Source organism: Armigeres subalbatus, chromosome 3 (genome assembly GCF_024139115.2).
Source record: "Armigeres subalbatus isolate Guangzhou_Male chromosome 3, GZ_Asu_2, whole genome shotgun sequence".
Classification (NCBI taxonomy): Eukaryota; Metazoa; Arthropoda; class Insecta; order Diptera; family Culicidae; genus Armigeres; species Armigeres subalbatus.
Window position 1 is genome coordinate 59,241,634 of NC_085141.1, and position 144,179 is coordinate 59,385,812.

The 144,179-nt window shown below is 41.2% G+C and overlaps 4 protein-coding genes and 1 pseudogene across 11 annotated transcripts in view; 2 read left to right on the top strand and 3 right to left on the bottom strand.

The window, feature by feature from the left end:
• The window catches only part of LOC134225534 (uncharacterized), a 3,475-nt gene extending 1,466 nt beyond the window's left edge, over positions 1–2,009 (bottom strand). Inside the window, exons 1-3 of the mRNA XM_062705699.1 lie at positions 1,830–2,009; positions 1,629–1,700; positions 600–686 (exon numbers count right to left, since the gene is read on the bottom strand). Of these exons, the coding sequence (XP_062561683.1) occupies positions 600–686; positions 1,629–1,700; positions 1,830–1,967 (297 nt within the window). The 5' untranslated portion in view covers positions 1,968–2,009. The remainder of the gene's footprint in view (positions 1–599; positions 687–1,628; positions 1,701–1,829) is intronic.
• Positions 2,010–6,535: 4,526 nt separating this feature from the next.
• Positions 6,536–54,517, bottom strand: LOC134220089 (uncharacterized). 8 transcript variants are annotated; one of them, XM_062699057.1, is made up of 8 exons: positions 22,283–22,478; positions 20,901–21,017; positions 20,123–20,759; positions 19,924–20,053; positions 9,876–10,058; positions 9,675–9,746; positions 8,648–8,734; positions 6,536–6,788 (listed from the first exon to the last, which is right to left on the bottom strand). In XM_062699057.1, exons 3-8 carry the CDS (start codon positions 20,626–20,628, stop codon positions 6,612–6,614), a joined length of 1,155 nt encoding a protein of 384 aa, XP_062555041.1. In that variant the 5' UTR covers positions 20,629–20,759; positions 20,901–21,017; positions 22,283–22,478; the 3' UTR covers positions 6,536–6,611. The 8 variants fall into 8 exon arrangements, with proteins under 8 accessions (XP_062555041.1, XP_062555039.1, XP_062555037.1 ...); XM_062699055.1 differs by having other exon boundaries at positions 20,123–20,406; positions 20,488–21,017; XM_062699053.1 differs by lacking the exon at positions 22,283–22,478 and adding an exon at positions 54,487–54,517 and having other exon boundaries at positions 20,123–21,017.
• On the bottom strand, positions 49,124–55,875 carry LOC134221665 (uncharacterized; annotated as a pseudogene).
• Positions 55,876–70,728: 14,853 nt separating this feature from the next.
• LOC134221666 (uncharacterized) lies at positions 70,729–72,801 on the top strand. Its single transcript, XM_062700854.1, has 2 exons — positions 70,729–71,604; positions 72,788–72,801. The coding sequence occupies exons 1-2, from the start codon at positions 70,842–70,844 to the stop codon at positions 72,799–72,801; spliced, it is 777 nt and encodes a 258-aa protein (XP_062556838.1). The 5' UTR covers positions 70,729–70,841.
• A 42,083-nt stretch (positions 72,802–114,884) lies between these two features.
• On the top strand, positions 114,885–116,134 carry LOC134220986 (lipase member H-like). Its single transcript, XM_062700159.1, has 3 exons — positions 114,885–115,708; positions 115,779–115,938; positions 116,004–116,134. The coding sequence occupies exons 1-3, from the start codon at positions 114,910–114,912 to the stop codon at positions 116,041–116,043; spliced, it is 999 nt and encodes a 332-aa protein (XP_062556143.1). The 5' UTR covers positions 114,885–114,909; the 3' UTR covers positions 116,044–116,134.
• Positions 116,135–144,179: the final 28,045 nt, after the last annotated feature.

Here is a 144,179-nt window from a genome sequence, read left to right on the forward strand (position 1 = left end):
TTATGTGGAACATGTGTGCTGCTCGGGACCTTAGCTGTTTCTAGACATATTTCCTAATATACTCATAGATATGTACTCCAGAATTCTACGCTTATTTAATTATATCTATCCTAGTTTTTACAGGATCCAGTGAAACAACTCCAATTCGTACGTTAAATCTCCGTAAAAAGTGATCGTTCGTCGCAGTAATAAAGTGTGAACAAATTCAATTGAGTAAGAAATAAAAATAAAAATAATTCATAGCATCATATACGGAGTGTCCTGTCTCCGAATTTCTTAAGGACAACAAAAATGCAATGCTACAACCATTATGCTTGCAGGCAAACGGCTGAAAGTGTTGTGTTCTATTAACGATGGCAGTAATTGGCTACCATTGAAAACCATTCAACAAACCAGAGCCGCGGTATGCCGTCCTCTCAGAGGTTGGACGAACAAAAGGAAAACACAGTCTAGAGATGTACTTCTGGTGATGCCTATAATAGTTCCCCGCTCTCGACCAAATGTGATGTAATCGCATCGCCCCAGCTATGTATAGTCTACGTTTCGCATCGGATCCCTTAGCTGACTGGCCGCCACCGGAACAGCAATTGTGTACTTACCGAAAAGCACAATGTCCAATCGAAAGAAAACATCCCACTGGAAACGGCTGGTGTCTGCTGCTGGAGCTGCCGGGAGAACACCATGAGCTGTACGGGAAAGATGTTTTACAGTGGGACACACAAAAAGGAAGAAACATGAAAACATCTATTAGATAAAAATTGATGGGATACAACGGCAGTTGGTATCACATTCAGTTCAAAGGGAATGGTGTTTTGGGATTTCCAATGCGTGCGTGTGTCAGGGCAAAGCTCATTCATGTCGTACACAGTATTTCTCTCGGACGTAGTCAAATGCATGTCTTTTATAGGTCAATGTGTCTGTATCATTTGATTTGATCTTAACTACGTTAAACAATTTGTAACTTATTGTGACAAATTATAATTAAAAGGCTTCTGATCATAAATTTTCACATTTTCTTCTGGAAGCTATTGAAAACTCTTTTAAACGTTACTTGGCGTACTCATCAAATGCTTTTTTTTTTATTTATTGTAATTTAATCGTTCAGTTTTAACCCCATACTTCTATATGATCACAATATTTTTTAAATTCAATTGCATTACGCATACAATTACTGGAAGTTCACATTTCCGAACATATACCATTACATTGAACCAATCTACTTTGTATGCAGTAATTTAAAATCACGTATACATCCTGTAGGATAAAAAGTACTTTAAACACCCTTTTGTATAATACACACTTTTTACTTATAGATATAGAGTAACTTTAATGATGATGATGCTAATAATAGTGGTGCGATACATAAATAAGAGGATTACTGTTCAAACTTCGTTAGCACTATTTCCCTTACTGAATGGTTATTTAATCACATGAGCTCTATGCGGAGTTCTTCCATTCCACCCAAGTGGCATTATTGTAGGTCGATTGCGATTTGCTTCTAGCTACCGTGTTGTATTGATTCTATCAGAAGCAATCGATTCCTGACTGGATGAAGATGAGGAATATGATGATGATTGAGCCAACCTCTCGCCTCCTGATGCAATACTACCAACAAGGACGACACTTACCCGGTTGATGGAGCTGACCGAAAGGGGTGATTGATTTATGGCCTTATGAACCAGGACAGCTATCCGTTTGCCCTTCGGGAGTCGTGTTGGTTTTGATGGCGCGATTTGCGGCCGAGAATGCGGAAAATGTTTGACGTTATTATTGGTCCGGAGGTCGTGTGGTTTGCTATTGATTATTATGTGGTGTGATAGGCTAATTACCTCGTGCTGAACGTCACTACTTATTTTTATGATTGGCATGATGTGTACCGAGTAGTGCAGGAATGGCATCGCGTAGATCAGCGTTAAGAATAACACATCAAGTGATTTGCGCGAATAGAGCGCTCCCACGCAGAACATACTGAAGACACAATAAATGATATATGAACTACAAGCGAAGACCATCTGAAAAAAAATTAACATTAGTTGCGATTTGATAACATACCATAATTTGTGTTTTCATTGATCATGGCTTGGAGTTGATCATATTTAGACTCTATTACATGTGTACCCAGAATATGTATATTCAATTTTGATTATTTCAGAATATTATTGTTAAGGAGAAACAAAACGGATTTTGGACAAATTGTTAATCTCGCAAAATATTTTTTTTTTAAATTTTAATTTAAAATTTAATTATTCGCTTAGGTACAAAATTACTGCGAGTGTGGAGCACACGCTTCCACGGGTCGTCCGATGACAAAGACCGCCAGCTAAGGGTTGTGTACTTAGCTGGTAGTGCAGCCTGAGCACTGTTGTCCTTCTGACATCAGCTAGAGTAAGAAGGTACGCCTCGAGCATCTGTTCACCAGGAGGTGCGGCTCAAACAGCGTCTGCCTGGTACCCAGCGGCTGATCAACGAAATGCTGTATCGCGTCAGCTATACCTAAGGTGGCAGTCCCATCAGCGCGATGTAGGTAACGCGACCCCGGTAAGGTAGCTTACTGAAGCCTTTCATATACCACGAACGTTATTTTTGGCAACCGACCCGGCAACGAAATAAGGACTATGATTGGAAACTCGGTACCTGGAATGTCAGGACCCTAAATGAACCTGGACGAGTGAGCCTTCTGGCTCGTGAACTGCAGAAGGTTGGAGTGAACGTGGCTGCTATTCAAGAAGTCCGATGGCCTAGATCCGAAGAACGTGAATTCCGAGCCGTGGACCCCACGACCAATGCTGCATTCAAGTATAGCATCTATCACAGCGGCGGTGAAAAAGCAGAGCATGGAGTTGGTTTCGTAGTGATGGGCAAGAATTGAAGCGAGTGAGGCGGTGGAAACCCATTAGCGAACGAATCTGTGTGTTGAGGATACGGGGCAAATTCTTCAATTACAGCCTAATCAACGTTTACGCACCGACAAACGATAAATCCGACGACGTGAAGGACACGTTTTATGAATGTCTTGATAAAGCCTATGGAGAGTGCCCAAAGCATGACGTGAAAATTGTTATCGGAGACGCTAACGCCCAGGTCGGTAGAGAGGACTTTTTCCGTCCCATAATCGGTAGGGAGAGCCTTCACTCCGCTACCAATGACTAAATTTTGCTGCTGCCAGAGGGATGGCCATCAGTAGCACCTACTGTGCACGAAAGAACATCCGAAAGCACACCTGGAGACACCCAAATGGTGAAACTTGCAACCAGATAGACCATGTTCTGGTGGATGGGCGCCATTTCTCGGATGTTAACGATGTGCGGACATTCAGAGGTCCGAACATTGACTCTGATCACTACCTCGTTGTCAGTAAAATTCGATCACGGTTGTCAACTGTATCGTACGAAAGATCTTAGCGAACGATGCGTTACAATATCCAGCGATTTTCAGCGGAAGGAGTATCGGCTGAGTAGCGCCAGAAGCTCGACGAACGGATTAGTGCAATCAACGTTAGTGACAACATCAACGATCTATGGAGCGGTGAGCACATCAGCTCGAGAAGTGGTAGGCACTGCACAGAGGCGACCCAGGACGGGTTGGTTCGATGTGGAGTGTCAGAGAGTGACAGACGAGAAGAATGTTGCCAGAAGCCGGATGTTGGTGTCAGGTACCCGATCGAATAGAGATCGGTACAAGGAAGCAAGAGCAGCCGAAAAACGAACCCACTGCTACGAAGAAAAAGTGATTAGCGAGGCGCAAGAAAAATGGAGCAGAACGATATGCGGTGGTTTTATGAGCCTGTCAATGGCGTGCGGAGAAAGACAGCGCCATCTCCCGTCATGTGCAACGACCAACAAGGGAATTTGCTGACAGATAAAACTGAAGTGGCTGCCAGGTGGAAGCAACACTTCGAGACTTTGTTGAATGGAGGAAGTGACGGTGCATCGGAGAACAGAATAAATATTAGCGACGATGGACAAGCTGTGGAGTCACCTACACTAGATGAGGTTAAAAAAGCTGCCAAAGAGCTGAAAAACAATAAGGCTGCGGGGAAGGACCAGCTCCCGGCTGAACTTCTCAAACATGGCAGTGAGCAGCTTTATAAAGTTCTGCATCATATTATGTCGAAAATATGGGAAGACGAGGAAATGCCTGCTAGCTGGTTGGACGGCCTCATTTGCCCTCTCTTTAAGAAAGGGCACAGACTAGAGTGCGCCAATTACCGTGGAATAACCCTCCTTAATTCGGCGTACAAAATTATGTCCCGTATTCTGTTCAACAGATTGAGACCGCTTGAAGAGTCCTTCGTCGGCGAATACCAAGCAGGTTTTCGTGAGGGCCGATCAACGACGGATCAAATGTTTACCCTGAGACAAATCCTTGATAAATTCCGGGAGTACAACTTGCAGACACATCATCTGTTTATTGATTTCAAGGCGGCGTACGATTCAGTGAAACGGAATGAATTATGGCAAATTATGCTTGAACATGGTTTTCCGGCGAAACTGATACGGCTGATTCGTATAACGTTGGACGGATCGAAATCAAGTGTAAGGGTTGCGGATGAAATATCGACGTCATTTGTTACCTTAGATAGATTAAAGCAGGGTGATGCACTCTCGAACCTACTGTTCAATATAGCGCTCGAGGGAGCGATTGAGAGAGCTGGTGTGCAAAGAAGCGGTACCATTATCACAAAATCGCATATGCTCCTGGGATTTGCGGACGATATCGATGTTATCAGAATTGATCGCCGTGCCGTGGAAGAGGCTTTTGCGCTTTTTAAGAGGGAGACAGCGAAGATTGGACTCACGATCAATACCAGCAAAATGAAGTACATGGTCGCTGGCAATCAACTCGGGTTCATTAGTGGTGGTGGTAGCGAAATAGTTCTGGATGGTGAAAAATTTGAAGTGGTAGAAGAATTTGTGTATCTTGGAACATTAGTGACGTGCGATAATGATGTTACCCGCGAGGTGAAAAGGCGTATTGCAGCTGCAAATAGGGCTTATTACGGACTTCGTAACCAGCTTAAGTCCCGTAGTCTGCAAACGAAAACAAAACTCGCGCTGTATACTACTCTGATTCTTCCGGTGGCTTTATACGGCCATGAGACATGGACGTTAAAGGAGGCTGATCGGAGAGCTCTCGGAGTGTTTGAGCGTAAGGTGCTGCGGACAATACTCGGCGGTAAACAGGAGAACGGTATCTGGCGGCGTCGCATGAATCACGAATTGTACCAGGTATATAAAGGGCTGGATATTATTAAGCTTATACAACACGGCAGACTACGGTGGGCTGGTTACATTGTTCGTATGCCGGAAGAACAACAAGTGAAGATAATATTTAGTAGAGAACCCGGAAGAGGCCGCATGCTTCGTGGAAGGCCGCGTACACGATGGCTTTTTGCAGTTGAAGAGGACCTGAGGGCGCTCAATGTTCAGGGCGACTGGAAGCGATTGGCCCAGGATTGGCCTCCTTTCAAGAGGCCCGGAAGCCTCCTTTCAAGAGGCTCGGAAGCCTTTTTTCTAGAAGCTGGGAAGCCACCCTTAAAGTACCTCGGAATTCTTCTTTCAAGAGGCTTGGAATCGTACTTTCAAGAGGCTCAGAAGCGTTCTTTCAATATTCTAGTAATCCTCCTTTTAAAAAGCTTAAAAGCCGCCATTGAAGTGGCTCAAAAGCAGCCATTAAAGAGGCTAGGAAGTCTAACTTCAAGAAGCTCAGAAAACTGTTACCAAGAGGCGCGGAAGCCAACTTTCATGAGATTCAGAAGCTTTGAAAGGAGGCTCGGAAACCTCCCTTCAAAGGGCTCGGAATTATTCTTTCAAGAGGCTTATAAACCTTCTTCAAGTAGCTACAAAGCCGCTGATAAAAAGGGGCTCGGAATCCTCCTTTTAAGATGCTCAGAAGCCTCCAATAGTCATAAAAGTCTTTATGTATAAGCTTAATTTGAATTGGAAAGTTTCACGGAATAATGAAAATTTCATCCAACTTTATGGAGAGCCATACTGCCGTGAATCGCATATCTGTCTCATCTTTGCTGGGTTTCCTATTCATATTGGACAAATATGCGACTCAAGGCAGCATATATCCCGTTAGTTTTCAGGTCTATTCTTCATAGATCTTATGAATTACGCTTATTTGCATTTACACCAAAAAATCAGGGGTACCTTAATTAATGCAAAAGCTCAAAGAGGTATTTCTCAAGAAAAAGGTTGAGAACCGCTGGTATAACCAAAAATGGTGAAAATTTGTTGAGTGACGACTAGACTATAACATGTAACGACCAAAATTGACGATAGTTGCTGGATTCGTTTCCTTCACTAGTCTTGAACATTTTCGGTTGACAAACTTTCTCCACTTCCTAAAAAATCTCCCTCATACTTTTTTCTTCATATATTTCGGACCATTTCGAACTGTTCACAAAACATACATTTATTTATTGAATTCCACTTCTTAGTTTATTTTCAATCAGATTCCAACATCTAAGTGTATGTCCTTACAAGCCACCGATTAAGATTTCTAGCAGTACCGAAGGCAGCCTTGCCTCACCCTGTGTTCAATCGTAAACAAACTTTTCTCATAATCGAATTTTATTTCTACGTCCATAACATCTTTATTGATTCTTAAGAATACATGTCGAGAGCTGAACTATCGTTTTCCGCTGGTCTGAGCCACCGAGTCGCATTCAGAGCCGCGTCCCGTTCCATTGTGGATCTCACCAGCGCATCGAGGAAAAACTTTGGCACTTCCAGCTCGAACTGTACCAATATCATCGTGTAGGTGGCCACCGTCGAAAGCATCTGAAAATAATTGAAATCAATTCCATAATGAGATCCATTCGAATCGACGCGATTCTGGCACGTAGCGATAGTAACGGACGACGATGGGATTACATCACCGGCTGCCATCAACCGTGTGGACATTGGATTAGCTTCCGGTCAGTGGGCCGGATTGGTCCCCGTATCCTGTTACAACAAACTCCGTCGCCTCCGGTGCACTAAAACTAAACATAAGTGCCCCAAATCGATGTCACATCCGGTATGGGTTCCGATGGGGCAGTACAATATTGGATCGGTGGGTTACTGGAATCGAGCAATTTTTGCCGGAGACAGTAAAATTTCATTGCATCAACAAACGGTACGTACGGACGACGACGACGCCATCATCCGCTACGCAGCATAACCCTAAGCCGTGACGACGACGATAGTTTTGGCTCTTGGTGGTGGGCGACATGTTTGCTCTCTGGTGTGGTAAACCCATTGCCATACGTACTTCGCACGTTACGATGGGAAACGGAACCACTTTGACTGTCCAATGCCCATGCACAAAGAGCTCAAACCGAAAAACGAACCACTTTAATGAACGCTTTCGTATATGTGTACGGGTATATGAACTTCCTCTTAGGAACATGTGTTCCTACTGCGGAGGATGGCGCTTGATTGCCACTGCAGTCCGCTATACGTTCGAAATTGCAATGGGAGCGACCGGAAATGGTGACACCGTTGCAAACATATTTAATGAATATTTAGTGAATGATGGATAAGTTTTGAAAGCACGCGGTAGATTGGCTTGTTCAGGTGCGTAATGCATTCACTGGGAACGTTTCATGAAATATTCGACATCCGATATATTTGTGTCATGGATTCCGGATGGTCTTCTCGAGCATACAAACAAATAAATTTGTTTTCTTCTCCTCTCTTTTGATAAGATGAATATAAGAGCTATAAGATGAAGTACCGGAACAATAACGTAATTTATTCGGCCAAACGGCATTCGGCCAAATGGCGTTCGACCAAGCGGAATTCGGCCAAACGACATTCGGCCTAATTGCCTGACACCGTTTAATGATCCACGTATATATCATTCAGGCCTTGATTGATCGGGTAGATTGCATATTCTGATCTCCAGGACGTCTTGGAAACCCTGAAGTAATTTACGTTTATTTAAACCTCGATCAATTTATGTCTTACGATCTTATAGACATATTTGACATACACTTGCTAATGAAAACTTCTGGTCACATATGCGTTGCAGTAACCTATGTGGAACGTGTGTGCTGCTCGGAACCTTAGCTGTTTCTAGACATATTTCCTAATATATACATAGATATGTTCTCCAGAATGGTTTGGACAGCCTAGAAAATCCGAAAAATAATTCTACGCTTATTTAATTATATCTATCCTATTTTTACAGGATCCAGTGAAAACAACTAAAATTCGTACGTTAAATCTCCGTAAAAAAGTGATCGTTCGTCGCAGTAATAAAGTGTGAACAAATTCAATTGAGTAAAAAATAAAAATAAAAATAATTCATAGCATCATATACGGAGTATCCTGTCTCCGAATTTCTTAAGGACAACAAAAATGCAATGCTACAACCATTATGCTTGCAGGCAAACGGCTGAAAGTGTTGTGTTCTATTAACGATGGCAGTAATTGGCTACCATTGAAAACCATTCAACAAACCAGAGCCGCGGTATGCCGTCCTCTCAGAGGTTGGACGAACAAAAGGAAAACACAGTCTAGAGATGTACTTCTGGTGATGCCTATAATAGTTCCAAATGTGATATAATCGCATCGCCCCAGCTATGTATAGTCTACGTTTCGCATCGGATCCCTTAGCTGACTGGCCGCCACCGGAACAGCAATTGTGTACTTACCGAAAAGCACAATGTCCAATCGAAAGAAAACATCCCACTGGAAACGGCTGGTGTCTGCTGCTGGAGCTGCCGGGAGAACACCATGAGCTGTACGGGAAAGATGTTTTACAGTGGGACACACAAAAAGGAAGAAACATGAAAACATCTATTAGATAAAAATTGATGGGATACGACGGCAGTTGGTATCAATTCAGTTCAAAGGGAATGGTGTTTTGGGATTTCCAATGCGTGCGTGTGTCAGCGCAAAGCTCATTCATGTCGTACACAGTATTTCTCTCGGACGTAGTCAAATGCATGTATTTTATAGGTCAATGTGTCTGTATCATTTGATTTGATCTTAACTACGATAAACAATTTGTAACTCATTGTGATAAATTATAATTAAAAGGCTTCTGATCATAAATTTTCACATTTTCTTCTGGAAGCTATTAGAAAATCTTTTAAACGTTATTTGGCGTACTCATCAAATGTTGTTTTTTTATGTATTGTAATTTAATCGTTCAGTTTTAACCCCATACTTCTATATGATCACAATATTTTTTAAATTCAATTGCATTGCGCATACAATTACTGGAAGTTCACATTTCCGAACATATACCATTACATTGAACCAATCTACTTTGTATGCAGTAATTTGAAATCATGTATACATCCTGTAGGATAAAAAGTACTTTAAACACCCTCCTGTATAATACACACTTTTTACTTATAGATATAGAGTAACTTTAATGATGATGATGCTAATAATAGTGGTGCGATACATAAATAAGAGGATTACTGTTCAAACTTCGTTAGCACTATTTCCCTTACTGAATGGTTATTTAATCACATGAGCTCTATGCGGAGTTCTTCCATTCCACCCAAGTGGCATTATTGTAGGTCGATTGCGATTTGCTTCTAGCTACCGTGTTGTATTGATTCTATCAGAAGCAATCGATTCCTGACTGGATGAAGATGAGGAATATGATGATGATTGAGCCAACCTCTCGCCCCCTGATGCAATACTACCAACAAGGACGACACTTACCCGGTTGATGGAGCTGACCGAAAGGGGTGATTGATTTATGGCCTTATGAACCAGGACAGCTATCCGTTTGCCCTTCGGGAGTCGTGTTGGTTTTGATGGCGCGATTTGCGGCCGAGAATGCGGAAAATGTTTGACGTTATTATTGGTCCGGAGGTCGTGTGGTTTGCTATTGATTATTATGTGGTGTGATAGGCTAATTACCTCGTGCTGAACGTCACTACTTATTTTTATGATTGGCATGATGTGTACCGAGTAGTGCAGGAATGGCATCGCGTAGATCAGCGTTAAGAATAACACATCAAGTGATTTGCGCGAATAGAGCGCTCCCACGCAGAACATACTGAAGACACAATAAATGATATATGAACTACAAGCGAAGACCATCTGAAAAATTGATTTGATAACATACCATAATTTGTGTTTTCATTGATCATGGTTTGAGCTGATCATATTTAGACTGTATTACATGTGCGCCCGGAATATGTATATTCAATTTTGATTATTTCAGAATATTATTGTTAAGGAGAAACAAAACGGATTTTGGACAAATTGTTAATCTCGCAAAATAATTTTTTTTTAATTTTAATTTAAAATTTAATTATTCGCTTAGGTACAAAATTACTGCGAGTGTGAAGCACACGCTTCCACGGGTCGTCCGATGACAAAAGACCGCCAGCTAAGGGTTGTGTACTTAGCTGGTAGTGCAGCCTGGGCACTGTTGTCCTTCTGACATCAGCTAGAGTGAGAAGGTACGCCTCGAGCATCTGTTCACCAGGAGGTGCGGCTCAAACAGCGTCTGCCTGGTACCCAGTGGCTGATTAACGAAATGCTGTATCGCGTCAGCTATACCTAAGGTGGCAGCCCCATCATCGCGATGTAGGTAACGCGACCCCGGTAAGGGAGCTTACTGAAGCCTCTCAAATACCACGAAAAATGGAGATAGAAGAAAAAGAGAACGTTATTTTTGGCAACCGACCCGGCAACGAAATAAGGACTATGATTGGAAACTCGGTACCTGGAATGTCAGGACCCTAAATGAACCTGGACGAGTGAGCCTTCTGGCTCGTGAACTGCAGAAGGTTGGAGTGAACGTGGCTGCTATTCAAGAAGTCCGATGGCCTAGATCCGAAGAACGTGAATTCCGAGCCGTGGACCCCACGACCAATGCTGCATTCAAGTATATCATCTATCACAGCGGCGGTGGAAAAGCAGAGCATGAAGTTGGTTTCGTAGTGATGGGCAAGAATTGAAGCGAGTGAGGCGGTGGAAACCCATTAGCGAACGAATCTGTGTGTTGAGGATACGGGGCAAATTCTTCAATTACAGCCTAATCAACGTTTACGCACCGACAAACGATAAATCCGACGACGTGAAGGACACGTTTTATGAATGTCTTGATAAAGCCTATGGAGAGTGCCCAAAGCATGACGTGAAAATTGTTATCGGAGACGCTAACGCCCAGGTCGGTAGAGAGGACTTTTTCCGTCCCATAATCGGTAGGGAGAGCCTTCACTCCGCTACCAATGACTAAATTTTGCTGCTGCCAGAGGGATGGCCATCAGTAGCACCTACTGTGCACGAAAGAACATCCGAAAGCACACCTGGAGACACCCAAATGGTGAAACTTGCAACCAGATAGACCATGTTCTGGTGGATGGGCGCCATTTCTCGGATGTTAACGATGTGCGGACATTCAGAGGTCCGAACATCGACTCTGATCACTACCTCGTTGTCAGTAAAATTCGATCACGGTTGTCAACTGTATCGAACGAAAGATCACAGCGAACGATGCGTTACAATATCCAGCGATTGTCGGCGGAAGGAGTATCGGCTGAGTACCGCCAGAAGCTCGACGAACGGATAAGTGCAATCAACGTTAGCGACAACATCAACGATCTATGGGAGTCGATCCATGGAGCGGTGAGCACAACAGCACGAGAAGTGGTAGGCACTGCACAGAGGCGACCCAGGACGGGTTGGTTCGATGTGGAGTGTCAGAGAGTGACAGACGAGAAGAACGTTGCCAGAAGCCGGATGTTGGTGTCAGGTACCCGATCGAATAGAGATCGGTACAAGGAAGCAAGAACAGCCGAAAAACGAACCCACTGCTACGAAGAACAAGTGATTAGTGATGCGCAAGAAAAAATGGAGCAGAACGATATGCGGTGGTTTTATGAGCCTGTCAATGGCGTGCGGAGAAAGACAGCGCCATCTCCCGTCATGTGCAACGACCAACAAGGGAATTTGCTGACAGATAAAACTGAAGTGGCTGCCAGGTGGAAGCAACACTTCGAGACTTTGTTGAATGGAGGAAGTGACGGTGCATCGGTGAACAGAATAAATATTAGCGACGATGGACAAGCTGTGGAGTCACCTACACTAGATGAGGTTACAAAAGCTGCCAAAGAGCTGAAAAACAATAAGGCTGCGGGAAGGACCAGCTCTTGGCTGAACTTCTCAAACATGGCAGTGAGCAGCTTTATAAAGTTCTCCTGCATCATATTATGTCGAAAATATGGGAAGACGAGGAAATGCCTGCTAGCTGCTTGGACGGCCTCATTTGCCCTCTCTTTAAGAAAGGGCACAGACTGGAGTGCGCCAATTACCGTGGAATAACCCTCCTTAATTCGGCGTACAAAATTATGTCCCGTATTCTGTTCAACAGATTGAGACCGCTTGAAGAGTCCTTCGTCGGCGAATACCAAGCAGGTTTTCGTGAGGGCCGATCAACGACGGATCAAATGTTTACCCTGAGACAAATCCTTGATAAATTCCGGGAGTACAACTTGCAGACACATCATCTGTTTATTGATTTCAAGGCGGCGTACGATTCAGTGAAACGGAATGAATTATGGCAAATTATGCTTGAACATGGTTTTCCGGCGAAACTGATACGGCTGATTCGTATAACGTTGGACGGATCGAAATCAAGTGTAAGGGTTGCGGATGAAATATCGACGTCATTTGTTACCTTAGATAGATTAAAGCAGGGTGATGCACTCTCGAACCTACTGTTCAATATAGCGCTCGAGGGAGCGATTAGGAGAGCTGGTGTGCAAAGAAGCGGTACCATTATCACAAAATCGCATATGCTCCTGGGATTTGCGGACGATATCGATATTATCAGAATTGATCGCCGTGCCGTGGAAGAGGCTTTTGCGCCTTTTAAGAGGGAGACAGCGAAGATTGGACTCACGATCAATACCAGCAAAACGAAGTACATGGTCGCTGGCAATCAACTTGGGTTCATTAGTGGTGGTGGTAGCGAAATAGTTCTGGATGGTGAAAAATTTGAAGTGGTAGAAGAATTTGTGTATCTTGGAACATTAGTGACGTGCGATAATGATGTTACCCGCGAGGTGAAAAGGCGTATTGCAGCTGCAAATAGGGCTTATTACGGACTTCGTAACCAGCTTAAGTCCCGTAGTCTGCAAACGAAAACAAAACTCGCGCTGTATACTACTCTGATTCTTCCGGTGGCTTTATACGGCCATGAGACATGGACGTTAAAGGAGGCTGATCGGAGAGCTCTCGGAGTGTTTGAGCGTAAGGTGCTGCGGACAATACTCGGCGGTAAACAGGAGAACGGTATCTGGCGGCGTCGCATGAATCACGAATTGTACCAGGTATATAAAGGGCTGGATATTATTAAGCTTATACAACACGGCAGACTACGGTGGGCTGGTTACATTGTTCGTATGCCGGAAGAACAACAAGTGAAGATAATATTTAGTAGAGAACCCGGAAGAGGCCGCATGCTTCGTGGAAGGCCGCGTACACGATGGCTTTTTGCAGTTGAAGAGGACCTGAGGGCGCTCAATGTTCAGGGCGACTGGAAGCGATTGGCCCAGGATCGAGTCCAGTGGAGAAGGATACTCCATTCGGCGTAGGTTCATCGAAGAGCTGTAGCCCATCAAGTATCAAGTATCAAGTGGAGCACAGTCTTGGTCAGCGAACCGAGCGTTATGGCGTCAAATTGTTTATTCAGTATTATCTGTTTAGATGTCGGCTAATAAAATGAAAACTAACCAGCAGATGTCAGATTTTTACACAATTCTCTATTCAAACATATCATAATCTTTACAAAAAAATCGGGCGATTAAATAAAGGAATTCTTACGCCACAAAGCGATTATCTAGGACAAACAGAAATTGGGTCAGATTGAGGGGACTACGCAAATAAACTTCTCTGAATGTTTCTTTCGTCGAAAGAAATATTTTTTTCCTTTGGAAAATCAGCAAGTAGTGGAAAACCCCCAAGTGTTAATATGCCTATTGGGTATCTTGGAGAAAACAATTACTTCCGACACATTAGAGGAAGGTGGGTAGACTTGATTCCCGGGGAGACTTGATCACCCCCTGTTTTATCGAGAACTAAAGTAGTTTTGTTCTAGCGTATTTTTTAGTATAAATCCTCTAGACAAATGACTTTTATGTGGTGAGTTAGGGTAAATGATGTATCTTGGACAAGCGCAGGACATTCATTAGAAAATATATCGAGATTGAAAAAATGTACATGTCCAAAATATATTATTTACCCTATTTTTTGGATTGAAAACCTTATTTATTCTGCAGGGCGGTTTGTATGTTTTGACCTTCCTAAAGATTTTTTTTATTGGCCACGCAAAATTTGAATAACTTTTCATAACAATGATCAAATGCTTTCATTTTTTCACAGCACAAAGCCATAAATGTGCTTAATGATTTGTACTGATGAAAATGTCAACATACCATCAAAGTTTTAGGATATTTGAATCTGAAGTTATTGTTTCAATATGGGGACATTTGATCCCCCATTAGTCACTCATACAAAAATTTGGCGAAAAAAATCAAAAAAATATAAATCTGTTCTCAGGCTTCTATTTTTTTTATAGATTTGACAGATTTGATGAAGGGTTGGCAGGAAAAAATATTTATTGCGTAGATATCATAGAAAGGGGATCAAGTCTCCCCAAATTTTGAAATTGCATGTGCTGTCGAATTCAATAATGAAAATCGTTCATGTATACAGCAATTCGAAAATTGCGCGTATTTTGAAGGAAAAATATTTAAAAAATCTGAGGGCACCTTTCTAATTTTATCAAAGCAAGTACTTGGAGAGGGATCAATTTCCCCCGAATATTTTAAAACTAGATTTTTGACAGCACTCTAAAAAACCGATAGTGTATCAATAACAACAATAATTTAAGGACTGTCGTACATCAGTAAAGTTAAATACTATATTTCTTAGAGAGTCTGTGTTGAAATCGCGTATGTTTATTTATTTTTGGCTGTGATACATCGGAAATCAGAAAAGGGGATCAAGTCTACCCAGTCTCCTCTACTGTAGTGCGAGCGCCTCATTTCGTAATGGAAGAACAGTTTGGTGACGTTCTCTGGCATATCACAGTGACCCGGGATCGTGGTGAAAGACTGTGGATCGCAAGTGAGAATGGCCAGGATCCATGGGTGTTTCGGATGGTTGTTTTGCAGCGCAGCGATGGCACTGGCCGAAACAGTCAGGGCTTGGACCGGTTTGTCGGAGGTAGTGGTAGCGACAATAAACGGAGCTACGGTTTCCGCTGAGAAGACGCTGCATTGTTCAAGAAGGCTATCCGACACCGTTAGGTTAACGCCTTAACGCCAGTAACGCCTAAGCCGAGTCCTTGTCTCAAAAGGCAACCGTCAGTGTAGCGGGGCTCGTGGTTCCTAAACTCGGTGTTTCGCAGTTCGGCGACCGATCTTTATAGAGCTTCCGTGTTGTCCCCTAGCCACTGGGGAGAGGCTTACGCTGGCCATCGTATGTAGGATCCGATCCCCTTGAAGAAGGAGGGGGACCCTGTGGTTTCCGGATGTGGCGGAAGCGTATGCTGCGGCTTTTGGCAAATGGCCGCCTGCACACAGTAGAGAAATGCTAGGACACCCGTTTCGGCACAGGCGGCCTCAGCAGGTATAGAGGAAAGAAGTCCGGTGGTTATGCGTAGCTCCCGACGTGCTACGACAAGTCAGCTCCAGCCCGTAAAGCAGTCTGCTGTCAATCAACGCTTGCCGAATACGATACCGAGTGGCCCTGTTGTTTGTCCTATGCGGTCTTGATAAGGTTTTAACAAGGTTAATCCTCGATTTGCAGCCGGTTTTGACCGCTTGGAAATGAGGGACAAAAGACAGTCCTCGGACGATGGAATATCCGAGGACTTGACGAGTTTCCAGTTTACTGAGCAGCACAAGTCAGACAAAAATGGTCGTTACAACGTGAATGTGATTAGATCTGGTAACATATGAGTTGCAGTAACATATGTGATACATTTGTGCTGCTAGGGTTGAGATCGGCTGACCATCAATCTTGAAACTGGGGACGGAGAGTCGCCCGTTGCACACATGCCCGTGGAAACTTTTCGCGGCCGACATGGTGAAACCGACCGACGAGGCCCACTGATAAAGTGCGCTAACCGCTGCTTGAATTCGGAGACGCGTTCATGCCTGAGTGCCCCAAGTAGGATGATGTCCGCTTAGACAAAGACGTAGATGTTCTTTGCAACCAGAAACAGGCTCACCGCAAAAATAGACTCCTGCGGGATTCCTGTTTCCTCCTGATACGTCCTGGAGGCGGAGTTGCCGAAAAGGCCCCAGAAGTATTGGCGGGAGAAAAAATGGCGAACAAAAGATAAAATGATGTTACCGGTGAAAACCCAGTCCATTAGCTACTTCAGCACTGGTGGTGTCCAAGTACGGTTGAACGCCTTCGAAATATCCAGAGAAACTAAATCGCCGTGTTTCCCTTAGTCGAAGGCACTTTTGAGTACGTCTCCTAATCCTGCGAAGTACGAGCTGGCCCCGTACCCCGGGCGAAATGCGTGTTGGTGGAAGCCAAATCTTCCGTCAACCTTTGATACACAGGAGGTCAGTGAGATAGGCCGGTGATCAGCGGTGTCGCTGGAGTAGAAATAACGTGGCTGAGCGCTGAGGTGCTATTTGTCGGGAAAGGTTTGATTGGTTCAGGCTTGATTTATCAGGTAGAGGAATACTATTTTTGCGTTAGGGGGAAGGTTTTCAGCATCGGATACCCTATTTCATTCGAACTATAAGACTTCCTGTTGCTTCTGGCAAGAGCGAAGGAAAGTTCGGCGACTGGAAAGGGCAGGTTTATAGGAGAAACTTGTAGGTCCGGCGGTACTTGAAAGTTCTAGAGCGTCAGGGTCCTGGTGGCTATGAGCCTTTGAAAATCGGCTGGGTAGCAACTTACTGATGTGATTGATGCAAAATATTCCCCGAGTGCATCAGCCACCTTCGACGGGTCAGAGATAGTACGGTCTTGTGAATAGATGTGGGTGGGGAAACATTCACGCTTGCTACTTAATACATTGACTTTACCCTATAGCTCGGTGGCGGATTGGGCCGGATTTATGGAGTCAAGAAAATCCGCCCACTGCGTACGACATTCTTTAAGTTCTCCAAAGCACTTACCTTATTTGGGTATTCAAGGGGAAGCCTCCTGAGCGCTCGGAGTGCCTTCCTTTCTGGCTTTGACGGTTTGCCGCGTCTCATCCGACCCCCAAAAGAGAGCTCTTATTCCAGTCCGAGTACTGGTTTGAGTGATGGAAGAACAAGCGGCGTCAAGGACTATCTTCAAAAAGTCGGAGAGTGTTAGCGGGGTGCTTCTTTTTAACGCACGTAGAATGTTGCCATCGAATGATTTCCAGCCAGCGGCATCATAACGTCATTTAGGCCTCTTAGTGACAGCGGAGGGAGAGGCGTCAGAGAGGTCAGGGGCAACCTCCCATTTTAGAACGGGAAGAAAGGACCGGCTAGAAATAGTCACATTAAAGGCGGTGGTAGAGTGGCCATTGAAGAAGGTAGGGGTACCTGCTCCAGGAACGAGATCGGCCTCCTGAAAAATCTCGAGTAAGACGACGTCACGGGGCGTTCATGTCTCTCACAAGTAGAAGGATAGAGGGGACCTCGCTAATGATACTACTCATTTTTGCTTAATGCCAGAGATTGCTCCGCAAGGTAAACATTCGCTACGCTGATGGGAATGCTTCCTCGGAGTTGGACTCCTACGACTGGGAGATCTTTGCTAATCTGGAAGACATCAAAGGGGATCTCCCAAAGGATATTTGAACCTACCTTAATTACCCACATATATTTCCCTCCGAGGGACAGATCCAGAGCAGCGGAGGAAACATGATTGACCTCTTGGACGACAATGGTCCAGGGAAAACTGTTATTCGTCAACAGTTTTTAGGTTTGACTAGTTGTTCCAGAAACCATTGATGTTCCACTGTAGGCAGAAATTGACCTTCAGTGGAAACGAAGGAGTTGGAAAGTAGGCAGGAGTATTGCCTGATTCTGAATCCGACGCAGGTAGGGGCGATGATGTCTCAGATGTGTTGTGCTGATTGATGGGGAAGAGAGCGCTTTGGGTCCATTTGTCTTGATTGGTCGGACTAAGGTCGCGTTTGGGTCCATTAGGGAGAGCTGGGCAAGGTTGAGGGAAATGCAGGTAGTGGCAGGTCTTACCACCCGGGTTGGAGTCCCGGGGACCCTGAAACGCTGAATCTGTTGAAACTTATGACCCGGGTTGACAGTCGACAGTTGACCTATGACATGAGTTTTCAGCCTTATATGATTCAGCCTTATGTGGAAGTCCCGTATTTCCTGTGCAAAATACGATGCACGAATCACTTTGGTATCAGGTGTTCGCCGTTCATCTATTTATCGACTTCAAAGACGCACATGATACAATAAATCGGGACCAGCTATGGCAGCTAATGCACGAAAACGGATTTCCAAATAAACTGATACGGTTTCAGGGGCATTCTCGAGTCCCTTCGAAACGCGCATAGGGTTACTACAAGGTGATGGTCTTTCGTGTCTGCTATTCTACATCGCTTTGGAAGAGGTAATAGGAAGGGCAGGGATCGACACGAGTGGTACGATTTTCACGAAGTCCCTCCAGTTATTTGGTTTTGCCGACGACATAGATATTATGGCACGTAACTTTGAGAGGATGGAGGAAGCCTACATCCGACTGAAAAGCGAAGCTAAACGGATTGGACTATTTTGCTAAGAAAATTATTTTGAGCTTTTTAGTGGAATGTCTTCACTTGTCACAAGACGAGTCTGTACCATCCCATTCAATTCCACCACTTGACAAGTGGTGGAATTAAATGGGATGGTACAAACTTGTCTTATGACAATTGGATTGGACTAGTTATCAACATGTCGAAGGGGTAGATGGCGGACGGTACGTGGAGGAGGCGAATGAACCACGAGTTGCATCAGCTGTTGAGAGAACTATCCATCGTTCACACCGCGAAAATCGGAAGACTGCGGTGGGCCGGGCACGTAGCCAGAATGTCGGACAGTAATCAGGTGAAAATGGTTCTCGACATCAATCCGACGGGAACAAGAAGGCGAGGTGCACAGCGTGCAATGTGGATCGATCAGGTGGAGGACGATTTGCGGACCCTCCGCCGACTGCGTGGTTGGCGACATGCAACCATGAACCGAGCTGAATTGAGAAGATTTGTATGTATTGCACAGGCCACTGTGGCCTTAGTCTGGTAATAAATAAATAAATCGCTTTGGTATGAGTCCATCAACATAGTTGGATACCGGGTAATGGAAAGCGGACTCACTTGTCAAGGAGGGCGTTATGGAAAGCGATATATACGGGCGTAGGTATCGAAGAGACCCTGATTCAAGGGGTAAGCAGAGACTTTATTAAGGTAATGTGTCGACTAATCTCCATTACTCGTTAAACGTGCATTCCTATCGAAAAGTCAACATGGTCCTTGTGCACAATTTATTGAAGCGCAATATCATCGTTTAACTGTCTCTCATTCCGTTCGTGGAGTCATTATTATCATTACAATTTGTTCCTTGTCTGCATTACGCCAATCATTATGAGGAGACCAAATCAACGCTACCTAAGGGCACGTTATATCCTCTAGGTCCTAACCCATCATTTTTTTTATTGTTGCACTCCTTAACCTCGACCAAGCTGCGAGTTGATCGACTCCTCGAGACTCGAGACTGACATTTGGAGAAATAATGAAATTGGTAACATTTCAAACGAAAAACGGTTCCTTTATGATCTGGCGCTTGATTCTATAAATGCATTTCCATTTAAATGGAAGCAAAATGACATAAAAAAGAATATAGCAATGTTTCATATGATCATTCATTGTACAGATTTTGATAGGTTCCAATACAAAATTATAAGGAAATCTAACAAACGCTGATTGGGGTGCCGCACTTAAACTTACTTGCAGTCCAAAAATATCATTGAATAGTTCTACCGCTTCAGTCATGGTATCGTGTCCTACGACAATCACTCGCAAACGATTTTCCATGTCCTTATCGTTGGAATCGTTTTTACCCTCCAGGAAAATGTTTCTGAAAATTGTGCGCGGGAAAAAAGAACTCATACAGCTATTCAAACAAAGCGCAACGCAAATATCTCACCGAAATGCAGCATTCAACAATCGGAAACGGGACCGGAACGCCAATATTGCACCAAGAAACACCACCAGGGGGCAAACTTGGGCAGTTCGTAGTATGAAGTAGTAAATCGTTGCACCGCTGGAGTAAACCCGTTCCTGCATAGCGACACTTCGGGAATGGAACTGGTCACCCAGCACGAATTCAACTGCCATCACACAAATGGTGCAAATTATCGTGCCCAAGATCAGCAAAACCAGCCCCAGATGGTGCCGGCGATGATTGACTGCGAATCCGAGCGGTTCGATCTGTGAAGTGCATTTGGGGAAACAAAAACTGCTGAATGTGTTGAAATTGGCCATCGCACGCATTTGCATAGTCGTTCGTACCAGCTCGTCTGAGAAGCGGATCAATCGGAGAAGCTCGTCAATTTTGTTCCGGCTGAGTGCTATCCGCAGCTGGACCCAACTCACCATCACTGTCTCAACGATGTACAGCAGAATGCTGAGGTAAATCATGATTTTCGACATCGGTGCATTGGACAGTTGCGAAAACCAGTGAGCGTTGAAAATGGACAGAATGTAGATTTGCCACAGGAGCAGTAAGAGGACGTCCAGTTTTTTAAAAGCGAGAGTTGCTGGAAGCTGCGACACGGTTCTCCCTTTGCCGTTCCGTTCCGGAAGCAACAATGTGAAAGGCATAAATCCGAACCATTTCATAGAGCGACATGCCGGTTGAATTGTTTGGTAAATATTTTCGATATTAAACCAATATTTCAAAATAAATGACATTTTGTATTCACCACTTTCGATGTTACGGTGCAAGTGCGGATGAATAGTCGCGCAAGTTATATTATTTTTCCGTTCGTTTATTGTTTAAATGTATCGTTTTCGTTTCACATTTCACTATAAACGGTAACCTGGTAAAAAAAAAGATAAGTGTGAAAATTGATCATGACGGGGATTACGCTTGGGCTGAAAATGAAATAAAAATGTGTCATAATTTATGAGAAGGTATTCTTTTTATTTTGGCGTAGGATATGACTGGAAATATAGTTTACTTGAATTAATTTTGCCTATTTCAGTGTTAAAAATACATATCTCATAGCAATTTTAAGGTCTGAAATCGCCAAATACAATTCATAGTATTATTTTTAGATAGCAAAAAATTACCTGAGAAAAAATGTACAAATGATGAGGAACCTTATAATTAATAAGACAACCTGCATGAGTTCAAACTGTCTAATCCTCCTATTTAAAATGTAGGATTCAAATTTATAATTACGCTGGCTCATTACACAAATTAGCCAAATTGAATCTAATATTCTAATAATTTTATCTAATCTAATTCTAATAATTTTATCTAATAAATTTTAATCGAATCTAATAATTTTATTTCGGGGTTTTTCAATTCACTTATATCCAAATGAGGTGCGCGTTTAATTTCATGGTGAAAGCTAGTGAAAAAATTAGATTCAACACCACTCGCTCTTCAAATAATGTAGTTCTGGGCATATAATTTGAAATAATTATAACAACAATATTGTAAATCTCAATTGAATCAATTGGTTTTACACCCTAAAACATTTGTCAATCACCAAAAGCAGCGTTTTACGAGGTGGAAAGCTGATCTAATCACGAATTTCAGGGATAAATTGCATTGACTTAAAATGCTCCTCCATTTTCAACATGGCCATCACAAATTTCGATCAGAAAAATGTTACTTTTTTAAATACCGTCATAAGCTCTTTGCAATGCAAATATCCTTATTGCGGTAATTTGTTTGACCACATTACGACCAAAAATTGTAGCTTTTATCGAGCTTTGAAAATAAGATTTATCACGTTCTTTATCACTACCGTAGAGCTGCTCATAAGATCAACAGACGTTAACGTTTGAAGCTTTTTCGGCATACTTGTAAGGGGTTTGTTGATAGCAATAAAATTGACAATAAAACTGAGCAACTAGCTATGGTGATTGCTATTTAAAAGAATATATAAGAATATAGTAATATAAGAATTAAATAAATCCACGAAGCATTGAAATTGTTACTTGGGATTGATCGTAGAATAAATATATTTTCACTCACAATTTATTTTTGAATTTATATTTTGTATTTTGTTCCCAAAAATGTTTAACAGAGGAACTTGCTAGAAAGTTAGCTATTTTTGGTTGGATCACTTACCAGATTACACACGTAATAAGGAGCGAACAATGATAAGCAACACATTTTGTCCATGGGTACCCCACTTGCTTACCACCAAAACTTTCCACAAATACTTAGAAAATATGCTAAAAAGTCCAGAAGTTTCACCAAATGTGGAGTCAGTTCTGATAAAAGGCAAGCGGAATCGTCTTGGAACACCTTCTTCCTTGGATGAATCACCAGATACGACTGACATCCAATTGAACGAATACCTACTTTGATTTCCATTCATGTGACTATCATTTTTGGTTCGTATTAAGTCTACTTCGATGGTTTCGAAGTTATTGAATGTTGGCTTTATATAGGGTAAAATCACGTAAAACTGCTTATTAGGCACCGTGTCAAAACAAGACTAGTTTCAGAAATTCCTCAATCATAAACGGAATATTGTGCCTTGTTACAAAGTGACAATTTTTGATCATTTCCCAAGGCTTTCATAGATGTGTAAAATTTATCCGAAATATAAAAAGCACGTGCTATCAAAGCATTTTTTTTCTGGAGGAATGCTTTCTTAGGCGACTATCTGGCCGTTATTTGTCTTTGCAGATGCGGAGGATTTTCTGTACTGCCGTCCCAAGCATAGTTGTCCCATGTAATTTTTAGGTGATACCTTTCTCGTTGTCTTGGCGTTTTACAGAAGTATCCCACAATGGATTCAGGAACTAGAATGGATAGCTGACAAATCTAGCCATGATGTTTGATAGAAAAATAACTTATATGAACAATTGCGCCATCGCCAGCACAGTGGGAATGGCATTGTAAAAAAAAAAACGACATGCGACAACTATGTTTAGCACGGCAGTAGTATTACATCAAATGGGCTAATTTTTTTAATAGTTTGTTTTCATTACAATAGGAACAAGCTATAATATAATAGGACATAATTGCCTATTCATATGGAGAGCGATACAGCAACAATAGTTACGTTGAACAAAAAGAGTTCCGGTAGTTAATCTGAAGAGTTTCAACGCAAGGTCAATGAATCACATACAGTGGCTGGTTTCCTACCCGCCGCTGCCAGCACCAGGCGCTAACGTATACATATGTGAAAATAGCCAGCATGAGTTATCCATCCGAAGTTTGTATGGCGAAAGACATCTAACGCGGGTTTTCTCAACAGTTGGAACTTTCACGAAAAACTATTTGGTACCAGTTATGTAGGAAGGTGACTGCCACTACGCATATTAAATATTTTTTCGAGTTAGGTGATAATTTTCGAGATATTGAAAATTAGATGCCTTTCGTCATATTGATTTCCAAAAGTTAACTCCCAGTGTGCCGCTGTAAGCACGCTCAAAGCAGGCGATTCATTGTTTTGAAAACTGATATTTCCTGAAATATTTTGACACAACTGCAATCACAGACATTGAATACCACAACAATAGGATGTTTACCCTAGTAAGTGCTGTTCCTCTTCTGCACAGACTGTCACCAAACTAAACTGGATGACTCCAATACATTTTTCGGATTCAATCTTCACATGCTGTGCCTATGCACATATTGAGCTATCAACATCATAATTAATTTCCACGCCAGGTGGCCAAAACCCGGAGATTAGATAAGGGGCCGTTCACAAATTACGTAACGTCGTGGAGAAAAGCAGGGTGTCAAGCCTAGCGTTACGGTCCATACAAACAAATGTAAACACCCATACAAAAAGTGTTACCAAATTTGCGTGACGTAATTTATGAGCGATCCCTAATTGATCGGCTGATATTTTTTCATATGAAATATCAAAGATTGCCATGCTGGCTTGGAACGAAACGTCCTATAGATTAGTTTCCGAAACGTAATGAAATTGATGTCTAATCTGATTCGAAGCATTGCGAAACGTTAGGCAGTATTTATTTGAATTTGATATTTTTGATACCGTGAACTTGTTTTATGATCAATACACTGCTCGATAGCAGAAAGTAAACCTTTTCTGTATCGTATGTTATACCAAGTTAGTTCTCGAGTTATGCAGAAGTTTCTGTTTCATTTGTATGGGAGCTCCCCTTTCCAGAGGTGGAAGGGGTCTCGAGCCATCCCCAAAATCCCTGCATACAAATTTTCACGACAATCGGTCCAGTTGTTTCCGAGTCTATAAGGGTCAGACAGACAGAAATTCATTTTTATGTATATAGATATATAGATTTGATCAGTTTTTGGTTAGACTCGAAAATTCTAGCACAAGCGATATTATTCTCGAGCACGTTTCAGCTCAGTGAAACAATAGTTCTAGGCAGAAATACAGTGTTGGAACCTGAACAGTAAAACGGCTGTGTTTGAGTTAAGAACGAATTCTATGCGGCTTCGCTTCGAACGGGGCAGCCCAGAGCCGTTAGACGCCGACATTTTTGGCTTTATGAGAACAAGAATGGGACTAAAAAGTGAGAAACTCTTGTCCACGTAGAAGGACAAGAACGACGTTTCGGTGATAATAAAGTTCAAGACTGGGCACGGCAAATGCTGGGTAAAGCGTACCATTGGTACTTCGCGTACCTGAAGGAATAAAATAGACCCCATCTCGCGGTCCTTAGCCTCTTACCCAGCAACTCCTATCCCTACCTCCCCGCGGTGCTGGCCGGGATACGAGCAACCTTAGGGAAGATCGGGTAACCAACCCCGGTGGGAACTATGGTCGTATGCTGACAGGAAGGGGGTTTGCTCCTTCCGGAGGTGCAAATCTTATTGAGCGTCTGTTCTCCATGTCAGGATCGGCTCACAACAGCGTCTGTTCTCCATGTTAGGGGCGGCTGATCATCGTCCGAGTGCCAGCGAGGGACTCTAAGTGAAACTGTGCACCATGGTCCACCGGAAATAAGGAGGAATGGTCCTCCGGAAATTTAGGGGTTTGGTGTCAGGCCCTGCAAGCCAGCCTTTAAAAATCATAAGCAACGAACAATCAACAAGAGAGTACGGACCGGAACCATCGGCGAAGACCACTGCGACGAAAAGGGACTAGCGATTGGAAACTCGGTTCGTGGAACTGCAAATCTCTCAACTTCATCGGGAGCACACGCATACTCGCCGATGTGCTCAAGGACCGTGGATTCGGCATCGTAGCGCTGCAGGAGGTTTGTTGGAAGGGATCAATGGTGCGAACGTTTAGAGGTAATCATACCATCTACCAGAGCTGCGGCAACACACACGAGCTGGGAACAGCTTTCATAGTGATGGGCGATATGCAAAGGCGCGTGATCGGGGGGTGGCCGATCAATGAAAGAATGGGCAGGTTGAGGATCAAAGGCCGGTTCTTCAACTTCAGCATAATCAACGTCCATAGCCCACACTCCGGAAGCACTGATGATGATAAGGACGCATTCTACGCGCAGCTGGAACGTGAGTACGACAGCTGCCCAAGACACGACGTCAAAATCATCATAGGAGATTTGAACGCTCAGGTTGGCCAAGAGGAGGAGTTTAGACCGACTATTGGAAAGTTCAGCGCTCACCGGCTGACGAACGAAAACGGCCTACGACTAATTGATTTCGCCGCCTCCAAGAATATGGCCATTCGTAGCACCTACTTCCAACACAGCCTCCCGTATCGGTACACCTGGAGATCACCACTGCAGACAGAATCACAAATCGACCACGTTCTGATTGATGGACGGCACTTCTCCGACATTATCGACGTCAGGACATATCGTGGCGCTAACATCGACTCTGACCACTATCTGGTGATGGTTAAACTGCGCCCAAAACTATCCGTCATCAACAATGTTCGGTACCGACGACCGCCGCGGTACGACCTAGAGCGACTGAAGCAACCTGATGTCGCCACTGCATACGCGCAGCATCTCGAGGCAGCGTTGCCGGAAGAGGGTGAGCTCGATGGGGCTCTTGAGGACTGCTGGAGTACAGTTAAAGCAGCCATTAACGACGCAGCGGAGAACAACGTCGGGTATATGGGTCGAAGTCGACGGAACGATTGGTTCGACGAAGAGTGCAGACAGATTCTGGAGGAGAAGGACGCAGCGCGGGCGGTTGCGCTGCAGCAAGGTACCCGGCAGAACGTGGAACGTTATAGACGGAAGCGGAGACAGCAGACCCGCCTTTTTCAGGAGAAGAAACGCCGCCTGGAAGAAGCGGAGTGCGAGGAGATGGAACAGCTGTGCCGTTCTCAAGATACACGCAAGTTCTATCAGAAGCTCAACGCATCCCGCAAAGGCTTCGTGCCGCGAGCCGAAATGTGCCGGGATAAGGATGGGAGCATCTTGACGGACGAACGTGTGGTGATCGAAAGGTGGAAGCAGCACTACGAGGAACATCTGAATGGCGCTGAGAGTACAGGCAGTGAAAGTCAAGGCAGCGGAGGAGATGACTACGTCAGTTCAGCGGACGATGGAAGCCAACCAGCCCCCACCTTGAGGGAAGTTAAGGATGCCATTCAACAGCTAAAGACCAATAAATCAGCTGGTAAGGATGGTATCGGAGCTGAGCTCATCAAGATGGGCCCGGAAAAGCTGGCCACTTGCCTGCACAAACTGATAGTCAGAATCTGGGAAACCGAACAGCTACCGGAGGAGTGGAAGGAAGGGGTTATATGCCCCATCTACAAGAAAGGCGACAAACTGGAGTGTGAGAACTTTCGAGCGATCACCATCCTTAATGCCGCCTACAAAGTGATATCCCAGATCATCTTCCGTCGTCTGTCACCATTAGTGAACGAGTTCGTGGGAAGTTATCAAGCCGGCTTCGTTGACGGCCGCTCGACAACGGACCAGATCTTTACTGTACGGCAAATCCTTCAAAATGCCGTGAATACCAGGTCCCAACGCACCATCTGTTCGTTGATTTCAAGGCGGCATACGACAGTATAGACCGCGTAGAGCTATGGAAAATTATGGACGAGAACAGCTTCCTGGGAAGCTTACCAGACTGATCAAAGCAACGGTGGATGGTGTGCAAAACTGTGTGAAGATTTCGGGCGAACACTCCAGTTCGTTCGAATCGCGCCGGGGACTAAGACAAGGTGATGGACTTTCGTGCCTGTTGTTCAACATTGCGCTAGAAGGTGTCATGCGGAGAGCCGGGTGTAACAGCCGGGGTACGATTTTCAACAGATCCAGTCAATTTATTTGCTTCGCGGATGACATGGACATTGTCGGCCGAACATTTGCAAAGGTGGCAGAACTGTACACCCGCCTGAAACGTGAAGCAACAAAAGTTGGACTGGTGGTGAATGCGTCAAAGACAAAGTACATGCTTGTGGGCGGAACCGAGCGCGACAGGGCCCGCCTGGGAAGCAGTGTTACGATAGACGGGGATACCTTCGAGGTGGTCGAGGAATTCGTCTACCTCGGATCCTTGCTAACGGCTGACAACAACGTTAGTCGTGAAATACGAAGGCGCATCATCTGTGGAAGTCGGGCCTACTACGGGCTCCAGAAGAAACTGCGGTCGAAAAGATTCGCCACCGCACCAAATGTGTCATGTACAAGACGTTAATAAGACCGGTAGTCCTCTACGGACATGAAACATGGACAATGCTCGAGGAGGACTTGCAAGCACTCGGAGTATTCGAGAGACGGGTGCTTAGGACCATCTTTGGCGGTGTGCAAGAAGACGGTGTGTGGCGGCGAAGAATGAACCATGAGCTCGCCCAACTCTACGGCGAACCCAGTATCCAGAAGGTGGCTAAAGCCGGAAGGGTACGATGGGCAGGACATGTTGCAAGAATGCCGGACAGCAACCCTGCAAAGATGGTGTTCGCTTCCGATCCGGCAGGTACGAGACGGCGTGGAGCGCAGCGAGCGAGATGGGCAGACCAGGTGCAGAACGACTTGGCGAGCGTGGGGCGTATCCGAGGATGGAGAGATGCGGCCTCGAACCGTGCATTGTGGCGTCAAATTGTTGATTCAGTGTTATCTGTTTAGATGTTAACTAAATAAATGAAAATGAAAAGTTCAAGACTGAGGAAGATATGAGATACACACTGCGGAGTCTACCAGATACAATGGAATTCGCATACAGTAAATTCCTATGTGCAATGGTGAAGTATTCTCCTGATAATGCCATTGTGCGTTTTGTCAGTATTTTTTTTTAACTCCCCCCGGAGATTGAGGATCGCGTAATTGTGTCAGTTCTCGGTAAATACGGAAAAGTGATACGAATGGTTCAAGAGAAGTATGGAGAGGAGACAGGTTTCCCAATCTGGACATCAGTTCAGGGAGTCCACCTCGAATTAAAAGACAAGGTCGAAGTCCCAGCGTTCCTAAATGTACGACACATCAAAGCTCGGGTGTTTTACGAAGGGTTGGTGAACGAGTGTTACCAATGTGGCAGAGCAGAGCACTTAAAAGCTGAGTATCCGCAGAAGAAATCTATATGCATGAGCGACTGGGAGTTACAGGTCAACCTACGTACAGTGGAGTCGTGACTGGTGGTGGTCGAAGAGTTAAGGCTCCCCCAAACCTAAGCGATTTTATCGCCGCGACGGCGACAACCAGTCGCCGCGATTTTATCGTTGGATCGCTGCAGGCAATGTTCTATATACGCTTCCATATCAACGGCGACAGAATCGCTGTCGCCAAGCGATAGAATCGCGTTGCGACTGTCGCGTCGCTTGTGTTTGGGGGAACCTTTAAACCTACATTGCAAGCTGTACAAACGGATAAGACTCCAACTAACACAGTGACAAAAGCTAACATCGAGCATCCCACGGTGTTGCTTGCTACTAGGTACTACGTCCGAACCGCTTGCAATGCGCAGCAAGCAACATTGGAGTTGAGATGTGTGACACGCAAGGTCAAACAGTAATACAGAAAAGCGGTGCAGCGAAATCAAATGTTGTCGAAAGAGATGAAGACGCAGGGTCGGCGGAAAGAATCAATAAAAGGTAATGGTAAAAACTCGTCGAAGAGGGGACATAAATCACGGAACAAGGGACAGAGAAACGAGTGTTCTGACTAGGAGAATTCAAATACAGATATGGACCAGCAGACTGTAGTGGTCACCACGGACGGTACTCTTGTGAGCGAAGCCCAGGACCATTTGACTCGGAGCAAGACGAAGCAGATGGAACTCTCCAAACCAGGTGGGTTACCAGTGCTGGATGATCCGGTGACTCCAGCTTTAGTTGAACTCACGGAGCAAATGAATGAAGAAGAGAAGATCGTAGTTAATGAGTGACTTAGCATTTGGAAGATAATATGAATTTTTTAGTGAGTGTAGGTATTTTAAATTTGAACAGCAGTACGACAAATATCAATAAATTCTTGCTTAGGGATTTTATTAATGTTCATGGTATTGACATACTATTTTTGCAAGAAGTGTGTTACATTTTTGTGTGCTAATTTTTCCTTTATGCCCACCCATCGCGCTATTGTTACCGTTGGAGAGAAGGGCTCAGGGACTTCTTATTTGATACGAAATTATTTCAGCGTTACTTAGTGTTACTTATAGATAGTGGAATATATAGATGAGCGAAGATAAATCCTCTGTCTCCAAACGAACTGTCAAACGTGTCTCCAAACGAGCATGACGTCACGATTTCAATGGAAACGTTAAGGGCTGTGACGTCATATGCGCGTGTGCACGAGCAAAAAAATCGACTCAGCCATGCATTCGCTCATCTATAGATTCTACTATCTATAGTGTTACTGTAGCGCATTCCAGTAATTGAATAAATTCAATAGTATTTATTTATTTATTATCAGAATAAGGCCGGAGTGGCATTTGCTGTACATAAAAGTCTTCTCCATTCAGCTCGGTCCATGGCTGCACTTCGGCAACCACGCAGTATGCAAATCCGTCCGCAAATCGTCCTCCACCTGATCGATCCACCTTGCCCGCTGTGCACCTCGCCTTCTTGTTCCCGTCGGATCATTGTCGAGAACCATTTTCACCGGATTACTGTCCGCCATTCTGGCTACGTGCCCGGCCCACCGCAGTCTTCCGATTTTCGCGGTGTGAACGATGGATGGTTCTCCCAACAGCTGATGCAACTCGTGGTTCATTCGCCTCCTCCACGTACCGTCCGCCATCTGCACTCCACCATAGATGATACGCAACACTTTCCTTTCAAAAACTCCCAGTGCGCGTTGGTCCTCCACGAGCATCGTCCAGGTCTCGTGTCCGTAGAGAACTACCGGTCTTATAAGCGTTTTGTAGATAGTCAGTTTGGTACGGCGGCGAACTCTATTAGATCGAAGCGTCTTGCGGAGTACAAAATTCGTACGATTTCCAGCCACTATGCGCCTCCGAATTTCTCTGCTGGTATCGTTATCGGCGGTCACCAGTGAGCCCAAGTACTCGAATTCGACAACCACCTCGATTTCGTCACCACCGATAGAAACTCGTGGTGGGTGGCTTACATTGACTTCTCTTGAGCCTCTTCCTATCATGTACATCGTCTTCGACGTGTTGATGACTAGTCCAATCCGTTTAGCTTCGCTTTTCAGTCTGATGTAGTCCTCTCAAAGTTACGTGCCATGATATCAATGTCGTCGGCGAAACCAAATAACTGGACGGACTTCGTGAAAACCGTACCACTCGTGTCAATCCCTTCCCTTCGTATTACTCCCTCCAAAGCGATGTTGAATAGCAGACACGAGAGACCATCACCTTGCCGTAACCCTCTATGCGTTTCGAAGGGACTCGAGAAAGCCCCTGAAACTCGAACTACGCACATCACCCGATCCATCGTCGCCTCGATCAACCGTATCAGTTTGTCCGGAAGTCCGTTTTCGTGCATTAGCTGCCATACTGCCGTTATACGCATAACTGTCCCATGTACATAGGAAATCCCAGCAAACATGGGACAAATATGCGTATGACGGCAGCATAGCTGGTCCCGAAATTCAATAGTAGTGAATCACATCAATTATGTGAATATCTATGAATACACGGGTACGAACCGTAAAATGGAGCGAGATAATTTATTTTTGAACGATTTGACTGTACATCTCAATAAACCAAGAGGCTTTTGGATGATTAATAGTTCGATCTTAAAGAGCGCTTGTTCTCTAATATGGCCCTCTGCTAATCTTCAGTTTCTATTCATTTCGCACTTACCGTTCGCTTGCGGTGTCAATCGAATCTGTAATTTCATTACTTTCATCTACTCCCTTTCGCTTTGAGTAGTATCATTACCACCGAAAAAAGCCAAGAAAAAAGCCAAGTAAAGTATTTTTGGCAAACATGAATGTGGCGGTAGGGTATTCCAAAGGTTTTATTTTCATTCGACTTGCTCTAGTGATGCAAATGATAGAATGCGTTCACAGTATATGTTATCGGCCATCCAAGAAATCCCTGGAGTTAAGGCCTTTGAGACAAAATGCGTAACCAAAGGTCAGCCATTTTGTTTTAAATATGGCACATGCCCTTAGTGATTTTTTACATGGATTTAACGTACAGGTTTGGGTTTTTCCGCTCGATCCTGCTAAAACTATACACCAAAAAATTATGAATATTACAGGTGAAGTATTTCAATAAAATGACACAAAACCACATGACATTAACAGAATCGTATATTTTTCATTGTCAGATGGTTTAAAATTACATGTCACGGAACCTAAACACAGCACCCGTTGCAACGCACCTAACACACAAGCAGTCAATGACTTGACGCAGTGAAATACTTGTTCAGTGCAAATCGTGGAACCAGTTTTACTTCGATCATCCCTCTTTCAAGAAACGAAGATAGCTGAGTGGTAGCGTGCTGGGCTCTCACTCAGCGGACTTATGTTCGATTCTCGTTCTGATCAATCAGTTTTTTTTGTCAATAAAGTTGTGATGTAAAATTAAAGTACCACCTAATTTTACGTCAAAAATGACGCTCGTATATGTCGGTGTCACAGCACCTAAAATTACATGATTTTTTTTAGGTGTGTAGTATATAAAGAACTAAAAGGGTGTTGAAATAATTTTTCGGATGACATAGGGCGTCCAAACTGTTCTGGAGTACATACCCTCGAATTCATAAGAAAATATCTCTACAAACAAAATGTCCAAAGCTGAGAATATGTCCAATCATACATATGTGATCATAATAAATGAAATTTTGAATTAATGTAACATATTTCAGGGTCTCCAAAACGGCCTGGAGTTCAGAACATACATACGATCTACCCGATCAACCAAGGCCCGAACAATGTATCCGTGCGTCGCTAAACATCCCAGCAGGTCCATTGAGCCGATAGAATTTCACTCAACACTACTACAGACCGTTATGGTTTTTCAAACCGGCCTGGGGTTTAGAACGTGCGTTTTGGAGTACCTTGAGCATCTCGTATTCAATACAAATAAAGTTTGCATGATGTGTATATGCTTATAGAACCGAATTGGGTGTGCACCGACGATGAAGACATTGCCAAAGCCTCGATTGATCCGGTAAGTACCGGGGGCTATACTCGAGAACGTTTTGGAGTACCTTGAGCATCTCGCATTCCTGAAAACTAATTGCAGGCATAAAGTTCAGGATGGCCTATATGACCCATCCATCCTGAAAAGGGTTAAGGAATTCCTTGAATGACCACGAACATATTCTGTGAACAAATTCAAATCTTGGTATCACTAAGAACGTCTATAGGCCCTAACTCCAAGGAATTATTGGATGACCAAGAACATATGCAGTAAACTCATTCTAACCATTGTAACACTAAGAGTATGTACCATATATGAAACTGGCTGACTTATCTTCGATTGCGTGTGTAGACCCAAATTTCTAAACTTTACGGACTTCTTACATGGTCCACAACAAATACTGTAAACGCATTTCAATTTAGGTACAGACCCCATTCGAATAAGGCAAAATTCGATGTTGGCAATACATATTCGATTTCGGCAAAGCCATTCGATTTTGGCAACAAAATCATTCGATTTTGGCAACACATTTTTTTTTAATTTTTGAAATCTCTTTTAAACTGCGTAAACCTCATAATCTCATAAAATCGTGAAAAAATCGCGAAAATCGAAGAGAGAATTATGAGAAAAAAACACAAATTGTCCGAACGTGTTGCTGTGGAATGCGATCAGTATCACTAAGAGTATCTACCGATTGTACGACCATTCCCCGAAAACCAATTCCCCGAATGCAATTTCCCCGAATAACAATTCCCCGAATGTAACATTTCCCCGAATGTAACAATTCCCCGAATGAAACAATTCCCCGAATGTAACATTTCCCCGAATGCTTCTCTTCTTTTTGAGTGCGGCACTAAGCGATTGGAGGATTTCTGATCCGGAGGTTGCTAGTTTGATTCTCGGTTCGGCTTAGGATGCTTTCGGGTGAGAAGCATTTTCGGTTTTGAGAGCACAATGTGTCCATTGCACTTGTTACACAAGACATTCATGTAACTGGCAGGCACGGGAAAGCTTTCAATATGGAAATGCTAGTAGAACACTAAGTTGAAAAACAGCCCAAGGCGAAGTGAAGAGATATTGCTTTCTTTAAATGTTTTAGTATCCTTGGTATGATGAATTCATCTGCCCAGTTTAAAGCAAAAGGAAGTGACAATGTCTTCCTCAAATGAACACATTTGCCCGGTATAAGGCAAAGAGGATAGATAGTCCCTTCTTTAAATGAACTCGTTTGTCTGAAATAAAGTGAATCAATGAGACAGTGCCTTCTTTAAATGATCCCTTCTACCCGATGTAACGGTAATGGAGGAGATTGCCTTCTTTTTATAAACTCGTCTAATCAGTATAAAGCGTCTCGAGAGAGAACGTCTGTCCATAATAAGGCAAGAAGAGGAGATAATTCTTCACTATAGGAGCGCGCTTGCCGGATATAATAAAGGATTGATATGGAGAAATAATATGTTTCGATACTGCTGCTATGCCACACTTATCCAAGAAAAAGCCAATTTTAAGAACAATCTGAAAAAAAGTCTAATGCTATTCTGAGAAAATGAATTCGGCAAATTGTTTTTCGATAAAATATTATACATTCAATATATATTGCTTATATTTTTTTTCCTTATTCTGGCCAAATTGGTATCGAAATAAGAGAGCACATTAATTCTTATTATATTCTCAATTCATTCATATTTGCATTATTTCGAGCTAACGCCTATTTCTGTAGAAGGGACCACATCTACCATTGCCTTACTTCGTGGAAATGATTTATTTTAAAGAATGGATTACATCCATATTATCTTATTTCGGGCAGATACGATACGATAGGAGGGGCCCTCCTTAGTCGTGCGGTAAGATGCGCGACTACAAAGCAAGACCATGCTGAGGGTGGCTGGGTTCGATTCCCGGTGCCGGTCTAGACAATTTTCGGATTGGAAATTGTCTCGACTTCCCTGGGCATAAAAGTATCATCGTGTTAGCCTCATGATATACGAATGCAGAAATGGTAACTTGGCTTAGAAACCTCAAAGTTAATAACTGTGGAAGTGCTTAATGAACACTAAGCTGCGAGGCGGCAATGTCCCAGTGGGGGATGTAATGCCAATGAAGAAGAAGAAGAACGTGTTATTAAAAATAGAATAATATTGTCAGATTTTCTGGATATGATACACTGCGCGGCGTTTGTAGTGTTACCAAATGGGTACTTGCACAAAACTTCACGCGGCGAATGACTGTCGAAAGGTACGGCCGCGCCAATACATTGCAATTCCTTCCAAAAATTTTGTTTTTGGGGGGGGTTTTATACCCAAAACCACCCTCCTGGCTACGCCACTGCACCATTGTCTTAGTCCGGGCAAATGCAATATTTTTGTTTAAAAGGATTCACATCAACCATTGCCTCAAACTTCTTAATAAGGTATTTACAGGACAGGAGTTTAATTTCGAAGATAAAAAAAATATTTACCAAAAACGCTTTCAATCGGAATTGCCGTTTGCGATACTGCTTTAAAAAACACACAGCCGTTGTTCGACTATTATAGATTAAAAAGCACCTTGGAAATCATACTACCCTGATATTTTTATAATTTAAAAACAGATTTTAGAGGATCAAAAATATCTAATACTACCAAAAGAGCTGATAAGTGTAGCATAGCTACGGTGTACTTTGTAGATTGAACACTAGTGATACTTATGTTTTTCTTTTGAAATCCTTATTCAAATTGCTATCAGAAATCAAGGAAGGTGTGATCCTTGATTTCAATCTAGGATAAAAATCACGAAAGCGAGGATTACTACTCCTGGCCACACCCATATTCACCAAAGGATATTGCGCTGGTAATGTCCAATAAGACACACTTGAACGTATCTTTAAACGCTGCTTTTTTCGGACGCATACAGTCGATTGTGAAGATGTGTTTGTAAGAGGTACTATGTTTTCGGGGAATTGTTCCATTCGGGGAAATGTTACATTCGGGGAATTGTTACATTCGGGGAATTGTTACATTCGGGGAATTTACATTCGGGGAATTTACATTCGGGGAAATTGCATTCGGGGAATTGGTTTTCGGGGAATTGTCGTACAATCGTATCTACCATATTTGGTTATGCTTATAGAATCATAGGCCTTAGCTCCAGGTAATTCTTTGATGACCAAGAATATATACCGTGAATGCATTTTATTGTTTATGTCAGTCGGAGCACGTAGCATATTTGAAACAGACTGTATGATCTTTGGTTACGTGTGTAGTTGTTTTCGAAAAAAGCTGGTACAATTCTGTAGTGAAGAACTACGATTCTGTAATTAATATTAATTAATATTAAGTTTACGTTACAAAAACACTCTGTTAGGTATCTAAATTTGTATGAAAGATGTTGGATACTTAATACTTTCATATTATCGAAAATTTGGTACATTGCTCAAATATTCCCGCCTTAAATGAGCATTTGGCGCAACTGAAATCGGCATGCGGCAAATTTTTATGGGCAGGATTTATTTTCAAAGTCGATAGGAACCAGTTGTATTAAAACTCTGAGAAAGGTGGTCTTCAATTGATTGACCCAGAGTTAAAAATTAAAGCTCTTAAAAAAAAAATACTGCAAAGCAATGATTCATTGGGAAATATTCAAGAAGAGCTGTAACTTTTGGATTTCCGTTCACCCCAAGTTTTAACTAAAAATGCTAGGAAAACGTACATACAAGATTCATTTTTCCGTCTACAAAATTATTGTATTGTTATGTTATTGATGAAAGGAACTACGTTCCTAAAATTGAAAATTTAGTTGCTGCAGACCATTTGCAAACCATTTGGCAAAATTTAAGCTATAATTTCATTCCCACACAGGACCGTGCAAAGGTTTTCTGTTTCTTCAATGATATAATAGCTAAAAAAATAAAAATAGTTAGTTGTACGCTTACGGCATTCGTCGAGAGCCCTTCTGCATCAAATGCGGTGGTTTTGATAGTAAGAAACAATGGTTAAAAGAATGTTCAAACCAGATTATTCGAGCTCGATTAGGTGTGAGATGTTCAGATATTGAAGAAATTTTATCAACCAACATTAATCTACGATCAAAGAGATGGAAGGCGGCGCTTTGGCTGACGATGCGAGTGGTTTCCTTCAATTTAGGTACTTCAGAGCCAAATTTATTTGTATTCAAAAAAGAATTACGAGAAATAAGGTGGAATAATGGAAAAGTTTTTGAAAAGCACTTCGGTAACTTTTTGAAATTAAGTTGATAGTATTTACGGCAGGTAACACTAAATGTAAAACAAACTTTGTATAATTTTAATTACAATAAAAAAATAATTTGTGCCTTGAGCTGAGTAATCCCTGAAAGTGGATATCAGTATTTTAACTTTCAGAATCGTCTCCGTAGTGCTGGGTAGACACATTTGTGTGGTGTGTGTAAGTTCTACTATGGTCACATTGTTAGCTACAGGCAAATCCGGACCCAACGACTACCTTCCCTAATATCCAACTCCGTGGTACTTATGAGGGTGACACTTCCTTCCCCTCCCAAGTTACGGTAAAGATGGGCGCGGCTAGGAGTAGTAATCCTCATGCTTTTGTGATTATTTTCCTAGATTGAAATCAAGGACCACGCCCACCTTGATTTCTAATAGTTTTGAAAAGAAAAACATGAGTATCACTTTTGTATCTAATCTACGAAGTAACTTTGCTATGCAATGCTTCAAAAAAATTTTTACTTTCAGAATCATCCAAATTTTGACATTTTCCGGTTAAGTTCATAACATGTCATCTAGTAATAGAAGGATATTAAAGAAATTTATTCCAATTTGAGGTCAGCAAGAATAACTAATTTACAATTAATCACTCTTCACCGTGTATTTTGAATCTAAAATTTTATTCAAATTTTTTAGCATGTTCATGTTCATATATTGGTTTTTGATCTTCTGGAACATTCCAAGGTAACACTGATTGTGTGAAATATTTGAATATTATTAGCGGTTCATTTGTTTCAGATTTTTCCCGCGGATTCCGGTTGGTATTCATGTGGGCAAATTTTCAGGAGGAATTTGTAAGAGATATTCACTAGTATTCACACATTTTCAAAGTCACCAGAATTCACAGCAGCTTAATCACAATAGTTCAACATTTATCGAACGGCACTTTATACCAATCAAACGTAGCACTCGACCAGTGGCAAAATTCTGACTGAATAGAAAAGGCATTATTTAGTCGGGGTTCGCACTGTTCTGGAGCTGGTGAGTGAGATATTTGAGGAAATGAAAAAAAAGTGTTTTCATTCTGCGCTCTTTCCGGTGCCGTTGAGTAAACAACGAAAAAGAAAGTGGACTCAGAAGGTGTGGGCGACGCTTCACAAGTGATAGACCGCATACGTTAGCCAGCCGTGCCTTCAAATGCTTTAATTGTTTTTGCCGTTGGCTCGGATCTAGTTGAGTAATTTCGCGCTTTAAATTGTTTCGCGATTCCCATGTACGTACCTCTCTCACGACCTATGTTCGGAATACGGTGATAGCAACCATTTATTCTGTTCAATTGGTGATGAACCCTGTATGTTGCTGGTGACACAAATCTTAATTCTGTAAAACGTGCTCCCTTTCCTAGTTGACGATCTCACATGTTGTCAACGCAGATGTTTGCAGCTCACATCAGAGGAATCAATTTACCTGTTTTCTAATTTGTGCGAGTGATTTTACTGCGATAATTTATGAATATCTTCCCCCGTCTCCCGCATTACAATTTATTGTTATCGGTTAAGTTGATAATACAACCCCCCAGTGGCCCAATTCTCCCCGGAGTCGCTATTCAAATTGAGCAAATCGTAGCACAAGCACACCCTTTTCACACGCTCCGAAAACTAGATAGGAAAATCGAGATACGGCGGAAACCGAATATGATTAACATATAAACTTCTACATTCAATTGGTTGGATGTTCCTTTGCTTACACTGGGATGAAGTTGCTCCATCTGATATCGCTAATACGCAGGAAACCATCGTGCGAGTGGTGGCGCAAGTGTGGAAAAGGTTATGACTGAAATATTTCAACCAGTTTACGTGACAGGCTTTTAAGTGACTGGAAATTCATATACCGACAGCGACCAAAGAACATATCGCAAGAGTTTGCTTGCTTGGTCGTAAAACTCTGACTTCTCCTGCTCATTCGGAAGGATGTAGGAAACTTCTCATCCTCCCTCCTCCCTGGCGTCCCAAATCCGATGCTTGACGTTTGTATGGGTTCTTATATTAAAAGCTGTTTCCCCAGGAGCGCACCAGAAATCTGTCAGCCAATTTAGTAGAGCGATTGCAATTTATTTGATGGTCATGAGTAAACTCAAACAGATTTGGGAAATTTCATCTCTACATCCAACTGAACCATCCATGTTCAACAAAGTTCGCCTGGACTGACAAAATTCCAACTCCCAACTCAAATATTGTTTTAAATAATTTAATATCCTTGTCGGAGATACACCCGAGACCGAAGACATAACATTGTTCTTCGAGATGCAATTTAAATAATTTGGCTGGGTGCACCCAGGAAAACCCATATATGTGTCGATGTGAGTAGTGAAGTGGATAGAGTTGTGTGTCTGGTCATGAACAGAGTAGAGCAGCTTTAAGCTATTTCTAGTTGTATGTACTTAATTCAGGATTAGACTGCCAGATCCTGCATCCGGAAGGTGGAGCAATCGACTTTGAGCGACAAATGAATTTAAGGTTTTCAAGATTTTCTGAGGTAACACCACATGACAAGCTCTTTCAATTGTTTCCTTCTTGCATTGTTCGTAATGAAAGAAATCAGAGATTGTTATCCACTATCTGGGTATCAATAGCATTGCATTTGGATATCAATTGCTAGTGACACGAGACTGATACTTGAAAGATGTCCATGTTAGTACAAACTTACAATCGAGTTAATATGAAATCAATTGCCGTTTTATCGTGCTGTGGAGGATATTTTGAAAAGGGAGTGAGTGCTAGTAATGATCCCCTTTACTACTGAAATTTTCTTCAGTCGCTCCGCAATAGCGTGCATATAGAGCGTGCCTCATGAAAAATTGTCGCAATACCAGATAACAAGTAACAGGTATCAGCAACGTGATCCGTATATAAAACACGCTGAAATGTTCATTTTCATTATCAAAATATTTTTTTTTTAATCTTTTGTTTATTTGAAAGGCTCATTTGCCGTAAAGCGCTACGGAGCCAAAATCATGTTTCTAGTACAATTTTAATCTTGATTCTTATAAATAATGTTAGTTTTGGGGAACCGAAAAACTCGCGGTTTGGTCGAGGTTAGGGAATACAATAATACAAAGGGAAAGGAAAGGGATTTAAGGTATTTACTAATTACGATACTAATGGTTACATGGTTTAGATGCTTAACGATGTTTCATCTGTAACGGAACAAACAAATATTTTCTTGGAAGACAACAAGAGGAAGAAATACGAGAGGGAATAACGACAGACATTGATGAGCAACAAGAAGAAGACATTCGTGATGGGGTACGACAAGGGGACAATGGTTACATCCTAACATCTGCTACTTTCAAGAATTGGTGGACAAGGGACATGTATTCGAGGTCAAGACCCGCCAACACTTCCCTAATAGGTTTTCGTTGTTTTCCTCGGACCCGGAGATGTTCATTTAGCGTAGATCTGGGGCCACGATGCTCATCGCACGCCCACACGACATGGTCTATGTCCTGATAATCTGCGCCGCAAACACAAAGATTGCCTTCTGAGAGCCCCACTCTGAAAAGATGTGCGTTTAAAGTGTAGTGATTGGACATTAGACGACACATGGTTCGAATGAAGTCTCGTCCCATATTCAATTTTTTGAACCATGGACGCTTCGACACCTGCGAACGAATTGAATACAGCCATCTACCCAACTCCCCATTTGTCCATTTCTGTTGCCAGCTGATGAAGGTTTCCTTAGGAACTAATGTGAAATAATCATCGAAGGTAGGTTTCCGATCGTAAATATCACCTTCCATAGTGCCAATCTTAGCCAACCGGTTTCTCATTTCCCGGAATCAAGTAATGAGAAGGAACCCAAGCCATGGTGATTGTGTAAGACCGTTTTGATAAAGCACTCAAAGCTTTCCGTATCCCGTTCAAAAGATACACTGAGTGCTTAACCGGTTTCATTGACCGAACAGCCTCCAGTGAACTTAGACAGTCGGAGAAGATGAAAAAGTGGTCAGGAGGTAGTGTATAGCTGCTAGCTCAGCAGTATACACAGAACAAGGCTCTTTGAGCTTAAAATAGGCGCTATGAAAAATGTTAAAAACACCGAAACCAGTGGAGTCATCCGTTTTTGACCCATATGTGTAAAAGCTTCTCTCCTGGCTGGCATGCCCGTATTTGCTTACAAATAATGGAGGTAATACCTCCGCACGAAGGGAGTCTGGTATTCCATGAACCTCCTGCTTCATGGACAGATCAAATGATACAGAGGAACTGTAGGAGTCTAAGGAGTTAGCACGATTGGTGTCAACCGATGATGGGCATACCTCCAGCGTCATATACCAGTGGTAAATACTCATGAAACGAGATTGAGGGTTTTGTTCAAGCAGCTTTTCGAAGTTGTTAATGACCAATGGATTGAGAACCTCACAACGGAGGAGGAACCGGAGCGATAATTCCGCGAAACGATCTGTCAGAGGAAGAACTCCCGCAAGTACTTCCAGACTCATCGTATGAGTCGAATTCATACAACCCAACGCGATACGGAGACAGCGGTACTGAATCCGTTGGAGCTTCAGCATGTGTGTTTTCGCCGCGGACTGGAAGCAGAAGCTACCGTATTCGAGAACCGACAGAATTGTTGTTCGATACAACGTGATGAGATCTTCGGGGTGCGCTCCCCACCATGTTCCGGTTATTGTTCGCATGAAGTTGATTCTTTTCTGGCATTTTTGTGTCAGATACACAATGTGCTTCCCGAAGGTGCATTTCGAGTCGAACCAGACCCCGAGGTATTTAGAAGACATGCTATGAGTGATTGTCTTACCCATCAGTTGAAGCGAGAACTTAGCCGGCTTATGTTTTTTTGAAAAGACAACCATCTCATTTTTCTCCGGGGAGAATTCGATACCCAGCTTTAAAGCCCAAGTAGACAAATTGTCCAAAGTATCTTGCAATGGTCCTTGCAGATCAACCGCTGTTGGCCCCGAAACGGATACAACACAATCATCTGCAAGCTGTCTCAGCGAGCAATTTGGCATGAGACATTCATCAATGTCTCTGACGTAAAAATTGTAAAGAAGGGGGCTCAAACATGAGCCCTGGGGGATACCCATTAATTCGTGAAGTTGCCAAGTCACCATGGGAAAAAACTCATACGCTTCTCTGACAACAAATTGTACACATAGTTGTTTAAAATTGGAGAAAGTCCACAGGCGTGAAGCTTATCGGATAAGACATCGACGCAAACTGAATCAAAAGCCCCCTTAATGTCCAAAAATACTGAGCCCATTTGCTCTTTTTTAGCGAAAGATAACTGAATTTCTGAAGAAAAGCAACGCAAGACAGTCGTTCGTCCCCTTTCCCCTACGAAAACCAAATTGTGTATCTGACAACAAACCATTAGATTCAACCCATTTGTCCAACCGGAAGAGTATCATCTTCTCCAACACCTTCCGAAGGCATGATAGCATCGCGATTGGGCGATACGAATTATAATCCGACGCGGGTTTTCCGGGCTTCTGGATGGCTATCACCCTCACTTCTCTCCAATCATCCGGAACAATGTTGCACTCCAGTAACTGATTGAACAAATTCAATAGGCGCTTCTTCGCGGCGTCTGGGAGGTTTTTGAGCAAATTGAACCTGATTCTATCCATCCCCGGAGCAGAATTGTTGCATGAAAGGAGAGCGAGCGAGAATTCGATCATCAAAAAGGGGTGATCCATATCATCCCTGTCAGCAAAAGTATCACGTGATACTTGCTCCACTGGTACCGAATCCGGACAAACTTTCTTTGCAAAGTCAAGTATCCACCGCGGCGAGCTTTCACGATCTTCGTTAACGGACGACGCGTTTCGCATTCTCCTTCCGACGGTCCAAAGAGATTTTATTGAAGTCTCGCGCGACAAGCCTTCAACGAAAGTGCGCCAATATTCGCGTTTCTTCACCTTGACCAGCTTCTTGAACTGGACTTCGAGCGCGATGTACCGTTTGTGAAGAACGATCGATCCGTGTTTCCGAAATTCCTTAAACGCGTTGGATTTTTCGCGATAGAGCTGTGTGCACGCGATGTTGCACCACGGACTATGTGGTTTCCTACGAACCGAAGCTCCTGGCACCGGCCGGCGTTGTGCATGGAGAGCGCTGTCAATAACCAACTGAGATAGAAACTGGTACTCTTCCGCGGTGGAAGTGTTTCTATCGACTGTATGCCATTGATGATGGCCTCTCCATATTTCCCCCAATCGATGTGCTTCGTGAGGTCATATGAGAGGTCGATAGAAGCGGATTGATTATGTCCATTGGAAATTAAAACTTCGATCGGCAAATGATCACTACCATGGGGATCTTGGACCACCTTCCAAGTACAGTCCAACGATAATGAGCTCGAACAAATGGAAAGATCTAGACGGCTATCTCTTGCTGGAGGAGCCACTCGTGTAACTTCTCCTGTATTCAAAATTGACATATTGAAGTCGTCGCAGAGGTCGTATATCATTGATGAACGGTTGTCGTCGTACATTCCCCCCAGCCTGTTCCGTGGGAGTTAACACGTACGTCCCCAACCCCCATTTTACGACAAAACTCAAAATTTAAAACCACGTAGCTCAGCCAATTTCTAACGGATTTTCAAGCAATCTTCTGGAATCGATCACAAAATTGCTATAGTTTTAGGAACCGAAGTCAATTTTGTCCAATGGCCATGGTTCCGGATATATTCCGGGAGTACTGGGGTTACCTCCTCCCGGAAAAATGGTCACTGGCAGATCGGCTTCGAAAACCCATCTTGCGACATATCAAACTTCATGATTTTGCAAAACAAGTACAATGGAGTAAATTTTGGGGATTTTGGATCGAATTGACCACTATCCGGGTACTTCCAGGGCCTGGTTCCCTTGGGGAAGTGGCCAATTTCCGATCAATCTTGGAACCCATCTTGTGACATATCAAATTCATGATTTTGCAAAACAAGTACACTGGAGTACATTTCGGCGATTTCGATCGAATTGGCCACCCTCCGGGTACTTCCAGGGCCTGGTTCCCTTGGGAAAGTGGCCAATTTTCATTCAATCTTGGAACCCATCTTGCGACATATCAAACTTCATGATTTTGCAAAACAAGTTCACTGGAGTACATTTAGGCGATTTTCGATCGAATTGGCCACCCTCCGGGTACTTCCAGGGCCTGGTTCCCTTGGGGAAGTGGCCAATTTTCATTCAATCTTGGAACCCATCTTGCGACATATCAAACTTCATGATTTTGCAAAACAAGTTCACTGGAGTACGTTTCGGCGATTTTCGATCGAATTGGCCACCCTCAGGAAAGTACTCGAAGGAAGAAGGGCCTGGTTCCATTGGAAAAGTGGCCAGGAATTCCTCCGGAAGTCCCTCCAGGAATTCCTCCGGAAGTTCCTCTAGGAATTCCTCCGGAAGTGTACTTGTTTTGCAAAATCATGAAGTTTGATATGTCGCAAGATGGGTTCCAAGATTGAATGAAAATTGGCCACTTCCTCAAGGGAACCAGGCCCTGGAAGTACCCGGAGGGTGGCCAATTCGATCGAAAATCGCCGAAATGTACTCCAGTGTACTTGTTTTGCAAAATCATGAAGTTTGATATGTCGCAAGATGGGTTCCAAGATTGAATGAAAGTTGGCCACTTCCCCAAGGGAACCAGACCCTGGAAGTACCCGGAGGGTGGCCAATTCGATCGAAAATCGCCTAAATGTCCTCCACTGTACTTGTTTTGCAAAATCATGAAGTTTGATATGTCGCAAGATGGATTCCAAGATTGAACAAAAATTGGCCACTTCCCCAAGGGAACCAGGCCCTGGAAGTACCCGGAGGGTGGCCAATTCGATCGAAAATCGCCTAAATGTACTCCAGTGTACTTGTTTTGCAAAATCATGAAGTTTGATATGTCGCAAGATGGGTTCCAAGATTGAATGAAAATTGGCCACTTCCCCAAGGGAACCAGACCCTGGAAGTACCCGGAGGGTGGCCAATTCGATCGAAAATCGCCTAAATGTCCTCCACTGTACTTGTTTTGCAAAATCATGAAGTTTGATATGTCGCAAGATGGATTCCAAGATTGAACGAAAATTGGCCACTTCCCCAAGGGAACCAGGCCCTGGAAGATCCCGGAGGGTGGCCAATTCGATCGAAAATCGCCGAAGTGTACTCCAGTGTACTTGTTTTGCAAAATCATGAAGTTTGACATGTCGCACGATGGATTTCGAAGCCGATCTGCCAGTGACCATTTTTTCCGGGAGGGAGGTAACCCCAGTACTCCCCGGAATATATCCGGAACCATGGCCATTGGACAAAAATTGACTTCGGTTCCTAAAACTATAGCAATTTTGTGATCGATTCCAGAAGATTGCTTGAAAATCCGTTAGAAATTGGCTGAGCTACGTGGTTTTGAATTTTGAGTTTTGTCGTAAAATGGGGGTTGGGGACGTACGTGTTAAAATCTCCCAAGAGCAACCGTGGCTCGGGCATAACCGAGCAGATGTGCGAGAGATCTCTACGAGATATCGCGGTGTTTGGAGGAAGATATATCGAGGCGATACTGAGGTCTTTTCCTCGAATAGTCACCTGACATGCGACAGCTTCGGTGCCTGACATCGGAGCAAAATCGACCCTATAGAAGGAGTGCTGTTTTTCGATCCCTAAAAGCATATGGATTTGCCCGATCGCGGCGAATGATGTTTAAATCGGGGAAATGAAGGTTTACATCTGATGTTAGCCATGTTTCACATAAAGCAAAAACATCGCATTGTAACTCGTTAACTAAAAATTTGAAAATATCTAATTTTGGAAGAATACTTCGACAGTTCCACTGTAGAATCGAAATCATAAGAGCCTTATCGACGAAATTAGTCATCGAAGGATACGAATGACTCGAGGAGGGCATTTTGAAGCCAGCTGCTTCAGGAGAGGAGTCAGAATAGGAAGAACAGTTTTGACCATGTTCTTCACGGAGTCGGAAGCATCGAAGAAGTTGAGGATGAGTTCCACGACACCAGAAAGCGTGAACATAGGAGTGTCCGGAGGTTGTTCCGTTCGTTCTCTATGCTCTCTTTCTGGCTGAAAATTCGAAAAACTTGGGATGTCTGGGTTTTTAGATGTTCCCGGAAGCGGAGGAAACTTCGCTCATCCCGATGTGAAACCACAAAAGTCGAACGTTTCTGAGTATTTCCAGCCGCTTGCGAATTGACCATGGTGGATTGGGGAACACTTTGAGCCTGTTTTCTAGGCTTTTCGAGGGATAGCTCTGTTTTACTCTTTTCCTCGTTGAGCCTTTGAAAACAAAGGGGACCCCATTTCCAACTTCCGAGTCAGAGCTTTCTTGATCGTCCAAAGGAAGAGATGAGTAGATGGTGTCAGAAACAACCGGTGAAGCGGCTTTCTTCAGCATCTCGGCGTAGCTTCGTCGAGAACGCTGTTGAAGAGACCGTTTCTGGTGAATTCGCCGCTGTATGTACGTCGGACAGGCTTCGAGGGCATGTGGAGGGCTTCGTTGCAATAAACACATTTCGGCGCCGTCTTGCAAGCGCCCTCCACATGCTTCTCTCCGCACGATGCACAGCGAGGTTTATTGCAACAATACTGGGCTGTATGGCCCAGCTGCTTGCAATTAACACAATTCATCACCTTCGGTACATACAGCCGAACAGGTAGACGAAGTTTTCCAATCACCACATAATCAGGCAGTGCGGACCCGGAGAAGGTCACACAGAAGGAGTCTGAAGGCGAATAAACTCGTTTCTCCCCCTCCTGCGACACTGAATGCATTTGTTTGCAGTCCAGTATTTCAACAGGAGGCAGAGAACCATTTTTGAAACGGCCGGAACATTGTTTCAAATCATCGCATGTCATGCTCCCCTCCGTGATCACTCCCGCGATTTCACACACTGCTGATGGGAGATAAACCTTGTACTCAAGAGTGAAGAGCTCAGAGCAGGCAATCTCGTTGGCCTGTTTGCGATCAGAACAAGTGACGCGCATCTTACTGGACCCAACCATGTCAATGGTCGTGACAGACGAAAATCGCTTTTCCAGATCTTTGCTGATCTGACTGATATTCAATCGTTTGCCTTTGGGTCGGAAAAAAACAACGAATGGCCCATCAGAGTCAGGAGGGTAGGTCTTGTGGCGGGGGGTCGCAGTGGAAACAGATTTGCTAGTATCCATTCTGTTTTGGTGTGGTATACCAGAATGCAACAATGAATTAGACATGGTATGCGATACCTCCCACCATCATCGCCTTCGTGCATTGCGGACACGAAATGTGCCGCAGCAACGAGGCACACACTATTCTAAAAATAAACACTTATCACTGAGAGAGAAAAACAACTAACACTAAGATAATGATGGGAAAGATAAGGGGAGACTCATGAAAAAACTTATAATTTAACTAAACGAAAGATTGAGAGAATGATAAATTAATAGGAGAGCGTAAATATGCACTATACTTCCTTACTACTACGTCGTCAGCCGCTAACAGTAACGTTAGACGTGTGTGTTTGACTACACACCGATCTCACATAGCTACAGCCCTGCGAACTGACGTGGGGCCGGCAGGATGGCAGCGATTGATGTGATGAATGGCACTCGGTCGGATGACGCTGTCGTTTAATCCGTTGAACTTGACGATCTTATGGCACGCAACGACTCAAAAATTCAATAGCGAAAATCCAACGATGATGACCTGCGAATAAGCACCTTTTCCAAGCCTAGCACTTTTCGAAAAAAAAAACCACAAGGGAAAAAACCGGAACGTACGCGACTATTCCACTGTCTCGCACGGTTGCTCGACGTGGAATGATTATCAAAATATGAAGAAGCAAGTATGCTTATTATGACCACCATGTTGGGAATTGTCTCCGGATAGATGTACGTCGATTCCCGCGTTTAATTTGGGGTGTTGTTCGTCAATTATACGCACGGGGTCCATTACTCGCACTCACTCCCTATGTTAACGGATAAAATGAGCGCTAACATTTAAGAAAAAGTTTTGAAAATTTATAGACAGGGATTGTGTGGTAGCAAGTAATGGGCGATTGAAATTTACTTCATTTGCTTCCCTAGAGTCAGAGCCATGAAACAAGCTTAAACACTCAGTTTTACTACTAAAATAAGAATTCGAAAAGATGTAACTAATGTGCTCGTTATGGCCACCCCTGCGTTCATAATATGCAACGTCGTTTTTGTTTGTGTACACACTTCGCAAAAATCATGTTAATCCAAGTGATGTTGGATGCACATAAAAGGAGCGATCCGTTGGACATAATTTTACGTCACTTAATAAAGTTACATGACACTGAAATTCAAAATCAGAATTTACGTTCAAATGACTTAAAAAGATGCTATTCAACTTAAAATTACTTCCCAAATTAAAGTAATCGTTGACGTAATTTTAAATGACCATTGCTGCAACTTTCCACTGCAAATGATTTAACCATACACAGTTAAAAATTCTGAAAATTACACACTATGGAAATATTTGAACGCATATTTTTGTGTTCAATAGCCTCTAATTTTACATCCAACTTTTTCCTGCATGCAATATTGAATACAAGCTCCATAGTAACGACGACCTGTAATTTTGAAAAGTGATAGAAAAATGAGTCGAATCGAACGGAGCATTTTTGTTACATCATATATGCTGTAACATTTTTATACTGTGTACTTACCATACCAGTATTCACAAATCCAAATTATATTCAGCAATGAAATTGTACCTCATGTAAAGCTCTCCACGATAATCAGTGAGCGGCTGATATACAAGTACAGTCGAAAAAAGAAATAAATTAAGATTTCTATGTTATGTTGCACTATTCAGCTTGAAAATCGAATTCATCCTTTATTCGATGGAAAGCATTTTTTTAAATATTTCGTATAAATAACAAATACTGACAAACATTGCCTTTATATAGCAGATTCGTTTCAGTTTCCTATTCCTAGTTTATTCACACAGTAAAAACATGTTTTGCAAGTCGGGGACAGTAAATCGAGATTCAAATATATATTTTCTAAATCCTTTGGATACTCGTAGAAGCAGAAGTTCGATCCACTTTTTACAAATCAAAATATTTTTTTTGTATTTGAAATTCTTAGATCAATGGATATTAAATTTTCACTATGTTTGAGCGAATAATGTTTTGAACACATTGGGTTTTGGATATATTAGATAATAATTGAAAACTAAAACAATTGTGAAAGTTTTTCTAATTGACGTGTACTATAATCAAACATGTTAAATAATAATCAGCTCTGCTGTAACTAATAGTAATCTCTCAAGTTCTGAAAATCTTAGAATTCATTTGACTTTGACTGCAGCTTAACTGACCACCTACGATGGGGCCGGCACATGATTCGAAATCGCTTCAATGACGCTCTGAACCAGACGCTGTTGTTTGCTTTTTCTAGTTGCCTTGGATTTAGATCCTGTTATCGGAATAATTTTGAAGAAGTAGGATTGCACCAACTCCAAAAATTTGGAGGTGCATTTTATATACCTACATTAAATTATAAATGTAATGCACTGCCAGCAACTCACCAACCGCGGTGATGACGAAAGAAAAAGACAAAAGCGTTAATCAACACATTAAGTAACACTTCAAACAAGTGACAAAGTCTGAACATTATTTTTGTTTCGACAAAAAATCGTAGTACCTAATTTAAAACAGTTGCTTATGGAGTCTTTAGTAAGTCTTTAACACCGTCTTCGACCAGAGGTCCTACAGACCGAACACTTAACACCTAGACAGCGGACAGGACACACGATCACGAAAAGTTTCCTCCTTACCGGGGCGGGATTCGAACCAAAACTCCATAGCTCATGCGTCTAGACGATTGACGTCGCTAACCACATGGCCACGAAGCCCACAACAAAGGCGAAACATTATGAATTCGGAGATGGTACGTTGGTATATGTTGCAAATTATTTAAAAAAATAAAATAAAATATTGATTCTTTAACTTGATTGAAGCCAAAGTGCTTATGTTGTTTTAAATTTAAAACAAAAAATCGATAGAGTGGTTTTGACACAACATTTACCTAATTTCTGACCAACAAAAGCCCAGTCTAAATTGCAATAATTTTATAATTTTTTTTTTCAAATTGTAAAAAAGTTAATAGCAAAGATTTTGTTTAGACATGTTGACTTTAAATTAAAAACAAAAAAAAAACAAAGGGGAAGGTTAATTACATTTATAAAAACTTTTTTCCATGCTACATACTATTTAAACATGTGTGTATTGCTGAAAATCGCAATAAAAGCATTAATTTTATGCATTTTGCATTTATAATTATATTTATGGCAACTAATATTCGTCATAATGGTGTAACCACAAGTAACATGATCGGTAACATACCGACACAAACAAGCACCGGCCCGACACATTCTGTTGTTGTTACTGATGCCTTTGTTCCAAGCTAAAAATACAGAAATATTATAGTGGTTGGTAGTAACACATTATGCAAAAGACTTACTTCTTTTTGAATGATGAGTTCGTTGACATTTTCCCGGAGCAAATGGCACAATGACGCAATGATGTCGTAATCCGACAGTGTATGATCCAGTCCGATTTTTGGTCGACTTTTCCAAAAGTCAACAATTTTCGTTCGTTTACCCACAAACAGCTTCTCGAATGTGTCCATTAGGCACGCCTGTTGCTTTCTCGAAATGATAGCTCATAAGTTGTCGTCGGCGAAGAATGGGAAGACCAGTAACAATATCCTTAAGGTTCTTAAGGCAAAACGTAAAAATTGGAAGGGATTACAAAAAATTATTCAGTGGAAGCTAGATAGCAAATGTGAGCATGTTTTGAGACACTAATAGACTACTTGTATGCATGTATGTGTGCGTATGTGTGCAAATTCTGAAATTTACTACCATAAAAATCTCACTCATTTTTAAGGTACTGAACAAGTTTAGTTTTACCAAATAAGGCATCCATAAGGCGAAATATATGTTATTATTGAACGCTATTGAGTTTCGCTCAGATCAATGACTGATTTAGTTATAGTTCTGGATTAATTAATATCGAGGTCTCTGGAAATTACGAGTACAATATATGCAACCAGCGTTACGATAGTTACTAACCATGTCACAATAGTTATTCAATCCGATGAGCGCCTTATAGATAGGCAGCATGAAGTACAGTACGTTATCATTCGTTGAGTTGTCACTCAACCTATGACATCCGCCTTTAAGTAGGCAATTATTTTGTCATTTTCTCGGTAAATCGCCGTGGGAAGCTGAGTAGTTTTATCTCGTTTTAAATACTGGAGTCTGGAAAAATTTCCTTATAACTAAGGAAGGGTCAAAATTTCACTGTAGGTGGATTAATCTGGGTTTATTCCTACGAACCACGGTGACCGAAAGTTTCGCATCCGGATCCTTGAAACGGTTCAAGTAAGAATTTTGGTTGATAAGTTTATGCTTCAGTGCAACATGACTATTATGATCGATGCATCCATCATCGTCTATGAAATTAAGACCCGAGTATTTCGAATGAACTTGCCGAGCAACTGATTCCATTGTACACGCTGATATTTCGGTATCAATACAACGCATTTGATGGACGATGTTATTCCTCAAGTGGTCATATCAGATTTGGGGAACTGAACACCGCGAGGAGTACTTTTTTCGGGATTTTGGTCTCGAAACTCTTGCAAACGATAACTGCCCGATAATATTGTCACCGATTTTCGACCAACTCACACTGAAAGTGCGAAATTTCATCTCTTTCGATGCGTGACGTTTTTCGCTTTTAATGAGTTTTACATCTTTCTCTGCTACCGATATTTTCACTGATGTGTTTGGTGATATGTTCTCTTCATCGGAAATGCCTTCAATCAATTCTTCCACTATTGATCCTTGCTTCGTTATAACCGCCGAATCGAAATCTTGTATTTCTTCGACAATAACGGTCTCATCTTGCTCCACTTTACTGTTAAGTAAAGTTTCCAATGGGTTAACGTACGGGAATGATGACGTATATGCTTGGTTACTGTGGAGTTTGTTCCGTTAATATACAAGCAGGAGTCTCAAAGAAAACCTTTTACCCTCGATGATGCAGCACATGTGACTGACATCTATGTGCAACGATTGTTTCGATTGTTGTTTATTCGATTACACTAGTCAAGAGCTAGGATACACACTTAAACCGTCTAAGACGAATTAAGTACTGTCCATTTAATTCCACCAGTTAATTTTCGTTATCTTTGCAGATACGTATTTCGACCACAACTGTGGTCGTCTTCAGTGTCTTGTACTTGACTCGACTTCGAGTCGACTAAGACTAAGTCGAGTCAAGTACAAGACACTGAAGACGACCACACAGTTGTGGTCGAAATACGTATCTGCAAAGATAACGAAAATTAACTGGTGGAATTAAATGGACAGTACTTAATTCGTCTTAGACGGTTTAATACATTCCACTAAACGAGCTTAATATATTTTTCTACACACTTAATTTTTTTCGCCGAGGCCGGCAAAATAAGTTGCCGAGAATCCAACAGCTGATATCTCGGTAAAAATCTCGGTGAAAGTTCAAATTACCGATTGGTCGTAAAATGTTCGATACCATCCAGCTGTCAAAATTTACCATGCCGCTCGGTAGTGGGTTGCCGAATTGATCGGTAAAGTGCTTTGCCGAAATTCAGCAAATAGATGAGTCAAAACAAAAATCAAAAGAGTCAATCAATATGAAAGTAGAATATATTCAAGAAAAGGTACAAGTAATGCAAATACGAATTTGCCTATAAAAATGTACAAGATTCCATTCGCTCGCTGTAAACGTTGGGCGGGAACATGGGGCTACCCAAATGGTCATTTCTCGTATATTGGTTCGTAATTTAATCAAAAAATATTTGTATCATGTTAAATACGTTCACGCGGAGGAAGCGATTTTCATAGCTCTATGTGTCATTTTTTGAGGTGAAAAACAGCTGGGCTGAAACGAAAAACGTACAAAAGTACCATTATTTTCAATGTTGAAGTCAATATAAAACCTACTGTGAATTTTGAACAGATTGGTACCGTGCCCGAAGAAGGTTAAATCATATTAAATGCTTACCAAAAAGAATTTATTTTTCTATTGATTTTACTTTTTCACGTTTTTTTTTGTTTCAACAGAGATAGAGCACGCTAGAAGTTCTGCGTTTGACAGATGGGTATGCTGAAACTCGGTAAAGTTTCGAACTACCGATCGCTATGGCAATCTTGATTGCCGATTTTCAGTAAACTTGTGAAACGTCATATTTATTAACGAGATATCAGTAAAAATAAGCTTTAACGATCATGTTCGTCAATTTATTTTACCGAGAAGAAAAACGTCGATTAAGTGTGTAGGATGTGCCAAGTAGTCAGTAAAAAACGTACCGATTTGCTGTCACAATCGTACCGGTTGCTGATTGGTTGAAAATGACAATCGATTACTTCGATTGGTTCCGGCGCGTTTTTCATAGGGCAACATCTTGTTAGTTTGGCCGTGTTGCCGATTTGTAAAGTTGATATTAAGCAAAAAACGTAAATTTTTGAGTTCCAGTTTTTTGGTAAAAAAATTAATTTATATTGAACTGCAAACGTCATATAAATTATTCTCAAGGGTTGTAATGGTTTGAACCTGTTGATTTTAAGCTTTATCATTCACCTTTTTGTCATTTTCGATCTCAAAGTCATATTTTCATTAGCGAAAACCTCTATCTGTTAGTCTTTCGCTTCTCTTACATAAATAATGGATATTACGGGAAGAAAACATCAAATTTTGATACATGATATTTGGAAGATTTTGTACCAAATTAATTTGGCTGCACTGGTGACCACCTCGTCAGAGCAACCGACTAAAAAACAACAAGGCAGTCTCAATTGAGTTGTCACATCCTATCCTAGGTCAACAGTGTTTTACTCCCTTCAACCATTCTCAATGTACTTGAAAGATTTTTCTTCGCTGAATTCAGTCATGTATTCAGATTATTTGTAACACGTCCAGTTTTTGAGAAAAACGGGTTTAAATTCACAAAACTTATGGGAATTTGGTTTCTCTGTTCTGTAAAGCTGGTTTTCGGTTTATAACTTTGAGAAAGAGGTTTGAATTATATAGAAGAAATCGTACAAGATCTAAGTAAGTTGTTGAATCTTATTTAACACGTTCATTTGTTGTGAAAAACGGAATTTATTTCACAACAGAACGTATTTTCAAAGAAATTTGGTTTCCCTCCTATGCAAAGCTGAATTTCGGCTCCTTACTTTTAGAATAAAGTTTGAATTTGGTGAAATGGGTCTTGTAGAATGCATGTGGGTTGTTGGATTTCATTTGACACGTACATTTGTTGTGAAAAACGAAATTTAATTCACAAAAGTACGTATTTTCACAGAAATTTGTTTTTCTCCTTTGCAAAGCTGAATTTCGGCTCCTCACTTTTAGAATAAAGTTTGAATTTTGTATCTATTTTCATTGGTATTTCACCGATATTTTGGTTTTGGAAAAGTTTTGATTCGTAATGTCGAACCGAAATATAAATCTGAAAATATCACTAAGTGAATAAGGGTCTGTTCACAAATTAATCAAACCAAAAAAGCAAAGCATGGCAAGCGTATGAACATTGCAGGCGCCCTCCGCACGTCAATGCAAGCAGAGAACACAATTGCTAAACTGAAGAGGAATTGTAAAGCTCTCGTATATATTTTCACAATTATGTACTCACCATTTATGTATTATTACCTATTTCTTCATTTTCAAAAGATATCTTTCGTCTCCCCCGATAATGATAGTTTTTGACGTAGGACTTACGTCTTTCTTTACTATACTGGGTGTCATTTAGATTTTTGGAAATCGAGAGCGTTACGCTGGAAGGGAAGATTTTGAACGTTACTAGCGCCTTTATCTTTCGATGGATTTTTAGGATTTTTATATCAATCGACTCGGACACTCTCCACCATTTTGCCTATTTCATTGAAACTTAAGATTAAGAACGATAAGCTATTGAAAATTTCAATTCTTGTCAAAGCCAGTAAAAATTTCATTTGTCCCCAATCCCGTGCATTCCTAACACAGACATCAGAATGCGGTATGTCACGGGCCTCCGAGTCTACCGGAAGATTTTCTTTGTGTATAAAAGAAGCAGTGTCTGCCGTGTACGAGTCATTACAAATTGTGACAGCAGCGCGTGCTGACGTGCTTTTTGCTCGCGCATTATTCGTTTCGTTCGTTCGTTCACTGTGCTACCTACACAGCGACAGCATGCAGTCCCCAGCGGTAGAACTGCCGGTGGGTCTGCGAATATGCATGAAAGAAGTGGGCGCATTTTTTTGTCACTCTGTGCTTGATGATGGTCGGATGCAGTGGTGTCGGTTGCGGTGGATGCAATCACCCATCGCATCGATCGGAGTTCACCGCCAGAGGCCGATGATGGCTGAGGCAGCAAGGGCAGCGGTGGTAGATGAAGAAAAGTAAAATTAGAGAGATTTGGTCTGCTCATCCAGGTGATTGGTTTCATAATCCACATGATCGCGGGATGGGTACAAGCAAAGAATAAAAATAGAAAGAATGGCAACTCGGCCGGATTCCGGGGGACACTTTCAAAGCGCCATCTACGAGCTGCGGTTCAACTATAGTATTGTAGTATGTGTGTGTTCAAATAGATGCATTCGTCTGAATGACCGAGCTGTGTGTCGAATATTTACTATTTTCATTTTCGTAAGCAAGTTTGATCGAGTAATTAAGAATGGAAGTTGAACGATGCAGTGTGTTGCGTTGAGAACGACAATCTCGAAAAATAGATATCATAATAACATAAGTCAATTTTTCTATTTTTAACGGTGTTTTTCTGGCAGACACAATTGAGAGGCGTTTCACCACGTCACTTCTTTTCTTCCATCGAAAATCTGGGACATAGCAGGGCATGGTGTGCACATATTCAAAGACTTCAGCTTCTCTTTCCTTCGCCGAAGCTCTTCATATTTTAAGTAAACGCTTTTGACCATACCGTTCTGATGTTCCTGTCGCGCTTTAAATTCCCCACGATCACTGTGATTAGGAATCAATTTTCTGCTGAGCCTCCCTCTTCGCATTCGCTATCGACGACTCACCTCATTCTAAGTTGACCAGCCGGATCCAGGAATGTACTTTATCATTCTTCTAAATCAGATACTACAAACCTATTTGAAAACACACATCGCACTCATCTCACTTGTCCGATTCCATTCCTTGAATGCCGGCTCAGAAGCGCTTGTATAGTTATTCGTTAGTTCCTTAGATATTTTGGAACAGTTTCGTTGAAACATCATCAGAAGACTAATCCAAATCGAACAAGTATTTTTTTAGCTGATTGCGATATCTAAAGCGCTAACTCAACTTACGTTTTGATCTCCAGTTCCAACAGCAAAAAAGAGCACGGAACTAAGATGTTTCTTCGTCGCCTAAGTACGTAAAAAAAGGTGGTTTAGAGCTTCCAACATTCCATTGAGTTCTGAATTGAAAAATATTATCAGATGCAGGAACAAAATTTTAATATCAAGCGGCTAAGTAAAAAAACATCTGTAGAAAAACAAAAATACTGGACGCATCAAAACAAATACATATCTGCTTATTGACAGTTCACCAACACATTTAAAGTTAGCTTTCACTTTGACTCGTTAGGGAGCGCCACTATGATCGTCGCTTGTCATTTGTATGAGATGGCGGCAGAGCTGCCATTCTTTCTATTTTTATTCTTTGCCATATGTTAAGTTGTGCTTGGTACTAAACAACACGTACATTAAAACATGGTTCTGATTACCCATCAAAACAAATCAACTACACTGATGAACATAAAAATTTGATTAAAATAATTACTTTCATTTATTTGCAGAAGGCATTAGCAGTTAAAGATGCACAATCAGCAATAGTGTTAATATCCATTTTAGATTAGAAAATTTCGCCGTAGTAGGGTAGAATACGGCATTGGCAGGGTGCGACAGTTGTTGGCACCCTCAAAAATATTTGCGTTTTCCAGCAAACATACACTATTTATGAACATAATTTTGATTCAATCACACAATTTCAAGTCTAAGCTTTCATTTGAATAAGTTGTTTGTGTAAAAGTAGCAAGATTTGATGTGTTAATCACCGAAACAAATTTGCACCTACGAAATCCTTGCCATTATTGCATTGCCAAAGAAAGCAGCGCACGAAAAGCAAACTGTTACTTACTTTTTGGATCGCCTGTTTCTCCTCTTAATTGCGTATGACACGTCAAATTAAGTACGTAAACTACCTTTTACACTTTATCACCACTTGATTATCACCACAAAGAGCAAATTTAAGCAATATTTGCTCTATATTTCACTAAATAAAATCGGCACTGTTCGTTTTCTTTGACAGCAGCACACTTCGGAATAGAGCGAGAGAATGTGTTTGTGAGCACATCAAACACACGCTAAGGAGATACCACGCACAATTCTATGTGAGTTGACTTTAGCAAAAATACGAACAAAATATCCGGCGATGGCATTTATTTAAAAAAAAGTGTTAAAATACAAATGCTTCATATTTTTTACGCAGACCATGCATTATATCACAAGTGATAGTAACACCGTAGTATTTTAACCCTTATGTGGCTGACAGGACCGTTTTCCTTTGCAACTTCAATACTTCCAAGCTCATCAAAAAAGTCATAACCATTCCCGTTCCTACATAGCGCATTTCAACCATAAATAATTGCCTACTTTTAGGGTATTATCTATTATTCAACTGTGAAACGTAGTGTAAGAATGGGGTGGCTCCATCGGCTGGATAGGACAGTGCTGCAAATTATTCAAAATATGAAGACTTACGAGGTGGAATATATTGTTAATATACTATACTCCCAGAACCTATGAGCTTCGTTTCACCTAAAATTGATTAATTATATATTTTTTACATTATTTAAAAGAAGTATTCGAAATTTGCAAATTAGCAAACCTCTACTTAAAAATGTTCATGCCGTTTCCTAATCTATAAGGGCAGACAGACAAAAATTAATTCTTATGTGTATAGATTTGGTTTTACGTAGTTTACGTCGAGCGGTCGTGTCTTGTAAACAACCACCATGATTTTTTTATGAAACAAACATATCACGTAAGGACCGCAAAGAGCAAGTTGTATATTTGAAACCGGTTGATAGACTTTTGCTTACGACTCTAAGGCATTACAAAGACAAAAGATGTAAATCTTGGCAGCGGACAAAAGCATATAAGTTCCCTTCTCCAAAATGGCCAACATTATTCAAATAGGTTGAAAATGGTAAAAGTTATGAAAATGTCAATATCTGAATACACTAGTACCCTATCTGCAATTCACGTCTGTTTTTTGTTGGCCGCATAAGGGTTAAATTTGTTTTACAATGTGTTTAAATGCTTTTGCCTATCTGTCTCATTTCATTTATTTAGTCTACATCTATACAGATAACACTGAATCAACAATTTGACGCCACAATACACGGTTCGAGGCCGCATCTCTCCATCCTCGAATACGCCCCACGCTCGCCAAGTCGTTCTGCACCTGGTCTGCCCATCTCGCTCGCTGCGCTCCACGTCGTCTCGTACCTGCCGGATCGGAAGCGAACACCATCTTGGCAGGGTTGCTGTCCGGCATTCTTGCAACATGCCCTGCCCATCGTACCCTTCCGGCTTTAGCTACCTTCTGGATACTGGGTTCGCCGTAGAGCTGGGCGAGCTCATGGTTCATTCTTCGCCGCCACACACCGTCTTCTTGTACACCGCCAAAGATAGTCCTAAGCACCCGTCTCTCGAATACTCCGAGTGCTTGCAAGTCCTCCTCGAGCATTGTCCATGTTTCATGTCCGTAGAGGACTACCGGTCTTATTAACGTCTTGTACATGACACATTTGGTGCGGTGGCGAATCTTTTCGACCGCAGTTTCTTCTGGAGCCCGTAGTAGGCCCGACTTCCACAGATGATGCGCCTTCGTATTTCACGACTAACGTTGTTGTCAGCCGTTAGCAAGGATCCGAGGTAGACGAATTCCTCGACCACCTCGAAGGTATCCCCGTCTATCGTAACACTGCTTCCCAGGCGGACCCTGTCGCGCTCGGTTCCACCCACAAGCATGTACTTTGTCTTTGACGCATTCACCACCAGTCCAACTTTTGTTGCTTCACGTTTCAGGCGGGTGAACAGTTCTGCCACCTTTGCAAATGTTCGGCCGACAATGTCCATGTCATCCGCGAAGCAAATAAATTGACTGGATCTGTTGAAAATCGTACCCCGGCTGTTACACCCGGCTCTCCGCATGACACCTTCTAGCGCAATGTTGAACAACAGGCACGAAAGTCCATCACCTTGTCTTAGTCCCCGGCGCGATTCGAACGAACTGGAGTGTTCGCCCGAGATCTTCACACAGTTTTGCACACCATCCACCGTTGCTTTGATCAGTCTGGTAAGCTTTCCAGGGAAGCTGTTCTCGTCCATAATTTTCCATAGCTCTACGCGGTCTATACTGTCGTATGCCGCCTTGAAATCAATGAACAGATGGTGCGTTGGGACCTGGTATTCACGGCATTTTTGAAGGATTTGCCGTACAGTAAAGATCTGGTCCGTTGTCGAGCGGCCGTCAACGAAGCCGGCTTGATAACTTCCCACGAACTCGTTCACTAATGGTGACAGACGACGGAAGATGATCTGGGATATCACTTTGTAGGCGGCATTAAGGATGGTGATCGCTCGAAAGTTCTCACACTCCAGTTTGTCGCCTTTCTTGTAGATGGGGCATATAACCCCATCCTTCCACTCCTCCGGTAGCTGTTCGTTTTCCCAGATTCTGACTATCAGTTTGTGCAGGCAAGTGGCCAGCTTTTCCGGGCCCATCTTGATGAGCTCAGCTCCGATACCATCCTTACCAGCTGCTTTATTGGTCTTTAGCTGTTGAATGGCATCCTTAACTTCCCCTCAAGGTGGGGGCTGGTTGGCTTCCATCGTCCGCTGAACTGACGTAGTCATCTCCTCCGCTGCCTTGACTTTCATTGCCTGTACTCTCAGCGCCATTCAGATGTTCCTCGTAGTGCTGCTTCCACCTTTCGAACACCACACGTTCGTCCGTCAAGATGCTCCATCCTTATCCCGGCACATTTCGGCTCGCGGCACGAAGCCTTTGCGGGATGCGTTGAGCTTCTGATAGAACTTGCGTGTATCTTGAGAACGGCACAGCTGTTCCATCTCCTCGCACTCCGCTTCTTCCAGGCGGCGTTTCTTCTCCTGAAAAAGGCGGGTCTGCTGTCTCCGCTTCCGTCTATAACGTTCCACGTTCTGCCGGGTACCTTGCTGCAGCGCGACCGCCCGCGCTGCGTCCTTCTCCTCCAGAATCTGTCTGCACTCTTCGTCGAACCAATCGTTCCGTCGACTTCGACCCATATACCCGACGTTGTTCTCCGCTGCGTCGTTAATGGCTGCTTTGACTGTATTCCAGCAGTCCTCAAGAGGGGCCCCATCGAGCTCACCCTCTTCCGGCAACGCTGCCTCGAGATGCTGCGCGTATGCAGTGGCGACATCAGGTTGCTTCAGTCGCTCTAGGTCGTACCGCGGCGGTCGTCGGTACCGAACATTGTTGATGACGGATAGTTTTGGGCGCAGTTTAACCATCACCAGATAGTGGTCAGAGTCGATGTTAGCGCCACGATATGTCCTGACGTCGATAATGTCGGAGAAGTGCCGTCCATCAATCAGAACGTGGTCGATTTGTGATTCTGTCTGCAGTGGCGATCTCCAGGTGTACCGATACGGGAGGCTGTGTTGAAAGTAGGTGCTGCGAATGGCCATATTCTTGGAGGCGGCGAAATCAATTAGTCGTAGGCCGTTTTCGTTCGTCAGCCGGTGAGCGCTGAACTTTCCAATAGTCGGTCTAAACTCCTCCTCTTGGCCAACCTGAGCGTTCAAATCTCCTATGATGATTTTGACGTCGTGGCTTGGGCAGCTGTCGTACTCACGTTCCAGCTGCGCGTAGAATGCATCCTTATCATCATCAGTGCTTCCGGAGTGTGGGCTATGGACGTTGATTATGCTGAAGTTGAAGAACCGGCCTTTGATCCTCAACCTGCACATTCTCTCGTTGATCGGCCACCACCCGATCACGCGCCTTTGCATGTCGCCCATCACTATGAAAGCTGTTCCCAGCTCGTGTGTGCTGCCGCAGCTCTGGTAGATGGTATGATTACCTCTAAACGTTCGCACCATTGATCCCTTCCAACAAACCTCCTGCAGCGCTACGATGCCGAATCCACGGTCCTTGAGCACATCGGCGAGTATGCGTGTGCTCCCGATGAAGTTGAGAGATTTGCAGTTCCACGAACCGAGTTTCCAATCGCTAGTCCCTTTTCGTCGCAGTGGTCTTCGCCGATGGTTCCGGTCCGTACTCTCTTGTTGATTGTTCGTTGCTTATGATTTTTTAAAGGCTGGCTTGCAAGGCCTGACACCAAACCCCCTAAATTTCCGGAGGACCATTCCTCCTTATTTCCGGTGGACCATGGTGCACAGTTTCACTTAGAGTCCCTCGCTGGCACTCGGACGATGATCAGCCGCCCCTAACATGGAGAACAGACGCCGTTGTGAGCCGATCCTGACATGGAGAACAGACGCTCAGTAAGATTTGCACCTCCAGAGAAGAGCAAACCCCCCCTTCCCTGTCAGCATACGACCATAGTTCCCACCGGGGTTGGTTACCCGATCTTCCCTAAGGTTGCTCGTATCCCGGCCAGCACCGCGGGGAGGTAGGGATAGGAGTTGCTGGGTAAGAGGCTAAGGACCGCGAGATGGGGTCTATTTTATTCCTTCAGGTACGTGAAGTACCAATGGTACGCTTTACCCAGCATTTGCCATGCCTGCCTATCTGTCTACATGACATAAAATTGATGCCAAGGCTAAAAATCCATGTTTTATTTTAAGCCAATTTCATAAACAATAAAGTTGGTTCCAAAATTGAGTGAAGCGAGATGAGCGTGCGGCCGATTAATATGAATGAATTTTGCTACTGGAGGATATAAACAACCAGCATTTGGCACCAAAACATTACCAGTTTTCTACTTCCATGTCTAATTGCTGAAGGGAGCAAACTCATTGCTGATAATAGAAATTGCTATGCCAATAGAAGAAATGTTGACCTGTTACTTTATATTAAATTTATTGAGTTTGTGGTTTAAGCTGCTATATTTAGTGAATACCAATCATAAAAGAAAGAGCATACAAATGTATGTCAGTTAAACTGTACCTGTGTTTTAGTGTAATTAATCATTATTTTTATCATTCAATTTGGCGAATGTCTTAGACTGCCAAGAATAGGTATTTTCCCCTACATGTAAATGTTTTAAAAAAAGTCCGCAAAAAATAATATCCAGAAGAATATTTAAATACACTTTATCTTATTCTTTATTTTTCATTTGCTGAGAAATTGTATTATTGAACATGACGTAGACTCGGAGTTTGGAATAAAAACATTAAATAATTTTCGTTGACGTATTAGCAGTACCTCCTCTATTTTAGTAGGGTTACTGCTCCTTGACTTGTTTCTTATTGTTGTGATTTTTTTCAACAGTAAGCACGTATGTTAGCAAAAAGAAGCAACGAAATTGGTGCTGTATTTCTTTGTTTGGAAAACGGGACAGTTCCCCTAAAATAGCACATTTTGCCCAAGTCTGAAATTTTTATAAATAGAATTTTTAAACTTCAAATACTATGTATCATCAATGAGAAATCTATTAATGCCCTACTTTTGCTTGAGTAAATGAGGGCTTAATAGTTAGAAACAAAGCAATTCTAATTATGTGTTTAATTATTAGTTTTATTTCCAGAAGTTTTGATTAAACATATTGCTAATAATTCTACACAGCATGGAAGTTGTCGTTTCCAATATCAATACCTATAATCAAACTCCATAGATCCAAAAGTTAGAAGTTAAATGTAAATACGTGACGTTTATACAAGTCCTACGTCTTCTCGCGGTTATGTTGAAAACATTACCCATTGCTCGTTTTTTTTGAGCACCTTACTTTCACTTATCACCCGCGTAGTACAAAACGAAGAATGCTACACGATACAATTTGTCCTTGGGCACTCCCGCTTGCTTAAGACTAGATTCTAAATAAATGTATTATTAATGACTTTAATCTGGCAGGATTGCCAAATGTGAAATTTGTTCCGTTAATATACAAGCGGGAGTTTCCAGGAAAACCTTTTATCTTCAATGGTGCAGCACATGTGACTGACATCCATGTGCAACGATTGCTTCGATTGTTGTTTATTCGATTATTGGTGTCAGGCCTACTTCGATGGTTTCAAAGCCATTGAATATTTACTTATATAGTAAACGGCAAGTGCTATTTCACTGCCACACAGTTACTATCCGGCAAAAAGGCGACGAGATTTGATTTGTGTAGCACCATGAATATTGCGTGTAGCAAGTAAAGCCTGGTAATACTGGTGCTGCTCTGCACAATATTTAGTTACGTTTTTATAATTCAGAGTACTGCGTAAAGCTCTTTTGAAAAAACTATGATTTCGTTCGCAAAATAATGTACAGTAACTCATTAACGGCCCAAGCAACTTAATGAATCTACACACTAATTTTTTATCGCTGAAAACCAGCAAAATTTTGCTGGTTTTTTGTGTGTTGTTAAACCAGCAATTTTTTCAGCAAAAATAATTGCTGATAAACCAGCAATGTCTGACCCGACGGATGTGACAGTATGTTTACTGGATGTTAGATTAGTTTTGCAGTGGTTTTAAAATTTGAACTAGACATTAGAGAGAGCTTCTAGGGTAGCTCGGCGCTCTACATATGTTTCCATCGATGAAGTGTACCATCGCTCTTGTAGGAGATGTAATTTCCCATTCCAAAGTCATTGGAAGTGACATCCGCTATTATTGAGAAAAATAAAACACATGTTTGATCAAACTTGAAATTAAATATAAATCATGTTCATACAGAAATTTGGCCGAAACAGCAAGAATATTATCTTTAATTTCTACTTTTTATATTAGATGAAAAATGGCTGTCTACGGGTAAAAACGCAACGTGAGATATGTTAAGTTTTGACATCTGGTTGACAGGTTGGGCTTTCAGTAAAACACAAACTGCTGATATACGTTCAGCAATTGAATTTTACTGGATTTTTCAGGGGTCTGCGAAGCGGCCATGTTTTTGATGCCAGCATCAAAATCATCGATTAATTTAACACGAAGGCGTAATTATAGTCATCGAAAACCTCCCATTGAAAATATGTTTCAAATACCGTGATATTTTGGCGAAGTAGAGCGCTTGGTGCCGATCGAAATATGAAAATTTATTAAAAGCATCAATATTCTTGTTGAAACACACCTCGCTTTCATAATTTCGCACAAGTTCTCGAAAAATGGTGAAAAATAATTACGTCTATTTGGAAAAAATCAGTTCGGAATAGCGGTTTGTTTACAAAATAGAATTGTCAGTGGGAAACCCAATTTCAACCGAACAATGGGAAACTCAAATATGTTGACTATTGTCAAACGTAGTGGGTAGCATTGGGGCGGCCAGATACCTGGGATTTTTAGCATTTTATGGAATCGTTTGCTGATTTTCAGTAAAACGTCGCTCAATATGCTGACTATCAGTCAAAACCTTTTTGTTAGCTGGTTTTGAATAAAAATGTTTGCTGTATGTACATGTCAAACTAAAAAGCTGTATTTCAGCAAAACGTTCAATTGCTGATAGTAATCCAGCAAATCAAATTGCTGAATCATGAATCAAAAAATTCCATTACTAGCACTCATTCCCTACTTTTCACGAAACTTCTTGTTTTCTTCTTCTTCTGCCTACATTCCCACATATTCTCTACAGATTCTATTCGCATTTTCTTAGTTATTAATCGAATGTTTTTCTCAGCCCACCATTGCATGAGTATTTACCTTATGTGGCAAGCACAAGGATACAATATGCCCAGGGAGTCGAGAATGTTTTCCACCCGAAAACTTGGTGCAGAAGAAAGGAAAAAATACAACATTGCCAAACATAGAAATAAAAATAAAAAATCATTCGTCCTATAGTTTGCCTTGTAAATTTTCCTAAGTACTATATCTTTGCTGACTGATCGATTCTATTAGCGTAAGAGCCTGTAGATTTTTAGGCGGTATGAATAATTTACATATTTTAAGAAAGATCCATAGGATTTTGATGAACACGAGTAAACTACTGCTAATTAATGATCTTGTTGGTAACTACACTGGGGTCCCAGGAATGTCTCACAAACCCAGTTTTATAATTCGTCGCAAAATTCAGTTTATTTTTATAGGGTGCGTCCACGTGAAAAAGCAAACATATCGCAGACAAAAAAAAATCCGATTCAACTGGCATATTTCATTACACCGGTGGCCCAGCTAGGTTCGAGGTGGATCATCCGAATGTTTGCTTTGATTATACCACATCATGCGCTTGATTAATTTGGTCAGAAAGCAATCAACTTTTGGGCGCCCCCTTTCAGTCGCGGAGCGGGTTTACCAGGAAAGAAGAGCGAGTCTAAAACAAACACCATCTCGCCGATTGATTGCAACTTCTGGGTGGTTGGACCAACTGATGCGTATTGCGGCTGCTCACCTACGCCGACGCCGACCCCACAGCAGCAAGCAGCACCTGCAACGCCTAGCGAGCGGAATTTAAATTATCTCCTAATTAGCGATGCGATGATGCGGTGCGGGAGAATAGGTAGGATGCATGGAAAGAGTGGGTTCGTATGATGTATGCAAGATTTGTAGCCCACTTGGAAACCATTACGACACCTGTCTTCACGTTAGAAATCTCGCTTAACTTTTCAAAAGGACCTAAGTAACATTTTTTTAATGAATTAATTTGAGTAATGCAATCAAAAGCTTTCATGTTGTTCTGTTGATTGCGCTACTCAAATTAATTCATGAAAAAAATGTTACTTAGGTCCTTTTGAAAAGTTAAGCGAGAAATCTCTGTTCTTACAAAAGGTAGAGTTAGTGAGAAGAAAGAGATTGTCTGCTTAAGACAGAAGTTGCTATCAAAAACCAACTTGTTATAAAAGTAAAAGAATAAAATAGACCTCATTGAGTGGTCCTTCGTTTTTCGATCAGAAATTTCAAAATTGTATATGTAAAATTTTTATACAGTTTCTGTAAGGTTCTTATGCAGAACTGTACGAGCGACTGAAGCAACCTGATATCGGATATGAGGCAGCGTTGCCGGAATAGGGTGATCTCGATGGAGACCCTCTCTAAGCCTGCTAGAATACAATTAACGACGCAGCGGAGAACAACGTCGGTTATTGAAACGACGAAGAGTACAGACAGATTCTGGAGAAGAAACAACATGGAATGCTATATACGGAAGCGGAGACTGCAGACAGGCTTTTCCAGGGGAAGAAACGTCACCTGGAAGAAGCGGAGTGCGAGGAGATGGAACAGCTGTGCCGCTCTCAAGAAACACGCAATTCAATTAGAGGCTCAACGCATCCCGCAAAGGCTTCGTGACGCGAGCCAAGATATGCAGGGATAAGGATGGCATACGACAGTTTAGACCGCATAGAGCTATGGAAAATTATGGACGAGAACAGCTTCCCTGGGAAGCTTACCAGACTGATCAAAGTAACGGTGGATTGTGTGCAAATCTGTGTAAAGATTTCGGGCGAACACTCCAGTTCGTTCGAATCGCAGCGAGGAATAAGACAAGGTGGATGGACTTTCGTGTCTGTTGTTTAACATTGCGTTAGAAGGCGTCATGCGGAGAGCCAGGTGTAATAGCCAGGGTACGATTTTCAACAGATCCAGTCTACTTATTTGTTTCGCGGATGACATGGACATCCGAACATTTGCAAAGGTGGCAGAGCTGTACACCCGCCTGAAACGTGAAGCAACAAACGTTGGACTGGTGGAGAATGCAGAATGCAGAAAAATTTGTGTGGGGCGTCGAAATCCATTATCAGGTATCAGAACGTCGGCTCCAGGGGCACGTTCACCTGAATTCGGGAGATTTGTGCCATCGCCTTCACAGCCTTTCTCATCACACACCTGATGGAAAAGGAAGTGAACAAAAAGGAAAGGAATATGGATGGAAAAAAAGTGGGAAGTAGAGGAAAGGAACCCTTGAAGAGGGCATACAACGTATAAAAACACGTACAAAAGCTCATAGCTCCTTACCACAACGGGTTATGAACAACAGAATACTTTGAAGGTTCAGGTTTCTGTAGTCAATTTCACTTAGTAAGTGTTTACCAAATATTTGGAAACGCAGTTGCGCATAACTTACAAAACTTACATATCAGATGATAAGAAGTTCCATAATCGGATTCACAACCATCACAGACAAAGGATTCAACACGTTGAATATTTGCCATGTGATAGTTGAGTCGGCAGTGACCTGTCAAGGCCTTGACTAAGACACTGCAATTCTGTTTAGACAGATTAGCTAAATAGTTAGCTACTACCGGAGATGGCTCTCGGATATACAATTTTGTTTGTCGACATGAATCCAAACTACTCCAATACCGTTTGTGGTGAGTGGAAGCCCAAGAGCTAATCAAACGCTTCACCCAACACTTAGATATTGGAATAGCTGGCTCAGGACCAAAAAAGTCTTGTGATGCTCCAGTGCGAGCTAACTCATCAGCCAATTCGTTTCCAGCTATGGACGAATGGCCAGGTACCCATATAAGGTGCAATGTATTAACTGAATTCAGTTCCTCTATTTGAGTTCGACATGCGATTACTAACTTCGACCTTGAGTTGGCCGAAGCGAGGGCTTTGATAGCTGCTTGACTATCTGAACAGAAGTATATTACTTTGCCCATTATGTGTTTCTGAAGTGCAGATTGCACTCCACACATAATGGCAAATATTTCCGCTTGAAAGACAGTGCAGTGTCTACCCAGTGAGTGTGACTGTTCCAATCTTAGCTCACGCGAGTAGACACCTGCACCCGCTCTACCTTCGAAGAGGGAGCCGTCAGTATAACAAACAATGCTGTCCGACATACTTCTCTCCAAATAACCAGATGTCCACTCATCCCGCGAGGGGAATTGTGTTGAAAATGTCCTATAAGGAAAACTACTAGCGAGTGTGAGATCACTTGGAGCAAGGACTGTCCCAATCAACCATGAGTTGTAACAACGAAGTGTGTGTAGAACTGCGGTTTACAGGATTCTCTTCCAAGAAACCGAGAACCCATAATCGGTAAGTACAAGAAAGTGCTTCTTGTTTGAGATGTATGTGTAGTGGGACAACGTCGAGAAGAACCTCGAGAGCAGCCGTAGGAGTCGAAGAGAACGCACCAGTCATTGCCATTAGGCACATCCTTTGAAGATGGCCTAATTTAGACTGAATTGTTCTCACTTCACCCTTTTGCCACCACACAAGACATCCATAAGCCAAAATTGGTCGTACAACTGTTGTGTAAATCCATTTGATATATTTAGGTTTAAGACCCCAAGTTTTACCAAAAGTTCGTCGGCATTGGCCGAAAGCCATACACGCCTTTCACATGAGGCATTGATAAGTTTAGAACTCGGCCGCCAGGTGGTGGTATATTTGAATTCATTATTTTAGACTACTCAAGATATTCCGATATATAGAATTCTCCTCAGTGTAAATATTCTTATCGCACAAATTAAAAAATGAGAAGAAGTGCTCATTATATTGAGCACCGCTTTGTAGTGCTAGACATCCTGAACAATGTTGCCGAATACAACTTTGGTGTAGGTATGAGGGATCTCAAGCTAAAGCAATATTTCATATATGCAAGAATATTGCAAGTACACTAGCGCCGCCTATTTGTAAATTTCCTTATTATTTATTCCGTCAAATGGCAGTCTATTGCCACCAGACGAACTTTGTTACAGACGTCATCTTTACAAATTTCAAAATTGTGCGATAAGAATATTTACAATGAGGAAAACTCCATATATCGGAGTTACTTGAGTAGTGTAAAATAATGAATTCAAATATACCGCCACCTAGCGACCAAGTGCTAAACTAATCAATGCCTCATGTCAAAGCAGACGCCTTCCTGCATAACCTTTTTGAAAAGGTGCAGTTCAAAATGGGTAGGATTTTCAGATATAATAAAATAAGCATGAAAAATCACTGTTTTTGTACCCTTTTTTACGAAAACCCCTCCCCGCGATGTACCCGCCCACCTATAGTCAATCTTTGGTAACGACCTGAAAGATGATTAAATTATCTTTCGAAACAGCCCCAAAAATCGAAAATTGGCCCAACATCAAAAAAGTTATAGCAATTTCAATTTGGGGTCAATTTGACCCCAGAGCACAGACAACGTAAGTTTTTTTAAAAAAGGACACTGTAGCGCATATTTTCAAGATTTTTCAAGCGAATTTGCACATAGGAGACAGATCTCGGCGAGTTTTACCAAACTACCAAAAATTAGGAGAATCGGTTGAAAACTAAAAAAATGGCAGCCGCTCAAAGTGGCTTGGGGTCATATTGACCCCAGAGCACAGACAAAAGGTTAAGCACCTCAGTATGTGAAACAGGGAACAAAAAAATAGGTAACTAATGCAAATGAAACGTTCATCGTTGATACAGGAGCACGAAAGTATTGCGCATTCTCACATCAGAAACTACGAAAAATATGATAAAATATTAAATTAAATCAACACCTCCTGAACCGAAATCCGTCCACCGTGGACGGATTTTAAAGCAACGAATCATAATCCGTACAGCTATTTTTTAACTGAAAATTTAAATTAAAGCAGACTGAGGGCTTAAACTACCACTGTAAATAGTTATTTGAGTACCTTGAGAAGCGATGCCTTTGATTTGCCTTCCACTTAGCTTACTTTATTAATCGCAATTTGCAATTAAAACACACGTTTACTTTTGATGCAATCATGTTCTACACGCTTAAAAATGGCGCCGTGTAACATGGCGTCAAATTGTTGATTCGGTGTTATCTGTTTAGATGGTGCTACCGCTTCTGCCTTATAAGCGGGAGGTCGTTCAATTCAAGGTTCGTCCCTTTCCTACTGTGTAATTAAGTTCTTTCTGTGTTTCACGTTCTACCAAAACGATTCCTACTGCTATAACATCCCATATTAGCAATGTCAAAACCTCCCGTGACACCTTTGAGAGGTTTTAGAGTTCTCTGCATCTATCTTAAGTTAGTGTCCTACAAACCATCTTTTCCCTTCCTCAGCATTCGCAAGGACGTGGCCAGGACAGATCTCGACTCTTGGAGAAAGTGCATTGCCTCCATCCAAAAGATAGTGATTAGTCCCAAATCAATACCTGGTGCTACGGATGAAAGTGATGCTACTCAGAGTAGCAGGCTTTTTTTTACCAGTTCATTTATTTGGTAGGCTCAGTCGTGTGTGACACTTTGCGGAGCCGCTGAGTAGCAGGCTTGTACCACCTACGAATTTGTGCGAACTGCTCAATTCTAATGCTAATGATGTAAATCTCACGACCTTCCTTCTGCCTTCTGATCGCTCCGAGACAACTAAGTTGGTTGTGACGAGACGAACGCATAGAGATAACAGAACTGCGCAATAGAAATCCTTTTTGACTAGATGCTGATGTCATACTAGAAACTTAGAGCCACTACTCGTCGATAGAAACCCTTCCGCACGCAATGCTATATGACCAAATCAAACCACCTACCCTTTTGCCACTGGAGAGATATCAGCTTCCAGCCTGATACTATTCCGTCCCTCATTATACAGGAAGGTCGTGAGAATAATATTATCACAAATGTTCTTTCAAAACCACTTTCTTCTAAATAACATTCTTCATGCCTATGCCTATGCCTATAACATTGTTCATGCCTAACGGAACCATCAAACCGAGACTTTCTAATTTTATCATGAACGTCCAAGTTTGGAAGATGGTATAAGCATTTCCTTATCATTGTATTTTTATTCATTTATGTTTGAAAAACGATTGGATTTATTAAAATATCTTTGTATTTGTTCAGTTGACAGCCACTTCTCGCGCGCGACAGACGTCTTTCCGCACAATTCATATATCTAGTCTATTGCATTGATTTATTCGTGTCGTTCTTGTTCCGAAAAATTGCATTCGGCACGAGATGTCACACAGAAGGAACACTCTCGTCGTGGATTTCAGTGTCCTGCCAAAGCGACCGCCGTTGGACCAGGTCAAGGAGTTTCTCGAGGAAGATATCAAGATTGACATGGCAGATGTTAAAACTATCCAGTTACACAACCTCAAAAACTGCGTGTATATTGAGATGCACGACTCCGGCGTAGCCCCACGACTACAAAAACAACACCATCTCAAACACTCGTTTGAACATCTCGGTGTACATTACTACATACCAGTTTACGTTGATGGTCCCGCTACCACCATCAGGATCCACGATCTCCCGCCGCGAATGGCCAATAAAATCATATCCGATCATATTGAGCAATATGGCAAAGTCATCTCTATCCACAACGAAGTATGGAAAAATTTCTTCCCAGGAGTGCCGAATGGTGTGAGAGTAGTACGTATTAGGCTGGAGAAAGCAATACCATCACACATCGTAGTGGACCATCATACGACACTTGTGACCTACCGCAAAGAAGCTAATGCTCCAACCACCGTGACTTCTCATACGCCAACAAAATTGAACGATGTCGACACACAGACCAACAGCGCTAAAAACATTACTCCAGTGGCAGTCTCAACTGGAGCCAGCGAGGCCTATAATAACGACAACGATGACGGTAACAATGGCCAACAAAGTATAGATAACTTGATAAGAGAAATCGAAAACGAAATCGCAGAGAAGAGACGGCTGTCAACGAGTACGAGTGAAACAAGCAGCAGCGTAGGGCATGACGCAAAACGTTCGTGTAATGAGGGATGCCAATCACATAAGGAAGTGCAAAACGGAGAAGAAAATTGTTGCGAAAATTACTTTGATTCTGATTGGAAAGTCTACAATACCAGATCAAGAAAAAATGATTTTGTATTTATTATATTATAGATGTAAATTTCGGACATGAATGCACTTTAGAGTGTAAAATGTCAAAAATAAACAAACAAACAAACAAACTTTATATTTGTTAGGTTTCATTGTTAATATTGTTAAAACAAGTTTTTTATCGTTCGCACGGTACCGTCAAAATCGTTGATCAGCAATAAAAACAACGGAAATCTCGTTCTAATGCTTAAACTTGCGTAAAATGCTTTAATTTCATAATTTGCAATGTAATAACAATATTGCTCAACAACGTCTTCAGCGAAGCGCAAAACACAACTAACAACTACAATAAAATCAAACTTCCTCTACCACATTCATCGTCGTTAGGGCAGGCCACAAAAAAATCGATCTTTTGTCCGGATTCTCCCATCGTCGATTCGATCCAATCCCGGAGATTTCGTTGGAGCAGGGCAGAAATTATTTCGTTACAAAATGATTCGCCGCTTGCCGTCTATTCGTTTGCTCCCCTGGAAACCATTATCGCCTCGCAAAGTTCGCTATTCATATTTTATTCGATTGCCCCCTCGCCACCACCGCCCCATCTTATGCCAATGCCAAAGCGATAAAGTTGACCGAGTCAGTCAGCAGGAGTCGCTGTTTGGGTCGGCGGGGATTTGGAAAATTTTCGACACCGAGCAACCACTTTTCAGCACTTTTGGCCTCGCTGATCCAACGAAATAAATTGTGTCGATAAAAGTTTGACCACAGGAGAGCAGAGGTAACATCCGGGAATATTTATGTAGGGCTGTAATAATAGACAGAAAATTAGTTTTTAAATTTGCCTCATAAAGGAGCATTCATATATGCAGAAGTGTTGTTTTAGGGCGCTTTAAGTGAAACTAACATTAGAGGACCTTGAAATCGAATCAACATCATTATGATAGTTTTCGAGAGAGGGAGATCAATTTGCCATGTTGAGCTGCAAGTTACCTTACTTACCGCTGAAGTGTAGATCACACGGAAAAGAATACATCAGAAATACTGTCTGGATTTTGGAGTTTTTCGCCAAATGTTGACCAGCTATAATGTTCTTGTATTCTTTTCAGGTGTTCAACAATAACCAATATTTTTAGCCGTTCAACAATTGACTATCGCCCCTTGTGATCGTTTAGATCGAAAATGTCTATCGAGAACATTCAAACATTCACGTCGGTTTGTATGTGATGCAACAACTGCTCGGAGAACGGGGGATGGATCATTCGTTGCGTTACGCTGTGCCGTTTGCAATCGTTGTAGCACTGTACCGATTGGCGCTTTTCATGCTTTTTCCGCCGTACTCCTTCGGGGAATACATCGTTGGTTTGTGCATATGCAGTAGAGAAATAGAATGGGTCCCTAATGGTTGAAAGTTTTTGGAAGTTGACGAAAACTGCGATGGATGGAAATATGATTGATTCGAATTTTCGTACTTGGATTTGTTCTGTCACGCCATGACTCACGCGGTGTCGCACAATGCGTTCACAAAATATGTTTTTATGCAACAAATTTGAATAAGGTCAGTATTTTAGTACGAGTAGTAGGGGAACGGTTCGCCACTTCATCTCATAGCTCCTATTTCCATCCCATCAAAAACAAAGCAATGGAAAGGAATTTGTTTTGTTTATTATTTTTGTGATTTTTTTCAGCAGTGAGCACGCATGTTGACAAAAAGAAGCGACGAATTTTGTGCAGTATTTCTTTGTTTAGCGATGAGATGGATATATGTACAGTGAGATGAAGATCGGGACATTTCCCCTATGTGGATCTGGACGATTAATGAAGTGCTGAAATACTCAAATTTTTCAACCAGTAACATAGGTTCTCTGTCGACTCTGTTCCACGAAATGAGGTTTACTCGCAACATGTTGCTTTCAAAGGGGAGTTCTGTTCTGTTCCTCGCATTCTGTTCAGGAAACAGGGAATCTTATCCTATTGAAAAGGGGCCATATCGGACTGTGGCCTCAAAAGTTAGTACCAAAATAATGCGAAAAAGGCATCATTACCGCTAGGTGGGTTGTTTTTGGGTCCAGAATCTTCTGTTTAAATATTTCATAAAAGATCATTTATCATTTTGTATTCGATTTGCTTCACGATATTGAATATTGAATCTTGCCTAGCCTAGGTTCAAATAAATAGCCTTAATCATCATCGTCCCTTGATACTTTTTAGGCACTAGAAAATAACTTTAAAAAATCATAACTCTTTTGATTCTTAACCGATTTAGCGATGTACCTACCAAAAGAACCAGTTAGGTTTCTGGCTTTTAAAACTAGGAAGAGAATTGGCATTGGCCACCTGGTTTCGACATAATTCCGTGGTCGAGTGGTTTTTTTTAAATCGCATGATCTTGCTAAAATTCTTAAACTCATTTTTTGCTGTCTTACTTCATGAAATGACGAGACATACTCAATAGAGTCTGCTTGTAGGTACCTGAGTGGTGTTGATCAGTTTTCGTGGCATTCTGGGAACCTGGTTCCCCGGGAAAGTGGCCACTTTTTATTTGATTTGAAACCCACCTGACCACGTCTCAAACTTCATGATTTCGCGAAACATGCTCATTAGGGTGTATTTTGAGTGGTGTTGGTCAGGTTCCGTAACATTTCGGGAACCTGGTTCCACCGAGGAATTGGCCTTTTTTATGCGATTGGGAACTCATCTCTCGACGTCTCGAACGTCATGATTGCGTATAACGTGCTCAATCGAGTCTATTTTGAGGTATCTAAGGTTCTTGGGATTAGAAAACTATTCTCACTGTTGTACATGATTTGGAGTTTCATTATTTCAGGACCAATAAAATAGTCTTCACAGTTAATTTGGGATTAGGAGAGGAAAATTAGTACGACACTTATTGCTATAAGAGACCGAGAAATTACCTGCTTCTCCGTGGGCGCCACGGTGAAGGAAAGTTGCTTAGTTGAGAAGGTTATTCATGGGAAGTCACCTCGGTAAGCGACTAAATGATTATAGTGAACAAAGATATTTTAAAGACACAAAGACGAAAACCGTGTAACAAATCAATCCAACGCAAAATCAATGCGCTTCGTTTAGTAAGCTTTTACAATACGATCGATCCCTTACTAATAAATTTGATGCTCATCGATGCAGAAACTATTTATTTCACTCCGCGCTCATCTGGAGAATCAGGCGGAACCAGCATCACAGGATCGATCGAACACTGATAAAAAAAATCTGCTTTGTGAGGCAGAGCTTTTTCTTTGCGTTCTTCCGGACTAGCTGGCGTGACCAGCACCAACACGATCAAACCCACGTTAATCCCTTTTTTGCACTTCGATGCAAACATTATTTTTTTTACTTTGCGTTTTCGCAGACTAGCTGGCGTGCTCTGCATTAATACCTGAGAATTAATGCGATCGATCACACACTCCATATAGGATACCGAAGTACTGAAATAGTTTGAAAATAAATGAGTTACGTGTTATATTTGCAACCTATCATATAACGAAATTATTGAAAAACAACTGTTTGCAATTCCTAAGCTGTAAGCAAACAACTACGAAATGGTGCATTCTTTTTTTATAACAGAAGATGAATTTATGACCGGCAGATGGATAATAGATGAGACAGATTTACTGAAAGCGCATTTTCTAACCATTTAACGAAAAACTCTTCAATTATTCGGATTATGTTCACTTATTCTTCTTCTTCAATGACTCTACATTCCAACTGGAACTTGGCCTGGTTTGTAACTTGGTATTCTATTAGCTTTTCCTCAGATATTATCCACTTGTATACCAGATAAGCACAAAATATGATCATTTATGATTCATACTAATTCTCGCCTTTTCAATGATACCTTCAATTTGTGTTTCTGCTTATTTCTGTGGCTTCTTGACCTTACATAGAAGAAACAATTGAATTGAAGTAAGTTCAACAAAACAGGTGTAAAAAATAGCTATTGGGAGTATTGGGAGATGTCCGGCGCTGGGGGATCTCCCCCTACCGTCTTCGGGGGTGAAAATGGTTTTCAACAACGATCCGACAGCAACAATCGCCTTCTTGTTGCACAGCGAGCAAGGTGGATCGATCAGGTGGGGAACGATTTGCGGACATGGAACGAGCTGAATGGAGAAGACTTTTATGCACTGTAGAGGCCACTCTGGCCTTAGCCTGATAATAAATTGAAAAAATTCAACTACATAGTTTGCTTGTATAATCTTCTTCTTCTTCTTCTTATTGGCATTACATCTCCACACTGGGGCATAGCCGCCTCGCAGCTTAGTGTTCATTAAGCACTTCCACAGTTATTAACTGCGAGGTTTCTAACCCAGGTTACCATTTTTGCATTCGTATATCATGAGGCTAACACGATGATACTTTTATGCCCAGGGAAGTCAAAACAATTTCCAATCCGAAAATTGCCTAGACCGACACCGGGAATCGAACCCAGCCACCCTCAGCATGGTTTTGCTTTGTAGCCACCCGCGTCTTACCGCACAACTAAGGAGGTCCCTTTCGCTTGTATAATAGATTTAGGCTCTGTCTCATTTGGAGAATTAAACTTAAAAGTGACAGTTCGAAAATTAGCACATAACCCGGTCATATGAATGGCTGGTGCTACCCAGCAATTCCAATAAGACAGCGATGCAAAACGATTCGATATCTGTCAAAAGTAATCTTGCTCTGCGAGCAGGGTTATTCGATAATTATGGAAATGTCACTTTTAAGTTTAATTTCCGTTTAATTCTCCAAATGAGACAGACCCTTAATAAATTTGAAAGCAAGAAAACTAAATTACAAGAGACCTATCTGAAGTATTTTGTTATCTGACCGGTTGTATACTATTCCGCCGAAAAACATTTCGCGGAATTTTTTTTCGCGGTATGACATTCCGCGGAATGCATCAACTCTCCGAACACATTTCGCGGAATGCACCTTTTATCCGAAAGACATTTCGCGGAATATACCTTTTACCCGAAAAACATTCCGCGGAATGCCATTTGGCCGAATCCAGTTAGAATAATTATCATTCAAATATTTACCGATTTCTGGTTAATTGCATCAAATATAGTATATTAACAATATAGTCCACTTCGTAAATCCCCATATATTAGGCAAGAGACAGCACATTAACACCATCTTGCGTCACAAAAGGCAACTAACGCCTAAAAACGATAGCCAAGGGGTGCGTTAATTGCGAAAATTACACTAATTTTTCAATTTTTGAAAATTTGAATTACATTTTTTTTAATTTTATTTTTATACTCAGATATCAAAATTGGGTCATGGGATGATTTCTAGCATATCATTTTGAAATGTTATGTTGCATATTGAATTACACGTTCAAGCACCCCTCGGAATGTCTCTGCACTACATTGCTTGCCTTTTGTGACACCGCGGCGCTACCGCATTGTCTCTTCAAATCAGCCAGAGTGGACTATATTGGTAATAGAGTATATTTGATTGCATGCAATTCGGGGATTTTTTTTTGGATTTAATGCTAACCCGACCTGTTCCCGAGATTTTTTGCATTTGTAAAACCATACTTGACCCGAACCCGACATAATTTAATTATTTAAGCCCGCACAAAAGTTTTCCCGGAAAATTGAAACTAGATGTGTGTGAAAAATGTAAGTCCAAACAACGAACTAGCCTCACAATTAGTAAAACTGAATAAAATAATTTTCAGTATTTTATTTCTTAAGCCGGTACGCGACCCGGACTCACAAACCCGTACCCGACCCGAACCCGATATTGTACTAATTTTTTAAACCCGAATCTGGCGATTCGGGTTGCAGGTTTCAAAACCTGAAACCACACCATATGTTCTGCCCGGTATAAGGCGAAAGAAGTTGCTAATGTCTTCTTTAAAAGAACGCGTCTGTCCGGTATAAGGCGAAGGGAGGGGTAACGCATTCTTTAAATGGATGCATCTGCTCGGTATAAGGCGAAAGGAGTTGATAATGCCTTCTTTAAAAGAACGCGTCTGCCCGGTATAAGTCGAATAGCCTTCCTTAAATTGATGCATGCCTTCTTTAAATCGATATATATGCCCGGAATAAGGGACAATTGAAATTTTGAAAACTACTTCTACATATTCTGGGAGGCCTTTCTTAGCGGGAAGATGCGAGGCTACCAAGCAATACTATGCTGAAGAAGGCTGGGTTCAACTTCTGGGCCGGTCTAGGAAATTTATCAAAAAAAATTTTTCGACTTTTTAGGTATAAAAGTTTCAACGTGTTAAACGAATGCAAAAAAATGATAACATTACAAACCTCGCAGGTAATGATTCTGGAAATGCTGAATGGACAAAGGCTATTATTATTAATATTCCGCGAAATGGTGCAATCCGCGAAATGGTACATTCCGCCAAAAGTCATTCGGCGAAAAGGTACAAACCGCCAAATGTCGTACCGCGTAAAGTTATAAACCGCCAAATGTTATTCCGCGAAAAGTTCAACCACGAAGAGGAATTCCACGAAATAGTTTTCGGTGAATTGTTATACAATCTATCTGACCTCCTAAATGTTTGTGAGGACGACAGTAGTCAATTAACTTGAAAACCGGAAGAAGAAAGGCCGTTTGGTCGAATACCGTTCGACCGAATGCCATTTGGCCGAAGGCCACTAGGTCGAAAGTTGTTTGCCGAATATACCATTGGGCCTAACAGACCATTAGGACGAAAGTCATTTGGCCAAAGGGATCATATAGCCGAATAAGACATTTGGCCGAATAGGACATTTGACCGAATAGGACATTTGACCGAGTAGGACATTTGGCCGAATACCCAAGAAACAATTCAGAGCCATAAATCAACAAGCTTGTTGAACAATTGTTGTATAGAAGCGATGGTAGTTGAACAATAAAGCAGGTTTAAGAAGTTGTTTAATAAATGTTATACTGATTGAAATCACTGCATCAGTTCCCTGTTTTGTTGTTTTTGTTATCGAATAAAAGTTTAACAAATGTTGCCCTAAAATTTCCCTGGCAGGGTGAAGTGCAGTTGTATTATTCACTGTAAATATTCTTTATTCCACCAAAATAAATCCTATTTTGTGTAATCAAGTTGATATTGAATAACATGTTCATGTGATGCTTAATAACATTTGTTAGAATTTGTTATTCAACAGCGCTGCCGAAGTTGTACAATTCAATGAAGTAATGTGTCTTATATTAGATTGTAAGCCTTGAACCAAACATGTTGATTAATTGTGAAATAAGTTTGCTGTATGATAACTGTTAAAATAACTTACTTATTCATTTATAGTGATGTTCTTTCAAATGTTGTTTAACACAACATAATTGCTGTTGATTCATCATTATTGACAAAATCAATTATGTCGTATCTGGCTGTGCGGATGTCACTGTGCATTGACTTTTTGTAAAATCGGACAAATCTTTCAAAAAGTTTAAAAAGAGTGGTACATATCACCGAAAATTAAAGCGAGTTGTTGTGTAGGACGCTACAAATACAACACAAAACAGTGGAAAATGCAGCGACATTGGCAAAACTCAAAGCTGTACCAGATCATTGTACCGGATCCAGCTTGGTTTTGCTTAATACTATAAAATTGTACTAAAAAGCATAATTTCAGACCAAATAACGCGAGACAATACATCGATACCTTATCAATATAAAAAACCAAATTGTAAACCTTCTCGAAATTCAATCGTGGGGGCCCTTTGCAATGATGGGTCTCCAGTAGCTTTGCGAGAAAAGGCGTAGAATTGTCAATCCGGAGATCGCGAGTTCGATTCTCGGTCCGGTCTTGGATGTTTTCGGAAACATTCTCGACTCCTGGGCACAGTGCATCCATTGTACTTGCAACGCAATATACATACTCATGCAATGGCGGGCATAGAAAAGCTTTCAAGTAATAACTGAGGAAATGGTAATAGAATACACCCGATTCTGTTTTTACACGGATTTTTTTTACACGGCCGTGTAAAAAAATCCCATACAAAATTATTGCAAAGTTGCTCCATTTTGCATGATTTGTCGAGAAATCATAAAACATTTTTAACATGAATTTTCAAATTTTGAACTGAAAACTTTTTTTACACCGAACGCATCCCCCGTGTAAAAAAAGAATCGGGTGTAGTTGAAAAGCAGGCTAAGTTCCAGTTCGAATGTAGAGCCATTGAAGAAGAAGAAGAAGAAGGCCCTGTGCAATTGAATTTTGCAATTACCTCAAAAAGACTGCCGGCCTCGATTGTCTCCACAAGAATGCGGTGTTGAACTTAAATCTGTAGTTTAAAAAAAAACGCCTTAATAAAGAATAAAAAAAAACACAACAAGAATGAAATCTACAATAAATTAACTTTTGATACTTTTCCTCATTTTTTTTTTGATTACTGCACCGCACTGTTTGTTGTTGATGTTTAGACAGTGATGGGCAGCAGATGCGCGCACGGATTAACTATTGGAAGCAGGTTGTTTCAGAATTCATTATTCAACGATTCTTAAACTGCAATCGGGGCAACTACATTCGATGCTTATTTGAATTTGTATAAACGTTGCTGTGCAAACGTTTTCAACAATATTGTTGCCATGTACATTCTATTTAATAAACATGTTCAAATGTTGTTTATTCAATGTTTGTGCAATAAATTGTTCAATTTGGTATTAGATAATTTATAACTACATTTAACATGGTCGATTTATATGACCTTGCATGGAGCAGCGGAAGAGCAGGCGGATGTCAATCGAAGGGTCCTAGGTTCGAGCCTCACATCGTTCGAGATTGTGAAAGCTGTAACATTTCTAGTCGTCACAGTTCTATAAACTAATTAGTCGAAAAATCGATAGTTCATGAAAGCCATAAAATAATATCAAGATAAAAATTATCCGTAAGAATTAGTCCTCTTTTAACATTTTTATAAAAAAAATGCTTGTTGTGGAAACTTGTAATAAGCTTTATTTGAGATATTCCTTACAACAATTGAGATGTAGTATAGCCACCAAAACCAACGTTATTTCTCAAACTAATGTTGAATAATAGTTTCCTCCTTTTCTTCTATATTACACAATCAACAGTATATCAAACAGCCTTATTTGTAAAACATTGAACAAACGCTTTATTAGTTCGGGTAATACGCTTTGTAGTAACAAGCGTTGAATTAATGTTGTTGTAGCTCTTTTATTGTTTTTGCAGTTGAACAAGCGAGGCAAGGTGATAGCTTAAACATTTATTTCAACATGCTTATAGAACTACTGTTGTTGAATAGATTCTCCATTTTTGGGCGAACAAGGTTGGTATAGTAGTATCAAATGCAATAAATCAATCTTAATTAAACATACAGCTGAATAGCGTAGCTGTAAGAGACATTTCTTCAAACAACAATTGTTTCTTGGGTAGGGCTTTTGGCCGAATATGACATCTTGCCGAATAGGATTTTTTTTCCGAATAGGTCATTTGAAAAGTGAATCTTTATTTCTCACTTTTCACTGTGAAAAAGTAGAAACGCCAAGTTTCACACCTCATTGCTCACTCTTCGAATGACCGATTTGGCCAATTGTCCTGCTCGGCCAAATGATCCATTAAGCCAAATGATCTGTTTGTCCAAATAACCTATTAATTTTTCTGTGTAGTTGCTGCAATACCAGAAAGAAGGCACTTCAAAAGGCGGATTCAAAATAAAATTTTTAAAATGATTCTGAAGTTGCCTCCGTGTTATAGTACAAATGAACTTCATAGAATTTCTAATATGGGGACATTGCATCAAATGTCCAACAAAATAATTTCCAATTTTAGACAAAAATCGTTGCAATCTTCTATTCTCCTTGTACCTTTAGTATAAATTAGGTTTAGTTTAAGTTGAAAACATTGTAATTCCTACATTGTTCTATTCAACCAGAGGAAACATCCTAACTGCCAGAGGCAATTGAAATGTATCAATAATAACTAAGAATGTAACATAGCAAATAAGGATGATAGTGTTAAGAAAACACGGAACACCTAGTCTAAGAAATGAATGCATGTATTAGATTTTATTTGCTAATATAAAATAATTTTAAAAAAACTGTGGATGTGGATAATAAATTCTGATCTGCTTGGCGGCAACACTCGGTGTTACTCGCCGAAAGCTGAACATTACGTCGGATTTTTTGGTAACCGTTGCCTTCTTAGAAATCAAGACAAAATTTTCAAAACGACTTATCTGCTTTTGTAAACAAAGATTCAAACAACGATTTGACGAATCTGATAGCTCTCCCACGCAAACCAACACCACCAGTAGGTACGTGAAGGTTTCCGCTACCTGTTGATGGTGTTAGTTTGCGTGGGAGAGCTATCAGATTCGTCAAATCGTCGTTTGAATGTTTGTTTACAAAAGCAGATAAGTCGTTTTGAAAATTTTGTCTTGAAATGCACATTCTGTATCACCGATACAGTTCTGTTCACGTTGTTTACATCAAGCGTACTTTTCGGGCAGTGTTTTACTTCGCATTAGAGCGCTGGCACTGTTCATTATCATGCATCATATCATGAGAAGCCATTCAGTTACTATGAATACATATATGTAAATATGTACATATTCTGCAACGACCTTGTTTCTCGTGATTATAATCCATATTGCCTTATCAGTCAAGCCAAAACCATTGAGGTTGTTTACCCAAAACAGAAGTATCCGATTGTCACAACAACGAATGATGACAGTTCGACCAATGTCAATACTCAATTCTCGCCAAAGCGCATGTGTCCCGCACCAACTGATAGCCGACTGGAAATTTCCCGACACACGCAATAACGGGCCTGGAATGCCGATTTTGGCCTTCGGAAGCTTCTTGCAGTTTCCCGCAGTCATGCGCCCTGGCAGTTGGGAGTTTTCCCGTCTTGTTTTCGACGTGTTTGTCGCCTCACGGTGAAGATGCTCTTCGATGCAAATTTCCTCGCGAATGCTGCTTGCGGTCTTCAGACCACCACATCGGAATACGGAGCAAAACGGAGAACAACGGCAGATGAGTTGTGTGTTTTGACGTTTCGGTTTTCCTGGCGTTGTTTGTTGTACTATACGCGGGAAGTAGGGTTAAAGTATGGTGTATTGTGACATGGCAGCGAGTTCGGGACATGACCTAGGGTATGTGGACTGAAGAAAGTATATGCCATTCTAATTCAGGCGTGTTTTGTGAAAACTTGTAGATTAATTGCATTTTTGTATTTTATGTTCTTGCACACAGAGAGATTCCATTTTTGACATTTGTTCGCAAGTCGGAGTTCAAAACCGATGTTCAAAAATGATATTTAGTGAAACAAATACTTTCATATTTTTTTCCCATTATTCCATTCTCAGTCCGTTGAACCAAATGACTCACGCTTTTATCGCATTTCAAAATTATGTCATTTGCCCTTTTCAACATCTTCTTTTTTTAATAGCCCTACATTCCTTGAACTTGACCTGCTTTTCAATATTTCCACAGTTATTATTGCCATTGGATGAAAATGTACCTTGTTTGGCAAACAGAATTAATATACTATGCACAGAGAGAAACAAAATGTTTCCCACCCGAAACATTCTAATATGACCGAGAATTGAACTCGTCATCTTCGGATTGGCAATTTAGGGGAAGGAGGGGCAATATGCCCTAGCTAAGCATAGACTGCTTTTATGCCTTAGCTATAACGATTTTCATGGGTGTTTCTACCTCACGCAACAGTTAAACAATATAGCCAGCTGATGCCATATTAAAATTAGAAAAAAATTCAATCATATTGATAATATTTACATTAAAAAAGTGGTAATATTTCGTTGCCGGAAAATTCATGAGGCAAAACGCCTTTTAGCAGGCAGCTCTTAGGGAACAACGTACCATGCGTCGGCACATCAGCATTCTGGTATGGACAGTGCGTGGAGACATTGTAGGATAGTTCCACTAGTGCATTTTGCCTTGCCGAAATGTTAGATGTTTCTTCAAAATGTGGAAAATTTCAGTTTTTGCTACATTCCTATCTATTATTTTGATACTTTTTTCGCCAAACCTACATAATTTCACGTCTAGTTTTATTCAGGCTATCTCAAACATGGTAAATATAAGTGAATATCCGAAAGTCGTTTTGCCCCGGGGGCGTTTTGGGGCCTCTTCTCCTATGTATTTGGTCGCAAGACTAGCTGGATGCCCCATATGCCTCCTTTTCTCAATGGCTCGTTCCCTTACAGGCTGCGTTCGATTGCATGATAAATAAATATGTCCGATAACAGAGCAATTCAGCTCGCACAGAAATATATTTCTTTCACTTCTTTTTGCCTTTCTCGTACAACTAAGTTGTACCGAAAGGCTATCATGTCACTCCGAAAACGAACTTTTTATAGAAGCTTTTGAGACCCATAGTATTATATACCAATCGACTCAGCTCGACGAGCCGAGCACATGTCTGTCTGTCCGTGTGTACTGTGTATGTATGTTTTTTTTTTACAAGGGTTAAAGGCCATCAAAAATCTGCGCGACAGACACCTCGAGCATCCACACTATGCTCGAAGGCGAACAGGGATGGGCTCCCCCCGACCTGCTAAAAATGTCCCTTATCCTACTACGAACCATTAGACAGAGTTGTAGGAAAACCTTGGCACTAGAAGTCCACCTTACAACACATTTCGAAATTCAGCTTTTGGAATGTGTTATTGACAAACTACTAAATGATCGAACGCGAATTACTAAATGATCGATAACATCCTTGTTCACAAGACTCAAATAATCGAAACAAAATTACAAAACATGGTTTGGTTCGATGCACTGCTCTATTGTTACTAGCAAACACATTTACTAGCAAATAAGTTTCACGACATTGTTTTTCACTTAGTTTCTATCTTAACCCTTAAAAGACTGGGACGACACTTTGACCATACTTTTGGTCATAGCTCATGACGCCGTGGGCCGATTTTCGGAATTTATATAGTTTTACAAAGGGGAATAGCAGCACTTTCAAATGCCGTTACGAAATTCCGGTTCGTAGATTCCCGTCCGGAGGAATAACCGGAAATGTAGGGGACACCTCGCATATTTCCATGTATCGAAGGTCAAATTTTAATTGTTGTCAATAGTATTCTAATAAAAAAAGCTCAAATCGACAATTATATTAATATATGATTGCCAGGAATCGATATCTGTGAATCAATAGACTTATATTGACAACTACGTCCACTATTCCGGGACCGGAATCACCGGTATGTGGTTCCGGAGGACCAAATCAAAATTTCAGAGAACCATACCATGCGACACATCAAATTACACTGCCGCGACGAGATATGACCAACAAAAGTGTAATCGGACCGTTTTGGACACATGTGACCACTCTGGCACAGGTTCCGGTACGCCACTATCCGGTTCCGGAGGACCAAATCAAAATTCCAGAGAACCATACCATGCGACACATCAAATTACACTGCCACGACGAGATATGGCCAACAAAAGTGTAATCGGACCGTTTTGGTCACATGTGACCACTCTGGCACAGGTTCCGGTACGCCACTATCCGGTTCCGGAGGACCAAATCAAAATTCCAGAGAACCATACCATGCGACACATCAAATTACACTGCCGCGACGAGATATGGCCAACAAAAGTGTAATCGGACCGTTTTGGTCACATGTGACCACTCTGGCACAGGTTCCGGTACGCCACTATTCGGTTCCGGAGGACCAAATCAAAATTTCAGAGAACCATACCATGCGACACATCAAATTACACTGCCACGACGAGATATGGCCAACAAAAGTGTAATCGGACCGTTTTGGACACATGTGACCACTCTGGCACAGGTTCCGGTACGCCACTATCCGGTTCCGGAGGACCAAATCAAAATTTCAGAGAACCATACCATGCGACACATCAAATTACACTGCCGCGACGAGATATGGCCAACAAAAGTGTAATCGGATCGTTTTGGTCACATGTGACCACTCTGGCACAGGTTCCGGTACGCCACTATTCGGTTCCGGAGGACCAAATCAAAATTTCAGAGAACCATACCATGCGACACATCAAATTACACTGCCACGACGAGATATGGCCAACAAAAGTGTAATCGGACCGTTTTGGACACATGTGACCACTCTGGCACAGGTTCCGGTACGCCACTATCCGGTTCCGGAGGACCAAATCAAAAACAACATATCATGAGCATGAGCAGGGTAACCGTACAACTTGTAGCTGCTACTTAGTGAATGACTAGAGCTTGAGAAATTGTATTGACCACCAGGTGAATAAAGCTTGAATTTTTAGCTATCCATGTATTGCTATTCCAGAGAAAACTTTCCACTTTCCGGTTGAATTTTCAAACTACCGCAGCTGTCACTTCATACTTCTTCCCTGCTGTTTGGCATGGCACTCTACGATGACAACGCCAAATATCAGGTTTTTGTTTCAGTGTATTGAAGATTTGCAGGCTTGCGGTAGAACTTTGACAGCTGCGGAAGAACTTTGCGGAATCCGCAAAATGGAAAATTTTCAAAAGATTCGCAATACAAATTTTGGAATTTCAATGCATTGTGGCATTGACTTAGTAAGTCAGTGGCCGTTACAAATATTTAATAAAAACTATATCTTACTGGTCTCCGAAAAGTAAAGAGAGAACAAGTGTCCGTAAAAAATAAAAAACTCCACAGATTTATAAAAGAATGTTTTGAAAATCCTCAAAATATTCCGGAAATTATACGGTTGCTCCCTCAAATTTTTATTCTTATTAGTCCGATTTCACTTTCGTTGGCCATATCTTGTCGCGACAGTATAATTTGATGTGTCGCATGGTATGGTTCTCTAAAGTTTTGATTCGGTCCTCCGGAACCAGATTGTGGCGTACCGGAACATATGCCAGAGTGGTCACATGTGCTCAAAACGGTCCGTATACACTTTTGTTGGCCATATCTCGTCGCGGCAGTGTAATTTGATGTGTCGCATGGTATGGTTCTCTGGAATTTTGATTTGGTCCTCCGGAACCGGATAGTGGCGTACCGGAACCTGTGCCAGAGTGGTCACATGTGTCCAAAACGGTCCGATTACACTTTTGTTGGCCATATCTCGTCGCGGCAGTGTAATTTGATGTGTCGCATGGTATGGTTCTCTGAAATTTTGATTTGGTCCTCCGGAACCGGATAGTGGCGTACCGGAACCTGTGCCAGAGTGGTCACATGTGACCAAAACGGTCCGATTACACTTTTGTTGGCCATATCTCGTCGCGGCAGTGTAATTTGATGTGTCGCATGGTATGGTTCTCTGGAATTTTGATTTGGTCCTCCGGAACCTGACTGACTTAGTAAGTCAGTGGCCGTTACAAATATTTAATAAAAACTATATCTTACTGGTCTCCGAAAAGTAAAGAGAGAACAAGTGTCCGTAAAAAATAAAAAACTCCACAGATTTATAAAAGAATGTTTTGAAAATCCTCAAAATATTCCGGAAATTATACGGTTGCTCCCTCAAATTCTTATTCTTATTAGTCCGATTTCACTTTCGTTGGCCATATCTTGTCGCGACAGTATAATTTGATGTGTCGCATGGTATGGTTCTCTAAAGTTTTGATTCGGTCCTCCGGAACCAGATAGTGGCGTACCGGAACCTATGCCAGAGTGGTCACATGTGCTCAAAACGGTCCGATTACACTTTTGTTGGCCATATCTCGTCGCGGCAGTATTTTTTTATGTGTCGCATGGTATGGTTCTCTGGAATTTTGATTTGGTCCTCCGGAACCGGATAGTGGCGTACCGGAACCTGTGCCAGAGTGGTCACATGTGACCAAAACGGTCCGATTACACTTTTGTTGGCCATATCTCGTCGCGGCAGTGTAATTTGATGTGTCGCATGGTATGGTTCTCTGGAATTTTGATTTGGTCCTCCGGAACCACATACCGGTGATTCCGGTCCCGGAACAGTGTACTTAGTTGTCAATATAAGTCTATTGATTCACAGATATCGATTCCTGGCAATCATATCTATATAATAAAAATGAGTTGAGATTTACTTCCTGACGATTTAACTCGCGAACGGGTTGACCGATTTGCAAGATTTTTTCCCTAATCGATTCATTTTGGGATCCGCATGGTTTGTATATGCATAAAAGATTGGTGATTTTAACGGGGAAATGTAAAAAAACATTAGAACATATTTTTGGGTCAGCTGTTGAGCAAAACAAAACAAACGCACGGAAATTGATCTAGAGTGCGGTGCTGCAAACAGTTCATTGTGACATTTGCAACACCCGGGCAAAGCTGGGTTCCTTTCGCTAGTATTAATATAATTGTCGATTTGAGCTTTTTTTATTAGAATACTATTGACAACAATTAAAATTTGACCTTCGATACATGGAAATATGCGAGGTGTCCCCTACATTTCCGGTTATTCCTCCGGACGGGAATCTCCGAACCGGAAATTCGAAACGGAATTTGAAAGTGCTGTCTTTGTAAAACTATATAAATTCCGAAAATCGGCCCACGGCGTCATGAGCTATGACCAAAAGTATGGTCAAAGTGTCGTCCCAGTCTTTTAGGGGTTAACCCTTAAATGTATCCTTTTGAAATTCACTTCACAACACATAAAGCACATCATATTTTCACTATAAATATAATTAAATTTGACCAAACAACGCGATTTCCTATAGTTTGATTATAGGTTTGATTCTAACAACGTCTCAAAATATCCTTGCCGTATTTCAAACTGTTTGCAGTTGTTTGCAGGGTTGTCGACCTTGTTAATAAATGCTTGAATGTCATTGAGAAAATCCACTCTTATGTTTGTAAAATAAGTTATACCGCAAAGATCAGTTATGGCAAACATTAAAATGAACTCATGAGTTGGAAAAGTGCTACAAAAACTGTAATTTCATGATCATATTTCTAATAATATTTTAGTTGTTCCTACATAAAATTATTAAATATCATTGCAAAGCACCATTTGTGATGACATTATTAGATTGGAAATTATTTCATTTCATTTATTCAAACTAAGGCCAGTGTAGTCTCTGTAGTGATATATTAGGAAAATCCGGATCATCAATTTCATCGTGAGGACAAGCACAATTTTTTTGGCCCATCTGTGGTGGTTAGCTATTATTTTCATATAAATATTCCGGAGGAGCATTTGGTGGCATGAGTCCCAATACCAACGCCGTACTCAGAATGAACTTACAAATGTTTCTAAAAATTCGGTGCTTTGAAATGAAGTGTATGAATTTGCCTTCTTTATGAATGTTTGATTTTGGATCCCTTAGAAAAGCGAGAAAGGCACTATCATCACTAGGTAGATTAATCTGGCCTTTTGATATAAAACTGGCACATATTGGGTACGTTACGGCTGCGTTTGACTTGATTTTGTGTTCTATTGTACCAAACACGTCTAATATTTTTATCTTCGTATAATGGGTATATGACTCCGGATAATCGAGCCTCCGGTTAATAATTAAAATTAAAAACAAAATCAAAGTTGAAGGGCCAAGTGACCAACCACTTAGAAGAATCGATGCAACTTCTTCATAATTACATATTTTTTGTATGCGTTGTTTGAGCTCAAAATTTAATACAAATAGATTTAATTGAAATTGAATCAAGTTTTTTGTCGAACCATATATTGAACGATCCACTTTGGGAGAATAAAAAAAAAGAACACTGATAGAAGTGAGTGTTTTCATATCGTTACGAAGCATCACTTCTGCAGTAAATGCCCTTCAATTCAAGTCTTCTGCAAATTGAATGCTTCTTTTAACAAAAGGATAATTTGACATTTTTTCTGCAAGATGCATAAATTCATTACGATCCCCATTTCCCCGAAAGTGGATACACATGTGCCCGCCTGAGTTTCACATATTCGAGGTACTAAAATCAAAGAATCGTCAAGTTTTATGTGGTGTATGATGTCCTGCGCTACCGTAGCATGGGTAAAAAGGAGTAGAATCAAAATCTCGGTTTGAAAATTGAAGAATAATAAAAGTTACCCCATTTGACGGTATCTGTCTTATTCAAGTGCTCTCTCATGAAATGGAGATTGGGGTTGTTCATACCGAGAAAACATTACTTATCATTTATATATTGTCAAGAATTGCTTTGTTATTTGTTGCATTCAAGGAACATATTGCAAACATAGCATTTAAAAGGAAGAATGGTGATTCAATGTGAATATGGATGGACATGTTGATAAAGATATCCTTATTTTCCGGACCAATGGTGCTCATGTCATCACTCATCAGTGAACACAGTGGACACACTTCATTTAGTTGACTATGCAAATAGTAGAATTGACTTTTAAATGATTTTTAAATTTTAATTTATTTTATCTTTGGTTCAAAACCACACGGACTAAAGTATCTTATTGATTTGATTCGGAGGGATATTCTCAGTTATGAATTCCTTTAAAACGGACCTGTTTTGATGATGCACTGTATTTTTTTTACACAACTATTCCTAAAAAGGTAAGAAGGTAGAAGGTAGCGTTTTTCAAAGCTTTTCGGTGGGGGCTGCCCATCCGATGCTGTTTTTTACACTTGTTTACAAGATTTATAACATTGTCATGAACTTGTAATGATTCGTTTTTGCCAATCTTTTATCGTACCTTGTTATCTGTTGAGAGAGATTTCATGCAAACCCTGATCCTTTGTTATACGTTCATAGGAAAAAGAGCAGAAATTTTGATGTTTTTCTTAGTAATATCACGAAACATATTGTCCTATTAATTGCTAGATTTTAGCTAACTTAAGAATCACTTCTGAACTATTTTTAGGTTCATGGCAGCGTTTTATGGAACAATCAGGTGTAGTTTACGATTCGTTTCTTATTTTTAATGGATCGTTTTTGCACATTCAATGGTACGGCTTAGAGCTGTTCGAAAGCCGTTTTGTCGAATAGTTGAAATATGTTTTCTCATTAAGTGTGTGAAGTAAGAAGTAAACATCTCAAAATAAAGTAAGAAGTGATAAGTGAGTAGTGAAAAGTAGAAGCGTGCAATGAGATGTTCAAAGTAAATAGTGAGTAGTGAGAAGTAAGAAGTGTGAAGCAGGAAGTAAGAAATAAGAAGTGACAAGTGAAAAATCAGAAAAGAATAGTATGAAGTGATTGGTGAGAAGAAAGAAGGAGAAAAAAGAAGAAAGATGTAAACAGGTTCAAGAAGAAAGGAAGAAGAAAGAATGAAGAAGGATAAAGGAAGAAGAAATAACGAAGAAGGTATTACGAAGGAGCAAAAAAGATAAAATAAGAAAAAAGAATGATGAATGAAGAAGGTAGAAGAATGGCGGAAGAAGACAGAAGGAGGATGAAGGAAGGAAAATAGAAAAAAAGAAAAAGGATAACGAAGAATTAGGAATTAGGGAGAAGCAAGAAAGATGAACGAAGAAGGAAAATGGAAGAAGGAGGTTGGTAGGGAGGGGAAGGGAGAAAGAAGAAGGAAGAAGGACTGAGAAAGAAAGAAAAAAGAAAGGAGGAAGACGGAAGCAGGAAGAAGTAAACAGGAAGAAAGAAAAATGAAAAAGTAAGAAAGGAGAAGAAGAAAGAAGAAAGAAGAAAGAACAAGGAGCAAGAAACACGGAACAATGACTAAGGAACAAGGAACAATGAAGAAGACTACTCAGTTCTCAGTTTGCAGTTCCCAGTTCTTAGTTCTGAGTTCTCAATTCTCAGTTTTAAGTTTTCAGTCCTCTGTTCTCAGTTCTTAGTTCTCGTCTCATAGTTCTTAGTTCTCAATTCACAGTTCTAACATCACACTTCTCAATTCTCACCTCTCACTTTAACCCTTAAAAGGCCGGGACGACAGTCACTTCCTTCAAAGCGCTCGTTCTCAGTAAATCGTTGACCAAATTTCATGACCCCGGACTTTTCTTAAAGGGGATTAGTAGCTTTTTTTTCTTTTGACATAGATGCCGCCCCGCTAGACCCCTCCCCGCGTGCATGAGTATCGAAAATGTCTGTGTTTTTTCCTTATTTTTTGCTATGATGGCCAAATTTCTTCAGTAATCAAGTGCAATAAAGTTCTGGCGTCATGAAATAAAGTAGATACATGAAATATATCAAGTAGAAGTGATTTTGAACGTTTCCAAGTTATCTGATTACTGTAATTACCGATATTGAAAGCCATATCCCTGATCTAAGATTTAGGGTCATATTTTTTAAAATCTGACCACGAAATAAACCAGACAGGAGGGAAAAATATCACAAAAAACTGTAGACATATGTGTGATCAATTTTATGTATTGAAGATACTATTTTGGAACATTCCAGTTCATCCAAAATATCCGTGAGTTCAGGTCTTGAATTCTACCATAGAAGCGAAAGGTAATGTGCACATAAAAATACTCAGAGTCAGAGCCGTAGCGTGGACTCCCAGCGCCCTTGGCGAAACCGTTATGGGGCGCCCCTTACTTTCATGCATGTCCAAAACAAATGGCATGATAAGAGCAGGGATATTTTTAAAATCAACCTTTTTTGCGTAGTGGATTTAATAAATGTTTGGTTTATGAATTCTTTAAACCTCTATAACCTGCGTATCTTTCATTAAATACAATATTTTTTTTTTTAAACTTTATTAGTGTGTTTTTTAATTGTAAACTAAGTTCAACACAGAATACATTAAATACACCTACGCAAATAAAAACATAGATTCAGCAGTGCGTGTGTTACCGACAAAAAATCCAGACTTCCTTGTTGTGAATCCATGCACCAGAACCCTACTTTGGAGTGGATCCGAATGACCTTCGAAATCGCCATTATACCTGTTCGGTGGTTTGAAAAAACTACTGCACATTAATTGAAATTCAACTTTAGAGAGAATTGGTAGAAGGTAGGAAAAGCGATTGGACGAGCGATTGAAATGTTTACTGGCATTGATAAGAATTAAAGTTTCCGAGAGCGTTTCGTTACTAAACTTAAGTTTCAATGAAATTGGCAAATTGGTATATAAATCTTCAAAATCCATTCAAAATCGTATCAAGGACCTATTCGGATCAAGATATATTAATTCCTGGAGTGTTCAGTAGTTTGGTGGCATTGGTTGACGTGGTTGGGTCAATAAATTTCAATTTTGAAGTAGATTAGTTGCCATCATTACTGAAATCTCTCGATGTAGATTCTCATATTCAGCATGTCTTTAGGTAAGTGCCTCGTTTAGAGCTTTACCAGATTATATAGACCCAAAAAAAATCAAATTCAAAATATAATCGAATATTCAACGGCTTTACTTGTTTTTTTTTTTCACTATTATACTGCCGTCATACGCATAGTTGTCCCATGGTTGCTGGGATTTCCTATATACACGGGACAGTTATGCGTCTAACGGCAGTATACAAGTGTCTGGTTTGAAGGAATCGAAAATGTAGTTGGATCAAATGCGATCATTATGGCCCGTTTTTGAACCACAAATAGCCTGCATAAAATGAGAGAATTTATCTCAATTTCAAACAAACTCCATATCACTACCTCCAAGTTTCTATTATTTAAATTAAACTTAACGTAATACAGGAAGCACGAACAATCATCAAATCGTCATCATTTTCATCACCGAATGCTTGACTTTTTTTTCCACAAAAAATGATTTTAAAAAAGTATCACTGGCGCGTGCTTACTCGCAATCTACATGCTGATATTTTTGAAAGAAACAAAAGATAGTAAAAATAACAGTGCCTTCCCGAGTCATCTTAAATGCCTTTTTTACAGTCTACTCTGTGTTTCACCTTTGGCATATTGAAGTCCTCATCCAGAGCTTCTTCCCCAGAAACTTGTTACATTTTTTTAAATTTATATTTTCTGGGCCATTCGGAAATTAGTCAAACCGTTGATTATGTCCAGATGGAACCGTATGTTAATCTGAATCTGAACACTTTGAACCGATTAATTTGAGAAAATATTTTAGACGGTTTGATTTTAGCCGATTGAGACCTTCAGCATAAACAAAACTCATTAACCCCACTCAAAATTAAATTGGTATCAACCGCGTAAAAAAAACTCTGTCATTGTCATTAATTCCCATAGCGCAATCCTGGATTTCGGCGCCCCCCTAAGGCTTGGCGCCCTTGGCGGGGGCTATATATGATATCAAATGACTCATGGGAAATTTTTCTGCGTGTCCCATAGTGACATTCTAGAATGCGCGGAATGTTCTGAAGTTCAGCTCGTAAGACCTACGTTACAACGGCCTCGAAAATGTTTTCGGCAGCTATCAAAACCTTTCCCAACAGATTCTTGGATACCTGCCAAGAAACGTGATACCGATCTTTCTGCATTTCAATATACTGGAGGCCATCCAAAACGTTCTTGAGTTCAGGTCGTCAGATCTACAAACAAGTAGAATCGCAATGCTTGTTTCAAATCAAGCTCAGGTCATCCTGCACAGTTCAAAGAAATCAAATGAGCTATTGGAAATTTTGATGCGTGTCCCAGAATGCCATTCTAGAATGCACGAAATGTTCTGAAGTCCAGCTCATAAGACCTATGCAACAAAGGCCTCGAAAATGTTTTCGGCGGCTATCAAAAGCTTCCCAACAGATCCTTGGATACCTGCCAAGAAACGTTATACCAATATTTTTGCATTTCAATACACTCAAAGCCATCCAAAACCTTCTTGAAATCAGTTCGTCAGATCTACAATCAAGTAGAAGCGCAATGCTTGTTTCAAATCAAGCTCAGGTCGTCCTGCTCAGTTCAAAGAAATCAAATGTCTTATTGGAAATGTTTCTGCGTGCTCCACAACGACCTGGACTCAAGAACGTTTTGGATGACCTTGAGTGTATTGAAATGCAGAAAGATCGGTATAACATTTCTTGGCAGGTATCCAACGATCTGTTGGGAAAGGTTTTCATACGCAGAAGAATGGTACGCAGAATAATTTCCAATAATTCATTTGATTTCTTTGAACTGAGCAGGACGACCTGAGCTGAATTTGAAACAAGCATTGCGCTTTTACTTGATTGTAGATCTGACGACCTGAACTCAAGAACGTTTTGGATGGCCTTCATGTGTTTGGAAATGCAAAAAGATCAGTATAACATTTCTTGGTAGGTATCCAAGGATCTGTTGGGAAGGGTTTTGATAGCTGTCGAAAACATTTTGGAGGCCGTTGTTGCGTAGGTCTTACGAGCTGAACTTCAGAACATTTCGCGCATTCTAGAATGGCATTATGGGGCACGCAGCAAAATTTCCAATAAGTCATTTTATTTCTTTGAACTGGGCAGGATGACCTGAGCTTTATTTGAAACAAGCATTGCGCTTCTACTTGATTGTAGATCTGACGATCTGAACTCAAGAACGTTTTGGATGGCCTCCAGTATATTGAAATGCAGAAAGATCGGTATAACGTTTCTTGGCAGGTATCCAAGGATCTGTTGGGAAGGGTTTTGATAGCTGCCGAAAACATTTTCGAGGCCGTTGTAACGTAGCTCTTACGACCTGAATTCAAGAACGTTTTGGATGGCTTTGAGTGTATTGAAATGCAGAAAGATTGGTATAACGTTTCTTGGCAGGTATTGAAGGATCTGTTGAGAAGGTTTTTGATAGCTGCTTAAAACATTTTCGAGGCCGTTGTAGCGTAGGTCTTAGGAGCTGAACTTCAGAACATTTCGCGCATTCTAGAACGGCATTATGGGGCACGTAGCAAAATTTCCAATAAGTCATTTGATTTCTTTGAATTGGGCAGGATGACCTGAGCTTGATTTGAAACAATTCAGAACATTTCGCGCATACTAGAATGTCACTATGGGACACGCAGAAAAATTTCCCATGAGTCATCTAATATATTTGAACTGAGTAGGATGTACTCTGAGTATTTTTATGTGAACATGATCTTTCGCTTCTTTGATAGAATTCAAGACCTGAACTCACGGATATTTTGGATGAACTGGAATGTTCCAAAATAGTATCTTCAATACATAAAATTGATTACACATATGTCTACAGTTTTTTGTGATATTTTTCCCTCCTGTCTGGTTTATTTCGTGATCAGATTTTAAAAAATATGACCCTAAATCTTAGATCAGGGATATGGCTTCCAATATCGGTAATTACAGTAATCAGATAACTTAGAAACGTTCAAAATCACTTCTACTTGATATATTTCATGTATCTACTTTATTTCATGACGCCAGAACTTTATTGCACTTGATCACTGAATTAATTTGGCCATCATAGCAAAAAATAAGGAAAATAGTATACGAGAAAGGCAAAACACTGACATTTTCGATACTCATGCACGCGGGGAGGGGTCTAGCGGGGCGTGTCAAAAGAAAGCGCTACTAATCCCCTTTGAGAAAAGTCCGGGGTCATGAAATTTGGTCAACGCTTTACTGAGAACGAGCACTTTGAAGGAGGTGACTGTCGTTCCGGCCTTTTAAGGGTTAACACTTCTGACATTAAATTTTTTACTTTTCCCTTTTTACTTTTCTTTTTCTACTTTTCTGTATTCATTTTTCTATATATTCACTTTTACCTTTTCACTTTTAATTTTTCACTTTTCACTTCTTACCAGGCGTTACAATATTACTTGAGAACAGGATATTATCTTTGCTTGCACAAACAAAAATATACAGTCGCCTCTCCACATCTCGATATTGAAAGGACCATCGAGATTGGGAGAGATCGAGGAATGGGAAGAAAATTGAAATGCGTACTAGATCCAAAAAAGCTCGTTGCTATGAAAAACGACAACAAATCAAATGTCGTTTTCTGTTGTTGATGTGTTTGTTTTTGTCCAAAGATGGTCTAGTAGCCTAATAATTTTAACATATCGAGATAAGGAGAGTGAATCCTGAACAAAATATGTTCAGAACACATCGAGATAAAGAGTTATCAAGATAGGGAGATTATCGAGATGTAGAAAACCCAAATGTCTGTAGATTGAAGGGACTGAGGAAACCATCCACATAGGGAGAGATATCGAGATATAGAGAGTCGACTGTATTATCCTTTGAGCTCTTTATCGAACGGTGTTCGGCCAAATGACCTTGCCAGCCAAACTCCAGTTTCCCTTTGAGATTGAATGAAGATTACGAACCCTGGATGCATTACGAACTTTGGTAAAACAATGCAGATTTATTAATGAGTTTTCAAATTTTGAACTTATGACAAAAGTGAAGAAAAAGTATCTGGTATTTCGAATTGTACACCTGTGTTCAGAATAATAGCAGCGGAGGTCGTTTTTCATACAAAATGCCCTACTTTGACAAGCTGTAACTTTGTTCCCCGATGATCGATTGAGATGAAATTTTGGCAGTAAACTACAAATATGTTAAAATTTTCCCGACCAATTAGTCATAACCAAATTTTATCACAATTATATCAATATGTGTTACAAATAACAAAACTTGCAATAATTTTGAGATGGAGAAAAGAGAATTACATGATCATCATAATATGATTAGAGCATGATGTCTTATGTTTATTTACACCGAAAATAAATTTCCTACATTTTTGGTAGAAGGTACGAAGGTACCACCTTCAGTATAACTTGAACCTACATTCAAAGCTGAACCAGCTGGACAAAGTTAATTGCCTACATTATGGATAATCATAACCTTTTCAATAACTTAATTTGTTATAATATTCTCACCACTTTTCATGTAACACATCCAGTTATATTTTTGTTCAATTAAAACATATTTAGTAATATTTTTGTTAAAACTAGAAGAGATTTTGTTACATTTTTTGTTATTTTAACTACTAATGGTACATGTTTTATAACAACCGCTGTTATAAAAATTTGCTGTAACAGAATAACAAGTTCTGATATAAATCTGTTTTTATCTACTGGTCATTCTCAAGAAACACGCAAGTTCTACCAGAAGCTCAACGCATCCCGCAAAGGCTTCGTGCCGCGAGCCAAAATGTGCCGGGATAAAGGCTCCCCCAGACCTAAGCGATTTCATCACTGCGACGGCGACAACTAGTCGCCGCGATTCTATCGTTGGGTCGCTGCAGGCAATCTTCTATTTACGCTTCCATACCAACGGGGACAGAATCGCTGTTGCCAAGCGATAGAATCGCGTCGCGACTGTTGCGTCGCGTGTGTTTGGGGGAACCTTAATGATGGGAGCATCTTGACGGACGAACGTGTGGTGATCGAAAGGTGGAAGCAGCACTACGAGGAACATTTGAATGGCGCTGAGAGTACAGGCAGTGAAAGTCAAGGCAGCGGAGGAGATGACTACGTCAGTTCAGCGGACGATGGAAGCCAACTAACCCCCACCTTGAGGGAAATTAAGGATGCCATCCAACAGATAAAGACTAATAAAGCAGCTGGTAAGGATGGTATCGGAGCCGAGCTCATAAAGATGGGCCCGGAGAAGCTAGCCACTTGCCTGCACAAATTGATAGTCAGAATCTGGGAAACTGAACAGCTACCGGAGGAGTGGAAGGAAGGGGTTATATGCCCCATCTACAAGAAAGGCGACAAGCTGGAGTGTGAGAACTTTCGAGCGATCACCATCCTTAATGCCGCCTACAAAGTGATATCCCAGATCATCTTCTGTTGTCTGTCACCATTAGTGAATGAGTTCGTGGGAAGTTATCAAGCCGGCTTCTTCGACGGCCGCTCGACAACGGACCAGATCTTTACTGCACGGCACATCCTTCAAAAATGCCGTGAATACCAGGTCCCAACGCATCATCTGTTCATTGATTTCAAGGCGGCATACGACAGTATAGACCGCCTAGAGCTATGGAAAATTATGGACGAGAACAGTTTCCCTGGGAAGCTTACCAGACTGATCAAAGCTACGGTGGATGGTGTGCAAACCCTAGCAGCACACATGCTTTACATAGGTTACTGCAACTCATATGTGACCAGATTTAGTCACAATCAAGTTGCTCCAACAATTTTTGTCTGACTTGGGCTGCTCGGGAAACTGTGTGAAGATTTCGGGCGAACACTCCAGTTCGTTCGAATCGCGCCGGGGACTAAGACAAGGCAAGGGGCTTACGTGCTTGTTGTTCAACATTGCGCTAGAAGGTGTCATGCGGAGAGCCGGTTGTAACAGCCGTGGTACGTATTTCATCAGATCCAGTCAATTTATTTGTTTCGCGGATGACATGGACATTGTCGGTCGAACATTTGCAAAGGTGGCAGAACTGTACACCCGCCTGGAACGTGAAGCAACAAAAGTTGGACTGGTGGTGAATGCCTCAAAGACAAAGTACATACTTGTGGGCGGAACAGAGCGCGACAGGGCCCGCCTGGGAAGTAGTGTTACGATAGACGGGGATACCTTCGAGGTGGTCGAGGAATTCGTCTACCTCGGATCCTTGCTAACGGCTGATAACAATGTCAGTCGTGAAATACGAAGGCGCATCATCTGTGGAAGTCGGGCCTATTACGGGCTCCAGAAGAAACTGCGGTCAAAAAAGATTCGCCACCGCATCAAATGTGTCATGTACAAGACGCTATTAAGACCGGTTGTCCTCTACGGACATGAAACAATGACAATGCTCGAGGAGGACTTGCAAGCATTCGGAGTATTCGAGAGACGGGTGCTTAGGACCATCTTTGGCGGTGTGCAAGAAGACGGTGTGTGGCTCGCCCAGCTCTACGGCGAACCCAGCATCCAGAAGGTAGCTAAAGCCGGGTACGATGGGCAGGACATGTTGCAAGAATGCCGGACAGCAACCCTGCAAAGATGGTGTTCGCTTCCGATTCGGCAGGTACGAGACGGCGTGGAGCGCAGCGAGTGAGATGGGCAGAACGACTTGGCGAGCGTGGGCGTATTCGAGGATGGAGAGATGCGGCCTCGAACCGTGTATTGTGGCGTCAATTAGTTGATTCAGTGTTATCTGTTTAGATGTAGACTAAATAAATGAATGAATGAATGAATCTACTGGTCGGGTTTATATGTTTTGTAATGACCACTCGTTAAAAAATACGCGCCATGTCAAATTGTTCAAAATAATAGCAGTTTTTGTTTTGGAAACATTGGGTTGAAATATTATTAACTTGTATGTAGGTACTGAGAGGCACTACATAGATTAAAGAATAATATAAAATGTGGCATATGAAATTTGAATTGCCCAATATCTCCAAATTGCCCAATATCTGTGATAAATATTTATTCCTACTATTTATCCCTGCAACATCTTTGTGAAGGTTGTCCTATTTGGTGCTGTAGTTTTAACCAATGTTATGATGAATTTATTAAGAATTAAATCTTAAGGAAAAATGGTTGAAAACAACATCAGACACAATTTTCACGGCCTCGTTTGATGTTTTGGATAGTAATAACTATTCGTTCGGTCTAAAAACCAAAACATTAGCTCAGGTACCTTATTTTATTTCGAGGAAAACTTGTGCATGGTTACCATACGCCTGAATAGTGCTTTAATCTAAATATAGCCAACTGTTCATTTTACCATCTTTTCCCCTATGAATATTTGCAGTTTTTGCCTTTCTCGTATACTAAGTATACGGTAAAGGCTATATGATTGCTCCAAAAACAAACTTTTTATAGAAGGCCCGGAGACCCATAGTGTTATATACCGATCGACTCAGCTCGACGAATTGAGGTGATGTCTGTGTGTATGTATGTGTGTGTGTGTGTGTGTGTGTGTGTGTGTGTGTATGTGTCTGTGCGCACCCCACCCAAAAAAAATGTCACTCATTTTTCAGGTACTTATCCTTAACCGATTTACTCGCAACAAGTTGCATTCGACGCAGGATACTCTACCATTGTTTCCAAGGAATTTCAAAAATTTCTTCAGTGGAAGCTAGATAGCAAATGTGAGCATGTTTTGAGACACTAATAGATCACTTGTATGCATGTATGTGTGCGTAGGTGTGCAAATTCTGAAATTTACTACCATAAAAATCTCGCTCATTTTTAAGGTATTGAACAAGTTTAGTTTTACCAAATTAGGCATCCATAAGGCGAAATATATGTTATTATTGAACGTTATTAAGTTTCGCTCAAATCAATGACTGATTTAGTTAGTTCTGGATTAATTAACATCGAGGACTCTGGAAATTACGAGTACAATATATGCAACCAGCGTTACTATAGTTACTAACCATGTCACAATAGTTATTTAATCCGACGAGCGCCTTATAGATAGGCAGCAAGAAGTACAGTGCGTTATCATTTGTTGAGTTGTCACTTAACCCATGACATCCGCCTTTTGGGTAGGCAATTATTTTGTCACTTTCACAGTAAATCGCCGTGGGAAGCTGAATAGTTTTATCTCGTTTTAAATACATACTGGAGTCTGGAAAAAATTATAACTAAGGAAGGGTCAAAATCTCACTGTAGGTGGATTAATCTGGGTTTTTATAAAAAAAAAGTAAAAAATGTCACTCATTTTTCAGGCACTTATCCTCAACCGATTTACTCGTAACATTTTGCACTCGACGCAGGATACTCTACCATTGTTTCCTATTGAAAATTGGTCAAATCGGAGTATGGGGTCGGAAGTTATAGCCAAAATACCAACTTTTTATAGAAAATTTAAAAATTGTCACTCATTTTTCAGGTACTTATCCTTAACCGATTTACTCGCAACAAGTTGCACTCGACGCAGGATACTCTACCATTGTTTCCTATTGAAAATTGGTCTGATCGGACTATGGGCTCGGAAGTTATGGCCAAAATACCACTTTTTTTTATTAAAAAATGAGTAAAAAAATGTCACTCATTTTTCAGGCACTTATCCTTAACCGATTTATTCGCAACATGTTTCACTCGACGCAGAATACTCTCCCATCGTTTCCTATTGAAAATTGGCCAGATAGGACTATGGGCCCAAAAGTAATGGTCAAAATACTATTTTTATAATGCACGAGAAAGGCATCATCACCGCTAGGTGGATTAATCAGGGTTTTTTTTATGATTTCTGGTAATAAAGCCTCATTGGCGTTTAGCAACACAGATTCCACGATTATAGGTGTGAATATTTCGAATTTTGCTGCGTTGATTAATCTGATTGGATCTTTAAACATTTCATAAACTCGCATAGACGCAGCCAACTTATACTTACAAGTCCATAATTTCTTGAGATTCCTAGAATGTCATAAATGGAGAGGAACTCCATAAGCATGATTCCATTGTCAGATCATATCTGTATTAAATATTGTTTCTCATGGCAATAATGTATCTACAGTATTCTACATACACATAAACATATCTAAACATCTCTTTCCTTTTGCTGTCATATTTTCCGGAAACAACGAAACCAAGCATTATTGGACCACAATTATATGTCATTTCCGACGACCAGCATGTGAACAAGCACGTACCGGTCGGTTGGCAAGTAATCCTCTACCAGAGAGAGATTCTTCAAAGGACAGATTTGTACTTTTCCGTAAGCCATGACACATTCTCGAGCTCATACCAGACTATTTTGCTATAGAAAGGTTCCAGCGATATGATACGTTTCTATGGTGTATGCCACTCGCATCTCGTCGCACATACTACAACAAAAATTTCACTTAAGCAGCCACCTCCGTGATAGAGAACAATCTTCCCGGTAGGGGAAGATGACATTTCATTCTATTCACAGATTATAGCCTTCCCGGGCGGAGGCGTTCATGAATTCCGCGACAAAAGCTATCTATTTTAAAATATTTGTGTCTGTAACAAATTATCATACTTTCTTTATTCTTAAATTTAAAATATTCAATTAATTTAATCGCAGATGTCTCACTTGCTAATTTGTTGCTGTTTTTCTCTACTAGAAAAATAATCTTTTGCTGCTGCACACAATAACACCTGATTGCAAACTGGTCGTTTATGAATTACGTAGCACAGTTAACCTTCTGTCTGTGCTCAAAAAAACTCACGTTGTCTGTGCTCTGGGGTCAAATTGACCCCAAATTGAAATTCCTATAACTTTTTTAATATTTGGCCGATTTCGGATTTTCGGGCTGTTTCGAAAGATAATTTAATCATCTTTCAGATCGTTACCAAAGATTGACTATAGGTGGGCGGGTACATCGCGGGGAGGGGTTTTAGTGAACAAGGATACAAAAACAGTGAGTTTCATGATTATTTTACTTATATCCGAAAATCATACCCATTTTGAACTGCAACTTTTTTAAAAAGTCTGTGCAGGAAGGCATGTGCTTTGGCATGAGGCGTTGATAAGTTTAGAACTCGGCCGCCAGGTGGTGGTATATTTGAATTCATTATTTTAGACTACTTAAGATATTCCGATGTATAGAATGCTCCTCAGTGTAAATATTCTTATCGCACAAATTTAAAATGGGAAGAAGTGCTCATTATATTGAGCACCGCTTTGTAGTGATAGACATCCTGAACAATGTTGCCGAATACAACTTGGGTGTAAGTATGAGGGATCTCAAGCTAAAGCAATATTTCATATATGCAAGAATATTGCAAGTACACTAGCGCCGCCTATTTGTAAATTTCCTTATTATTTATTCCGTCGCATGACAGTCTATTCCCATCAGACGAACTTTGTTACAGACGTCATCTTTACAAATTTCAAAATTGTGCGATTAGAACATTTACAATGAGGAAAATTCTATATATCGGAGTTACTTGAGTAGTCTAAAATAATGAATTCAAATATACCACCACCTAGCGATCAAGCGCAAAACTAATCAATGCCTCATGCCAAAGCACACGCCTTTCTGCATAACCTTTTTGAAAAGGTGCAGTTCAGAATGGGTAGGATTTTCAGATATAATAAAATAAGCATGAAAAATCACTGTTTTTGTACCCTTTTTACGAAAATCCTCCCCGCGATGTACCCGTCCACCTATAGTCAATCTTTGTAACGACCTGAAAGATAATTAAATTATCTTTCGAAACAGCCCTAAAATCCGAAATTGGCCAAACATTAAAAAGTTATAGCATTTTCAATTTAAATCAATTTGACCCCAGAGCACAGACAACGTAAGTTTTTGAAAAGGACACTGTAGCGCATATTTTCAAGATTTTTCAAGCGAATTTGCACCTAGGAGACAGATCTCGGCGAGTTTTACCAAACTACCAAAAATTAGGAGAATCGGTTGAAAACTAAAAAAATGGCAGCCACTCAAAGTGGCCTGGGGTCATATTGACCCCAGAGCACAGACAAAAGGTTAAGAAAGTTCTATACAAGCGTTATGAATGTGAATCCTTACGTAACTTGTAAATGATGCAAAACCCGGAACATAAATCCGGAAGCGCTTTCTGATGGGCTTAAACCGTGCTGAATCCCATTATATTGCTTGCACGATATCATATCCCCTTCCGCATTGCAAGAAACAGAGACAATCTTCTGAATGAATCCGAATCAAACTGCATTTGTTCACTGACGTTACTTCTCTGTACTGACTTGAATGCTCCCACCTATTGCGATTTGTTCGTCTTAGCCGCGCAAGCAGATACCCACAAGCAAGTGTTTGTTTGCCTCAGATTCGATCCTCCGAGGAAAAACTGACAATTTTTCCTGGAGCAATGATTTATGAAGAGGCGGATCCAAACTCGCGATGCAATGATTTATTTCCTGCGGGTACGGGGAAGACACAGTACGACAGCCATGAGAAAGGAATGCTAGTAGAGAGCAATAGCACAGAAGGAATTCTCACATCCTGTACTGCGGAAAAACGTGGTACATTTTATTTCACAAAATCGTTTCACGTGAATGGGTTTAGCCGACATGTGGATGTGGGTGGAAGCCGATAGCAGCGTGCGCCAGTTGGCGAATGCTCAAAATGTAAGATGTTAGCAAGGGTAGGAGGCGAACCATCGTGCTTTAGAGTTGTTCTTGTCGTAGATTGTAACTTTTGTTGAAGAAGACAGATGAAATAGCTTAGATTATTGTAAGGATTAAATTTGATAACATGCTTTATCTGGAATTATATCATTCAGGCTGCGAACCGATTTGATTAACTTTTGGGTAACATTTGCCATTTTTCGAAACATTCCTGTCGCTTTTGTTCGAATGATTTGTTTTAGCCAAGTTGATATTTTCTCAGTAGGTGATCCAGACAGATTTAAATTTAAAATGCCTGATGATTCAGTTCAGTCAATATATTTGCTGTTCTGCGTGCTAAAGAATTACTTTTGGCATTCATAATTTCAAGTGAAAGTCTAACTAGGCTTCTAATGGTGTATTGAGAATTGTCAAATAGACAAGAAGACAAATCACGATGACATTGGTGGTGGAACACTCGAGATCAAAAACGGGATTTTATGTTTTCATCCGACAGACACATTTATTGTAACCACTTAACTTTAAGGAATTAACTATGTTCAGTTTTTGATCCCGAGCGATTGAAATCTACAACTTCAAATGTACTTCTTGTTGTTAGATATTTTAGTTCTTGATTGAACAAGCGTAACAATTATTGATGATTTTATCGACTATTTTAAGGTCCACACTATGTTCAGCAGGCAGAGCCAATCTGAATGAGTTCAGCTGATGAAAGTGGTTTATATTAGCTCTGGAGAATATAGAGGATTATTATTTAATTTAAGATGGGAGGCATGGGAGGAGGTGTAGGGTTTTCCAAGACTTGCTGCATAAAGTGCGAACAGGGCTGAAGCAGTTGTGATTATAATAATCAAGAATTTATCTAAACAGTTCTCCAGAGATTAATACCAGAAATTTCTTCAATAAGTTAGTTATGGGTCCTGTACACCTTCGGTGGTTCAAAGGGCCGACTTGAAAAATCTCCATCCTGAGCGATGTCCAGCTATCGCTTTAACCTATTGCCAGGTTAGATTTCCGTCGACTTCTTTTATTTCTTTATTGAGGCTTCGCCACCAAGAGCTTCAATAAATCCCCCAAGAAATGTTTCGGAAAATCATTCTTTCTACAGAAAAATCCATCGTTTGTCTGTTTCCGTCTTCCGTAAAATTATAACTGCGGTAGTGCAACACCGAGCGATAGCACAAACACTCACTTGAATCACGTGGTTGTTGGTTGCAAATTTTAATTCCTCCTTAAACAGTTTATTGTTTAAGGAAAATTTGTTCGATTTTTCTATTTTTCCATTGCCTTTTTTTATGGATCTTTTTATGGATTATTTTTCAAACCACTTTTTCATGACGGTTTTTACATTTTAAATGGAATGATTTCTGGAAATTTCAAAATATAATAATATGGTTATAGAAAGTTTTCGATTCTTTATGGACAGTTTATTAGACTATCTCACAAACCAGTTCGATTAGCCTAAATATTAGAATAGACTTCCACAGGTAAAATCATTTTTTGTTATCACCCCATCTATGACCTCCAGCAAAATTGGCCCTGCTGCAGTTCGCCATCAGTCGAGCGGGAGAAATTCATTGCAAATTTTCCAGCTCCATTGAGCCGGTTTCCGGATTCCACATTGTCCAATTTCGATGCACCGCGATGGGCGGCAGTGGTTTCCCGGGCACCATTGCGCTGGTTCCGGCTGCGTTTGGACTGCGATTGGATTGCATTGGGGGCGGAATAGAAAAAGAATTTTCATGCATTGCTAAGCATTGGCGCGCTTGATTGACCGAATGGACCATTCTGGGTGAACGATTGTGTCGATGATAATAATTCTAGATGACACGACGACGTGGCAACGGGTTGTATTGGAAGGGAACAAAGATACGGAGGAAGGTGAAGTACGAAAATACAAATTACGGTGGACTCATCTATAGTAGCAACAGTTGAAAATTGGAATGGAAATGGAAATTCGGCTCATCCTATTCTTCATTTTTATAAAACTGGTGAAGAACATTACTGATGCATTTCCAATTTACTTTTAGTCTTCCGACTGAACAACCGTCCCATTTTTGTATGATGCTGCCTGAAAAAAGTGTTCAACACACAACCAAAATGAAAGCGTTTGTACGAGCGATTAAGCTCCTGGAAACCTGTAATGTCCTGTCTGTGAGTAGATGCATATACTAATGGCGCAGTGAATTTTGTGATCAACATGTTTCACTCAACTTAATATGGAAATGGAAGACATAATAACGGAAATCAACGTCAAAAAATGCAATGTAATATCGTTCAGTAGATCGAGAAGCCCGCCTGTCTTCGATTATAATATGTCTGCCGCCAGTATCACAAGAGTCAGCACCGTCAAGGACCTTGGCGTCCAGCTAGATTCTAGGTTCAACTTCAATTTGCACATAACTACAACAACCGCCAAGGCGTATACAATGCTTGGATTTATAAAACGAAACGCTCAGGAGTTTGAAGATTATATACTGTTTGAAATCTATCTACTGTGCCCTGGTCCGCAGTACACTGGAATACGCTGTCCTCGTGTCGGCTCCATATGATGTAGTGCAAAGTAATCAGATCAAGCGAATTCAACGAAATTTCATTCGATTTGCCCTTCGTCGACTCCCATGGAATGACCCCGTCCGCCTTCCACAATATGAGCATCGCTGTGGATTAATTCATTTGTCATCTCTGGCTAGCAGGAGAATCCTTCTTCAACGGTTGTTCGTGTTCGATATCCTGTCTCACAACATTGACTGTCCGACGCTGCTGAGTGATCTCAACATCAACGTTCCAACGTTCCAGATCAACCCGCCATACAGATTTCCTACGTCTTCCAGCACACCGCACCGTTTTTGAAAAAAAAACCCCGTTTGATATTTGTTGTCGACGTTTTAATGAAGTGTATGTTTATTTTGATTATAATATGACCAAGTGTGTGTTTAAAAGTAGTATAATTAGTTAGTAGTATCTGTCTGTACGATTAGTTCGAAGACAAGTAAATAAATAAATAAATATGTTAAATATTTCTGTTTTAAATCACAGTAGCTCGATTTTAATATCACAGAAACAGTTGTAACAAAACTAATAATCTGATTCTGGATGGAGTTGCCTGCCTTAGTTTTGTTGACAATGATTTCTTGCTTTGTTTCAATTTTTAAAAATACTTTCATTGATACATTGTAGCCCCTTCGCAGTAAGCATTGCATATCCTCGCAGTAAGCATCCCCGCGTTTTAGTTCAAATTCGAATGAACAATTGCTCACTTTGAGTGATTGATTGTTTATCCTCAGGATAGATGAACAATGTAACACGTATTTTTAATGATCTGATATGAAAATGCTTATACTGTTTTATATAAAAATATCCATAACAATTGCCAAAATAGAAGTTGCATAGGTCACATCGCTCTCCATGGTGATTCCCGATCTATGTTTCTGATTAACCCACCCAACTAACAAAAATTCCTTCCTGTGGTGATTGTGGGGATGCAGAGGTATTCTCGGTCTCTAGCAGCAACAATTACCACACACTAACATTCCCTCCCTTTCCAAACTGACTGTAAGGACTTGGCCGGCGCCGTTATTGATCAACATTATAGAGCTGCTAGAACGTGCACTTCGAGAATAGAAGGTAAATCCCAACCACTATTCACTTGGATCGAAGTGCAATTCGCACCAGCTCTGATCAATCACGGAGTACCTACCATTGATATGTACAGTCAGTCTAAGCTAAGCTAAGCTTTAAATCACAGTAGCTCGATGTTAATAGTAAAAGTACTAGAGCGCTAGTGGCGCTGTAGTCATTTAAATTATTTTGTCAAATTATGCTTCAACAAGCTGCAATTGGCCTTTTTTGCATCATGTTGTAGTACATGTTTGGTTCCACCACCTCACTAACATCGGTTTGACACTTGTAGTGCCACTACTTTGGCTGCCAGGTCAAAGTAACCTAGATAGGGGCGGAAACGAAATCTGTGAACAAACATTAGACTGAAACCCAGTGGGACATCGCAGCACAGGCAGATCCTGAGGTTCATGGCGGCGCAACCTTAATAAAGAAATAAAAGAGGTAGACCAAATATAACCTGGAAACAGGTTAAAACGATATATGAACATCGCTCAGGATGAAATTCTTTCAAGTCGGCCCTTTGCATCACACTGGAGGTGTACAGTGCCCATAAGTAAGTAAAGGAAGAATTTCAGAAGAAAATTTTGTGGGAGTATCTGAAGGAGTTCGCGAAGCATTTTCTGGGGGATTTCAAGTCATTCTTGAAGAAATTCGCGAAGGAATTCCTGGTTTGCTTTTCTAGAGGTGTTTTCAGATAAATTCTTGATGGCATTTTTGATGGACTTCCTGAATAAATTCTCGAAGGGCCTACTAGAAGAGTATTTGAATAAATATAGGAAAAAATCTAAAATAAGGATAATTTTTGAAGGTGATGTCCAAAGAAAAATATTTTTGAATTTCCAAAGAAATTTCGAATAAAATTTTGAAATAATTTCAGACCGAAATACCAAATAAATTCAAGTAGGAATGTCAGAGGGAGCTCTAGAAGAACAATTGAACAGCAAGGGATTTAGTGGCCAAGTCGCCCTCACAAGGGCATTTTTCGCATTTTTTAACCATAAATTACCTCCATGCAATTGTGAGTAGGTCGCCATCCAATGGTTTAGATTTATAGGCTTTATCAGACATGATAATGCTGCAAGGTTATTAGTTCATTATTAACTTGGCCCTCTCCCTTCATACGGGAGTTTGGCAGAAGGAAGGTTATTAAAAATATGTATTTACGACAGGAATTAGCATTCACGACATTGACTAGCAATTAACAATACAGCTGGGACTGAACTTTTTAATTCACCAATCATTTAGCACCAACCTTGAATAGTTGAATGCACCATTTTCTTCATAACTTTTAAACGCAATAGTCGGTCGTTATCAAATTGCATGTGTTTAGGTCTAATAATTGGTCCACATTGCCGCCATTTACTTTTGCAACCTGAATTCCGGTACAACAAACCTTTTGGACAGCATCATGGCAGAGCGTGATGCTGTGCCACCCTCAGGTGCCGGAGATGAGCCAGCCTCGGGCTGAAAGTCTCCTAAATAAAGACAAAAAAAAAACCCTCAGGTGGTTTTTTTTTGCTTAAGTAGTGATGTTTGCTGAAACATTTCTTTGTTCCGTAAGTGACCTTTTCCCCTTATTCTACCAGTAACCCTTTCCGAAAGAGATCACTAAAAGGATCTAGCGTTTGTGGGATTATTTACCAAGGCAAACTCTAGGGTTCTTCTTCTTCTTCTTAGTTTTATTCTTCAATGGCTGTACATTCCAACAGGAAATTGTCTTGCTTTTCAACTATTAGCATTTCCAAAGTTATTAATTGAAAGCCCTCTATGCCCGCCAATTACATGAGTACTAGGGTGTCCCAAAATTAGACAAAGTCTGGAATGTTGGGGGCTCAACCTTAAAATGAATGCTTAGGGCAGAGGTTCCCAAACTTTTGGATATGCGACCCACCTAGCAGAATCCCATAATGCTTGCGACCCACCAGGTATTAAATGCATTGATTTTGTGAAATTAGATAAAAATAAATTCGCGTAGGATTGGACAAATCATAAAATTGCACAAATTGCTTTTTATCCCATCATTGTACTTGTCAAAATTTCGTCATTTTTTTCAATTGGATGTGGATTGGATTTGGATGGGATTTGAATTGAATTTGGGTTGGATTTGGATTGGATTTGAAATTTATTCAGATTGGATTTGAATTGGATTTTGATTTGATTAGAATTGGATTTGAATTAGATTTGGATTGGATTTGAATTAGATTTGGATTGGATTTTAAATAGATTTGGATTCGAATTGAATTAGGATTGGTTTTGGATTGGGTTCGGGGCTAAGATTTGGATTGTATAGGACTTTTTTCTACTTGCCCAAATATCGTATAACAAAAAAAACCGTTGACCTCGTCAGGTTTGTTGTTCTTTAATGATCCAATCATTACATAGATCCTAATTCAAAATAAGGAATAGATATGTGGGGCTATATAGTAACAAAATTATGAATTAAGATTTGTCTTTCGCGACCCACTACGAAGCATCCCAGGGGAAGGGACATTTGGCTGAAACCTTTTCGGCCAAATGCCACGAGGCCGAAAGTTGTTTGGCTGAATATACCTTTGGCCGAAAGGGTCATTTGGCCGAAAGGATCATTTACCCGAAAAGGTAATTTGGCCGAAAGGGTCGTTTTTCCAAATATGTCATTTAGCCGAAAGGGTCATTTGGCCAAAAGGGTCATTTGACCGAAAGGATCGTTTGGCCGAAAGGGTCGTTTGACTGAAAGGTCGTTTGGCCGAATGTGTCATTTAGCGGAAAGGGTCGTTTGGCCGAAAGGATCATTTGGCCGAAAAGGTCATTTGACCGAAAGGGTAATTTGGCCGTAACGGTCGTTTGGCTGAAAGAGTCATTAGGCCGAAAGGGTTGTTTGGCCGAAAGGGTCATTTTCCTTTCGGCCAAACGACCCTTTCGGCTAATTGACCCTTATGGTCAAACGACCCTTTCGGCCAAATGACCAAACAACCTTTCGGCCAAATGACCTTTCATCCAAATTATCCTTTCGGCCAAATGACTCTTTCGGCCAAATGACCCTTTCGGCCTAATGACCCTTTCGGTCAAACGACCCTTTCGGCCGAACGACCCTTTCGGCCAAACGACACTTTCGACCGAACGACCCTTTCGTCTAAATGATCCTTTCTGTCAAACGACCCTTTCGGCCAAATGACCCTTTCGGCCAAATGACCCTTTCGGCCAAATGACCCTTTCGGCCAAACGACCCTTTCGGCCAAATGACCCTTTCGGCCAAATGACCCTTTCGGTCAAATGACCCTTTTGGCCAAATGACTTTTTCGGCTAAATGACACATTCATCCAAATGGCTTTGGGACAGTTCGTCGAATGACGGTTAGTCGAATGACATTTAGTCGAAAGTACATTTGGTCGAAGGGACATTTAGTCGAATGGACATTTAGTCGAATAGAAATTTTGTCAAATGGACATTTAGTCGAATGGACATTTGATCGAATGGACATTTAGTCAAAAGGACATTTAGTCGAATGGAAAATAAGTCGAATGTTGAAAGTGTTTAGTGGGTAATAAGAGTAATTAGTTAAATGGATTCAATAGATTTTTGGGTAACTTGAATAATAATCCTCAAGATACATGAATAAATTGATTAGGGGAATTCAGTGGACGTGAGAAAGTTCAATCAGCAGCGGAAGAAACCTGAGCTAACAGAAATTTCTTGAGACAGAATTTCTTAAAATTGAAGAACAAAATTTCTTGAAATTGAAAACCTTCAGAAATAGTCAAATATTAGGTTCAGATGGTGAAATACCCTCTATTCTATTTTCCGGTACATGGTCTAAAACCAATTATATCAATGTTATTTTGCCAATATTTCATCGTAGTCGGCGTTGGAACACTTCGTTGATTGACATTTAGTCTAACGACATTTGATCAAATGACATTTCGTCGAAAGGACTTTTAGTCGAAGGGACATTTGGTCGAATAGAAATGGTGTTCTTATTCTTTTCATTGATACTCTTTCTTTCACTCAATATTTATACAAAAATTAGCTCAGTATAAAATTGTCTTCCAACCATAATTCGTTAATTATTGGCCGAAAATTTAATTCCAACCAAATAGTCATATAACCTAATCTGTTCAACGTTATGTCTAATGACAAAACATCATTCGACTAAATTTCTTTTGATCAAGTGGTATAGATTCATTGTAGTCGGTTAGAGGCAAGGTTAGAGGAGTTCACCAAAGTCAATATGCAGTCGGGAATATTCTCGAAATATTCACCGTTTTCGTGTTATTATTTATTCTTTTCATGAACCCATCATTCTTTAGGCAATATTGGAGCAACAATTAAGTGACTTTTGAAAACACCGCAATAAACCATTTATTATTTTATTATTATTGACTGAAGTACTTTTCTTACAAATAGTCATTCGACGGAACGTCATTAGACTAAATGTACCAATATTTCTAGACCAACATTTGAAAAGGGCGAAACAGCCAAATTTTATTCCTTCTGATTCTTTGTCTACATATATAGCTATATATGTGGACTAATAATCAGAAGGAATAATTTTGGTTGTTACTTTTTGTTAATATTTTGTTTTATTTGCAGCATGATATTTGATTTGAAGAGAACTGAGTACCAACCTCCACCGCGGTTGGTACTCGGATTCTGATGGCTTTTCCGCAAACGTGACCTTTAAGTGGTCTTGTTGTGTAGGGGTTATCACGCCTATCTAGAGAGTAGGAGGTTGAGGGTTCGAGTCCCTCCAAGACACGTGGATTCTTTTTCGCAAATTTCATATCAATTTGTCCATTTCGAAACATATGCTGTGCATATGCACAGCCAAGATATTTAACAAAAAAATGGTTTTTCGTACGGCCGAGTTGCCGAATAATATGCAATTAATTGTAATCAAGTGTCGGTCTTTCACCGTCATTAGTCGTCTGAGTACACGCGACCGTTTACGTAAAGGCAATCAAACTCATCAAATGCTTTAGCCAAGCAAGCCTTTGGCACAGCAGAGTGCGATTGAATTCGCATTCTATACCGTCCCGCCCAGCCTGTTGTTGGGGGCATGGAGTGCGATCCTCTCGTTTAATAAACAATGTGCACTCGCTTGGCTGTGGATATACAACAGTAAAGCAAATGTGGAGATTGGGCAAATCAAGCATCCGAAAGATATTCAATTTGCAAAAAAGAGAGCTAACCGCGGTGGAGGTTGGTACCTGGATTCTGATGGCTTTTCCGCAAACGTGACCTTTAAGTGGTCTTGTTGTGTAGGGGTTATCACGCCTATCTAGAGAGTAGGAGGTTGAGGGTTCGAGTCCCTCCAAGACACGTGGATTCTTTTTCGCAAATTTCATATCAATTTGTCCATTTCGAAACATATGCTGTGCATATGCACAGCCAAGATATTTAACAAAAATGGTCTTTCGTACGGCCGAGTTGCCGAATAATATGCAATTAATTGTTACTCCCTTTTCAAATGTTGGTCTAGATTTTTAATTATCAGTTCTAAACTCTGTTTTCGACTAAATGTCCATTCGACATAGTGTCCTTTCGCTTAAATGTCATTCGACCAAATGTCCTGTGTCTCTTAAGGATGAAAAAAAAAATTTTTTTTCGACTAAATGTCCCTTCGACCAAATGTCCATGCGACGTAATGTCCTTTCGACCAAATGTCATTCGACTAAATGGCATTCGACGAAATGTCTCTCGACATTTATCATATTGCAGCTCTTTCTACGTCATTGCAAAAAATAGTGTTTGCAACAATGTTCTGTACAAAGTTAAATGTACAAAGTTAAATTCCCAAGTTAAATGTAAAAAATATGAAATGGATGGGTTCCATCGATTTTTTTTCCGACATACCATTTTTTTCGATGTTTCCAAACATTTGGCCGATGCATACTATGCACTTGAGTAAACATTTTGATTTTTTTAAATAAAACAAGATTTTTTCCGCCGAATCGGCGGCGGCGCCGATGAATTAATAATGCCTCTCAAAAATGATTAAAATTGGGTTCCGTTCCACTTTATATTTCGAAATTTCGTGGGCTCAATTTTGAGAAAAATCAACATATTTTTACAACATAAATATAAGAAAAATGTGTATCTTAATGTAATATTTTTGGACATAAAAAATGAAAATTATTAGCTACAAGTACCTACGATGCAAGATCTACTCATATTGTTTGTATCGAGCTAACAATACCCGAAATCGGATGTAAGACGGCGAAAATACGACCAAAAACTTTTGCCTATATTTTTCGAGGGTGAACGCAAACTTTTGGCCGGGAGTGTGTATGCTTATGTACATTTACTGTCACAATACGTTACCTTTCCGAGCTGGGTCTTTCAAATCTCATATATGGCAGATGTTTCAAAACTTTTAGACCTGTCACATTTCTAATTTGCTTGCGATCCATCAAGTGCAACATGGATGCATGGAAAGAAATTGGGAACAATATGAATTAGGTCCCAATAGCTTGCAACCAACAATTTGGTCTGCTATCACGCTCTTCAATAAGTTCGTTCAGTTTATGTAAATATTTACCTTCAAACAAAACCTGAACGTTTTCTTCAATGTGTCCCATAACTCTATTATGTTGAGGATGGGTCTCATTTGCCGAATTAAAAACAAACTGAACTTAGAGGGACAGTTCGAAAATAGCAAGTCACCCGGTCGCAACAACATTCTAATAAAACAATATGTCAAAAACAATTCAATGTCAAAAGTAATGTAATGAAGCAATATCAAAAGTAATCTACCTCTATGAGCAGAGTAGTTCGGAAATTATTGAACTAGGTATCACGGTTGAGTTTGATTTGAGTTCAATTCGAGGAATGAGCCAGCGCCTTAGTATGCATTGATGATGTAGGCCATCTTTTACGATATTCCGATGAAACTGAACTATTTATTCAGTTGCACCCCAGCCTGTTGAAATGATGCAGCACCAAAAGCGAAGCATCGGGAAAAATATGCTCCGATGCTTGTGCTCCGATGTCAGTTGTGTCTTACTTATCCACTCCAACGCATCGAATCTGTATCATGCGGAATATTGTCATCATTTCCGTAATGCTAGCATTTACAGTTGATGGTCAGCATTTTAGTTATCCCACCTTGTCCCGGGCAACCGAGCCAAGCTTGATCCTGCGGCAAACAATCAACGCCAAGCAAGCACCTCACGCCGCTGTCCATGGCGATAAGGTGACGATTCTATGCAACAACCGTAGTTCGCTTTCATTTGAACAGATTCAGCTGAGCGACAAGCAAGTGTTGAGCAAGTTGGATTTCCTGAAATCTCTCACTTTGATTGTGCATGGCTGGAACGGCAACATCAGCAAACCGTTCATGAGAAAATTAATTCAAAACTATGTTCTCCACGTGAACAGCAGTGTGTGCCTGGTGGAATGGAGCGGCTTGGCGGCCAACGAGTACAGCCTTGTTGCACAGGAAGGTGTCTTAGAGGTCGTCAAACAACTAACTCGATTCGTTCGGTTTGTGCACCGCAGCGGACTTACTTACGCCAACATGACCCTGGTTGGGCATAGCCTTGGGGCACACATTGCCGGATTGGTTGGGAAGAATGTGGGCGGAAAAATTGGAGCAATATACGCACTTGATCCGGCGGGAGTGCTGTTCACGTTTCCGGTGGATGTCGGCGAGGAGAAACGATTAGCGCCCACCGATGCACAGTACGTGCAAGCGATCTACACCAGCAGCGGATCGGCTGCCATGAGCGTTGCAGCTGGGCAGCAGAATTTTTGGACCAATAGGGATGGGGCCCATCCGCAGCCGGGCTGCGAAAACGTTTCGGTGGAGAACGATGAGTTCGAGGAAATGTATGGTAATATAAAGAAGCTCTGTTTATTGACTGTGATTTGATTTTGTACAGAGTGGCTGATTGAATTTTGCAGAATCTGTAGGCTGCAGTCATCGTATGGCTTTGGTGTATTTCACCGCAGCATTGAACCCGCAAGTGGATTTTAGAATGAAACGCTGCTACGGTTACTTGATGTATCGATCCGGTTTATGTGCACTGGCATCTGAAGATAGATTAGGAATATATGCTAAAAGGTGTTTATTTCCTCACGTTTCTCTAGATAAACTGTCACATTCATAAATTCATTCTACTTTTTCAGAATCGTCGGAAATTTTTATGGAACTGTCGTTCTTCCATAACTTTTATTTCACATATGCCATATTCATATTAGAATCATTTGTTTACATAGCTTTATTTTTTTTTACAATTTCGAGAAAACAACAAGAAACTCACCTGTCATAAGACGAGTTTAAACAATCCCATTGAATTCCACCACTTAATTGTATCCTGACAGATACGTATTACGACCTCAACAGTAAGGCCGTCTTCAGTGTCTTGTACTTGACTCGACTCGAGCAAGTCGAGTCAAGTACAAGACACTGAAGACGGCCTTACTGTTGAGGTCGTAATACGTATCTGTCAGGATACAATTAAGTGGTGGAATTCAATGGGATTGTTTAAACTCGTCTTATGACAGGTGAAAGCATTCCACGAAAAAGCTCAAAATAATTTTCTTATCAAAATGGCATCCAAGCGGAACGAGCGTAGTACTTTTATAGATTTGAAGAGGAGGATCGCAGGTATTCTTAAGGACGTGGCCTTCCTTAAGAAGTGCTGAAGGAGAGGCTGACTCCTGTCAGCCATAGGATTAAGATGGGAGCTCACATCCCAAAATCTATCAGTAAGAGGGCGGAATCGGATTTGTTGAAGTTGTCAATCAAGGGACACTATGCCAAGCTAGAGAGGTTGAACTTGGAGTGCTACAACCTGCACCTCAAGCTGGCAAAGGAGAACCAAGATTCTTTCGACATATTCCTAAAGAAGGTACAGCGGGCCGAAGAGTGTGAAGCGGACAGGAAGAGGAGACTGCACAAGAAGAAATTGACCATTCTACGAGGGAAATCAGCGACGGAAGGTAGAACGACTAACCCCACAGTACAAATGATCGAGGGATTCGTTGTTAACCGTTCGACACAGCAGTTTACGGAGGAACAATTAGCACACCTCAACAAGGGGTTAGGGTATGCGACAACCCAGAAAGCGGATCTAGAGCAGATAATCGTGGATACTGAGACAGCGATTTCACGAAATGTTGATCAACGGGACCAGAATAGTGTGAGAAACATCGTAGCAGACGCCATCAAAGCAGGACATCATGGGACATCGAACAAAGACGAGAGGAGGATTTTAAAGGAGTTAAAGGAGAAACCAGTTTACTACATGAAGGCGGACAAAGGAAACGCAGTGGTGATAATGGACAAAGAGGACTACGATGAACAGATGACGACAAAAATCAACGGAGGACCATACAGGCATTTGAGAGTGGACCCACAACCCGGACTAATCCGACTTACGGATAAAACGATAAAGGAATGCAAGACGATCATCGGAGAAGCCCGCGTTAAAATGACGAACCCTGTGTTACCAAGGATCAAAGGACTACCAAAGATACATAAGCCAGGTACAGAGATGCGAGAAATAGTTTCATCAGTGGGATCCCCTACACAAAACTTGGCCAAGTGGTTAGTCAAGGAGTTCCAGAGTATGCCGAAGCCGTTCCCCAGCAGATCAGTTGTAAACACCCAGGAGTTCACCAAGAGGATATTGGAATCAGGAAACATCGGAGAAGAGGACATCATGGTATCATTCGACGTAGCGGCATTGTTCCCAAGCGTTCCAGTGAAGGATGCTCTGAACCTTTTGGAGGATTGGCTACTAGGACAACGGACGGATACAACATGGCGAGGAAAGGTAAAGATGTATCTCAAGCTTGCAAGATTATGCATGAATGAGAACTACTTTACATTCCGTGGAAGCTTCTACAAACAAACGAAGGGTGCACCTATGGGAAATCCGCTATCACCGTTTTTGTGCGAATTATTCATGGCGAATTTGGAGGACAACCTAGAGGAACAAGGAGTATTACCGAGAAGTGGTGGAGATACGTGGACGACATTTTCAGCATCATCAACCGGAAAGATCTACCCAGGATTTTGGAAGCGATAAACAACGTGCATAAAGACATCAAATTCACCCACGAGGAGGAAAAGGAAGGTAAATTACCTTTCTTGGATCTACTGGTTATCAAGGGAACAAATGCAACATTAGACTTCGAAATCTACAGGAAGCCCACCAACACCATGAGAGTCATCCCATACACATCAAATCATTCGTATCAGCACAAAATGGCAGCTTTTCATCACATGATCCACAGGATGCAGACGATTCCTCTGAGCGAAGAAGGAAAAACGAAGGAGCTACAACACATCTTGGAAACAGCGAGGATCAATGGATACAAGGAAAGAACAATACAAGCAATCATCAACAAGAAGCAGAGGAACCTACGAAAAAACGAACTGACAACACTAACACCGATCGATGAACCGCTGAAGAGGGTATCAGTCCCCTATGATCGACACATCACCCACCAGCTACGCCATCGACTGAGGAAATTCGGCATCGATTTAGTATTCTCCAGCAGAAGCAATCAACTGAAGACACTGTTGGGCTCCACAAAGGATAGAGTAGAAATGTTAAATAAGGCCGGGGTTTATCAAATTAATTGTTCACAGTGTGATAAAGTATATGTAGGTCAAACAAAAAGATCGTTAGATATAAGGTTCAAAGAACATATTGCAGAAGTAAGTAAGGCTAAGAGGGAAACTGATAAGGGATTAAATTACGAGTTTAGGTCTAAGGTAGCTGAACATGTATATCAGGAAAATCATTCAATTACGACATCAAACATTAAAATTTTAAGAAATGTCTCTTCTCCGTGGAAACTTGATGTTGCTGAGAGCTTGGAAATCTACCGACAGGTACAAACGCGGTTGTTGAATAAAGATCAAGGAAATGGTAGCTCCTGGCTCTTCAAGTTTATACCTAAGCATTAAGCGCATCAAGCGAGTAGAAATAAGCACCGTAGTAAGATAAGTACCTAGATAAATTATTATACCTACGCATAGTATAAATAGTGTAAGCTGCGATCATTTTCTTCAAGTCGAGTCAAGTACAAGACACTGAAGACGGCCTTACTGTTGAGGTCGAAATACATATCTGTCAGGATACAATTAAGTGGTGGAATTCAATGGGATTGTTTAAACTCGTCTTATGACAGGTGAAGCGTTTTCATCCTAAACTAATTCCCTTATCTGGTAGAGGAAAGCTTAATCTGTCGGATCCATACCGTGGTTTTCTCATGAAATGCTTGTTTTAGCAGGAATTCGCCTTCCAATGTTTGTTTACAAAATAAGTTACGCCCAAATCGCAAAGCGGTCCTGACATGTTTTGGTAGGTTTTTATACAGAATTGTTAGAAAATCTAACAGTCGCTGATTGGGTGTAGCCAAGACGAAAACCTGCTAAATAAATTGATCAAATAGATAAAAAAAAATCAAATATCTATGAATACCTTAACAGCTGGTAAGAATTACAATTACAGCCCGTCTCACATTGCACCGATGCGAATGTGCTGAATTAACGATTTGCCTTCACCTGAACACTGTCAGCGAATCCGTAATCCTAACCCACCAGCTTGGCTCATAGCTTCATTATTTCCTTCTTATCACCGTTGTCGGTGTGGATGACGTGATGACATCACTTTGAAGTGTAAACGATGATGATGCTCTTTCTCTGCAGAAAAAGTAATTGAAATTTTCATGGCATCAGTTCCAACTTGTTGTTTTTTTTTGTGTTTTCGGTAGCTCCTTGCCACGATTAAGAACGGGAGAAATGATAAGTTTAATTCCGTTTACGTTGCGCTTTTCCACGGAGACATATAACGTGAACCTTTTGAAATTTGATTTATAACTGTGAAGCACTAACGAACGACAAGGTAGCTGTCATGTTCATAAAGTGACATAATTGTACGAGTACTGCAAGATGTAATTTACTCCTTGATAGGGAAATATTTGATGTGTTGCATTTAAACCATTCACCCAAAAAACAAATCTAACAATTATTGTATAAAATCTCGGCATATCCTACAATTCTGTAAGCTTTTTATACAGATAATGTATTAAAATAATACAAATCTGTAACTATAAGATTTCAATACAACAATTGCATTAAAATCTTCTGAAATTGTATATGCTAAATTATTATACAGTGGCGCAAATCTCCCAAACTGAGGGGAACTTGCCTCCTGAGCTGACGTTCTGATACCTGAAGGCAAAAACAGACCCAAATTTCCACATCATTAATCCCACCTCAACAAATCAGTAATATATATGTCCGCTCGCACAAAAACTTCGTAGAAATCGTTTGGTACTGGTTTGAAGCACCGGAGAATTCAAAAAAGTATCATTTGATGTGTGTTTGTCTTATTCTGTATTAGACATTTTTATCCTGCATTACAATAAAACAATAAATCACTAATTCATCAATAACATAACAATGCATGGCTCAAAAAGGCTGAAAGTTCCACAGAAGATTTCACAAAGTTTCATAAAAATCATTTGAATCATTCAAGTTATAGCTATACAATGAAAAATAGTGATTTTATGTTTGTACGCATATTTCTCCAAAAGCATTTTTTTTTGTTTCTACCTTGAAAATCCAATTAATTATTATTACATAACATGTACTGAATATATATCTATCTATGAATTTTTTTTGACGTAAACTACGTCTAAGGGGAAGACTCAGATACAGGGTGTAAATCCGAAATTTCCAAATTCGAGACCGTCACGAAATTAGGATAGATTTCAAACGCTAATAGCGTCTTTATCTTTCGATGGATTTTCGAGATTTGCTTATCAATCGATTCGGAAACTCTCCAGCAATTTGCCAATTCTATTGATACTATTGATTATCAACGTTAAACTATTGAAAATGTTATTTCTTTCCAAATCGGGTGAAAAATTCAATTCCGTTCATAAATCCCCAACACGGACATCAGATTGCAGTAAGGTGCGGGCCTTTTGATCCACTGCTTCGTTTTCCCTGTGTATAAAAAGCCCCGTGTTTCGCGTGCGCTCGTCATTTTCATTCTGGATGTCACGGAGAACGGGCCAGGGCGGTTCAAGCGATAACGCCTGTGGTTTGGTCTGTGGTGGTAAAAACTCAAAACTCATGGACGATTCTAATCAAGCGTGAGTTGTAACGCACCCAACTCAGCACCTTAAAACTCCTGGATGAGTTGAATCATCGTATGATTTCTTTTGTTCTCCTTTGTTAAAAACAGTGAATTGACGTTTCTCGCATAAAATATTAGACACTCTTTCATGTATAAGCAATAAATTGCCCCCAAATTAATTTCGAATGCGTTTTAAACCAAAATGATGTTTTGGCAAATGAGCGGAATGATGCGTTTTAGCATTACAAATTCAAGCGTGATGCATTCCTGATGATGCATTCCACAGATGATTTCGTTCGCACGGGAGGGCTCGTTGATTAAAATTTATGAGTGATGATGCGGATGAAATTTTTCGTTGGGTGGTGGTGGCGGTCGTGGCAACAGCAGTGCATCTTTTCATCCGTGTTCCCAACAGCATCGTTGAATCTGGCAATCAACGTCGTGCTGTTGATGAGGCACATAAGTGGAAATGAATCGGATCTTTTCAGGACCACCATTATGTTTGGGAGGAAGGTTAAGTTGAAATAATTTTGACGTAAACTACGTCTAAGGGCAAGACTCAGATACGGGGTGTAAAACGGAAATTTTCAAATTCGAGATCGTCACGAAATTAGGATAGATTCCAAACTATTAGCGTCTTTATCTTTCGATGGATTTTTAATCACTAACTCTGCAGAAGTAAAATGATGGATTGAATCTAATGAATTTTTGCGTAACTGCTGCCGATTTAACGCAACCATCTCATGAATTTACTCTCAATCAAACCAAATTCCTCCAATGAAAAATTTAATGCCCTGAAAAGGACAGATTTCAGATCATGCGGATTTCTAATCACCAACACAACAGCAACCATTCGATAGTCAGAATATCACAAGAGTATTTCACTTAAATGCAGATGCTGGCTCTATGATTTTACCGCAACACTGCAACATATTGCCATCGTTGGATTCTCTGTCGCGACGTCCCTGTTACTAGAGCTACCTACGCCATCGGTGGGAACGAAGAGCGTGCGTCAGAAGGAGAAGCTGCAAAAATGTATTCGGATGGAAATTAAACCTGAAACAAGTAACAGTTTATCTACTAAAATTATAATCTTGACGGAAAATTTCACTGGTATTGATTCTATCCATGCGAATAAATTTTTGTAGCGTCCCTGACGCACGGTCGTTATTCCGCCACCGACGAAAACTATCAGGAAAATATCAGATTAATATGAACTTTGATCAAAATTTGTCTCGCCTCAAATTATGGCTTAAGAGCTGCTTTCACTGATGACAGCTAATCGATGGTACTTCAGACGCCACCGTTGCAGAAATATACACCACCATAGCCGCCATCGTAGAGAAACACGCAAGAAAATTCCATCTCAGTGTTGTTGATGCTGACGACGACGATCGCGCGACCCACACCATCGCCGGGAATAAAATTTCCGGTAGGAGCTCCGCCGATGCCGAAGGTGGTATCACGGTCTGCTCTCCGCGATATCACGAACGAAATGCCTCGCGCGCGCGGAAGAGCTGCTTTCTTGTAATCAATAAAGTTGAACCTACCCTTTGGTGAGTGTGTGACGGTTACACAATATTTGCAGCCATACCGGACAACAAAGAGGCGGGACTTATGAGCCATCTTTATTGATTATAAGAAAACTGCTCACCCGCGCGCGCGTGGCCCATTCCAGTTCAAGACAGCAGCACGTACGGACGTGTTTTTTGTTCGCGCATTTTGACGTTAACTACGTCTAATGGGAAGCCTCGGATACAGGGTGCAAAATGAAAATTTCCAAATCGGGGACCATCACGAAATCATGTAAGATTTCAAACGGTAATGGCGACTTTATCTTTCGACGGATTTTCGAAATTTTGTTATTAATAGATTCGGAAACTTTCCACCAATTTGCTAATTGTATTAAAACTATTCATTATCAACGGCAAACTATTGAAAATATTATTTCTTTCCAAGCCGGGTGAAAAATTCAAAAATAATCAATCCCGTTCATAAATCCCCAACACGGATATCAGATTGCAGTAAGGTACGGGCCTTTTGATCCACAGCTTCGTTTTTCCTGTGTATAAAAAGCCCCGTGTTTCGCGTGCGCGCGTCATTTTCATTCTGGATTTCATGGAAAGCGGACCATTGCGGACCATAGTGGTGGCGGTTGTGGCAACAACAGTATATCTTTACATCCGTGTTGCAAGCAGCATTTTTGGATCTGGCAATTAACGGCGCGCGTAGAGCCGAATCATCAGATGGCTGTCACGCAGTCCAGTAGTTGTTGTTGGTGAGGCACATAATTGGGAATGAATCGGATCTTTTCAGAACCACCATTATGTTTGAAGGAAGGTTAAGTTGAAATAATTTGTCTATAGTGCAACCGCTAGGAACTAGAAATTTTTTTGGATTTAATTTTGAACAATGATTCAGTGATTGAGAAAGTTGATATAAGACGAACGTTTTTCATAGAACAAAGCATAATTGTTTGGTATCGGTAGCGGAATCATAGCATTACTGCCGGTCCGAGCGCGCGTCAGAAGGAGAAGCTGCAAATATGTATTCGCATGGATGGAAATAAAACCTTAAACAAGTAGCAGGCTACCTACTAGAACTACAATCTTGATGGGAAATTTCACTTGACTGTTACTGCTATCCATGCGAATAATTATCGGCAGCGTCTTTTTATAACGCGCGCTTGTGATTCTGCCATCACCAAGCAATTAAGTTTTACTTTGAACAAAATTCATCTCGCCTCAAGTTGTGTTTTAAGAGCTACTTTCTCTGATGGTAGCCAATCATTAGTACTTCAGACAAGAAAATTAAATCTGAGCGCGAACGACCGCATGAACCACACCATCGATGAGAATGAAATTTCTGGTAGCAGCCGAAGCCGATGGTGGGACTACGATCTCGAACGAAATGGCTCGCGCGCACGGAAGAGCTGCTTTCTTGTAATAAATAAAGTTAAATCTGTAGTCACGCCCCTTTAGTAAGTGTGTGACGGGTACACAATATTTGCAGTCATACCGGACAACGAAGAGGCGGGACTAATGGGCCATCTTTATTGATTATAAGAAAACTGCTTTCTTCGCGCGCGCGGCGTTTCATTTGAAATATCGCGGAGAGCGGTCCCAGCATCGGTAGAGATGCCGCAAATTAATCGATTACTTCGATTAATCGATTACTTCGATTAATCGATTATTTGTTGTGATAATCGATTAATTTTTAATCGATTACTTCCCAACGATTAATCGATTCAATACTATTAGATTTCGATTACTTCAATTAATCGATTCATCGTTATGATAATCGATTAATTTTGATTCGATTACTACTCAACGATGAATCGATTCAATAATCGTCAAGAATCGAGAGTAATCGATTAGTTACTAATCGATTAATCGAGATTTTACGACATCTCTAAGCATCGGCGGAGTTGCTGAGCAAATTTAATTCCAAATACATATGGGATATTGGAAAAATCGGTTCTTTTCAGGGCTTCTATTCTGTACAAAGGAAGATTGAGGCGAGGCGAACTTTTTTTAAAGTGCAAATTATCCGCAAAAAAGTTGCCTGGCGTCCGTAGCAGAATCACGAGCGCGCGTCGGAGGGAGATGCTACAAATATGTATTCGCATGGATGGCTTCAGTGGCAGTCAAGTTTGATTCTTTCAAGATTCTTATTTGGTTTTGTTATTCCAGCCTATGGCGTGGGTCGTGTGGTCGTTAGTGATTCGAAATATGCATTATTGGGAATTAATCGATTCTTCTCATGGACACCATTTTAAACATAGGAAGATTGAGGCAAGACGAATTTGTTCAAAGTACGACGTCGTAGCAGAACTACTTTGCCGTTCGTAGCAGAATAACGAGCGCGTATTGTAGAGAGCTGCTGAAATATGTATTCTTGCACTGGCACTAGATTCTTCTTTTCACGAAACTGTTTTACGTAGTTTACGTCGGGCGGTCGTGTCTTGTACACAACCCTTATGATTTTTTTCATGTAATGCATCAAAAATGCAAGAATCTAAAAATCACAGTACCGTCGTGTGGGGCTTCTTTTAATTCCAGGGGCTGCATTGGATTTTTAATTTTTTTTGAAGAAAATAAACGGAAAAATACCAAATTTGAAACAGAAAGTTACCGTCCAACTATCAACAAGACACCCGATTGGTGATAATGACAATTTTATAGTATTTTTCGTTATAATTCTTGTTTTTAAATGTCCAAACTAGCCCCTGATTTGTCAAAAGAAGCCCCGCACGACGGTAACAAGTTAAGAGATATGAATACATTTACTAGAAACAAATGTTTTTTTTTTCACTGTTTCCCACTCAAAAACATCCTAGAGCGGACCAACATCGAACTCTGGAATATTTATACTACGCTTTTGCTCGCAAGGCTAACTGAAGAATTAGCTTAGTAAAAACAACTTTAAAATGTACACAAATATGATCTGTAAAAATGTTTGGATATTTTATGAGTCATACTGTATTAACGAAATCCATGCTAGTATACGTTCCAAAATATGTGAGTGATTTAAAGTCAAATTAAGGAGAATAAAAAAATGCGTCTATTGTAGCGATCATTAACTAATTTAATTAAGATCATTAACTAATTTAGATTTACAACTACTGAGGGTCGTGGGTTCGAGTCCCATCGAAAGGAAATCGGTTTCCTCCAATACATTGACCAGATCATAATCTTAATGTACATAATGTACATACACTGGAGTCGGTTTTTACGCGGAGGATACGTTCCGCGTAAATTAAAACCGCCTACAATAAAAATCGTTTTTTTGTAGTTTTCACGTATTTCCGAACCTTTTTTAAAAACCGCGTAAAAAAACTTTTGAAAAAATCCGCGTGAATCCCGAAAATCGCGTAAAAAAATACTTTTTATAAAAAAATCCGTTTTTGGCTATTTTCACGCGTAACCAAAGGTCTATCGACCTGTTTCAAATATGGTGCATGCTCCTTGTGCTATATAGATTAGAATGTGTATGAAGAATAACTTCTTGGCCATCCAAGAAATTCCTGAAGTAAGGCCTTTCGATCTACACGCGTAAACAAAGGTCTGTCGACCTGTTTCAAATAAATTGCTTGCTCTTTGTGGTACATGGAATTAATTCAGAGTGAAAACAGTCACGTAAATAACGACCCAAGTCAGAGACGTTGTACGGGTCGGACAGGAGGAGCGACATCGGTCCTCGACTCCGAGACCGACTGCCACAGCAGCTGCTGGACAGATGCACAGTGGTTAAGATTCAACTGTGTTGCTTGCGTGGCTTCTTCATGTTTTCCTCTCCGATGGGACACGGAGGTCCACCCATAACGTGATTACATGCTTGCTTTTTGCTGGCGCAGATGGACACTTTGGTAACTTATCGCATTCCTACGCCTTGTGCCCTTCCCAACCACAATGACGACGCAGGCTGCTACGGTCTGGGCCCTTAAAGTCGTAGGACTTATGTCCCGACTCTAAGCACCAATAGTACCAGTCCAGTTTGCTTATTGGGCTTACTGACCAGCCGATTTCAACATCCCTCGCTCCATTAACTAGGGTAGGCTAGCTGCGTGTACCGCACTGCTCTCTGAAGGGCATCACTACATCCCCATTTGCTCCGTCAAGACGACGTTTGGCCTACTGTCACCTACTGCTTGGCTTTGCTGTGAGCACCTTCGCCGGTTTTGCTGCCTGAGCCGTTTTTGGTTAGGCGCAATATTTTCCTCGTTGGCCGTCAGGGCGAAATCAATCGCCTCTTCTGCCGTAGTCGATGTTCCAAGGAAGGAGAAGGCCTCAGTTGTGGCACCTTTGTCGGCCTTCTCGCTTCTCCCGGGTGGCTGATAAAAGCGTCTTGTTCTTGTCTTACGACTCGAACACCAGCAGCTTCTGTTTCAGTTCATTAATGATGTTCTGCCTTTCGCTTGCGAACTCAATAACACTATCAAGTTGAAATAATTAATATTGAGCGTCTTAGGGGAAAATGTTACAAGGTTAAAATACTTCAAATTTCCATTTACTTCCGCTATATTCACTTATGTATCATCAGATACGTATTTCGTTTTCTACTTGAAAACTTCTTCAGTCGATAACAAAACACTGAAGAAGTTTTCAAGTAGAAAACGAAATACGTATCTGATGATACATAAGTGAATATAGCGGAAGTAAATGGAAATCTGAAGTATTTTAACCTTATTATCAAGTTACTCGACGACCACCCACATCCCGGGTAGTGGTCTAAATATTGTACCCATATCGGAAAGTCTAGATTGTAGACACTATAGGTTCTATAGACGAGCTGAGGCGAAGACGAGGGTAGCCAAACGAGCTCTCAACTAGTGCAGCTAAACGAGCATGACGCCACGATTGCAATCCAAGCAATGAAACGTGAGACGTCAAATTCGCGTGGTACACTTCTCCCTTCTGACTTTTTACATCTCCCATCTTCATCCTTCATTTTTTCACATTTTACATCTCACTTCTCACTTTTCATTTCTCGCCTTTCACTACTCACTTCTCGATTTTCACTTCTCACTTCTCAACTTTTTGCTTCTCACCTCTCACTTCTGACTTCTAACTTCTCACATCTTACAAATTGCTTTTTATTTCTCACTCTTCACTTCTCATAACTCACTTCTCACAACTCACTTCTCTCCATTCACTTCTCGGCAACCACTCATCACTTCTCGTTTTTCACCTCTCACATCTTACATTTCACTTCTCGTATCAAATGTCTCTCTTCTCACTTCTAAATCTCACTTGTAGCTTCTCATTTCCCGGCTCTCACTTATACCTTCTCACTTTTCACATATCACATCTTTATCTCATTTCTCACTTCTCACCTCTCACTTTGCATTTCTCGCTCCTCACTTCTCCCATCTCACTTCTCACAACCCAGTTCTCTCCATTCAATTCTGGCTTCTTACTTCTCACTTCTCGCTTCTCACTTCTCACATCTTACTTCTCGTATTGAATTTCTCACTTCTCATTTGTCGCCTACAACCTATTTCTCGGCTCTCACTTCTCGTTTCTCACTTCTCACATCTTACATCTCACTTCTCGTATTGAATTTCTCACTTTTAAATTTCACTTCTCATTTGTCGCTTCCAACCCATTTCTTGGATCTCACTTATCACTTCTCGTTTCTCGCTTCTCGCTTCTCACATCGTACACCTCACGTCTCGTATCGAATTTCTCATTTCTAAATCTCACTTATCACTTATAGCTCCTCATGTCTCGGCTCTCACTTATCACTTCTCATTTTTCAAATCTTACATATTAATCTCATTTCTCATTTCACACTATTCACTTCTCGTCTCTCACTTCTGACTTCCTGTATCTCACTTTTCACTTCTCTCACTTTCTTTCACTTCTAATTTCTCATTTCTGCCTTCCCACTTCTTTCTGTCTATTACTTCTCACTTCTCCTTTCTCAATTCTGATTTCCCACATCTCACTATTTACTTCTCACTTTTCACTTTTCAAAAATCACTTTCCACTGCTCACCTTTTACTTCTCACTACTCGCTTATCATTCCTTACTTTACTCCTCCCAAATCTCACTTCTCACTTTACACTACTTACTTCAAACTTCTCATTTTTCACTACGTACTTCCTACTTCTCTCTCCTCGCTTCTCACTTTTTCTATCTTAAATGTCACTTATCGTATCTAATTTCTCATTTGTCACTTCTCACTTATCACTTTCCTCTTTTTACTTACCGCTTCTCGCTTCTCAGTTTTCCCTTCTCACATCTCACATGTTTATCTCATTTCTCACTTCTCACTATTCACTTCTCGGCTCTCACTTTTCACTATTCACTTCTCGGCTCTCACTTGTCACTTCTCATTTCTTCCTTCTTATTTCTCACTTCTCGCTCTCTCACTTCTCCCTTCTTGCTTCTCACTTCTCACAAATTATTTCTCATTTCTCACTTGTCACTTCTCACATCTCACAAATTATTTCTCACTTGTCACCTCTCACATCTCACTTCTCACTATTCACTTCTCGCTTCTCACTTATTACTTCTCACTTCTCACTTCCTCATTTCTCGCTTCTCACTTCTCGCTTCTCACTTCACACTTCTAGCTTCTTACTTCTTACTTCCCTCTTCTTGCTACTCACTTTTCACATCTCACATGTTACACCTTTCTTCTCGTTTCTCACTTCTCACTCTCCATTCTCACTTCTCATTCTGCCTAACGGCAGTGGCCAAATGATCTTCGGGACTGACGGCCTTCGCTCTAATTACCCAGCATCGTACCTCCATTAAATCAAGACAAAATTTTCAAAACGACTTATCTGCTTTTGTAAACAAAGATTCAAACGACGATTTGACGAATCTGATAGCTCTCCCACGCAAACCAACACCATCAATAGGTAAGTGAAGGTTTCCGCTACCTGTTGATGGTGTTCGTTTGCGTGGGAGAGCTATCAGATTCGTCAAATCGAATCTTTGTTTACAAAAGCAGATAAGTCGTTTTGAAAATTTTGTCTTGAAATATTCTAAGTGTTTTCCCTTGAAAAGGATCGTAAAATCCGAAATCCGCGTAAAAAACGAATCGATAAAAAATCAACTTTTTACAATTTTTACTAATTTCAAGACTTTTTCGAAAAATCGCGTAAAAAATTAAAACCGCGTAAATCCCAAAAATCGCGTAAAAAAACGCGTAAATCCCAAAATCCGCGTAAAAAAAGTCGCGTAAAAAGCGACCCGCGTAAAAAGAGACCCCAGTGTATTCACATCTGAGTTTTCAGAACATTGTAAATTAATGTCCAAGTCGGGTGCTTTAATACCCGGAATATAGGCAATTAACTTTGATTGAACTAATTTAGATGAACAACCGTCTAAGACGAGTTTAGTACTCTCCATTTACTTCCACTACGTTTTGTTATCTTTGCAGATACGTATTTCGACCGCAACTGTGTGGTCGTCTTCAGCGTCTTGTACTTGACTCGACTTTCGAGTCGTCAAGTACAAAACGTAGTGGAATTAAATGGAGAGTACTAAACTCGTCTTAGACGGTTGAATACATTCCACTAAAAAGAGCTTGAAATATTTTTTTTCTAATTTAGATGCTAATTACAAATTGATGCTCATTATTGAAAATATGAAATATGCCAAAATAGTTTCTGGTTTCAGGTTCATACTTTAGAACAACTTATAGGAAAGACGTCTGTATGAAATTATGAATAACTCACCATTTCTGCTATCAGCTCCGGTATGTGTCTGGATACATGATGGTAAACGCCGCACAAAGGGAAACTCTTCTTTTATAAGGCTTTCTGTGTTCATATACAGCTGTTGTACTTTATTTGCGTCGAGCCTATGAGATGAAATGGCCAAACGACGTATAAGCCATTCGACCGTTTTTAACCGGGAATGCAAAAAAACGATGGGCCAATACGTTTGTCAGCATCCACACAAATTGGGCATGCATGGGTATTTTTGTTGTCAACTATGGCGTTGGCCACCTTCCAATCAGTTAGAGTATGCTTTGCCAATAGTGTAACATTTAGTTCAATGTTGTTTGACACTATAATTATCGGGTGATTTTCAATTTCATTTACTTCTTTATAAAACTTGATATAAATGCTATTTGTTGCTGTCTGTTTCTTTCACCCAAGTCATTGAACTGGCCCAACGGAATGTGTCTGAATAAGAATTCGGATTGATCCATAATTTTTAGCCATTCTTTGTAATCAGCATAAGTGGTAGACGAGCAATGAGTCGTCTTTTCGAAGAATGTTTTCAGGATTGTAATGCGGAAAGCAAGTTGCTGAATCCACTCCGGCGGTAACATGTAGAATACATTCTACTGCTGTTACTTCATTCATGATGGATTCTACATTTTCTTTTACCTTTTCTATTACAGTTATTCTGGAAAAATGTATTCCGGATCATATCTACTAATGTTACTCTAATCGATAATACATCGTCAATACAAGTGGGTGCCATTAATTCTGGAATAATTTCATTCCTATATGCCATTATGCACCATGGCTGACAAATATGAACACCATATTTTTGTAGTGCAAACAATTTTGGTAAACTGCAGTCATCACATGGTTTTTTTTTTTAAAAGACAGGAAAACCGTCTTCGACCAGAGGTCGTACAGACTGAACACTTAACTAAGGGTATGCGATAACACACTTTTTCCTAACGAAACGAAACGAAACGAAATTTAAAATGTCTATGTTGATTCGGATCGAAACGGAACGAAATATGAATTCACTTTCGAAACTTCGAAACGAAACGAAATCAAGGTTCATTTGATTCGAAATTTTTCGAAACGAAACGAAATTTTAATTTTTTTTCCGCGGAATTTTGATTAAATTGGTTTCACGTACGCAATTCGGATTTCACTTTTTCAAAGTGAAATAACTGTATTACCATATACAGATGAGCTCGACTTGCGGTTAGCGGCAGCTCAGTCTTATATACAATCAGCTCGACGAACTGAGCTATTGTCTGTGTGTCCTTGGCATAGGAGAACAGCTGTTATGGTCAGTGTGAGCTAAAAGCAATCATAAGTAAAGAACTTTCAGCAATTTTAATGATCTTTCAACCCATTCTGGATTTTTTTTTCAAATTTCATGCGAAGATCTAGAAATGCCCACAAATCTTCAATGTACCTAACATATTGAAGAAATAGTCAACGAATATGCACAGCTCACCAATTCAATAATATTATTGGGATACAAAAAAGTTACTCTTATTGTATACTTGCTTCGGAGTTTCCAATTCATGACCAATAACGCTGCTGGTCACGTCCTTACAGTCAATTTAGCCTCTTAAAAGGAGGCTTCCGATCCTCTTGAAAGGAGGCTTCCGAGCCTCTTGAAAGGAGGCTTCCGAGCCTCTTGAAAGGAGGCTTCCGAGCCTCTTGAAAGGAGACTTCTGAGCCTCTTGAAAGGAGGCTTCCGAGCCTCTTGAAAGGAGGCTTCCGAGCCTCTTGAAAGGAGGCTTCCGATCCTCTTGAAAGGAGGCTTCCGAGCCTCTTGAAAGGAGGCTTCCGAGCCTCTTGAAAGGAGGCTTCCGAGCCTCTTGAAAGGAGGCTTCCGAGCCTCTTGAAAGGAGGCTTCCGAGCCTCTTGAAAGGAGGCTTCCGAGCCTCTTGAAAGGAGGCTTCCGAGCCTCTTGAAAGGAGGCTTCCAAGCCTCTTGAAAGGAGGCTTCCGAGCCTCTTGAAAGGCTGCTTCCAGGCCTCTTGGAAGGAGGCGTCCGTGCCTCTTGAAAGGAGGGTTCCGAGCCTCTTGAAAGGAGGCTTGAGGCCTCTTTAAAGGAGGCTTCCTGAGCCTTTTGAAAGGAGGCTTCCTGAGCCTCTTGAAAGGAGGCTTGAGCCTCTTGAAAGGAGGCTTCTGAGCCTCTTGAAAGGAGGCTTCCGAGCCTCTTGAAAGGAGGCTTCCAGGCCTCTTGAAAGGAGGCTTCCTGAGCCTCTTGAAAGGAGGCTTCTGAGCCTCTTGAAAGGAGGCTTCGAGCCTCTTGAAAGGAGGCTTCTGAGCCTCTTGAAAGGAGGCTTCTGAGCCTCTTGAAAGGAGGCTTCGAGCCTCTTGAAAGGAGGCTTCTGAGCCTCTTGAAAGGAGGCTCTGAGCCTCTTGAAAGGAGGCTTCCTGAGCCTCTTGAAAGGAGGCTTCTGAGCCTCTTGAAAGGAGGCTTCCGAGCCTCTTGAAAGGAGGCTTCTGAGCCTCTTGAAAGGAGGCTTGAGCCTCTTGAAAGGAGGCTTCCTGAGCCTCTTGAAAGGAGGCTTCCTGAGCCTCTTGAAAGGAGGCTTCCAGCCTCTTGAAAGGAGGCTTCGAGCCTCTTGAAGGAGGCTTCCAGCCTCTTGAAAGGAGGCTTCGAGCCTCTTGAAAGGAGGCTTTGAGCCTCTTGAAAGGAGGCTTCCGAGCCTCTTGAAAGGAGGCTTCTGAGCCTCTTGAAAGGAGGCTTCTGAGCCTCTTGAAAGGAGGCTCGAGCCTCTTGAAAGGAGGCTTCTGAGCCTCTTGAAGGAGGCTTCCGGGCCTCTTGAAAGGAGGCTTCTGAGCCTCTTGAAAGGAGGCTTGAGCCTCTTGAAAGGAGGCTTCTGAGCCTCTTGAAAGGAGGCTTCTGAGCCTCTTGAAAGGAGGCTTCTGAGCCTCTTGAAAGGAGGCTTCCGAGCCTCTTGAAAGGAGGCTTGAGCCTCTTGAAAGGAGGCTTCCAGGCCTCTTGAAAGGAGGCTCTGAGCCTCTTGAAAGGAGGCTTCCGAGCCTCTTGAAAGGAGGCTTCTGAGCCTCTTGAAAGGAGGCTTCCAGCCTCTTGAAAGGAGGCTTGAGCCTCTTGAAAGGAGGCTTCCAGGCCTCTTGAAAGGAGGCTTCTGAGCCTCTTGAAAGGAGGCTTCCAGCCTCTTGAAAGGAGGCCTGAGCCTCTTGAAAGGAGGCTTCCGAGCCTCTTGAAAGGAGGCTTCCGAGCCTCTTTAAAGGAGGCTTCCGAGCCTCTTGAAAGGAAGCTTCCGAGCCTCTTGCAAGGAGGTTTCCGAGCATCTTGCAACGAGGCTTCCGAGCCTCTTGCAAGGAGGCTTCCGAGCCTTTTGAAAGGAGGCTTCCGAGCCTCTTGAAAGGAGGCTTCCGAGCCTCTTGAAAGGAGGCTTCCGAGCCTCTTGCAAGGAGGCTTCCGAGCTTCTTCCGGAGGAGGAGGCTTCCGAGCCTCTTGCAAGGAGGCTTCCGAGCCTCTTGCAAGGAGGCTTTCGAGCCTCTTGCAAGGAGGCTTTCGAGCCTCTTGCAAGGAGGCTTTCGAGCCTCTTGCAAGGAGGCTTTCGAGCCTCTTGCAAGGAGGCTTCCGAGCCTCTTGCAAGGAGGCTTCCGAGCCTCTTGCAAGGAGGCTTCCGAGCCTCTTGCAAGGAGGCTTCCGAGCCTCTTGCAAGGAGGCTTCCGAGCCTCTTGAAAGGAGGCTTCTGAGGCTTTCGAGAGGTCTTCAAGGCTGTTGAAAGAGGCCTTCCGAGCCTTTTGAAAAGAGCCTTCTGTAGCTTTTAAAAGAAGGAGAAAAGAACAAAAAAAAAGTTTGAAGAAGAAAGCTTAAAAGAAGGCCAGGCCTCTAGAAAGGAGGATTCCAACCCTCTTTAGAGTAGGCTTCCGAGCCTTTTAAAATGAGGCCGTCGAGCCTGTTCAAAAAGCCTTGAAAAGATTCGGGGCTTTTAAAAGAAGCAGAAAAAAGGAAATTTCTAGAAAAACAGCTTGGCTTTCAGGCCTCTTAAAAGAAAGTGTTCGAACCTCTTTAAATTATGCTTCCAGGTCACTTGAAAGGAGGCTTCCGAGCTGCTTGGAAAGAGGCTTCCGAGAAGCGTAGAAGGATGCTTCCTATTCTCTTGCAACAAAGCAACTGAGCTTTTCGGGAAAAAGTCTTCATGTCTTTCAAATGGAGGCTTTCGAATCTGTAGACTCTAGATTTTAGTTAAGAATCATATTCTTAGCATATTATTCAACATTATGTTTTGACCCGGAAGATTGCATAGAAGATTTTTAAAATTTGTTCATTCGAGGTTTTGCCCTTTTGATCTTTTGTCCCACATCTCTTCATCCATTGTACTGGTTGTGGAGGACAGGATTCAAAGGGCCATGATTTACTGATCGCCATGCATAGGGTAAGGGAGGTATTTTGGACCACCAGTTCAACGCCTCATATTTTGGACCACTGAGTGCAAATTTCTCTTGGTGGTTCAAAATAAGAGCCCCGTAAGGGTTGTCCAAAATACATTCTTTACCCTATTATGTACAAAACAAAGTTTAGAAATAAAAAAAAATACAAAGCTTTATCAATAAGTTTGGATTAAAATTGTAATTCATCCGCCATTAAGCATTTCGTCCGAGGTACCCCTGGGCCCGGCGGAAGTACCCCCAGCGGTACATGTACCCCAGGATCTCCGTGAGCACTACGGGAAAAGAATCGTTGGTTAGTAGAAAAGGTAATTCATGTGAAGTTCCTTGGTAAGCGACTAAATATTTATTGTAAACTAATTTTGAAAACAAGAAGACGAAAACTGTGTTCCAAATCAATCCAACATAATTCAATGTGCTTCGTTTATTAAGCTTCTACAATTCAATCGATTCCGCACTAAATAATTCTGTGCTCTTCGATGCAGAAATTAGTTTTATCACTTATTCGCGTTCTCCCACACTAGCTGTCGTAATCAGCATCTACAAGATCGATTGTACACTGGTTAAACAAATTTCTGCTACGCGAGGTAGTTTTTTTTTTCACTTCGCGCTCTCCCGGACTAGCTGCCGTCCCATGACCAGCAGCAACACGATAGATTCCGCATTCATATTGTACAAATAGTAAACAATATCACTAAATATAAATTTGAAACTTGAGACGTTTCATAGAAGAAAACTACATACGTATTTGTCGACTAAGAATAGGATTATGTAGTAAGCGTTATTAGAAAAAAATGTATAACCTTTAAGTTTTAAAAACAACCTAACGATTTTGTTCAGCGGCGCAGCCAAAATTTTTGATAATATGAAGTATGGTTTATGTTTAAATTTGTTTCGAAATTCCGCGGAATTCCGTTAAATTTCGTTAGAAGCTAGCGAATTTTTTATAATTTTACGAAACGAAACGAAATCAAGAAATGCGATTTCGCCATGCTAAAATTCCGCGAAATTCCGCGGAATTTCGTTTCTAACCACCTGAAACGAAATTTTTCGAAATACCGCATATGCTTACACTTAACACCTAGCATGAGACAACGGACAAGACACATAACACCCAGTGGACCAGTGCAGAATTTTTCGATCACGAAAAGTTTTCTCCTTACCAGGGCGAGAATCGAACCCACACTCCACAGCACATGCGGTTATACGATTGACGTCGCTATCCGCACGGCCACGAAGCCCACAACTCACTGAACATATATTCATCTCATCGCAAAACAGAGAATTACAGCACCAATCTTGTCGCTTCTTTTTGCTAACATGCGTGCTCACTGCTGAAAAAAATCACAAAAATAAATAACAAATCAAATACCTTTTCATTGCTTTGTTTTTTATGGGATAGAAATGGGAGCTATGAGATGAAGTGCCGAACCGTTCCCCTACTAGATGGGAAGGAATTGATTAGAGGTATCATATCACTAGAATAGTTTTAAAATTGAGTGTTCTTCTTCTTATTATTGGCATTACATCCCCCACTGGGACATTGCTGCCTCGCTGCTTAGTGTTCATTCAGCACTTCCAGAGTAATTAACCGCGATGTTTCTATAGGCCAAGTTACCATTTTTGCATTCGTATATCATGAGGCTAACACGATGAAGTCGAGACAATTTCCAATCCGAAAATTGCCTAGACCGGCACTGGGAATCGAACCCAGCCACCCTCAACATGGTCTTGCTTTGTAGCCGCGCATCTTACCGCTAGGCTAAGGAGGGCCTCCAGTGTGTTTTACAGATGTCAATTCTATCAGCATTAAACTAGAAGTGTTCTTTTCCATGATAAATGAATGCAAAAGTATAGTGCTGATAGCTTAGTCGGCGAGCACGTGTAAAGATTTTAATACAGAAGTAGAATCAAAAGCGAATAGGTCATTTTCGGTTGTTCAAATTCAATTAAAATGATCATTGCTTTTAGCAAATTTTCATTAAACGGAAGGATAGGCAAATAATGTGGCTACTATTCAATTTCCATTAAAATCCAATATTTTAAAATCTGATTCTTTTGATAATATTTGAAAAATGTTACAGGAAAAACGGTAACTGCAGCTACTAAATGGGGAAAAAAAATTAGCATTGATGTGTAAGAAATATTTATGGCTTTTAAATCAAGTTATCTTTTCTTGCGTTTGTGAAGTAGGGACACGGCAGGTATTTTCGTCTGTTCGTCATAGTCTCGAAAACCAATAAAAGAGACGCTTTTTTGTAAAACTCATACGTACCAAATCATAGGCTCATGATAAACGTTCTGCTATAGTTGAGTTCTAGCAAATGTACGTTGCTTTCGTTGGTTTTAGCCCATACGACGATGGACGGAAATACCTGCCGTGTCCCTATGTGGCCATTTTAGAAATTTCGACAATTTACTGATTGGATCACTATCATATAGGCGTATGATATGATTAACGGAGCAGATACCTTCATTTTTTGCTGAGTACGTAGGAAACACAGAGGTCTTTCCATAATGTATTGCGGCAAAGCAAACGCAAAATAAAATTCATGAGTGAGGAGTGCTCGCGTGCGGAACGTATTAAAATGACAATAATCAGCAACGTTGGCTTACCATCGCAGAATGTTGCATTTGATATATTGTCGATTCAAAGACCTCAATCGATTGACAACATTCAATGCATTTCACGGTAGCTGAAAATTCTCCAATTCAAATTTTGCATCTGATCGCAATTCCGCATAGCAGATATTCCTCTGCTCTGAATGAAATCCAATTTCAGTTTCTCTTGCCACACTGACTCGCATTAAGTTCCGTTCATCCCGGTACATGAATTTGCTTTTCGCCCTTCCATATTGTGCTGGATTACTTTTTTTTTTTTTTTTTGTAACTTCAATTTCAATCCGTTTCGATAATTGAAATCGCAGCAGTAGTTCGAACCTCGAAGCAGTCATTACCGACGGACGGAATGGTCACTGGAGTGGAATCCGGTTGTACATGTCTTTGGAAACCCCGTTGGCGCTGCTGTGATCAGTCCGATTCGCTCTTGTCCTTTTCAATCAGATTCAATGATTCGTTTGTAATAAGACACATTTAGACCGATGTAATGCATATTAGGATTGGCTCGGTTGTGTTATGCTTTTTATTTTTGTATCATTGATGTTTGCAACAATTTCCCCAAAAAAGCATTTATGCAAATATTTCGAATCGGAGCTGTCACGCACACACACATACACACACATACGCATTACGCACACACCGACATAACCTCACCACCATCATTCATCGAGCAGAGTCGTTAGTTGTATAATGCTATGGATCTCCGTGCCTTCTACAAACAGTTTGTTTTTGGAGAAATCATATACGTATATTTAATGGGGAAGGACATAATCGGATGAAATTATGCGTCGAATGAAACTTGTTTCGGTGAAGGATAAGTGCCTAAGAAATGAAAGACATTTTTAACACGTTTCTATATAAACAATGTCAATGTTTCTATATAAACCATAACTTCCGAGCCCACAGTCCGATCAGGTCAGTTTTCAAAAGAAAACCATGACCATACTATACCATGTCGAATGGAATTTGTTGCAAGCAATCGCTTATAAATAAGAGTCAAAAAATGAGTGAAAATTTTAACGCGTCCGCTATGTAAACAAATGTATTTTGGCCATACTTCAAAACCCAATCCAGCCAATTTTCAATAGGAAAAAAAAACAGAACATGATTCCACGTCAAATGCAACTTGTTGCGAGAAAATCGGATAAGAGTCAATGCACAAAAAGTAACCTACACTTTTTCACAAATTTTTGGTTTAAAAAAATGTATTTTGGTCATAACTTCTGAGCCCATAGAGCAATATTCGATAGGAAACAATGGATCACATTTCCTCGTCGAATGCAACTTGTTGAATGCAAATGCAAATCTTATAAGGATAAGTGATTATGAATAGTTACCCATTTTTTGGTATAACATAAAATTCTAAGCCCATAGTCCGATCCAGCCACTTTTCAGTCGAAAGCAATGGGGCAAGATTCCCTATCAAATACATGGGTAAGTACCTCCTTCTCATTTCTTTTTGGGTACCTACTTAATCTTAACCGATTTGTAAGGATATGCGGTATTTCGAAAAATTTCGTTTCAGGTGATTCGAAACGATATTCCGCGGAATTTGAGCATGGCAAAATCTGAATTTTTGATTTCGTTTCGATTCGTTGAATTTCAGAAATTTTGCCGCCAAAATCTGGATCTCAACGAAATGAAACGGAATTTCGGAACAAATTTTAACCAATACTAAACTTCATGTACACTGACCCCACATATATGGGTCACTTTGTAACAATAATTAGTCACTTCAATTTGCACGTGGGTTAAATGGAAATGACTCATATTAATTTCTAACAGCGGCGCAGAATTTAATAATGAATCGCCCGCTTTGAGCGTGCTTACAGCGGCACACTAGGAGTTAACTTTCTGAAATCAGTATGGCGAAAGGCATCTAAAGCTCGATTTCTCAAAATTAAGCGGCTTCATCGAAAAAATATTTGGTAGGCGTAGTAGCGGACACCTTCCTACATAACCGGTGCCAAATAGTTTTTCATGAAAAGATCCTAATTTTGAGAAAACCCGCGTTAGATGTCTTTCGCCATACAAATTTCTGGTGGTTAACTCTTGCTGGCTATTTGGGCATATACGATAGCGCCTGGATGAGGAAGCGGTGGGTAGAAAATCAGCCACTGCCAATAATTCATTAAGGTTTTATTCGAGATTATAATAAACATAAACATATTATAATAAACATAAACATAAATACTTCTGATTACTTTTACTACGCAATTCTATTCTTTTACTTTTACTGATGGATCCTGTACACAACCGGTGGTGCAAAGGGCCGACTTGAAAGATTTCCATATTGAGCGTTGCCCAGTTATCGCTTTAACCTGTTGCCAGGTTGTATTTCGGTCGACTTCTTTTATTTCTTTATTGAGGCTTCACCGCCATGAGCCTCTGGGTCTGCCTCTGCTGCGATGTCCCGCTGGATTCTAATCTAATGCTTGTTTACAGATTTCGTTTCCGCCCCTACGTAGAGTGTGGCCGTCCCAGCCCACTTCGGATCCCGAATTTCTGTTGCTATCGGCCTCTGGTGACAACGACGATGGAGCTCATTGTTTGAGATCCAGTTGTGAGGCCACCAGGCCCGAATTATATACCGCAGACTACTGTTAATGAACACCTGCAGCCGTTGAGTGTTCTCCACTGATACACACCATGTTTCGCTAGCGTATAACAGCACAGATTTCACGTTAGAGTTAAAAATTCGTATTTTGGTGCGTTCACTTATCTGCCTGTTTTTCCAGATATTTCTTAAACTCGCAAAGGAAGCCCTTGCTTTCTTGATCCGTGTGCCTAAGCCGATCTTGATACCTCCGTCTGACGCCATTTGGCTACCAAGATATTGGAAGCTTTCAACATTCTCCACTGGTTGCCCGGCTACTGTAAAACTGGAAGGGGTCACCGTGTTTACATCCAACGATTTGATTTTGATAAGAAAATTATTTTGAGCTTTTTAGTGGAATGTTTTCACCTGTCATAAGACGAGTTTGAACAATCCCATTGAATTCCACCACTTAATTGTATCCTGACAGATACGTATTTCGACCTCAACAGTAAGGCCGTCTTCAGTGTCTTGTACTTGACTCGACTCGTCAAGTACAAGACACTGAAGACGGCCTTACTGTTGAGGTCGAAATACGTATCTGTCAGGATACAATTAAGTGGTGGAATTCAATGGGATTGTTCAAACTCGTCTTATGACAGGTGATTTGATTTTGTTGACGTTGATGGCTAAACCTGCCGTAGAGGAGTGCTCGGCAAGGTCGTTGAGCTTACTCTGCATGTCAGAGCGCAGTTGAGTGAGGAGTGCAACATCATCAGCCAATTAGAAGTCGTTCAGGTGCTCCATGGTTATAGGCTGCCATAGCAGCCCGCGGTTTGGTTCACGGTCAATCGCACCTACTAGAATCTCGTCGATTACGATGAGGAACAGTAACGGTGATAGAATACATCCCTGCCTCACACCAGCTACGACACGGATAGGGTTGGGCAAGACCCCATTGTGCAGCACTCTACACGAGAAGGTCTCGTACTGTGCCTCGATGAGGCCGATGATTTTCTCAGGAATAACCTTGCGTCTCAGGGCGCCCCACATATTCTCGTGATTGAGACGGTCTAAAGCTTTTTCGTAGTCAATGAATACCAAGTAAGGGACTCTTGGAATTCGTTGACCTGCTCCAAAATGATACGGAGCGTGACAATATGATCCACACAGGATTTTCCGGCACGGAATCCGGCCTACTGCCGCCGGAGAGTCGCATCGATCTTCTCCTGAATCCGGGCTAGGATAATTTTGTATAGAACTTTGAAAACGGTGCATAGCAACATAATGCCTCGCCAGTTATCGCATACAATCAGGTCATCCGTTTTGGGTACTTTCACTAATATTCCTTGCATTCAGTCGACCACTTTCCCGGTCGACTGAATGCAAGGAATATTAGTGAAAGTGCGGTGTCCCAGATATTACGAAATAAACGATGCAGTAGTTGAGCGGATGTCATGCGGTCAGCTTTGAGCATCTCGACTGATATGCGATCGACCCCTGGGGCTTTATTCGATTTCATGCTTTGGATGGCTGTTCTCTAGCATCTCTAGCAGTGATGGAGCTTCGGTATTGACGCGTGTTATACGTCGGATCCTAGGCAGATCATGCCGAGGTGGTGGTAGTCTGGTTGGCACTTGAAAAAGTTGTTCGAGGTGCTCGAACCAACGTTTCAGCTGGTCAGTTGAGTCGGTCAATAACTGATCATTCGCGCCTTTCACAGGCATCGTGAGGGGCCCTCCTTAGCCGTGCGATAAGACGCGCGGCTACAAGGCAAGACCATGCTGAGGGTGGCTGGGTTCGATTCCCGGTGCCGGTCTAGGCAATTTACGGATTGGAAATTGTCTCGACTTCCCTGGGCGTAAAAGTATCATCGTGCTAGCATCATGCTATACGCCTCATGAATGCAAAAATGGTAACCTGGCTTAGAAACCTCGCAGTTAATAACTGTGGAAGTGCTTAATGAACACTAAGCTGCGAGGCGGCTCTGTCCCAGTGTGGGGATGTAATGCCAATAAGAAGAAAAATAAAAAGAAGAACAGGCATCGTTGCAGGCGTATTTCGCCGATGAGGAGGTGATGATCAGACGCGATATCGGCACTACGTTAATTCCGTACATCAAGAAGGCTCCGTTTCCATTTTCGCTCATTTCTCCGAGACCATGGCGTCCCATAATGCGCTCATGGTTCGAGTTGTCGGATCCGATCTTCGCATTGATGTCGCCCAAACAGATCTTGATATCACCCTTCGGAATCTTATCTACGGCGGTATTGAGTTGACTGTAGAAGTTCTCTTTGTCTTGCAGATCGGCAGCATCGGTTGGCGCATAACATTGAATTATAGCCTGGTTTCGGACCCGTGATCTAAATCTGGCAACGATTATCCTTTCACTTATAGGTTCCCACTTCATAAGCAGCGCAGAGTGTGCCTGAGCGCTTAGTAGGAAGCCAACTCCGCGATGCCGGGGAGCGTGTTCACCTCGTAAACCAGAGTATAGCAGAACTTGTCCAGACGGCGTTCTGTGTTCTACAAAGTTTGGCCAACGGACTTCACTCAGTCCCAGGATCTCAAGCTTCTTGCGACGTGCCTCATTGGCAAGTTGTGCCAATTTAATCGGCTGGGCTAGGGTTAAAACGTTCCATGTTCCTATTCGTGTCCGTTGTTTCGCGCTAAGAGTCGTCGCCGTAAAATCAGTCCGTAATCTTTCGGATTCTCGAACAAATTGATGTTTCGGGAACAGTAGGTTGTTGGTCCAAGTTTCCCTATCCACCGGGATGGGGCTGCCATCTTAGGTATAGCTTCCGGGGAATAGCATTTCATACTCAGCCGCTGGATGCCAGAACAGACGCTGTTGGAGCCGCACCTCCTTGGTGAACAGACGCTCGATCAGTCGGGTCAAATTTGTTTAAAGTCCCACCCAACACAAGGACTAGACTAGTGCGCTTTGAGCGGCACACGGTCGCTTTGATAGGGCCTGCTTGGGGACACATGCAGTTTTTTGTAGAAGTTCAACAGAACCCACTGTCGAACCCCACCACATCCTAGGCAGACCCCACAGGACGCACCCTCTCACTCTAGCTGATGTCAGAAGGACAACAGTGCCCAGGCTACACTACCAGCTAAGTACGTCGCTAGGAAAGGGGTCTTGGCTCCATGAATTATATGTCAGTAGGATGAGTAGCTTGGTATGCACGGAGGCTTAGTTTGCGGGTTCGGCCGACGGCCATGCCTGGTCGGAATAGCTTCGGATGATGTCGTACTTCACAAGGGGGATGGTTGTAGTATGGCCAAAGGACTGCTGGAAGTGGCGGTTTCGTCGATCGGTCGTGCTGCGAAGACCCAAGCTTAGGGGGTGGTCTCTATAACCAATTGATGAGACGATGCTCCACAATGGTTGACTGGTATGATTGGTCACGGGTTACGCGACACGCAGAATTGACTGAATGATGGCTGAACTTGTCCAATTGTCACCGAATCACGGGTCGCATCTTGGATTGATCCAAAGGTGAACGGTTTCGGTAGAAGTGCCGGCTCTCCAGCCAACAAAATTTGGCACGAATTGACTTTCGTAGGGAAATCTTCTTCCAACTATCCACTGACAGCCCTTCCTATTGCTCGCTTGCCGGTACCTCATTTTGTTGACCGTCTACATCACAATCCGTTCCGCAGTCGAGAACTATTTTTACCGAATTACTGTCCGGCATTCTGGCTACGTGCCCGGCCCACTGCAGTCTTCCGATTTTCGCGGTGGGAATAAAAGGCCGTTGTTAATTCACCTCCTCCACGTACCGTCCGCCATCTGCACTCCACCATTCACGAGCATCACCCAGGTCTCGTGTACGCAGCACTACTGGTCTAATGAACATTTTGTAGATAGTCAGTTTGTTACGGCGGCGAACTCTATTCGATCGAAACATTTTGCGGAGTTCAAAGTACGTACGATTTCATGCCGTGATGCGTCTTCAAATTTCTTCGCAGGTATCGTTATCGGAGGTCACCAGTGAGCCCAAGTACACGAACTCTTCAACCACGTCGGTTTCGTCACCACCAATACAAACTCGTACCGTACTCGAGTACCTTGTAGGCGACGTCCAGCAATGTGATTGCGCGGTAGTTGCTACAATCCAGCTTTTTTTTTTTTTTTTTCCAATTTCGTTTATTTGGTAGGCTCAGGCGTGTATAACACTTTACGGAGCCACGTTTCTTTGAGATATGTACAATCGACATAATCTTATTATTAAATTAGTAAGAGAGGGAAATAAGCCAACGTACTCGTGGTGACTCGAGGTTAGGTTTACAATGTTTAAGGATGGACGGGGATTAGGATTCGGGAATCAGGGAATCATCATAATCAAGGAATTTCAGCAGCTCATCCGGTCATTTGGCGTCGGGGACGATGTGGTGTGTCGTCGTGCTCGAAGAATGGTTCGAATGGGAGCATCTTCC

Coding starts and splice junctions, on each gene's coding strand:
- LOC134220986 (XM_062700159.1), top strand. CDS start 114,910: ATGCGGAATATTGTCATCATTTCCGTAATGCTAGCATTTACAGTTGAT. Junction 115,709..115,778: donor TGAGTTCGAGGAAATGTATG/GTAATATAAAGA, acceptor TGAATTTTGCAG/AATCTGTAGGCTGCAGTCAT. Junction 115,939..116,003: donor TTAGGAATATATGCTAAAAG/GTGTTTATTTCC, acceptor CTACTTTTTCAG/AATCGTCGGAAATTTTTATG.
- LOC134220089 (XM_062699053.1), bottom strand. CDS start 20,889: ATGTCATTTATTTTGAAATATTGGTTTAATATCGAAAATATTTACCAA. Junction 20,054..20,122: donor TTGTTGAATGCTGCATTTCG/GTGAGATATTTG, acceptor CACAATTTTCAG/AAACATTTTCCTGGAGGGTA. Junction 6,789..8,647: donor ATTGGACATTGTGCTTTTCG/GTAAGTACACAA, acceptor AATTATTTTCAG/ATGCTTTCGACGGTGGCCAC.
- LOC134221666 (XM_062700854.1), top strand. CDS start 70,842: ATGTCACACAGAAGGAACACTCTCGTCGTGGATTTCAGTGTCCTGCCA.